At 40.2% G+C, this 144,179-nt stretch overlaps 2 protein-coding genes and 1 pseudogene across 5 annotated transcripts in view; all 3 read left to right on the forward strand.

The window, feature by feature from the left end:
- The first annotated feature begins 4,197 nt into the window (after nt 1–4,197).
- On the forward strand, nt 4,198–67,335 carry LOC311091369 (protein NLRC3-like). Of its 2 annotated transcripts, XM_084127298.1 has the most exons (10): nt 4,198–4,325; nt 8,056–8,236; nt 14,647–14,772; nt 15,059–15,154; nt 15,368–17,092; nt 20,766–20,837; nt 34,484–34,657; nt 55,473–55,646; nt 64,128–64,301; nt 66,553–67,335. In XM_084127298.1, the coding sequence occupies exons 2-10, from the start codon at nt 8,103–8,105 to the stop codon at nt 66,557–66,559; spliced, it is 2,682 nt and encodes an 893-aa protein (XP_083983424.1). In that variant the 5' UTR covers nt 4,198–4,325; nt 8,056–8,102; the 3' UTR covers nt 66,560–67,335. The 2 variants fall into 2 exon arrangements, with proteins under 2 accessions (XP_083983424.1, XP_083983425.1); XM_084127299.1 differs by lacking the exons at nt 55,473–55,646; nt 64,128–64,301; nt 66,553–67,335 and adding an exon at nt 21,989–22,082 and having other exon boundaries at nt 34,484–34,834.
- A 19,364-nt stretch (nt 67,336–86,699) lies between these two features.
- Nucleotides 86,700–89,767, forward strand: LOC311091391 (putative nuclease HARBI1). 2 transcript variants are annotated; one of them, XM_084127342.1, is made up of 5 exons: nt 86,700–86,773; nt 86,861–87,037; nt 87,128–87,189; nt 88,789–88,900; nt 88,995–89,767. In XM_084127342.1, exons 1-5 carry the CDS (start codon nt 86,710–86,712, stop codon nt 89,363–89,365), a joined length of 786 nt encoding a protein of 261 aa, XP_083983468.1. In that variant the 5' UTR covers nt 86,700–86,709; the 3' UTR covers nt 89,366–89,767. The 2 variants fall into 2 exon arrangements, with proteins under 2 accessions (XP_083983468.1, XP_083983469.1); XM_084127343.1 differs by lacking the exons at nt 88,789–88,900; nt 88,995–89,767 and adding exons at nt 87,272–87,358; nt 87,446–87,583.
- A 6,217-nt stretch (nt 89,768–95,984) lies between these two features.
- Nucleotides 95,985–144,179, forward strand: part of LOC311091358 (NLR family CARD domain-containing protein 3-like) — a 106,367-nt pseudogene continuing 58,172 nt past the window's right edge. Inside the window, exons 1-8 of the transcript XR_014609620.1 lie at nt 95,985–96,125; nt 99,248–99,344; nt 99,615–99,728; nt 102,530–102,655; nt 108,336–108,431; nt 109,704–111,431; nt 114,455–114,526; nt 124,273–124,446. The product of XR_014609620.1 is annotated as an NLR family CARD domain-containing protein 3-like (transcript). The remainder of the gene's footprint in view (nt 96,126–99,247; nt 99,345–99,614; nt 99,729–102,529; nt 102,656–108,335; nt 108,432–109,703; nt 111,432–114,454; nt 114,527–124,272; nt 124,447–144,179) is intronic.

The raw sequence follows: 144,179 nt of genomic DNA on the forward strand, positions 1-144,179 counted from the left end.
AATATAGTATACAAAAAAAAAAGACATGCTCATAAGCAGGGAAATGCCTCTGATCTACATGTAGCAACCAAAGAGCTTAAAAGTGAGATATATAAAGCAAAACTAAGATATTAGTCTAAACTTGAAAAAAATCTGGCTGAAAATAACCTTGGCTCTGCCTGGTCCTGTATGAAAACGATAGCAGGCACCCAGAAGCACAGTAATAGTAGCCATGTCTTTCCAGAGGGTTTTGGATCAGATGTGGAGCTTGCCAATGCTTTTAATTCTTTATATACACGTTTTGATAAGTCTGATTTTAGCCAGGAGGTCCAAGGACTCCAACATAAACTCAAGGATAATAATCAACATTTCAATATCACATATGAAGATGTGGAAAATGTGTTCAGTAGGACAAAGATCAATAAGTGTCAAGGGCCTGATAACATTTGTGGGCGTGTGATCAAAACATGTACAAGAGAGCTGAGTCACATATTCCAATTTATTTTTAATAAATCCCTGCAGACGCAACATGTACCAAAAATTTGGAAGGATGCTGTAGTGGTCCCAGTTCCAAAATGTAGTAGTTCTAAAACACTCAATGAATTTAGACCTGTCGCTCTCGCTTCAATTTTAATGAAAATTTTTGAAAAATTGATAAAGCAACATATTTTAAGGATAACTGAACATGCATTGGATCCCATGCAATTTGCCTACAGGCCACGCAGGGGTGTAGAAGATGCCAATCTCGCTCTGCTTCATTTGCTCCTCAAACATTCTAGAGGGAAGTGGGTCCCATGCACAAATTCTTTTTATTGATTTTTCATCTGCTTTTAACACAATTCAACCATATATTTTAGCCAACCGTCTTATTGAGCAATTTGATCTTTGTCCTAGTCTTGTTGGTTGGATTCTGGATTTTTTAACAAAAAGAACACAGAGAGTAAAGGTGAATGGAGCTCTGTCTGGTCAGCTTTGCTCTTCTACATGTTCACCACAAGGGTGTGTACTTTCACCCCTTTTGTTAATTTTATATACCAACATGTGTCAGAGCAAATATGTAAATAGGACCATTATTAAATATGCTGACGACACCGTCATAGTGAGTCTGCTCCATAAAAATGATAGAGGCCATGGTCCAATAATTGAAGTCTTTGTCCAATGGTGTGAGGAGTCGCACCTTCAACTGAACATATCCAAAACAAAAGATATGTACATTGATTTTGGAAAAACTCCAGGATATGAGGCAATAACTATAAATGGTCAAGTAGTGGAACAAGTACAATCCTATAGATACCTAGGGACAATTATTGACTCTAAATTAAATTTCCAGGAGAATTGTGAGGATGTCTGTAAAAAAGGGCAACAGCGCCTATACTGTTTGAGAAAATTGCACCATTTTAATATAGACAAGACAATGATGACATTATTTTATCAGTCTTTTATTGAAACCATCATATCATTCTCCCTGGTGGCATGGTTCGGTTGTGTCTCAGTCAAGCACAAGAATCGCCTAAACCAAATTGTTAAATGGTCGAGTAAGCTGAATGACTCTGTATACAAACCAACTACAGAGGCTATCTATGGCCATCAACAAAGATAGTCTGCATCCTTTGAATAGGGAATTCCAGTATCTCCCCTCTGGACGGAGGCTAAAAGTTCCTGGTTGCAGAACCACAAGATTTAAAAACAGTTTTGTACCAGCAGCAATCATTCTGTTAAACAAACTGTAAAATTATTTGCACAAAACACACAAGCACTTTGGTCATGTACTGTTCTCTGTTCCTTGTTTTTACTTAATTTTTATTTCCTGTTTTTATATGTTTTAATGTTTTGTGTGTTGCATGTTATGTCTTAAGGATGTCCTTCCTCTTAGACAGCAAAACTAGTTTACCTACGGGTACCAATAAAGTAACCTGAACCTGAACCTAATCATCTAAAAAGTTTGCACACATGAGCCTATATTCTAGTGATGGGAAACCGAGGCTTTCTGAAGCATTTGAGGCTTTCATCAAATTGTGCCGAAAAAAGGTTCATTACTCGAAGCCTTTAACACAATGCGCATTAGTGACATCTGGTGGTCACACTTGTTTTCTCCACTATATCTAACAAATCACCACAGAGCAGAAAAGCACGTGACCAAACAAAGCTTCGGAAGTCGGTGACATACAAGTGTGGATCAATACAGTTCTGTCTAATCCCATCTAAATTAATCTCTGACAATGAGACACAACTCGTGTCATGTGTAGCCTGGTCAACGCATTCACATATTGAGCAATAATATAACATATACAAGTATGAGATCATAATTATAGTAACTGAAAAAATATTTTGTGTTCGGTTTTACAAAAATATAAATGATGTTATAGGGAAGTGTAGTGTTAAATTGTTTAAATAATGCATCCTCGATAATCATTTCCCTTTTATGCATCAGATGAGGACCAGCTGTCCCAACCATGAGCCGTGGCTCAGATGATGGATGAATGACAGAGCACATCACAAGCTCCTCATGCATTCCCATCATGCACTGCACTGGAGGAGGCGAAGGAGATGATGCTGCGACACCAGCCAAACCAGCCAGCACATCATTCATGTCTGAGACCTTCTTCACGTTTAACAGCAACTCTTTCAGAATGTGTGATTCTTCAAACTCTGAGGCTTTACCTGCACGACTGCACTGAATAAACGCAAAAAAGTTTCACTAAAATTTCATTGGAAAAAGTGACATTAAACCAACATCACTTTGTAACGTTAATTCAATGCAGTTAGCGTTGATGCATCAACATTGACTCAACATTGTTTCAATGATTGCTTGCAAAATTTACAAATGCTGGTAAAACAAAATGAAAAATCAAAATAGATGAAAACAGCGTTTTGGGGGCTTGAAAAAGCAAACTTTTGAAAACAGGTTTCAAAGTTTTTGAAATCGATACCATTATCATCTGCGTGTAAACTCTAAAAATCTAAATTTGTATAATTGGTGATGTCATGCGTGTTACTTGTTCAGTCTACAGGTGCTTAGTGTTTCTTTACAAAGTGACATCACTGCCTACTACGAAGCCTTAGTTACTTATAATAACTATGACTCAAGTATAGCCTACTTGCTGCAGTGAAATACTATAATTTCATGAATACAGTTAATTTTGTATTTTCTGTTTACTTTTTATGAAAGCATTCATCAGGTTTCATCTTTTCAATATCAGAATTATGATCTGTGATGATCGTATCGGATCTGTGTTGATATAAACTCACTGCATCTGTCCTGTTTACACACTTTCCCTTATCCAGTCATAATATTGTGTGCATTATTCAATTATTATTTTGTATAATTATTTGAACAACTTTGTAATATCTCAGAAATTCTATAGAATTCACAATATCATCTGTGATCCTCCTCCTGCAATGAATAGTGACTAAAAACAATAAAACTGAGCTAAAGTGACTAAAAGAGTGTGATGTGAGATAACAGAAGAGATCTGTATCTCTTGTAATAAAGTTATCGTAGTTAGTGAAGTTAGTGTAAAAAATAAATTAAAACTGCTAAAAAGTTTACAATGTTTTTACAGTATTGTCACGGACACACACGGGAAAACAAGAAAAATAGAACCAATAGCAGTATGTAATTATTTATTGAAAGACCTCAGAAGTGTGGACAATATACAAGGACTCCATAACAAACACTAAACAGGCAGGGTATTTATACACACAGAAACTAACAATCATGATGGGGAACAGCTGGGTGCAATGAACAGTGATGATTACAGACAAGGATTGTGGGGAATGCAGTTCATAATGTGGATGACAACGTGGGGAAGAGGACCTCTAGTGGACACCCAGGGAACACAAACCAGACCATGTGACAAGTATGTACAGTTTTTTTTTTAAGTTTTTACAAATTTTATTTGATTCTTTCAGGTTTACCACTTGCATTGTTACACATTTGTAGATCGTTTTGAAAAAAAATATTTGCTAAATGACTAAATGTAATTATAAACATGATTGGATGATAACAAACTTATTTCATATCATACAGATGTGATCAAACAAAGTCCTATTTATGAATTACCAGGAACTCTGTGTTTGCAGAAAGATAAATGAGAGACAAAACTGAACAAATCGAAGGCAAAGATAAACAAATAAAAAGAATGAATGAACAAGCCAAAGAGAAAAAAAACTGAAATAATGAAGAAACGTCACAGGTTACGACTGTAACCCTGCAGAATCCAGAAAAACCTGTTAGACTACATACTCTTTTCTGAACACAAAGTTCAGTTCAACTGAAGGTGTTTTTCAGGCTGTGCCGTGAAGGAGAAAACATGATATATTAACAGAGAACAAACATCAAGACAGTAAGTACTTTCATGAAATATTTCAGTGCACTGGGACACATGGATCATTTTTGCTTTGATCCAAGGTGAAGTGAATGAGTGATATTAAACATGACTTGGTTTATAGATTATTACATTATATATTTAACATAGACTTAACATCATTCTCTGAGAGTGTCTATCATTTGTTAATTGCACGTTTAATGTTGTGATTTTGAGAAAAAAAAGAGATAAAATATGAATAAAATAATAATGGACATAAATTTAGTAATATGGACATTATAAATCCATTTACACATGACAGTGTGAGTGTAATACAGCGGATCTAAAACGGAATAAACAAAATAAAATATATGATAGAAAAAATATAAACAAACAAACAAAAAGAGCAACAAAAACAAAAAAACAAAAAAACTTTGAAACAAAAAACTTTAGCTTGCAAGATTTTCTCAAACTTCTGATCAAACGTTCTTCCAGTGTCGTCATCTACTCATTGATGTCATTACACAGGAGAGCATCTTCAACTGCTTCAGGAAAGATAATTGGTTTAAAGTGTTAGTTCACCCAATGCCATTTCTGTTGTTAATCCCTCACTCACATAAACCAAATAAACCAAGGTATTTAACTAAGTATCTTTTGGCACTCTAGCGGTTAATAAACAAACTGCTGCGTCTTGCGAAAGAACATTGTAGCCGGTGTGGTATAGTATTCAGTCACTCTATAGTATTCGTTCACTCTATAGTAATGGGTCCGGGCTGAGGTCCCAATTAGTATGCCAGTAGTAAGCCTGATCTAAATCTGTTCTCGTGATACGGTAAGGCAGTATGAGTGCAGTAATATCAGGTAAAGCTCATAGCACGATCACCAGATAACGTTAGCTGTATGCTATGCTACTATCTAAGCTAACTAAAAAAAAACACACTAACAACGAGAAATGTTTAATTTCACAATCTAAAGCTTCGGTTAAATACTAGTATATGAAACGTATAATTTAAAATACATTAAATACATAATGACTCGTTATAACGTAGTACAAACGTCTTCTATAATAAAGTGATTTTGTATGATTTGTAACCAGGCACTAAAGCGATTACCGATAAAACGTGCTTTGAACCAATCGGATTGCTTGGGTCCTCAGCCCGGACCCATTACTATAGAGTGACTGAATACTATACCACACCGGATCTACTTCTCTCTGTTTATAGGCTTTTTCGACTTCATGCAGCTCTGCGCAGACCGATCGGCGGCTGACTTATAACAGTGCATGCCGGTTAGAAATTTTGTCCGACTTGATACAGCGTCGACGCCATGTGACTGTGACATATGCCATCAAAGTACCGCGAGAGCGATTTGAGAGTAGCCGGAGAACTCAGCCAGCGCAGCTTCTCAAGAGCGGCTGCACTGGGCTGCAGGAGCTCTGATGACAACACAGCTGTTCCACGACTAGCCAAATTCAACGCATGACTATGATCACGTGTGTTTCGTGTTTATTTCACCACCTTTAGTTCCACTAAAGCTAACAATTTTTTTAACATTCATACAGTCACGTTATATTTTGTCAGGTTTATCAAAATAAAACTAGTTGCTATAGGCTTATGTTGAACTTGATTCTTGTTCAAAAAGACGCTGTATGAAGCAGTACATTAAGTATTGAATGAAAATGTCTCTGAAACATCTATGCATTTGGCAAAGATTTGCATTTATTTCACTTCAGCTGTGGTAAAGCATGCAAATCACACAGGTTCTGTGCTACTCTGCAGCGGTTTAAAATAGTCAGAATATAAATAATTATTATAGGCGTACCGTAGTGACTCAGGATAAGACAAGAACACAGGTTGGAAGATGGATTCATGATGTACCCGCTCATTATATCAATTTTATGAATTTTTAACAAAAAAAGTTACATGTTAAGTGTACCTCCATTGACAGTCTACTACGCAACTAAAGAGAAAGTTAGAGTTCACCTGTCGACATTTTAAAGCTACACTGTGTAGGATTTTCTCCCATATAGCGGTGAACTTGTTTATGACTACCAACTGAATATTACTTTCTAGCCCCTCCCATTCCGAGGGCGTTTTAACTCCTACGGTGGCCGTATTGTTTCAAATCTGTCGTTGTCATGAGTGATCTCCAAGACAACGTTACATCAAGAGTGTAAAAACACGAAAGGCGAAGCTTGAATTTCCAGGTATGTCCCTCTTTGGCTAATGTATTTTCAAGCTGGAGGCGCAACATGGCTTCTGCCATTCGAGCGACTCGCTCGTATGTATTCTAAATAGCAGCTTCTACACTTACGAGAATACTTGATTTGTTGGTAGTAGTAATTACACGTTAATGAGCACATATCATTTTGAAAGAACAAAGTGTTTTTTGTTAAGAATCAACTTAAAAAATGACACAGTGTAGCTTTAAGCAGGTAAAATAATATATGATACGGAAAAACAGAGCATCAAAGTGTTTAATAGAAACGTTTACGCAGAAATGTCCATGTATCTTTATGATGTTAAAGCTGGAGGATTTGAGATCCTGTATCTTGTAAAAGTTTGATCAAGGTTAGTGTTCATGTGTGGCGACTTTATCATTAAAATGAATCTCTGGAGAACATTTTAAGTGATTGTTTGATATGAAATCTTTAATAAAGCGTTTCTTTCACAGTGTTTCTTTTGTATTTGGTGATGTCTGTGATTGTTCACAAGTTTAACAGCATATGTGTAAACATTAGTGCTGTCAAACGATTAAAATATTTAATCGCGATTAATCGCATTAATGTCATAGTTAACTCGCGATTAATCGCACATTTTTATCTATTCTAAATGTCTCTTGATTTATTTTTGTCCCATTATTTTTTTCTCATTTTAATGCTCTTATCAACATGAAAAAAGCGGATTGGCTTGCTTTGTGCAGATTTTTTTATTATTGAAAACAACATTGGCAATACTGTGTTCAATTTCACACTAACATTCTCACTTGGAGCAAATAATCTCTCACACAATGTAACACTGTCCATCAATAAAAGGGTGAAAGAAATCCTGACGAGGTCCTGATATTGACGAGGGTTTGGAGAATTCGCATCAGCTGTGTGTGTGTGTGTGTGTGTGTGTGTGTGTGTGTGGCCATCATCAGGTGTTTCAGACTGGACGTACTGCGATGATGATAGCTCAGTTCACAACGACAAAACACACAATCACTTTGGTCTAGTCAATGGAACCATTTGGCAACTTTTTAAAAGTAAACTTTCCATTCAGAATCTTATTGGCATCCATTTCGGCGTCTCGCGCTCGTCATCCACTCAAAACGTAACGTTGACCTACTATTTGGCCGGCTCGCAAGCCCAAACAAGTGTGTGCGCGTGCCTGCTGTTTTGTTTCCGGTCTAGCTAGATCCGCTTGCGCTTTGGTCGACGAAGCAACAAAACGTCCTCGCAAGCCATTGAAAACGTCCTCGCAAGCCATTGAAATGAATGGGTTTCATAGAGCCGCGCATGCCGCGTCCTGTTGCAAAATCATGTGAAAAAAACTACAAAGTTTGCTAGGCCAAAAAGACCGTTAATCTCGCGATAAAAAAATTGATCGCGTTAAAATGGGTTTGCGTTAACGCCGTTAATAACGCGTTTAACTGACAGCCCTAGTAAACATATATGACTGAGCTGGAGTTAATGCAGTCACTTTTTTCCCACACTCAAGATATGTTTAGCTAAATTATAAAGGCTATTTAATCATTTAATTTAGTGTGTAAATGTTTCTTCATTCAGAGTCAGTGGAGGAGATCAAACTCATCAGATTCTCCTGCAGCTTCATCATGGCTGATTCACAAGGATCCAGAGATGGAGATTTTTCTTCAATCCCAGAGTCCAGCTGTGTGTCTATGAAGAGTAACTGCTCTATGGATCCGCCAATATATTTTAAGAGTGTAAACAAAAGTCTCAACCTCAGGTATATTATTTCTATAAAAGTGTGCTTACAGTATGACATTTTTTAATTAGAAGCACATTTATCGGTCAGTCAGTCTATTACTAGCAATGATATCAAGTGTTTTCCACCTTTATATAATGGAGTAGGTGTAAAATTGAGTGGATTTTTCTAACCGCTGGTTCAGATTTGTTGAAAGCTTCACAGTGTCTGGTCAGAACAGTGATGTTTCACAGCAAGAGTACCATTACAAGAGTACAGTAGTGGTTTATCTTTAAAGGTCAGCAAAACATTGGTCTCTTAAGCCTGGAACACAACAAGCCGACGGTCAGCCGTCAGGCAGTTTTTGTGGGTCGGCCGACTAAGTTTTCTCAGTGTGGTCCACGCCGTCGGCTGAAATTGGTCCTCGTTGGCTTTTTTCTGGTCGATTCAACATGTTTAATCGGCTTCGGGTCGTCTGTGAAAGAAGGAACTCTGATTGGCTGTTCAGCTTAGTGAACGAGTCAGTGCACGACAATAATAGCAAAAAAAGCCAGCAAACAAGTCAAAATTGTACAGATAGAAGGCTGTTCTAATGTTACGTCATCTTACCTGAATGTTCCTTGGCGAATAATTCAATATTCACATGAGCGGAGTGGAATAAAGAAAGTTTTTAGCTGGATTGATATTCAAAACGGTAAGCACGCACTGCTTAATTTATGGTTTGTGTATCTGCAGCCTGCAGCGTCGGTTTCCCATTTTGAATGATGAATATAGACGAATATATATCTGCAGAAATAGACATTTTTCTCATTTACATGCAGGCGCAGAAAGCGCATTCTAGCTGATAGTCGGCTGTAGTACTCTCGGTGTGTTCAAGTGCAGCTTTTTTCTCCCGACGCAGGCGACGCAAGGCTTGGTGTGTTCCAGGCTTTAAGTCGGATGAGCCTTTGTCCTCCATTGTGCCTTTGAAAAGAGTCATGTGATCGTGGTTGATGTTCATCTGTGTTGTTTAATTCTATAATTCTATAGTTGTTTTCAATTTGTTTGTTATTATTTCCTAATTCCTACTGGTTTTCTCAGTCGCTTTGGTACATTTTTTGAGTCATACTTAACATTTGCAAACCAATAAGTTAATTTCTCAAAATAATTATGATCAAAGTTTGAGACACAGTGCTTAACGTCTCAGGTTACGACTGTAACCTATGTTCCCTGAGAACAGGGAACGAGACACTACGTCAGAATGACGCTATGGGGGAACGCCTCAGGCGTGACAGGTGTCTGAAATAAATATCAACTCACGTCAATCATGTTGACCGGCGACAGCCCGTGAATCATCAGCTTGATTGATTAACGCGCGACCTGGATGTATAAAGGGGGGCCTTGCACACATGACAACATCCTATCGTCTGAAGGGACTGTTGCAGGCAGGCCCCGAGGCATGGCAGGAAGACGTAGTGTCTCGTTCCCTGTTCTCAGGGAACATAGGTTACAGTCGTAACCTGAGACGTTCCCTTTCAAAAGGGAACTCTACACTACGTCAGAATGACGCTATGGGGAACGATATACCAACGCCACCATGCTAAGGGGAGTGCATGCCCTCAGGTCACACTGGGCTGTCAGTGACAGCATTCCCTACGGTCATAGCCCAAGCTAAATGATACCACAGAAAACCTCACAGTTTTAAAGGAAGGTCTACCTGGGCCAGCTCAAAGGCCTAGGACCACAATTCAAAAACTAGAAAGGGTCCCTTCTAGGGAATGTGGCTAGGGGACCCGAGGGAACCCCAGCCAGTCACTATTCAGGGGAACGTGCCACCTGAAATGCCACCAGGCAGGCCTGACCTGGTGTCACTATATAGGACACTACCGTCTGGCCACTTCCTGTCTGTCTGAAGACAGAGCCTCTGGACACTTGCCTTTAGGAAGGCATCCAACCCGAGGGACTGCGAAGCAGGCAGTGAACCACTCAGCCCGGATCTCAGAGACGGGATATCCTGGAGAGTATGACTCAACATAGTGCTTTACAACCCTTGCCAGCGAGGGGAGTTTCTCTACTCGATCCACGGATCTACCCAGTGTTTGTGTTTCGAAACACTGAGGGGGCCTGCAAGGGCCTAGAACTGAAAAGCCACCAGGCAGGCCTGAGCTGGTGTGACTACATAAGACACTACCGTCTGGCCACTTCCTGTCTGTCTGAAGACAGAGCCTCTGGACACTTGCCTTAAGGCATCCAACCCGAGGGACTGCGAAGCAGGCAGTAAACCACTCGGCCCGGATCTCAGAGACGGGACATCCAGGAGAGTATGACTCAGCATAGTGCTTTACAACCCTTGCTAGCGAGGGGAGTTTCTCTACTCTATCCATGGATCTACCCAGTGTTTGAGTTTCAAAACACTGAGGAGGCCTGTGAGGGCCTAAAGGGAGCTTACCTCCAGGAAGGCCTGGTAGGACCTCTAACCTGGCGACCACAACATGGGGGAGCTTGTATTCAACCACAATATGTGGGAGCTTACCTTCAGGAAGGCCGGTGAGGCCTCTGACCTGGTGACCACAGCATGTGGGAGCTCATATTCAACCACAGTATGTGGGAGCTCATATTCAGGAAGGCCTAGTGAGGCCTCTGACCTGCTAACCACAGTATGTGGGAGCTCATATCAGGAAGGCCGGTGAGGCCTGTAACCTGGGGACCACAACCTGTGGGAGCTTACTTTCAGAAAGGCCCTAGAACCGAAGTCTAGGCCACGTAAAAAAGGGAATTAAGCGAACAGCGCACAACCCTTACCATAAATCTGGATTATAGAAAGTACATGAAAGAAAATGCATGTACTTAGCCATTCTGAATCCAAGAAGGCCTGATGAGGCCTCTAACCTGGCGACCACAGCATGTGGGAGCTCATACTCGGGAAGGCCGGTGAGGCCTGTAACACGGTGACCACAGTGTGTGGGAGCTCATCAGAATGTGGAAGTTAGCTAGAGAAAGGCGTCTGTCGTAAAAAGTGACGACAGGACGCATCTAGAGTGGGACCCGAGGTGAAAGACCAAGGTCTGAGCCACATAGGAAGGGACCGAAGCGAACAGCGCATGACCCTTACCATAAAAATGGATTTTAGTAAGTACACAGGACGTTAATCGTGTGACTTACCATAAGCATGGGTTTAAGAAAAATAGATGAAGTAAAGGTGCATGTACTTCATCACTCTATATTCAGGAAGGACTAGTGAGGCCTATAACCTGACGACCACAGTAAGTGGGAGCTCATTCTCAGGAAGGCCCCTGAGGCCTGTGACCTGACGACCACAGACTGTGGGAGCTCGTATCCAGGAAGGCCGGTGAGGCCTGTAACCTGGCAACCACAGCATGTGGGAACCCATGATCAGGAAGGCCAGATGAGGCCTATAACCTGATGGACACAATGCGTGGGAGCTCACATTCAGGAAGGCCTGAAGAGGCCTGCAACCTGACATGTGGAAGCTCACAACCAGTGCGGCCTAAACCCTAGCGACCACAGAGAGTGGGAGTTCACATTCAGGAAGGCCTGGATGAGGCCTGTAACCTGACATGTGAAAAACTCATAACCAGGAAGGTGTTTAGGAAGCCTGCAACCTGGCGACCACAGTATGTGGGAGCTCATACTCAGGAAGGCCTGTGAGGCCTGTAACCTGGCGACCACAGTATGTGGGAGCTCATACTCAGGAAGGCCTATGAGGCCTGAAACCTGGTGACCACAGTAAGTGGGAACTCACATTCAAGAAGGCCGGATGAGGCCTGTAACCTGACATGAGGAAGCTCATAACTAGGAAGACCTGCGACCACGGTGTGTGGGAGCTCATACTCAGGAAGGCCGGGTGAGGCCTGTAACCTGGCGGCCACAGTATGTGGGAGCTCACATTCAGGAAGGCCAGGTGAGGCCTGTAACCTGACATGTAGAAGCCCATCACCAGGAAGGCTGGTGAGGCCTGTAACCTGGCGACCACAGTATGTGGGAGCTCATACTCAGGAAGGCCTAGTGAGGCCTATGACCTGATAACCACATTATATGGGAGCTATATTCAAGAAGGCCTGGAGAGGCCTATAACTTGATAACCACAGTATGTGGGAGCTCATATTCAGGAAGGCCTCGTGAAGCCTCTGACCTGATAACCACAGTATGTGGGAGCTCATATTCAACCACCGTATATGGGAGCTCATATTCAGGAAGGCCTGGTGAGGCCTCTGACCTGATAACCACAGTATGTGGGAGCTCATATTCAACCACCGTATGTGGGAGCTCATATTCAGAAAGGCCTGGTGAGGCCTCTGACCTGATAACCACAGTATGTGGGAGCTCATATTCAGGAAGGCCTAGTGAGGCCTCTGACCTGATAACCACAGTATGTGGGAGCTCATATTCAGGAAGGCCTGGTGAGGCCTCTGACCTGATAACCACAGTATGTGGGAGCTCATATTCAACCACAGTATGTGGGAGCTCATATACAGGAAGGCCTGGTGAGGCCTCTGACCTGATAACCACAGAATGTGGGAGCTCATATTCAACCACAGTATGTGGGAGCTCATTTTCAGGAAGGCCTAGTGAGGCCTCTGACCTGCTAACCACATTATATGGGAGCTATATTCAAGAAGGCCTGGAGAGGCCTATAACTTGATAACCGCAATATGTGGGAGCTCATATTCAGGAAGGCCTAGTGAGGCCTCTAACCTGCTAACCACAGTATGTGGGAGCTCATATTCAACCACAGTATGTGGGAGCTCATATACAGGAAGGCCTGGTGAGGCCTCTGACCTGATAACCACAGAATGTGGGAGCTCATATTCAACCACAGTATGTGGAAGCTCACATTCAGGAAGGCCGGGTGAGGCCTGCAACCTGACATGTAGAAGCCCATCACCAGGAAGGCCGGTGAGGCCTGTAACCTGGCGCCACAGTATGTGGGAGCTCATAACCAGGAAGGCCTGGCGAGGCCTGTAACCTGGCGACCACCGTGTATGGGAGCTCATATTCAGGAAGGCCTGGTGAGGCCTATAACTTGATAACCACAGAATGTGGGAGCTCATATTCAACCACAGTATGTGGGAGCTCATTTTCAGGAAGGCCTAGTGAGGCCTATGACCTGATAACCACATTATATGGGAGCTATATTCAAGAAGGCCTGGAGAGGCCTATAACTTGATAACCACAGTATGTGGGAGCTCATATTCAGGAAGGCCTAGTGAGGCCTATGACCTGATAACCATAATATGTGGGAGCTCATTCAACCATAGTATGTGGAAGCTCATATTCAGGAAGGCCTAGTGAGGCCTATAACCTGATAACCACATTACTCCTTGACAGTCAATTCCTGGGAGCTCACCTCAGGGAGGCCCAAGCGCTGTCCGGTTGCAAAATGGGGACTGTCTGGTCAAGGAGGCCTGATAAGACCTACTACCTGACCATCGAAAAAATCTTAGATTTACTTTCTTACCCACAACATTTTGCCCCAGACTCTAAAACAGGAAACGTGGTCTGAAAAGAAACAGAAATATGTTAATTTCACATTTTACAAAAAGACCAGAATTACACCTGCTCTTTTTGTTCACTGCTCATCATTTTAATTCCTTAATTAAAATGCAGCCAAAAACACTGGATAACGCGATCTGGATGATAGGCTGAATTACTAAATATCTAACTTCATAAAAGTCAGATAATATTCCATCATTTTAATTCATAGAATTAAATGCAGCCATAATCACCAGACAATACTGTTTTAACATTTATACGTTCTCATAATCTACACACTGCCTCGGCAAGCGCGAGAAACGAGCCGTTAAATATATTTGGCTTTCATCCCTCGAGAAGAAAGTCAACAGGTGCGAGGTTGAAACATCCGACAGCGCACAGATTTTTTTTTTTTTTTTTTCACGCGTGCCGAGATATTTCTTAATGAACACTGCCAGCACCCTCAGGAACTGAATGTGAACGCCTCGTACCCAAACAGTATTGTTTCACAGATCGCCACAGGGCTCAGATGCTGAACCCTCCTCCCTCGAGAAAAGGGTCCGACGAGAGCGGAGCATCTTTAAATGAAAAACGCTCACAGTTTGCACAAGAGGCTCTTTCGAGAGCCTCCCGCGCGCTTCAGCGATATTCTCAAAACAGACAAACAGTCCCTGAAGACGAAAAGATGTTGTCATGTGTGCAAGGCCCCCCTTTATACATCCAGGTCGCGCGTTAATCAATCAAGCTGATGATTCACGGGCTGTCGCCGGTCAACATGATTGACGTGAGTTGATATTTATTTCAGACACCTGTCACGCCTGAGGCGTTCCCCCATAGCGTCATTCTGACGTAGTGTAGAGTTCCCTTTCGAAAGGGAACTCCATTGAGTTACAGACCTTAAAGCAAAAGTGGAACAACACTCAAGTTTCCAGTAAAAGTGCACAACATTTATATGTCTGAATGCTTTTTATTTTACTTAGTTTTAAAACCAGTTCAGTCCAGCAGAAGAGCTCAAACCCAGAGTCCAGCTGTGCGTCTATGAAGAGTAACTACTCTATGGATCCGCCAGGAAATTTTAAGAGTGGAGACACACAGTCTGATTTCAGGTATATCATTTCTATAAAAGTTATGCTTATAGTATTTGATCTTTATGAAATTATTATTAATATACAGCAGTGTGATGATCTGGATTTGAACCAAACAATTCTAAGCTCAAATCTAGCAAGTTTCAGTCTATTAATAATAATCATTGTGCTCTTGTGTAAAGCTCTATGTAGTGTATTGTTAATACATTCACACACTGTAAAACCTGTTGGTCTGTTACTCAGTTAATGACACAATTACATCAATATCAGTGTGTCTGATTCTTTACCCTCTTCATTCTGATTTAAGGTCAAATCTTCAATCCAGACCAGTTAAAAACAAAACTGTGAACAAGCCTGTGATTCAACCACAAGACTTTAATGAAAGCATGTATCCTGGTTTCAGGTAAAATGCAGGACTTTTGTTGTTGTTATTGTTTAATTTTAGGTGCTGCAATTCACATCACACATCACTCAAACACAGGATTAATAATTAAAACATTTCAGAAACCTAATGATATTCTGTGTCCCATAATACAGTAGACAACTGATACATTATGTAATTTATGGCTATTTACTTCTCTGACTTGTGTAATAATGTGGTATTTTAATCTTACAGCCAAGACTCTAAACCTGCTGAAGTCCTCAACACATTGAGATCAAATCTGAGACAGAAGTTTGAGTGTTTGTATGAGGGAATATCAAAGCAGGGAAACCCAACACTCCTGAATGAGATCTACACAGAGCTCTACATCACAGAGAGTGGAAGTGGAGAGATCAATAATGAGCATGAGGTGAGACAGATTGAGAGACAGTCCAGGAGAGCAGAAACAGAGGACACACCGATCAAATGCAGTGACATCTTTAGACCTTTACTTGGACAAGACAAACCCATCAGAACTGTGCTGACAAAGGGAGTCGCTGGCATTGGAAAAACAGTCTCTGTGCAGAAGTTCATCCTGGACTGGGCTGAAGGGAAAGAGAATCAGGACGTCCAGCTCATATTTCCACTTGCTTTCAGAGAGCTCAACTTGATGAAGGACAAAACACTCAGTCTTTCAGATCTTCTTCATCTCTTTTTACCTGAAACAAAAGAAATGGACATATCCAGTGATGAGTATAAAGTGTTGTTCATCTTTGATGGTCTGGATGAGTGTCGTCTGTCTCTGGATTTTCAGAGCGATGTGAGGTTGTGTGATGTGACTGAATCAGCCTCAGTGGACGAGCTGCTGATGAACCTCATTGTGGGGAATCTGCTTCCCTCTGCTCTCATCTGGATCACCTCCAGACCAGCAGCAGCGGATCTCGTCCCCTCTGAGTGTGTCCATCGAGTGACAGAGGTACGAGGCTTCAGTGACACGCAGAAGGAGGAATACTTCAGGAAGAGAATCAGTGATCAGAGTCTGGCCGACAGGATCATCTCACACCTGAAGTCATCAAGGAGCCTCTTTATTATGTGCCACATCCCAGTGTTCTGCTGGATCTCAGCCACTGTTCTAGAGAAGATGTTGAGTGAAGCAGAGAGAGGAGAGATTCCCAAGACTCTCACTCAAATGTACACACACTTCCTGCTCATTCAGACCAACATCAAACATGAGAAGGACTATGAGAAGATAGTGAAAGATGAAGACATGATTGTCAAACTGGGGAAACTGGCTTATTGGCAGCTTGTGAAAGGCAACCTGATCTTCTATGAGGAAGACCTGAGAGAGTGTGGCATTGATGAGGCAGAAGCATCAGTTTACTCAGGATTGTGCACTCAGATCTTCAGAGAGGAGTTGGGCTTGTATCAGGGGAAAGTCTTCTGCTTTGTTCATCTGAGCATTCAGGAACATCTAGCAGCTCTATATGTGCATCTCTCCTTTATCAACAATAACATCAATGTGTTTGACCAGATTACCAAACCAACCAATGGAGACACAGTTTCCCTATCTGATCTCCATCAGAGAGCTGTGGATGAGGCTTTAGACAGTAAAAATGGCCATCTGGACCTTTTCCTTCGTTTCCTTCTGGGTCTGTCAGTGGAGTCTAATCAGAGTCTCTTACAAGAACTAAAGACACAGACAGCAAACAGCTCTGACAACAATAAGAAAACAGTTGACTATATTAAAGAAAAGATCAGTGAGAATCCCTCTCCAGATAAATACATCAATCTGTTTCACTGTCTGAATGAACTGGGTGATCTTTCTCTAGTGAACGAAGCTGAACCTCATATGAGCAGAGGATTACGTAATGTGAAACTCTCCTCGTCTCAGTGGTCAGCTTTAGTGTTTGTGTTGTTGTCCTCAGAGAAGACACTGCAGGAATTTGACTTGAACAGATTCATTGGAGCCAGAAATGATCGGTAAGTGTTTAAATCACAGAGCGCAGATTGATTTCTGGGATATTGTACATAATTTGTGGGTGCTTCTCAAACTGTGGCTGTGTCCTAGTAAGGCTGCATATCTCGACTGCCACGTCATCAAGCGCCTCTGAACGCCGTCTCAGTTTGAAGGATCTTTTGAAGACAGACTTCATTTTATGTCTTTAATTCAGCTCATTTTGAAGGATGCATCAAGTGTATCCTTCGTGTTCTTCAGTCTCCCACAATCCTTTGCACACATTCCTGTTCACGTAAAAGAACTGATGGAAAGTTCATTATGAGTTTATCTGAGTTCATTATGAAATGTAAGACTCAGATAATGTATTCGGAGATGAAGGCATACATGTTATCTTTTGTTTCTGTGTAAATTAATCACTGAACACTAAACTGATAATAATGTAAAACACCGGGAGACACAGACAGCTGTCATTCACTGTATTGCATTAATAAAAAAGCCAGTTAATATAAAGATATTTAATACAAAGTATTTTTCCAAAATTAAGTTTTAAAAGTAATAGCAATTGGACGTCCTCCTGATGATAAAAATTACGTCATGCGGACGGCCAAAGTAAATTTGATAAAACAGTTAATGGCCTTGATGGTGTTCCTGGTGGCGTTTAGCTCTTCACAGTGGCGTAGCGGACGGGCACGCAGGGCATATTAAATTACTATTGTTAATGTTATTAGGCTACTTTTATAATTAAATTAATATTACAATTCATTTGTCCCGCAATATTTTCAAAGTGCATCACCACATAACTGACGTGCTGTGAGGATAATAGATTAGATTATATGATGAAGACGAGCAGCTCGCCCTCGAGGAGAAATGTGAGTCTGTAAAGGGATGTAAAAATGATGGCACACTCTCAGAACCACTTCGTGCAAGGTGGAATTTGTTTACAGAGTCAGAGAGGTTCATCCAAAGTGTAGAATATATACAAGTGCCCACATAAATGACAAAACAAAACAAATCCAAAGTCGGATCAGTCTGTACGATCAACTAAGTCGAACGTTACCCGACTGAAAGGGAACTGAAGTTTCTTAGCTTACTTAACACAACATTTTAAGGCAGCCAGGTTACAAATTATTTTAAGTTGAATGAACTTGTTCGTTTTTACAGTGTACAACCACATCCACAAAGATTGTAATTTAGACAAAAGATTAGTTGTCATAAAATCGTTATTGGTGTCAGTAAAACCTATATAATTGAACAGCTCGATTGTGATCTCAGCCTTGATAACTTGTGCAAGTAGCCATGATACACAACTATGCTGCACGATTAAGTCATTTTTCGAAAAGAAAAGCTGAAATTTCAACATGTTCAAGCATCCAGAATTATAGCCACGTTAATAAAGTTTGTAAGAAATCAAACCGTTTGTAAATCCGTCAAGATTTCAGCGAGATAAGAGTATTTGTGTTCGTGCAGATCACTCACCTTACATCAGGTACCACAGAGCCTGCCAGAAAGCTTGCCTGTGACAAGATGGCCGCCGCCGTAAGACATCTAGCCTTTATTATGTATATCTATAGGCGCAACTTTCCACTGGAAGACTGTCTCCGCCCACACAGACCCACTGGAAGACTGTCTCCGCCCACACAGACCCACTGGAAGACTGTCTCCGCCCACACAGACACACAACACAGGGACGAAACGACGAGACAGTGCAGTGTAAGTGTGTGAAATGACCGGGAAAACGGATATGGAAGGGAGATCACGAGGAAAAGAAAGCATCGACTGAAAAGAGCTCTTGTCATAGATATTCTTGTTATAACGTCATGTTAAAATGTGATTATTTTCTTGTTTTCCTTTGCAATCCGCTGTTAAAGTATAAAAAAGGACAACATTTACTGCACATTTGTGGTCTGTTCTCCCGAATTTAATTTACGATATATTCCATTAATAATTCACTGGAATGCACAAAGAATCTCTCGTTATTCTCCTCAAATCCTCATGTCTCTTTCCAGATTTGTTTTCACAAGTAAATGCAATTTTTAATCTGTCAAAATGACAGAAATCACTTTGAAATAGTATCACGTAATGCTGAAGTTAATGAACATTTTTGATTGACGCAGCATAAGTTATATATTACTACGGTGATATTTAACCCATCCGTTATTGCTGTGGAAAGACTCGCGCTTTTGGGGTTATTTGGTCTGTTGAAATACCTTGTTGATGCTTTTACACTTTTAAATTTCCTTTTAATGTTCGATGGTTGAAGGGTGAGTAGATTAATGTCATCTCATTGTGACACTTTTTTAACATATTGCGTTCATAGAGCGAGCCTTTTCACTGATTGTTTACAACTTAATGGAAGTTACACCCATAATTCCCTCAAAGCGTCATGGGGCGTAGGAATAAGGTGGATACTGTCTATGGGTTTGTCCGGCGCAACTTTCCGCTGGAAGACTGACTCCGCCCACACAGACACACAAAACGGGGACAAAACGACGAGACAGTGCAGTGTAAAGGCCCTTTCACACCGGATGCATAACGAAAAAGCGAATAGTTCGTGTGCGAATAGTTCGCGTCAAAACCCATCACATGAGCCGCCTAAACACGGTCTCTATCTCTATCTTTGACGATTAGCTTTCTATCCCAAATGTAGTTTAGCCTGCTAGCCTACACAGCACAGGACTATACAACAACTAAAACTATCACACAACATACTCACAGTCGTGATAACCGAGTTGGTTGGCAATGCTACGCCACACAATCATTGTCCTTGTAGTATGCGATTGGCTGAAGCCTTTTCTGTCGCCGCAAAAGGAAAAAAAAAATCGACATCGAAACGGAAAAAATAAAAGTCGTTTTTTCGCCGCAGCACATTCGCGTTCAGTGTGAAAGCACTCATTAAACAAACAGCTGATCAAAAAATAAAACCATCGCGCAAATTATTCGTGCGTCAAAATCACGTCCAGTGTGAAAGGGCCTTAAGTGTATGAAATGACCGGGAAATGGATATGGAAGGGAGAGTGGAGAAATGGGAGAATGTCCATGTGCTATCAGCATCTTGTGTGCACCTGCTCCTATGATAGTGGCAGTGTGAGGGAGGAACGAGACGTGTGTGTGTGTGTGTGTGTTTTGTTTGTTTGTTTTTTTGTGTTTGTTTGTGTGTGTTTGTTTTTGTGTGTGTGTGTGTGTGTGTGTGCGTGTGTGTGTGTGTGTGTGTGTGTGTGCGTGTGTTTGTTTGTTTGTTTGTGTGCGTGTGTATGTGTGTGTGTGTATGTGTGTGTGTGTGTGTGTGTGTGTGTGTGTATGCTGCTTCCCCAGCGGTGGCAGCTAATGTGACTTTATCACAATCAACTTCTCATTTCAAAAACAACTTGTTTAACACAAAATACTTCTTGATTCATGAAAATATACGCATTTGACAGGACAAAAAAAATCTGATATGTCACAATAGTGTTGTAGTGTTAATGTAGAGTAATAGACATGCCACAGCAACATTGACAAGATAAAGAAAAAACAAATCTGTGTTGGCTGAATACGTGGCTCCTACAGTTATAGATACTAACACAACTTTCACATGTCCTTTATAAAGCAGCGTTTAATTGAAATAATATTTGAGGGTATTTAGGAAGGTATAATGTTTTATTTACTTATGTTATGAATTATTATTATTGTTAATTAACTTATTTTTTTGTTTTCAAATAGTGATACACAAAACACTGGAGATGAAGTTCTTCAGAAGCTGCTGCCTGTGGTTACAGCAACTAGATACGCTGAGTAAGTAACACTGAGAACAAGCATCACTGTTAAAACATTATAACATTTCTTACTCAAACATTATAAATTAATGATTTAACATAAATACGAGTCACACTTCAGCTTTTAAACCCTCCACCTATCTGACCTGATTTGTGATCTACTTAACCGTTTTTTTTAATGATATTTGTGTGAGAAATGTATCTTCAAATATATGCATTTATAATGGATGTATATAAACATTTATATTTATACTTTTTATATTAATTTTGAATTTAATTTAAATGTTAATACATTTATATTAAGGGAAAAAACAGATGTATTCAATTGTGAACCAAGCAAGGTTCTGGCTGCACGATTTGGGGAAAATGTCATATTGCGATTGCGATATAATAAACAAATGGTTTCATGAGTCAGCTTGCTTGGTTCTCAAGGAAAATGCACACACAGATTAGTGATAATGCTGAAATGTGTTTTTCTCAACTCAAACTAGCAACAACTAAATGCACAGTGTTTTCAAATTAAAATAATATTTTTTACAAAATTAAATAATGACATCTTTGCATTACTGCAAACTTGTTATTGTCTCATTAGTACAATAGTATAAAATAAATAGAACAATAAATAAGAACATTTGTATGCTCATGAAAATAAAATATTTTTAACATGCTGTCCAGACAAACATAGTAAAGTGCTTTACATAGAAGAAATTAAAATAATAAAAAGAAATACGAATAATTAAAACGGTTTAGAAAAATAAAATAAAATACAGTACAGTACAAACAGTCGGACGAACAGCGGCACAGTGCTCATTCAGTAAATGCATAGCTAAACAGATGTGTTTTTAGTCTGGATTTGAATGTGACTACAGTAGGAGCACATCTGATCTCCTCTGGAAGCTGGTTCCAGCTGCAGCTGGCATAATCGCTAAAAGCGGACTCGCCATGCTTAGAGTGAACCCTTGGTATTTCTAGCTGATATGATCCTAATGATCTGAGTGATCTGTTGGGTTTATATTCAGTGAGCATATCAGCAATGTATTGAGGTCCTAGGCCATTGAATGATTTATATACCAGTAATAATACTTTAAAATCAATCCTAAATTTAACTGGGAGCCAGTGTAAAGACCTGAGGACTGGTGTGATATGTTCATATTTTCTGGTTCTGCTCAGAATCCTGGCGGCAGCGTTCTGTATGAGCTGCAACTGTCTTATGGTCTTTTTGGGAAGGCCAGTGAGGAGTCCATTACAATAATCCACCCTGCTGGTGAGGAAACAAAGCATCTTATTCTTGCAATATTTTTCAGATGATAGTATGCTGATTTTGTTATTGCTTTGACATGACTACTGAAACTAAGGTCTGACTCTAGTGTCACACCAAGATTCCTGACTTGATGTTTAGTTGTTTGACCCCTAGAGTGAAGGTATGCGTTCACCTTGAGAACTTCATCTTTGTTTCCAAACGCAATGACTTCAGTTTTGTCTTTGTTTAACTGAAGAAAGTTTTGACACATCCAACTGTTGACTTCGTCAATGCATTGGCACAGGGAATCAATGGGGCTGTAGTCATTAGGCGATAGGGCTAAGTAAATCTGTGTGTCGTCTGCATAGCTGTGGTAAGCAATTTGGTTCTTTCTCATTATTTGGCTCATCGGGAGCATATACAGGTTGAACAGGAGTGGCGCAAGAGTTGAGCCTTGAGGGACTCCGCATGTCATGGATGTCCACTCAGACTTATGATCTCCTATACTCACATAATAACCTCTCCCATCTAAGTATGACCTGAACCATTTTATGACTATCCCAGAAAGCCCCACCCAGTTTTCCAGCCTGTCAAGAAGTATGTTATGATCGACAGTGTCAAACGCAGCACTGGGGTCGAGTAGTACCAGCACTGATAATTTGCCTGTATCAGTATTTAAAGGGGTCATATAATGGTACATGCACTTTTACAAGTTGATTGTACTGAAATGTGTGTTGGCAGTGCCTGTACACAACCATCATAAAATGATAAAAATCCATCCAGTGTTTTTTTTTTATACTCCTTATATGTTTGACCCTCTCTGAAATCAAGCCGTTCGATTTTGTGACGTCACAATATCGACACCCCTCCCATGATGGTTGATTGACAGCAGCGTTTCAAACACAGACCCGCCTTCGCTCGTGAGCAGCTGTCTGTCATCATAGTGCATTGATATGCTGGAGAAGAATGGCGTCGTCTAAGCGATTGTGGTGTTCTGTTCTTGGCTGTAATAAGGAACACAGCAGTCATTTTGATGCTCCTAAATCCGAACTGCTGAAGACAAAGTGGCTGAGTTTTGTTTTTGAAGGGAATATGCCCAAAGCATTGACGCGGGGATTCCCTCGTGGGGATTCCCCACGATCAATGTCCATGATTTCACGTTTGCGCGAATCATTTCACACACCAGACTGCTTTACAAATGAGGGTCAGTAAAGCTAGTTTTGCTAAGAAGCTGCTCCTAAAAAAAAATAATCGGTACCAACGTGTTCCTGCTGAACCTCCAGAAGAAGTAAGTGTAACGTTTTATTAACCTTTATTAATATATTAATCTTTGCAAAATGCTTGCACGCTTCAAGATGAATGCATCTAAGGTTTACACTCAGGGAGGGTACATTACGGCATGTTTTCTATGTACTACGTTCTCAATATAATTCATAATCGCACGTTTATGATGAACAACGCGTTATGGTTATTGTGTTATTGTGTTACAAACGGATTACGCACAGAGCAGAGGGGCGGGGTGAGCAAAGCGCATTATGATTTAAAGACACATGCACTGAAACGGCGTGCTGAAAACAGAGCTGTTTTTGACCAGGTTAAATGAGTGTTTTCTTACAATACTAATGAGAATTTTTAATTAAAGTATATTACAAACTTTTAATTTAGACCCTAAATAAGCATATTAGCTTGTACAAAAATGGCATTATATGACCCCTTTAAGCGAATATCGTTTATTATCTTTATGAGCGCGGTCTCTGTGCTGTGGTGCGGTCGGAAACCAGATTGAAAATTGTCAAAGGATCCATTCAAGCTCAGGAATTTGTTCAGCTGATTGAAGACAACTTTTTCAATGATCTTGCCTATGAAAGGAAGATTTGAGATCGGTCTATAGTTGCTTAATATGGTCTTATCCAGATTGCTCTTTTTCAGGAGGGGCTTGACAACTGCAGTTTTCAGGGAGTTTGGAAAACTCCCAGAGAGAAGTGAGGCATTTACCACTTCTAGAAGATCTGCTTCTAAACTGTTTAACACACTTTTGAAAAAAGATGTGGGAAGTGTGTCAAGAGCGCAGGTTGATGTTTTAAGGTGCTGTATGGTTTCTTCCAAAATTTTGCCATCAATTTATTTGAAATCAGACATAGTAACTACTTTCTCAGGTGGTCTGATCTGTCTGACCTCAGTGCAACTCAAGGATGTGCTGATCACCTTTTTGATATTATTGATTTTCTCAGAGAAGAAAGAAGCAAACTCACTGCACTTGTTGTCTGAGAGCATTTCAGCTTGGGGGGGTTGTCAGTCTCTCTACAGTAGCAAAAAGAATGTGTGTGTTGTTAAAATTGCTGTTTATAATATTTGAGAAGAAAGTCTGTCTAGCTTTGCCTAGTTCCATATTGAAAGCATGAAGGCTGTCTTTGTAGATGTTATAATGGACTACAAGTTTTGTCTTCCGTCACATGCGCTCTGCTTTTCTGCATTGTCTTTTCATATTTTGCACTGCTGTTGAGTTTCTCCAAGGTGCTTTTTGTCTGCCACTCTTCTTCCTGACTTTCACAGGAGCAATATCATCAATTACACTTTTAACTTTTGAGTTAAAAGAATCAAGGAGAAAATCAACAGAGTCTGCAGATATGCTTGGTGTTAAGGATATAGCCTTCATAAATAGTACACTAGTGTTCTCATTTAAGCATCTCTTCTTGACAGACACAGATCTAGCTTCAGTGGCAGGAGAGATCAATATATCAAAGAAAATACAGAAATGATCAGACAGTGCTACATCCTTAATAACAATCAGTGAAATGTTTAGACCCTTACTGATAAGTAAATCTAGAGTGTGTCCGCGATTGTGTGTGGGTCCATGTACATGCTGAGTCAGATCAAAAGTTTTTAAAACAGTATTCATTTCTTTTGCCATATTGTTTTCTGCCCTATCTATGTGGATGTTAAAATCTCCAGCAATGGCAAAACAGTCAAACTCTGAGGTAATTGTTGATAATAGTTCTGTAAAGTTCTCAGCAAAGGCTGGAGAGTATTTTGGTGGCCTGTAAATAATGATAAGTAAAATGCGTGGAGCACCTTTTAACACAATACCCAGATATTCGAAAGAAGGGTAATTCCCAAATGATATTTGCTTACATTGATAGATATCTTTAAAAAGAGCAGCTAGACCCCCACCTCTCTTAACAGCTCTGCAGACACTCATAAAAGTAGGAGGGGCTGCTTCATTGAGGATTGTTGCACTGCAGCTGTCTTCTAGCCAGGTTTCATTTAGAAGCATAAAATCCAGATTGTTTGTGGTTATTAAGTCATTGACTAGAAGTGATTTATTTTTAAGTGAACGAATGTTTAAAAGTGCTAACTAAACAGTCTTACTTTTTGTCCCCACATCAATCTTAGTTTGACGTGTAATAGGCACGTGTAAAAGGGGAACTTGGCAACTATTTCAACTTAATAAAACCATTTAGAAATCATTTGGATGGTAAAATAACCTGTTCTGGTGAGAATGGTGACTTTCCCCGAGCGAGATACACAAACTGCTTTACGGCAATTCGACATAAACATAAATTCGACACACGTCCCCCTCAATACCAGTTAGCCACGCCAGCTAGCTATAAGAACAAGCGACGATGGATCATTGTCTGCACAATGATAAGCTAAACTTGGCAATCTCAGTTCCATTGGGGTAGGTTAGGCTATAACTAAGATAATATTAAGCGGTAATGTTTGCTAGCTTCATCCGCCCACTCCCTGTTACGGCTTATGGTTGATAACACAATACAAAATGTACATCAATTCGAATTGTTGTCAAAACAATTCTATTGTTGGTATTGTTGTCATTCGAATTGTTGTCAAACAAAACGGAGGCTAGCTAGACCCTCCCTCCTCCTCCTCATCCCGTCTCCTCCCTCCTTCCCTCCCTTCCGACATAAAGGAAAGTCAAAATAGTCACTACAAACAAAGTTAAGTTTTACTGATACTTCATTCAATGTGTAATGTCGCCAAGTTAGATAAATGCTTTTATATATTGCAGAACAGAATGCAGAAAAAGAGAAACATTATCTTAAAATAGTTTCGCCACCTGAGGTTATAACTATAGCTCCCATACAAGGACGCAATAATAGCATGATAACGTTAGCTTCGCGTTTCCCAGTGAGCATAAACAACGGCGGCGGCGTAAACAAATTTAGTCAAAGTTGTCAATAGCCTATAAATGAACATTCAAATTCATAACAAACAGTGGGTGAAAACAATCGTTCACACAAATTGTCGCCCTACTGTGAATTTGCTTGATCATTTACAATAGAGATTGATTGCTGCTAGAACATACATGTTGTATTCACCAAAGTTAACGCTGACTGCATAGATCTAGCTAATTACATCCTGTCACGTAAAATAAGGACAGAAGATGCAAGTGCAAGAATAAGGTTTATTGAATGAACACGTGGTCAGAGATGTTAAGCACACAGAAGATGGTCCTTGGTAGCGCAGGAAGGCAGATGGGCAACCCGGATCCCGTGGTGTGAACAGGTGAGATGATATCCTTGAATGACAAGTTGACGGGAACACCAAACGAGTCTGCAGAGTGAAGAGACGAAACAGGATCCTCAGAAGACGACAGGCAGAACGAACTTGACAGGAACACCACACCGGGAATCAGGAACACCAAACGAAGACACACTACACAAGGGAAAATCCCACAACGATCTGACAAACACAAGACGAAAGACAATGAGCTTAAATAGAGATCGCTGATCAGAATCAGCTGGCGCTGATGACAATCAGCGGCTGATCAGCGACCACGCCCACACACACACACACAAACACAGCGCGAGAAGGAGTCAGTGAATTCATGAACCGTGACATTACCCCTCCCCCTAGGAGCGCCCCCTGGCGCTCCCAGGAGGACCTACCTGTTGATTGTAATCATCAATAAGGGAGTGATCCAGAATGTCTCTAGCAGGAACCCAACTTCTCTCCTCAGGACCGTAACCTTCCCAGTCCACCAGATACTGAAATCCGCGTCCCCTCCTTCTCGAGTCCAGAATACGATTTACCGAATACGTAGGTTCCCCATCTACGAGTCGCGGCGGTGGGGGAACCGGGACTGGCGGATTAAGATGAGAACGAAAAACAGGCTTTAATTTGGAGACATGAAAGGCGGGATGAATTCTCCTGTACGCTGGAGGAAGTTTGAGGCGGACTGTCACCGGACTAATGATCTTGGTGACAGTGAATGGGCCAATGAATTTAGGAGCAAGTTTATTAGACACGGAGCGGAGCGGAATATTTCTAGTAGAAAGCCACACTTTTTGACCCACGACGTATACGGGAGGCCTCGACCGGTGGCGATCGGCTTTGGCCTTGGTGCGTGCCCTCACCTGGAGCAGTGTCTCACGGGCTCTGGTCCATGTGCGACAGCACCTCTGGACGAAGGCGTGAGCGGAGGGGACCGCGACTTCGGATTCCAGGCTAGAAAAAACTGGTGGCTGGTACCCTAAGCTACACTGAAACGGAGATAGGCCCGTGGATGACACTGGTAACGAGTTATGGGCGTACTCCACCAATGAAAGTTGCTGACTCCAGGAGGAAGGATTCTTGGACACCAAACATCGCAACATTCTCTCAAGATCTTGGTTGGCCCTCTCGGTTTGCCCATTGCTTTGGGGATGGTAACCCGAAGACAGACTGACAGTCGCGCCCAGTAATCTACAAAATTCCTGCCAAAATTTGGACACAAATTGGGACCCTCTATCAGAAACCACATCAGTCGGGAGGCCATGTAACCGAAAGACGTGATCTATGACAGCCACCGCTGTCTCCTTGGCTGAAGGTAATTTGGGCAAGGGGATGAAATGAGCCGCCTTCGAGAACCGGTCCACTACGGTCAAAACGACCGTCTTACCCTGGGAGGGTGGGAGGGCGGTTATAAAATCTAGCGCTATATGGGACCAGGGTCTCGAAGGGACAGACAGCGGTTGGAGTAATCCCTCTGGGTGTCGATTGGAAGTCTTACCAGTGGCACAAACCGAGCAAGCCAAAACAAAACTCCGAATGTCACGAGCCATTAATGGCCACCAGAATCGTTGCTTGACCAAAAAGCTGGTGCGATTAACACCTGGATGACATGCTACACTGGAACAGTGACCCCATCGAATAACGTCGGACCGAACCCCCTCTGGCACAAACAAACGACTCGGTGGGCAACCGGGCGGAGGCATTACCCCTTCTAAGGCCGTCTTGACCTTCGACTCGACCTCCCATGTGAGTGTGGAGATAACTACTTTCTCAGGTAAAATGCACTCGGGAGTCACCGGGCGTTCGGATGGATCAAAAATACGAGATAAAGAGTCGGGTTTGATGTTCTTGGAACCCGGGCGGTACGAGAGAACAAAGTCAAAACGTCCGAAAAAAAGTGCCCATCGAGCCTGCCTGGAGTTGAGTCTTTTGGCAGATCTAATATATTCCAGGTTCTTATGATCGGTCCAAACGATAAAAGGTACCCCCGAGCCCTCTAACCAATGACGCCACTCCTCCAGTGCTAACTTGACTGCCAACAACTCTCTGTTACCAATGTCATAGTTACGTTCGGCAGGAGATAAACGATGGGACAAAAACGCGCAAGGGTGCATCTTGTCATCTGAGGAAGAACGTTGGGATAGAACTGCACCTACCCCCACCTCTGACGCGTCGACCTCCACCACGAACTGACGTGAAGGATCAGGGGCAATGAGAATGGGAGCAGAACTGAAGCGACTCTTGAGGTTAGCGAATACAGCCTCGGCTGTATCGGACCACCTGAACGTCATTCTGGGGGAGGTCAAGGCAGTCAGAGGTGCGGCTAGTTGGCTGAAATTGCGAATAAAACGCCGATAGAAATTGGCGAACCCCAGAAACCTCTGTAGGGCCTTACGGGAATCTGGACTTGGCCAATCCATCACAGCCTTAACCTTGTCAGGGTCCATGCGTATTCCCTCAGATGAGATGATGTAGCCTAAGAAAGGAACAGACTGTGCATGAAAAGCGCATTTCTCCGCCTTGACAAAAAGCCCATTCTCTAGCAACCTCTGAAGCACTCGTCTGACGTGCTGAACGTGTTCCTGGAGAGAAGATGAAAAAATCAATATGTCATCCAGGTAAACATATATGAACTGGTCAACCATATCTCTCAGCACGTCATTGACGAGTGCCTGGAAAACTGCTGGGGAGTTGGACAGCCCGAAGGGCATGACCAAATATTCAAAATGGCCCCTGGGGGTATTGAAAGCAGTTTTCCATTCATCTCCCTTCCTGATGCGAACCAAATGATATGCATTGCGTAAGTCCAACTTTGTGAAGACAGAGGCTCCCTGCAACCGCTCGAAGGCTGAAGACATCAACGGCAAAGGATAAGTATTCTTTACTGTGATGTTGTTCAACCCTCGGTAATCAATACACGGTCGCAGAGATCCATCTTTCTTACCAACAAAGAAGAACCCCGCCCCCGCCGGAGAAGAGGAAGGGCGAATGAATTCAGAGGCTAGAGAATCAGAAATGTATTTCTCCATGGACTCCCTCTCCGGAACAGAAAGAGAGTATAACTTGCCTTTCAGCGGAGACGTACCTGGTATAAGATCTATCGCACAGTCATAGGGACGATGCGGAGGAAGAGAAGCAGCCCGAGACTTACTGAACACTTCCTTCAGGTCGAGGTACTCCGCGGGCACGTTAGACAAATTCACCGACTCCTCCTGCAAAACAGAACTAGACACCGAAGAACAAGCAGACATTAAACAAGACGCATAACACTTAGTGCTCCACGCAGACACAGAATTGTGACCCCAGTCAACCCTGGGATTGTGCTGGGTAAGCCAGGGATGACCGAGGACCACCGGAGCATGAGGAGAGTCCAGGAGTAGAAATGACAGTTCTTCTGTGTGGTTGCCTGAGGTTATGAGTGTCAATGAATCAGTGGTGAATGAAATGACAGGTAGTTCTTGTCCGTTGAGTGCATTGACAGAAATCGGGTTAGTGAGTGGTAAGATGGGAATCTGCAGCTTACGTGCTAGTGACAAGTCCATGAAATTTCCCTCGGCCCCAGAATCCAGAAGTGCATGACCGTTGTAATGCCGGGTTGCCCATTGCAGTCTCACCGGGAGGAGAGTTGAGGAGGTCTTGCTGGTGGAGATCCCGCCCGACAGTAGCCTCCTGCTTACTGCCGAGCTCGATCTTTTACGGGGCAGGTGTTGATGAAATGGCCAGTTCCACCGCAGTAAAGGCACAAGCCCCGGGATCTCCGTCGTTCTCTCTCCTCCCGGGAGAGCCGAGCTCTACCCACCTGCATGGGCTCGTGATCGAAGGTGGGGCTGACCGTATCGCTGCCACTGGCTCGAGGTGCTGGGAAGGTCTCTGGAACCAAGGTCCTGCGGGAATGTTGTTCCACTCGCTGTAGTCGAGCATCCACCCGCAGGGCCAACTCGATCAGTCCGTTAAGATCCTTAGGAAGATCCAAGGCGTAAATTTCTCCCTGGATACGGTCAGCCAGCCCATGCAGGAATCTATCCCACTGCGCCTCCTCGTTCCAGTTACACTCCGCGGCGAGGGTACGGAACTCGATCGAGTAATCGGTAACCGATCGGCCTCCCTGGCGAAGATCAGCTAGTTGACGTGCAGCTTCTCTTCCGGCTACCGCTCGATCAAACACCCTCTTCATCTCAGCCGCGAGTGACTGGAACGAGGAACAGCATGGATCTCGATTCTCCCACACCGCCGTCCCCCACTGTGAAGCACGTCCAGACAGTAGAGTGAGAACCAGAGCCACCTTGGCTTCCTCTGAAGCAAAAGTCTGCGGTTGCAGAGCAAAAAACATGGAACACTTGGTTAGAAATGCTCTACACAGTTGTGGTTCACCATTGTACCTCTCAGGCGCAGGTAGTCTTGGCTCCGGTGGATGGTTAGTCTGCGGCAGCGGGGGTGGCGTTGGCGGTGTGGGGGGCGCAGTGGGAGGCGTTAGATCTTGAATCCGCTGGGTGAGCTCGGACACCTGCGCTACCAGGGCTTGAACCGCGCGTCCAGTCAGGTTCAAGTTTTCCTCCTGCTGGTCCATCCTCGTAACGCTTCTGGACAGGAATTCAGCCAGATCAGAATCTCTTGCTGCATCCATAAGGTCAGATCGTTCTGTCACGTAAAATAAGGACAGAAGATGCAAGTGCAATAATAAGGTTTATTGAATGAACACGTGGTCAGAGATGTTAAGCACACAGAAGATGGTCCTTGGTAGCGCAGGAAGGCAGATGGGCAACCCGGATCCCGTGGTGTGAACAGGTGAGATGATATCCTTGAATGACAAGTTGACGGGAACACCAAACGAGTCTGCAGAGTGAAGAGACGAAACAGGATCCTCAGAAGACGACAGGCAGAACGAACTTGACAGGAACACCACACCGGGAATCAGGAACACCAAACGAAGACACACTACACAAGGGAAAATCCCACAACGATCTGACAAACACAAGACGAAAGACAATGAGCTTAAATAGAGATCGCTGATCAGAATCAGCTGGCGCTGATGACAATCAGCGGCTGATCAGCGACCACGCCCACACACACACACACACACACAAACACAGCGCGAGAAGGAGTCAGTGAATTCATGAACCGTGACACATCCTTGTGTTGGTTTGGCGAACATGAACGTCAGTTTAGAAAGAAAAATGGATTTACCTGTTCTGCAAAAACAGAGCAACTATGTCGGATTGGAATCCCTTCTGCCGGCGGAGTTCTCGCCACCTTTCAAAGGTTTTTCCGATGTAAATTCGGGACTTCGCGCGTTCCTTATCATTGTCCCTTATCCTTGTCCCTCTTCTTTGCAATTTGTTCATCGGAACGTCGTCTCTTTGGTCATGTGTCGGCCATAATTCAAACTTCCCTCTTCATGCTTCTCTGTTCTCTCTCCTCCACACCCCCTTCACGTGCACGTGCACTAACCCCCCAAACCCCACCCTCCAATACTTCTTGTCGGTTATTGGCTGGAACTCTGTTTATTATGTTTCGTGGTGCGGGTGAGCCCAGTTTGTTTTTGTTGCCGTTTGTGGAGTCTGTGGTGTCTAGAGAGACCTCGTTTTTTTACAGTGTGTTCAGGGGACAGGTAGCTAGCGGATAGTGAGGAGATGTTTGCTGTATGTGACAAAATATGTTTTGGCCTAAAAAACGCGTCGCATGACTTAGAGCACCTTTAAGCAGGATGTGTATTGTAATTGTCAAAACATTTGGCAACTAAACAGAAGTTTAGTGACAACATGTTACAATGTTTACATGGTACAATGACTGGTATGCTACTGTTTTTATTATAGCTTGACACAAATTTCACGATTTCAATTCAAAACATTTCGGTAAGTTGTACTGTGTCTTTCAACACACCTATTGTTCATTCGTGATTATTTACTATTAACTAGTAAAGAGTAAGAGATGTTCGGTTCATGACCACGATCTGTCACGTCACATTTACAAGTGGCAAAACGCTGTTGTTTGAATTTAGTAATAACATTTACAGAATCTGAAAGCTGATGATTTGTTTCCTATCATAAGAATCCTGCTCTGTCTAGTCGGTGTCAGTGTCCTCTTTGCTTCGAGATTTTTCTCGGCGTGAGAAAATGTGTGTGTGTGTGTGTGTGGCGTGAGAGCGTGTGAAAACTGTCGATTGCGTGAGTCTCACGCTGAATGAGTGAGAGTTGGCAGCCCTGCTCTCTCTGCTCAGTGTCGGTTCTCTTATAGACAAAATATCACCATATAACAGAGGTAGAATTGTTTCTGGCCACCAGTTCAGTGTCCGTGTTCTCGGCATCATCTTCACCGGTTCTCCGCACTGCACACCGGAGAGAGTCACGGCGTGATCATACGCGCCACAGGTGCCACTGCCTAAACTGAAACTGACTGGTCTTCTTTTTATTAGCAGTGTAGAAAATGTGCAAACAGCTCTCAGAGAGAATGGGTTGTCATGTCCACTAGGGGTGGAACGGTACACAGAAGTCATGGTTCGGTTCATACCTCAGTTCAGACATCACGGTTCGGTACGAGTTCGGTACAATGGAGGGAAAAGCAAAGCAAAAATGGAGAAGGCAATTTTTTTTTATTGTGCATGTCTCAGGCTGTACCACCAAAGGAAAATAAATGTCTTAAGCCTTGTATTTTTTTAGAAGTTTTATTAATAAAGTAAAGGCATAGAACCAGTTTATTTGTAGTGCATTGACAATAGTTTTATATAATTAGTTTATTAATTAAATTAATAAAAAGACAAAAAGTCCTTGAGATATGTTTGGTAATTGTACCTGAATGACTTTAAAATCAATATAATTGTTTTCCTTCAAATTTTAATTAACACTAACTTTATTCTCATCTGAATTATAAATAATTTATATCTGTATGAAATAATACTACCATTAAAAACATATTTGATTTTATTTTTTAATCAATGTAGAATATGTAACTTAAAAATAAACGGATCAGTCCTCTGTTTGAGAACAAGAAATGAAAACCAATGCAATATGATGAATGTCCAAAAGTTGGCACCCAAAGACTGCGTAGTTTTAAATGGGGTTGGATAAATATTTTTTGCTTTTAAACAGTGTGTATGTGTGAGTGAGTGAGTGATTTTGGTTGGGTGACAGTTGTAGGTTATAGTTTGGCAAGAGTTTACAGTTTGACAAAAGCACAATGTTGTGTTTTATTGCGAGTGTACACAAATACAAGTAAACACTTTGCAGTTTAAATGATGTCCTGTATGAACAAAATGACGGAGTATGTTTTTATGTTTCCACTGTTCAATCGCGCCCACGCCTCTCACACACACAGACACACACAGACACACACACACACACACACACACACACACACACACACAAACAACATATTCCAGCATTGCAATCTTGACATCGCAGCCTGTTCATTATAGCCACGGAGCTTCAGAGCTAAAGCGTTGCAACAGATTAGGTGTCCCTAAAGAACCCGCGTATCTAACAAGTAGTTCCGCATTACATAATTTGCATGCAAGTTTTATTTAATTTTATACCGTGTATTCTCTGTATATATTCATGCACCGAACCGTGACGCCCATACCGTTTTGGTTCAGTACGAATACATGTACCGTTCTACCCCTAATGTCCACACATTTATTTATTTCATAAAATCGCAGCATTTTGCGTCATATAATCGCATAGGCTTGACATTGCAATATGATTAATTGTGCAGCATTAATGTATTACATTTGATCAGTTTTATATAATCTTTCTCCCTTACATAGAGACATAATCTCTTATAATAACAGTTAAACTCACTGATATATTGAATTCATTGTTTTAAAAATAAATATTGCACAAATTATAAACAGATTTAAGAAAAACAAAGATTTCTGTTTTGATCTGAGAGAGTGAAGAGTGTGCCATTGTTCTCTATAGGTTGAGTTATTGTGGTGTCACAGATGAAGGTTGTACTGCTCTGGCTTCAGCTCTGAGATCAAACCCCTCACACCTGAGACAACTGCATCTGTCTAAGAATAAACTAGGAGACTCAGGAATGAAGCTGCTCTCTGCTGGACTGGAGAATCCTCATTGTAAACTGGAGAAACTGTGGTAAGATCATACCTGACTCTCACATGAAACTGTCACTGTGAATTCATAAAGTATAATCATAATGGAATAAAATTCAATTCAATTCAATTCAATTCAAATTTATTTGTATAGCGCTTTTCACAATACATATTGTTTCAAAGCAGCTTTACAGAAAGTGCATTTCAGAAATGTACATAGAAAAAAAAAAAAAAAAAAAAAAAAATGCAGGAAAATAACTATTATTACATAAATTACACGCAAAGCTATTGAAATAAATGAAGATCTGTAAATGATTGAACACATGAGCTGCTCCTCATTAAGGTGATACTGCAGGACTGATAGTCACACTGAAAAACACACTTTGACATCATGATATACATTTAACACCCTTTATTTTATCCCTCTGGGGACCAAGGTGTTTTTGGGGCCCTTGGGATGTTTTGGCATGCCCTGACATTTGTGCTTTTTTCAGTTATTTATAAACATGATAATGGCAAAGGTGTAAATTCACTCTATATAGCACAAACGGGGCTACCATAATATACAAGTAACATGTATGTACATGTTTGTATTTTTAAGAGAATAATGTTTATGCGTGGTTATTGAAAAAAATAAAAATGAAAGTTGCTGAAATAAGACCACAAAACACATACGAAATATGTGTTCACAAGACTTTTGACTAATGGATGTTGTCGCTTCGAGTTCTGGCTTCAAAATGATGTGAAAATCATCCTGCCTAATCGTTCACAAAAAACAATACATTGATTTAAACATTGTAAGACCGTTTTTTTGTCAGAAGAGGTTGTCTGTGACATAGACACCCCCCCCCCAGTGGCTAATGGGCCATCAAGTGAGTCAGCCTGAAGAAAGAATGAGAGGACATTTAAAGGTTTTGTTTTTCAATCTGTTTTATTGTAATTCCTCTGTGTGGAGGAACTAAATGTTCTAAATTCTAAATGTTGCTCTAAGCAAATTAAATGTGAGCAAAATAAAAAAATAATCAGTCGGCTATAAACAAAGCAATTTAAACTCAGCTGTGGTCCAACTTCCCGGGCAGGCAGGAATCTCAGAGTCTGTGGAACCATATCAATGACAGTCTCTGTTTTCCATGACAGAGTGGACTCCTTGTTGCTCGTCTGAATGTTTGTCTTGGCCCTCTTTGGCACATTCCTATAAAAATAATAATATCAATAAAGGTTAACCCTCTGAGGTCGGCAAACGCGCCGGCGCGTTTTGCTGGATTTTCTCCACATTGTAGCACTATAAACTTAAATTTCTCCATCATTTATGGTCATACAGAAAAAAGAAATATAAAAAAAGAATCTGTGATATTTCTACTTTTGTATGTGTCCACTTACAATCAAATCAAAACATTGTGCTTTTGTAAAATAAAGAAAATAAACAGGGTGTGCGTTCTGCCTCTCCGTCGCGGTGAACTTTTTTTTCTTGAGCACGTCTATAAACTGAAACAAAACTCAGCGAATACTTGTCACACATTTATGAGCCATACACCTTTATAAACATTTAAGTGTGTACTTTTAAATGATCGGATTCAAAACGAAAACAAATATTCTCTGTTTAAGTAATTTGTATAAAACCAACAAGATGTCCGGCTTCTCAAACGCTTCCTAATTATTTTTTTAATTTACCACGCCCACTCGCGCAAAAGAGATTCACATGCAAATCTCCACATGGAACGCGATCGCCCTCATTACCTCAACAACAAAACACTTCACTTCACTTTTCGTCGAGTTTGAAAGACGTGCCTGAGCTTACATTGGATTTACATTGTAAAAGTTTATACGATTAAATACCGTTCCAAATTATTTTACATCCTATCAGGACATATAAATAATCCCGCGGTAACTAAAGAGCCTATCCTTTAGTCGTACTTTTAAGAGTTAGGTGAACAGTCTCTACAAATTCGTATTTTATTATAAAGATAATAAAGATTATAAATATAATAAATGTCCCCTTCGTAGTATAAGTCTACCTTTTTAGGTACTCTTCAACCGTGTTTGCTATACAACAATAACCCTGTCGTAAGCTGCCTCTTTGGCTAGGCTATCAATCAATCAAACAGTGCATACTGATTATTCACATATCAGAATTCATGCTCACCCTCTGTAGTTTTCCCCCGGTTGGGATCGTCCGGATCCAGGAAAGAAAAGGTGAAAACGTACTCAAAAATTCCAAGTTCCAGTCAGATGATTTTGAATAAATGTTTAGCAATATTTATTAAAAGAATCAAAAATGAAAAGAATACTTGTTACAGAATATAATAGAGTACTTAGACTAACAGAGTAATATTAGCTATGCTTATACAGCTTCTTGCATCCAGGAACTGCTGGCGTCCTGAACTGGAGATTGCAAGGATGAGCAGTTTATCCGTCTCCAGTTCCTTTCTTTTATAATCCAGATTCGAATACCTTTCGTCATATTTACTGTAAGGCAAATCACATGTGCAGATGCTGATCCCAGCAAATGTCTTAACACTCTTATCAGTAGTTGCGTGACTGTCCAGTCAACGGAAATCCCCCAGAAGATACAATAGCTTCTCTGTATGTGTGGACAAAGACCCATGTCACTGCTCTCTCATGTGACTTTGAGAGTAGCAGCGATGGACAGAAAAACTTTTCATACAAAACAATTATCATTGAACAGTCATGTGTTCAAAAAGACCAAGAATTGCATCTGCAGCAGTATTGGGTACAGGCTTTTTATTATGGCCCTTTCTGCGTTGTCGGCGAGTTTGAGGTATGGGTGAAGTGAATGAAATGCCGCTCTCAGGTGGAGCCTCGTGACTTGACTTCACAACATCAGAAGAAGAAGAACGCGATTTGAAGACAAGAAAGATAAGGTAAGAAATTCTTACATATTAGTTTGCTATTGTTGCATAAATTTCACATTGCAGTTGAACTGTTGCTAGATGGTGAATATTATAATATTTAGACCCGTGTTTACTGTTACTGTGTTTGTGGATATCTGCTCAAACGTAGATATGTATATGGTAACCATAATGTTTTATATTTGAGCACGATCGCGTTTGAATGTATCATATTTTGGATCGTGATCGCATTTGAATGTATCATATTTTGGATCGTGATCGCATTTGAATGTATCATATTTTGGATCGTGATCGCATTTGAATGTATCATATTTTGCAGCGCGATCGCGTTTGAATGTATCATATTTTGGATCGTGATCGCATTTGAATGTATCATATTTTGGATCGCGATCGCGTTTGAAAAGCAAACAGCTTCATGTTTTTACTATTATCTCATTTCATATCGTCATAACGAATGGAAACATTTGAAGTAACATGATAATCAATATATTTTTCTCTAGCTTAGTTGTTACTGAAATCTTTTGGAAGATTAATACTGTTATAGGTTATTATTATTTTATCCAGCACTGCGCATAGCTTATGCCTACAAGGCACAACAAACCTGGTGTTCACTGTTCATTATATATTGTTGGAAACATTTGTGTGTGTGTGTGTGTGTGTGTATTCTGTGAATTTTAAAAAGCCATTTTAACCAGAAAAATCTAAAATTTATTCCCAAAATCGTGCAGGCCTTTCTCTTGATATCAGTATGTTCACTTTTTTTTCAGGGCCCAGATGACACTGAGGACTGCTGAATTCAACATTCACATGAGTCTCTGTACATGGTAAAGTGTAAATCAAACACCTTGGAAATGAAAGGTATGTACAATGTTTTTAGGAATGGCACAAAGGTCTCTGTCTTTGGATCATTGTTTTCAATAAGAGCTTTTTTGCACTTGTTGTGTATCTTTGGACGATGCTGTGTTGTAAATAAATCCAAACAATTTAAAAGCCATTCTTTTTTAAATCTCCTCATTTACAGTATTGTGTAAGGTTGCCCAGAATGACAGGGCCTGATAGCTCCTAATAGGGCCGTTAGGAGAGGGTCTTTGTCTTTCTCAGGTGAGAAAAGCTTACATATTAATGAGCTCTCGCATAAGGCTTTTTCACACAAAACACTTCGTAAATTTTTTAAATCAATATATTGTCTTATCTGAATGAGCAGTCAGGGTGATTTTAACATTGTTTTAGAGCAAATATTCTAGGCTACGTGATACAATTTTCAAAAGTCTTGTGAAGAAATAATCAGTATGGGTTTCATGGCCTTATTTCAGTGAGAATTTTTTTTTGTATTTTCACAAACCACGCATAAATGTCATCATCTCAAAACTACAAACTTTTACATACATGCTGTTAATATATTATTGTAGCAGAGTTTGTGCTGAATACAGTGTAATTAGACTTTAGCCATGAAAATGTCACAAGTAACAGAAATAACCAGAAATGTCAGAGCATGTCAGAACACCTCCAGGGCCCAGAAAACAGCTCAGACCTCAGAGGGTTAATAAAGGTTGATCAAAGTACTATCAGCATGTCAGGGCTATCAGGGCATGTTGATAAAAAAAAAAAAAAAAAGCTCTTTTTTATTAACATTACCAATCAATAATTGTAATATTGTGCATGCATAACACATTTTTTGCAAAGCCACAGTAGTAGGTAAAAAATAGTAGATAAATATGTACTTACTCTTTTTGATTTCCGTTGCTGCGTGTCCTGCGAGTTGCAGTGGAAGGCGAGAGTGAACAAGCTACATTCCTTTTAAAAAAAAGTTAAAAACTATTATTATCATATATTTTACAGAGTACTATTCCAGCACATGCATAACGGATGGACATTTAGCAATGCTGATAACACAAAACATATGTAACATCATCAACCAATCTCCAAAAATAAATAATAAAGTCATACAGGCTCATATTGTATTAACACTAAGTATAAACAAAATTGAACTAACATCTGTAAAATAGTGGGTAAATATGTACTTACTCTTTCTGATTTCTGACTGTGTTGCTAAGCGCACTCCGAGTTGCAGGCGGAGGTAGTGATGAAGCTACATTCCTTTTAAAAAAGTTGAAGAATATTATTACATAAATATAACTATAGTAGCATTAGTCTATAATTAATAACTGATGTACATAATTTTAGACACGTGCAATAAGCCTATATGCGTGTCAATGGGCCATTACCGGAGAGGCACACCGCAAACATTTGCGCACTTCATTAACTGGGTATATTTACACATTTCAGCACATTTACACACATTTACAACTGATATTTGCGAGCATGCATCGTTAATGATAATGAGGCAGCATTTAAACTAGTCAAAATATAATCTAAACACCTAGGCCTATTTTCTAAAATAATTTCTAAATTCTAGCTTTCATACATAATGATCTAAACATATCATTTACACATACAAATACAAATTTCCTAACCAAGGGGTTTACAGTGCGTAGCATATGCACTAAAAAAAAAATTAAATGGTACGAGATATTAAATTCATGGTATAGATATGCACTTTCATTAGATCGTGTTGAATAGGCTATAGGTAGATATCAAATGTCAATACTCTGGATGGCAAGTGGAAAATAGTCCTCCCAGTATAATATGTAAGCTTCATGTTTATATTGAATAGCTTGTCAACTAATGCAAGTAAGACTAAATACTTACTCATCCGAAATTCTATCCACGGCTGGATCAAGTCGCTCTTCAAAATACAAACGGTCGTCATCAGAGTAGTCGCGCTCTTCTTCTGATGAAAATCTGGACTCTTCGTCGCAAGTATCCAGGACGAGCTGAAGGGCTTCTGCACCGGTGTTGCATCGTGCCATCTTCCCAACGCGCAAGTGACTGAATGATGAAACTTGAAGCGTTTAATGCATTTGCTTGGGGGCGTTTACCTGTTTTGCATAGATGGCTTAACACATTATCTTGTGAATAGTGCGCTCCGTGAGTAGGCGTGAACGAATTAAAGTGAATGAGCTCGTAATGAGCTCGACTGGAATCATTCTCTTTTCATACAGATTACAGAAGCTAAGAATATTTGTTTTTTATATAAATTACTTCATTTAAAAGATGAGATCTCAAGCTTTATGCCCGTGGGTATGTTTGCCTGTTTGACTGAATTTAGTTACGCGGAGTTACAGATCATTTTCGAACGCGTTTCAAATTGGAGTTCACGGACAGAGAGAGTACAGAACTCGCATCATGTTAATTTTTCTTTATTTGGCAAAAAGCAAAACACTTTATTTTTATTGTGAGTACACAGAAAAAAAATAGAAACTGAACAGGATCGATTGATGTATAACACGAAAATGAAAGTTCAAAATTAACAGAGCATTATGAACTTAATTTACATTGCTAAAAAAAAAAACGAGCAAAACGCGCGGGCACGTTTTTGGTCCCCAGAGGGTTAAACACACTCAATCTCAGCACAGTCAGGATTAACACAGTCCATTCATTTTAAATTTAGGAGAAAACGTACTCGGTTACTAACGTAACCTCGGTTCTCTCTAGAAGAGGGAACGAGTACTGCGTTTGAAAAACGCTGCGGGAAAAGTCTCTTTTCACGAAACACTGAAGCAAAAATTATCCTTTAATTTTTCATATATGTAAAACGCGTTGCGGCAGCAGCAGACAGCTGAAGCAAGACGGCTTGTCTGCTCATTGGCTGCTCTGCGGCAACTGCATAAGCCTATCGAGCGCAGGCTGATGCAACATCAGACCAATGAGGGCGCTTCGCGCCCTCCTCGCCACTTCCCGCCGAGACGGGCGTGGCTTACCTCTATAAAAGGAGCTCGAGAAGGCTGACTCACTTGATTTTGATCGCCGAAGCGAACCAGAGTGAACCAAACGCACGGCAAGGGAACGCAGTACTCGTTCCCTCTTCTAGAGAGAACCGAGGTTACGTTAGTAACCGAGTACGTTCTCTTACGAGAGTTCTCTCGTACTGCGTTTGAAAAACGCTGCGGGAACCCCTTGCAAAACGCCGTGCGTGCTGGGATAAAAACACTGATCACCGGAAGCCATTTCAGGCATACAGTGCATAATCACCAGATAGACTCACACAGAGTCGGGGAATAAGGGGAGGGAAGCCTTAATTCCCTATACTGTAGCGTCTGCAGGCTTAACATGACCTCACAGGGAGAGTCTAAAGACAGGAGGGGATTCCTCCGTCCTTATATAGACATGTCCACAGACGCGAATATGACATCACATAGCCAGGGTAGGGAGCCTGCACTAATGTGGGAAAACGTGGGTCTTACACAGTTCAGCCCAGCATAGTCGGCATAGTATTACACCGACAAAAGCTTAGCCTGTAAGGCGGGAACCTCTAGGTTATAAAACCTGATAAATGTAGACGGAGAGGCCCAGCCTGCCGCCGTACATATATCCTGTAAGGAAATCCCGCTGGACCAAGCCCACGAGGAGGCAACGCCTCTCGTAGAGTGCGCTCTGACTCCCAACGGGCATCGAATGCCCTTGGCAGTATAAGCCAGCGCTATTGCGTCAACTATCCATCTGGATAGGCTTTGTTTCGAAACAGCCGTTCCTTTGGAACGTCCGCTGAACGAGACAAAGAGCTGCTCTGTCTGTCTAAAGGCAGCAGAGCGGGACATATAAGTTCTTAAAGCCCTAACAGGGCAAAGAAAACTCGAGTCCCCTTCCTCACTCGACGCCGGCAGGGCAGCCAGGGAAATGACCTGAGCCCGAAAAGGCGTGTTGAGGGATTTCGGCACATAGCCGTGCTTAGGTTTGAGTATGACTTTAGAGTCATTAGGACCAAACTCCAAGCACGTCGGGCTCACGGAGAGCGCGTGCAGATCGCCTATGCGCTTCACTGAAGCGAGAGCCATCGAAAATACTGTTTTGAAAGACAAATGTTTGAGGCTGATTGACTGGATAGGCTCGAAAGGGGCACCTTTCATGGTCGCCAGGACCGTAGAAAGGTCCCACATAGGGACTGACGGAGGCCTGGGTGGATTCAGTCTCCTACCTCCCCTGAGGAAGCGGATGACTAAATCATTCCTTCCTAGTGACTGACCCAGCGTTGAACCTGAGAACGCTGAAATAGCCGCCACATACACTTTGAGCGTGGAAGGGGATCTGCCCTTATCCAACAGCTCTTGTAGGAAGGAGAGAACCTCCGTTACCTCACATTCGAGGGGTGAAAGGCTCCGAGCTGTACACCAGCCGGAGAAAACCGACCACTTTGAAGCGTAGAGTTGCCTGGTCGACGGCGCTCTAGCCTCCGTGATGGTATTCATGACTCCCTCTGCGAGACCAACGGGTATCCGTTGAGCGCCCACACATGAAGGGACCATAGCTCCGGGTGTGGGTGCCAAATCGAGCCCCTGGCCTGCGAGAGGAGATCTCTCCTCAACGGCACTGGCCATGGAGCAATGTCTGCTATCTGCATCAGAACTGGGAACCATGCCTGGTTCTTCCAGAACGGTGCTACAAGCAGCACTGGGCATTTCGTTTTCCTGACCCGTTCCAACAACTGAGGCAGGAGGGAGACGGGGGGAAAAGCGTATAGCGGGCAGCGCGGCCACCTTTGGGACAGCGCGCTGTCGGTCTTTGAAAAGAATGCGGGGCAGTGAGCGTTTTCGTGGGACGCGAATAGGTCCACCTCCGCTTTGCCGAATCTCTCCCACAACAGCCGGACTGTTTGTGGGTGTAGAGACCATTCGCCCGTAGGAACGTTGTTCCTGGACAGTCTGTCCGGGCCCACATTTAGCAGCCCGGGCACATGTACTGCTCTCAGCGAGCGTAGGTTGTGCTGAGCCCATAGCAGGAGGCGTTTCGCCAGCCTGTACAGGGGTTTGGAATTCAGACCGCCCTAGCGATTTATGTAGGACACCACTGCCATGTTGTCCGAACGGACTAAGACGTGTTGGTCCTTGATGTGGGGACAAAAACGCGTCAGCGCGTTGTGCACTGCCAGCATTTCTAGGCAGTTTATGTGTTGGAGCTTTTCCCGTTCCGACCATAGGCCGAAGGACGGTCTGCCGTCGAGCAGCGCTCCCCATCCCGAGGTGGATGCGTCCGTAGACACCATCTTCACCCTCGAGGAAGTCCCCAGGCTTACACCTGATTGGTACCAGTCGTTCGCCATCCAAGGTACCAGGGCTGTGACGCAGTCCTGATCGACCTTGAGGCGTAAATGACCGGACACCCACGCTCTGCGCGGAACCCGCGCTTTCAACCAGAACTGCAGCGGGCGCATGCGGAGCAAGCCCAGCCGGAGAACTGACGATGCTGAGGCCATGAGACCCAGCATCCTTTGAAATTTTCTGAGCGGGGTGAAAGCGCCGCGGCGGAAAGACATCGCCGCGCGCTGAATGTTCAGCACGCGCTGTGGCGACAGCCGCGCTGTCATAGACTGTGAGTCCAGAACTATACCCAGAAACGGAATCGTTTGGCTGGGGTTCAGTGAACTCTTCGCCTAATTGACCGTGATACCAAGATTCTCGAGGTGATCGAGTAAAATGGCTCTGTGCTCTATGAGCTGAGATTGTGATTGGGCTAGGATCAACCAGTCGTCCAAATAGTTCAGCACTCGCATGCCTCTGAGTCTGAGAGGAGCGAGCGCTGCGTCCATGCATTTCGTAAAAGTACGAGGTGCCGGGGACAAGCCGAAAGGCAGGACTGTATACTGGTATGTCTGACCCTCGAAGGCGAATCTCAAGAATCGCCTGTGATGTGACGCTATCTGTATTTGAAAATACGCGTCCTTCAGATCTATCGACATGAACCAGTCTTCTCGGCAAACATGCGCGAGAATTTTGCTGGTTGTGAGCATTTTGAAACGGCGTTTCACTAATACTCTGTTCAGTCGTCTTAGATCCAGAATGGGTCTGATACCGCCGTCCTTTTTGGGGACTAGAAAGTATCTGCTGCATATCCCCTGTTCGCTTTGAACTCGGGGAACAAGCTCTATCGCCCCTTTGCTTATCAGTTTTGATATTTCGGCGCGAAGTAGGTGTGCTACATTCAGCGGTACCGAAGTTTCGACGCGCGCTGTGAAGCGCGGAGGGCGTCGATAAAACTGTAGCGAGAAGCCTCTCTTTATAATGCCTAAGACCCAGTCCGAAACCCCTGGAAGCGCTGCCCATGCATCTGCATGGTTGGCTAAGGGCCGGATACAGAGCGCGCTCTGTTCGCCGTGCGACAGAGGTGCTACGGGGCTCACAAACATAGGCGTTATGCCTGCGGCATTTGAGGCGGGGGGCGCGCTTAATACAGCGGGCGGAGCGCTCGCCCTCGACCTTACAACAGTGTTTGACTGAGTGAGGGAGGGCTGCGCGAGGGCCGTGGGACTCATGTGTGCGAGTAGATGTGGGCTGTGAGCGGGCACATTTACTGCTTGGGGCGCGCTGCTTGTGTAAGCAGCGCGCGCGCTCACAGGTCTCGTTTTTACAGAGAGCCTGTGATCTGATAGACATAGTGTTCGTGGGCACTGAGTAGTGGGCACTTTTACTATGTGGGGGGCGCAATCGACCTGAGTCGATTTTATTTGCGCGAGCCCTGGGTGCAGGGCTGTGCTTATGTGTATGGATGGGCACAGAGGAGTGGGCATCGACACTACACTTATAGCACCATCGGCCGTGGCCGGGACACCAGAAAACACACTCTTTTCGAGACATATCTGGGTAGCCGTAAAAACGGCTTTTGAGTGCAGGCAAGCGGGCACTTGTACAGGCTTGCGCTTTGCAGAGAACGCTGGGACAGCCGCGAAGCTTGGGGCTGAGACAGCGAGGCGCTTGGGTGGGAGGCCGGCCGCAACGGGACTCACACACCTGCGCTTTCCTAGGCGGGCTAGGACTTCTTCGGGACCTCTGGCTTCACTACAATCCTCGGGCGCGGGGCGCCGGGCGCTCGATCGAGAGCGGGGTCTCGAGCTGCGCTGTTGAGGCTGCTGCGAAGAGGGGGCCGAAGGCGGCGGCTGAGGCTGTGCGGTTTGCGGGGTCCGTTTGTCTCGACCCGCTGCGGAACCAGAGCGCTTCGGAAGGAAGTGCTTGAAGGCTTGAGACGCTTTCTGGGCTTCGGTAAATCTCTCTACGAACTCGGAGAGAGAAGAACCAAAGAGGCCAGCGGAAGACAGCGGGGCGTCGAGAAACGCGATGCGCTCGGAATCGGCCATCTCCGTGAGCGTCAGCCATAAGTGCCTCTCAGCGACAGTGGCGGAAGCCATACAGCGTCCCATGGCTTGTGCGGCAGCTTCGGTGGCTCGGAGCGTGAGGTCCGAAGCACTCCTCAAATCCGCAATGCAGACAGCATCAGGTCCAGCCTCGTCCCATTTACGGAGGAGATCACCCTGGAAAATCTGCAATGTAGCCATGGTGTGTAGCGCTGACGCGGCTTGCCCAGCGGCGGAGAATATTCGCGCGAGCAGCGTCGACGTCATGCGGCAGGCTTTTGAAGGCAACACCGGTTTAGTTCGCCGTCCAGCAGAGGGCGGGCACAGATGGGTCGCTATAGCCTGTTCCACTGGCGGCAGAGAGAGGTAGCCTCGTTCATTCGCCTTGTCCAATGAGGAGAATGCAGGCGACACAGATGAGCGTGTACGCGCAGAGTAGGGCGCGTTCCAGGCCTTCGCAACTTCTTCATGTAACTCAGGAAGAAAAGGAGCGGGCTTAGATTCCGGAGAATTGCGCTCACCTGGGAGGAAGCTACCATCGAGCCGGGTGCGAGAGGGGGGCTCCGGTGCAGACCACTCGAGGCCGAGGTTCGCCGCGGCCAAAGCGAGCACTCGCATGAGCTCCGTCTCGATGCTGGCTCTCACTGAGGGCTTTCGGGCAGGAGGCGCGAGGTCCTCAGAGCTCGCCCAATCCTCGCTGCCTGAAGCGAGGAGAGAACAGGAATCCTTTCCCCCGACGCGGCCTCCGAAACAACTTCCTCTGATGACGCGGCGGCGGGCTGCGGGCGCTGAGCATCAGGAAGTGATTCGGGGGAGGTCGGTGAAGCTGGCGGGCGAACCGGCGAGCTTGGTCGGGGTGGAGAGGGTTCCGGGACCCGCTGCGAGCGGCGCTTCTTACGGCGCGGCATTGCGGCGGAGAATGCAGGCTTCGAGAAGGATGCCAGGCGGGTCCTCAGAGCCACCATAGGCAAAAGCTCGCAGTGAGGGCAGCCGCCGTCAGCGAGCGCGAGCGCTGCATGGTCCTCACCGAGGCAGGAAACACAGATGACGTGGTCGTCTCCCCCGGCGAGTGGGGCTCTGCACGAGCCGCAGGATTTAGGCATCTTTAGAAAGACGCCGCTCTTTTAGGGGGTGAGTGCTACGAGAACACTCACACACACACACAAAACAGAGCACAATAAAGGATATGGGCGTCGGAAAGCGCAGCAGGTACGGCTGTAGAAGGCGGCGTAGGCCAGCGGCTTCGAGGGCTCGTCCCGCTGAAGTGCTTGCTTCGGACGACGCTGCTTCCGTGATCCAGCGATGCGTGCGCTTCGCTGAAGAGATTAAAATCAAGTGAGTCAGCCTTCTCGAGCTCCTTTTATAGAGGTAAGCCACGCCCGTCTCGGCGGGAAGTGGCGAGGAGGGCGCGATGCGCCCTCATTGGTCTGATGTTGCATCAGCCTGCGCTCGATAGGCTTATGCAGTTGCCGCAGAGCAGCCAATGAGCAGACAAGCCGTCTTGCTTCAGCTGTCTGCTGCTGCCGCAACGCGTTTTACATATATGAAAAATTAAAGGATAATTTTTGCTTCAGTGTTTCGTGAAAAGAGACTTTTCCCGCAGCGTTTTTCAAACGCAGTACGAGAGAACTCTCGTAAGAGAACTGGATACTGTAGAGATTTTTCTCCAGGTTTAAAATCTACATCATGTCAGTGTCACAGATTATGACATGGAGAAACACTATAGTACATCGATGACACGTCAGTGTCTGTATTATTAATGAGACTGCGTGTTCTTATCCTATGAGAAGACATTTCTCTTGTTAATGACAGCACATGGTGTTTTTCTATGACAGACGCTTCAAACTGTAAAATCACTCAGTAGTTTAGAGAGGCGTTCATGGGTCGCAAGTGTGTGTGTCCATGGTGCAAGAGTTGAGGGTGTTGCAGGTGTTTTTTTTTTTTTTTCATTTGTAATACCTGAAAAAAATATAATACAGATTGTACTTTTAAATTGCCACGCAATAATTTCATAGCGCATCACCGCATAACCAGCGCGCTGTGAGGATAATAAAATATTACATAGAAGGTTACTCCTCCTCATTGAAAACTGTCTAAATCATTTAGGTCGATTACAATGAATTATAGGCATATAATTAATTATTAACAGTCTATAATATGCAGAGCCAGACAGTAACGGAGTACATTTACTTGAGTACAGTACTTAAGTACAATTTTGAGGGATCTGTACTTTACTCGAGTATCATTTTTGGGGAGTACTCATGACTTTACTCAAGTACATTTGAGAGGCAAATATTGTACTCTTTACTCCACTACATTTCTATCCATAACCGTGAGTACCAGTTACTACTTCTAGAAAAAAGAAAAATCTCCGAAACCCTCAATTTGTTGTTTCCCTCTCAAACGTGATTGGATTGTGCAGGCGCCAATAATTGGGACAGCCTATCAGCAATCACCTTCAGCTTTCCGCCAAAGTCAAATCCATGGTCAGATTTAGATAAGAGACGAAACCATGGACGAAACAATGGATGAAGACGCAGCAGGTCCATCCCGGGAATGTGCAAACCCGTGGCCCCACCTCGCCAGACTATTTCAATTTTCTGAACAATTTAATGATAGTTTTCGCTTCAAGTGTTTGCTGTGTTTACCAATGTAAGCACTGTGGCAGTAGTAATGCAATATTTAGAAAATGTACTCTTGTACTCTTGATACTCAAGTACTTTTAAAAACAAGTACTTCAGTACCTTTACTTAAGTAGACATCTGACTGTAGTACTTTTACTTGTACTTGAGTAAAATTTAGCAAGGGGTATCTGTACTTTTACTCAAGTAATGAAGCTGTGTACTCTGTCTGCCTCTGATAATATGTCCGCACACTGCAATAATTCATCAATGAAAATTAAACAGCTTTATTTCAAAAACATTGTTTAACAAATTAATAAAAGAGGCAAAGCGTACATCGCAGGTGGCTTGGAAGACGTGGGTAATGGTTAATCCATTTAGCAACACGAACTGAAGGTAAGCAACAGTAATTTGTTGCTAGTTTGAACTACAGAACTTAAAGATCTCCCTCTTTTCGTTTTTTTTTTTTTTTTTTTTCTGCAGATAAAACTTCTGTTTTCGCGCAGGCACAGTGAGGGGAGAAACACTGAGTTTAGGGCAATCGGTTCATAGCTCTGCTTCAACTGTGCGATATAGTCACAAGGAGCGATCAACATTTTTAGCATGCCAGAAATTCATCCGATTGCCAGTCGGGAGAGGTTTATCGCCTCTCGTTTCCCCCTGTACACTGCACAAACACTGCACGACAAATGACGCACGACAAAGCTGAAAATCATCCCGACCTGAAAAAGAGTCGCACAAGTCAGAATTTGGCTCAAAATCCAAACCAAACCTTTTCTTACTCAAGGTATGCTGGTTCCAAAAACGCGTTCATCTGACTCAGATTGTGTTCATGGTTAACACACCAGACCTTCTCAACTAGAGATGGGAATTGCTAAGAATTTAACGATTCCGATTCCATTATCGATATTGCTTATCGATCCGATTCCTTATTGATTCTCGTATCGATTCTCATTTGGTGAGGGAATAAGTACAAATTTGTTTGTTTGTATTAACTCACTTTAATATCTGATCAGAAGACACAGCACAGAGCACATATACACAAATTATGTGTAGCAACCTCAGAACAAACCTAAAAGTAGGTGAGCTACTTCTCAAAGTAAAGTCCAGGGACCTATAGCCTAGGGCAGTGTTTCTCAACCAGTATGCCATGGCACGCTAGTGTGTGCCTTGAAAGATTATCAAGAAGAGTGCCTTAGGATTAGGAAATTGTTAATTTTCACATTCATTGGTCCAGACAAAAAAATAAATAAAACTGCCATTTATGTGCCATAAAAACTAAAAACACAGACTGAAAACAGTCAAGGAGGAGCTTGTGCCTTTTGGAATATTAACAGTGCTCAATTGGATTCAACCTGAAACAAAATTCAACTGACATAAAAAATACAAAGAAGTCTTCTGTAAAGACCACAACTATCAACTTAGGCAAATTCACAATTTTTGTGCAGAAAAATGACCATGTTTGCCCTCTCAGGAAGGATACGAGATCTTTCTGGACTTAGGGTGTCTCCAGCAGTGGAGAACACTCTTTCAGAAGGGGTGGAGGACGCTTGGACACAGAGATACTTCTCAGCTAGAGCTGACAACACTGGCAATGTGTCACTCTTCTTCCACCACCAGAAACTGGCACTGTCTTTGGTTGGAATGGGAGGAAGGCTTCTATAAAGCTGTATTTCTTGCTCCACTCTCTGGGTGGAAAGCAGCTTGCTGTCCTCTTCTTCGAAAAGTTCCTCTAGGGCTGTCCTCTTTTTCTGCTTTACAGGTGGTGTCTGAAATAATGACATAACCACAAGCTTTAGTTTTAAATGAAATAGTGTAATAATCCCTGCCAGTGCCATCTATCATCATTCATCACAATTAGCTACAATAAACTTACGTAGTCCTCCTCTTCTTCTTCTTCTTCTCTATCCTCTTCTTCTGCCTGCCCCTGGCTCTTGGCTCTGACAGCTTGAGAAGAAATTGACAGTGTAAGAACCACAGAGCAAGAAGAAAAGGTCTCACACAACAGATATATGCTAAAGGCATTGTCAAATTCAAATACCTTCTCAACTGCCTCTGTGTTTGCTGCCACTGCTGATGCCCTGACCCTGTCCCAGATTTCATCCCTGTCCATTTTAGATTTAAATCTGGGATCTAACACAGTGGCTTCCTCCAGGAATGCCTGAATATCATCATCCTTAAGTTTAAAATGGAGGACAAACAACACAAATTTAGAGGAAAATGTGAATGACAATAAATTACCATTAGTGTATATGATTAATTGTCATATAGTAATTCATCATTACATGTCAGTGACTGTACCTGGTAACGTTTGGAAAGATCATTCCAGATGTTCTCCTTGACGCTCCTGACGAATGCAGAGTCGTCTGCCTGCACTGTGTAATGTTTGCGCAGTTTCTGAAGGATGGGCAATATCTGGCCACAGGTTGGACTTTTTTCGCTGGAGACAGCAAGTGTGGATGTGTAGTGCATCCTCATCAGCAGCACAAACTCCTCTGCTTTCCTCAGGTCCTCATTGCCCATTCTGGCCAGTCTGCAACATAAACAAAACAAAAAATATATATTGGCTAAACAACAACATAACCCTTTTAATGGCTTTTAAAGTCGTTTTAATTTTTTTCAAACATTATTTACTTCTCCTTCTCCATGGGCTTTATAAGCCGTTGGTCTATAGTTACACACACACACACACACACACACACACACAAGATTATGAGATTACATTAAACAATGTAATATTACCATTACTTTATAATTTTTTAATTGATCCTAATCTGTTCATTTCTATGTTACAATTTGTATGTCGTAAGCTTGCAATTAAAGTACAGTATTTAAACAGTAGGCCTATTACTACTTACTGAGGAGTTGTTGCTTTTCCTTCAGGACTACTTTAGCCATGTGAGATCTCTTCATCCATACGATCACAGAACGAATCCTTGCTGCCCAGTTGGAAACTGTATTGCAGTTGTACAGCTTCTGAGCTCCAAGGTTAAGTGTGTGCGCAAAACATGGAAACATGATGATATTTAGCGTTTTCACAGCTACATCCATGTTTTCTGCGTTATCAACAGTTGCTGCCACCACCTTCTCTTTCACTCCAAACTCTTCCAGGATCCCCTCAGTCTCCTCGGCCACAGCTATCCCTGTTTGAGCTTTGTACACTACTCTGGTTTGGAGGACTTTTTCTTTACTCTGACCTTCCCTGACATAGTGCAATGTTACGGTGAGGTAGTGGTCTTGACTGAAACTAGTCCATCCATCTGCTGTGATGGCTGCATGTGTGACATGTTTCAGGTCTGTGATCAGATTGCTCTTTTCAACCCCATACCCAGCAGGAATCAAATGATTTGTTAAACTGTCTCTGTTTGGGGCATTGTATTTTGGGTTGAGAGTCTTTATCATCTCGCTACAGAAAATATATGGTAGGACTAGGAATTAATAAAACAGAACTATATTATTCTTCCCTGCCTCTGTAAACGGAGTAGCTAGAGGTGCACGAGAGATACTTGCTGCAGCCTCTGAGCCAGTGTGAGAGCCAGCCTCCGAGCCAGCCAGACTCTGGCCGTTATCATCATCATCTAAATTTGATAGACAATGAAAATGGAGATTATCCGTATAGTAAAAGTTTACACAATGAAATGGCGCTCACAAGTTGCCTGCAGACAAGTTACCTTCGGCATTAATAACAGACGGTGTCCCGTTAGCTCCGCTGCTGCTTGACTCACTTGTGTCGCTAAGTAGTAGTGTATCAAACACGCGACAGTCCTGCAAATGAATCGCATGCTGTGTGGCCAAATGTTTCTGCATATTGGAGGTAGTTCCCCCCTTTGACGAAATGGAACTTTTACAATTGTTGCAAGTGACCGTATTGTCGTCTTTTCGAGTGAAATATATCCAAATTTTAGAGCGCTTCTGCCTCGATGCCATGTTTGCTGCGTTTTGAACCAAAACAACGCAGCGCGTGTGTGACGTCATGACACATTTGCAACGAGCGGAACCGATAAGCGGAATTGTTAAGCAGGCATGCAAACGGTTCCAAGGAATTGATTCATTGGGCACTGGTTCTGAAGAAGAACCGTTTCTCGGTTCCCATCCCTATTCTCAACAGAGCGATGAATTCACGAGTCACCATGGAAACGGACGCTGAGAAGAAGCGCGCCATACTTCTTTCTTCTTTTGTTAAATACTGTTTTACATAGTGCATATCACCACCTATTTTGTGGTTATGCAATAATTTTAAAATCTTTTAATAATCTTTAATCACTTTGAATAACTATATTGTTTGTTTGATGCTAATTATAAGATAAAAAGAAAGATTAATTAAACTAAATACAGTCTGTGCTTGCAAAGATAAAATGGCTCCATAAGTTTATTTTTTAAGTTTAGTCATTTTGATTTTGTCGAAGGTTTAATAGACAGAGGAATTGGAAGAAGATCGTGTGAGTGTTTGAAAGGAGATCACAGTATTTTAAAGATGAATCATGCAGCTCTACTGTCTTATCTCTCTCTCAGCATATGAGTAGCGCGAGGGCTTTCAGTGCATTCAGTCTCACGTCCCTTCCATGCGTCCACTTGAAATGGATATTACAACACTCGTAGATAACGACACATTTCATCCTCTGTTGGAACAAGAGTGGCTAACTTCTGTCAACCTCGTCTATAAGCAAGAACAAAAATAAGCAATTTAATTTGAATCAATATTGATTCTGGAATAAAAAATAATAATTTTAAAATCGTAAACAAAAAAATTGCAATAGTTAGGTGAATCGATTTTTTTCTCCCAGCCGTAACACACACACATGTTCCTTAAAATGTTTACAAATACATTGAGCACACACACACACACACACACACACACACACATACACACACACGTAAAGTTTCCATGTTAATGGGGACTTTCCATAGAAATAATGATTTTTATACTGTACAAACTGTATATTCAATCCCCTAATCCTAACTGATGTATTTTAAAGGTGCTCTAGGTAACTTTTTAACCTTAACTGAACAGCTTCGGAGTTAGTGGAATGGTTATATTACTTATTTCGGGTTGAATGGTGGTGGTTTCGCACCCCCCTGGTGCCCGAGAGCGGAAAAAACTCACTTGCAACTTTGGGCCGGCGGGTCGGCGGCCTCGCCGTCAGGAAGTATCGCGTGATATCAGGTCTCGCGATGTAACGAATTACTTGACGGCACTGCACACGTACACTCCCCCATTCAAGCACCGGCTAGCTATAAGCAAAGGGCAACGATAGATTGAGTTATGGCTGAGCCTGTAAAAAAGAAGCAGAAAGCTAGGAAATCTTTGTCGGAGAACCAACGAAAGAGGAAACGGGAGACTGACCGAGCAAGAAGTCAGACTTGAGTAAATATCGGACCGGCTTTTTCAGAGTGGCGAGAACTGAGAGAAACAGAAGCCTGCAAAACGGATGCTGACCTGGCTGCTGTTGCAAGTATCTTTGGAATAAACTGTGTTTAATATTTAAATTTCAAGTAATTGTGACCTCAGGATGTTTGCTATTGTCTGTAAAGGTTTTTATTATGATCGCTGTCTGTTACGGGCTTACTAGTACGCTAGATACTATAACTTTGACGTTAGCATTGTCATTAGCAAACACGTTTGATTTCTGTAGTTGTTTGGCCGTACCTCTGTCGGTTTTATTTGTGTATCTTGCACTTTTATTTTATGTCATTAAGTCAACGTGTCTGATAATAGGCAATAAACATGTTGCACATATCATGATCGAGCTAGAAAAAACGTTCTGATGTTTTCTTAGACAAGCAAAGGTAAACCGTCATTCTACCAGATGAACTTATAGACCTTGCTAATATAACTTTAGACAAATATTAGCCTCCTATATACAGGTGCTGGTCATATAATTAGAATATCATCAAAAAGTTGATTTATTTCAGTAATTCTGTTAAAAAAGTGAAACTTGTATATTATATAGACTCATTACATGCAAAGTGAGATATCTCAAGCTTTTATTTGTTATAATTTTGATGATTATGGCTTACAGCTTGTGAAAACCACAAAATCAAAATCTCAGAAAATTAGAATATTGCATGAAATCACACAGTAATTACACAGTGATACCATGGTCATTGAACCATGTTTTGGTTCTTTTGGCAGTGTGGGCAGGTGCAAATCCTGCTGGAAAATGAAGGAAGCATGAAGTGCTCTGGAAATGTCCTGGTAGACGGCTGCGTTGACTCTGGATTTAATAAAGCACAGTGGACCAAAGTCCTCTTTTCTGATGAGAGCAAATTTTGCATCTCATTTGGAAACCAAGGTCCCAGAGTCTGGAGGAAGAATGGAGAGGCACACAATCCAAGATGCTTGAAGTCCAGTGTGAAGTTTCCACAGTCTGTGTTGGTTTGGGGAGCCATGTCATCGGCTGGTGTTGGTCCACTGTGCTGTCCACTCAACGCAGCCGTCTACCAGGACATTTCCAGAGCACTTCATGCTTCCTTCAGCAGACAAGCTTTATGGAGATGCTGACTTCATTTTCCAGCAGGATTTGCACCTGCCCACACTGCCAAAATAACCAAAACCTGGTTCAATGACCATGGTATCACTGTGTAATTACTGTGTGATTTCATGTAATATTCTAATTTTCTGAGATGTTGATTTTGTGGTTTTCACAAGCTGTAAGCCATAATCATCAAAATTATAACAAATAAAGGCTTGAAATATCTCACTTTGCATGTAATGAGTCTATATAATATACAAGTTTCACTTTTTGAATGGAATAACTGAAATAAATCAACTTTTTGATGATATTCTAATTATATGACCAGCACCTGTATATATATATATATATATATATATATATGTATATATATATATATATATATATATATATATATATATATATATATATTATGCTCATGCCCACTCTCCCAAAAACAAGCAGTTCCTCTGCTCAGCTGGGTTGCTCGTGGCGAGGGGGGAGGGACAACAGTTCGTTTTTACGACAGTGTGTTTGAAAGCATTTACTACCAGACACTAGGGGGAGCTTCGTAGAGAAAAAACACTCAGACTTGCCTGGTGTCCCTTTAACAACATGAACTAATGAGTATCTGTATACATTTCATATTGACATAATTATGTTGTTATTTTATTTTTTAAGTGTTATGTATATCTTTGGATATAGGCTTAATGTGTGTCATTGTTCTCTACAGGTTTAGTGATTGTGGTGTCACAGATGAAGGTTGTGCTGCTCTGGCTTCAGCTCTGAGATCAAACCCCTCACACCTGAGAGAACTGAGTCTGTCTGTGAATAAGCTAGGAGACTCAGGAATGAAGCTGTTCTCTGCTGTACTGGAGAATCCTCACTGTAAACTGGAGAAACTGTGGTAAGATCATCTCTACCATAAAGACTCATAGTGAATAAGGATTAATATATACAGTAGATAGTTCATACTATATATCCTTTGGCGTAAGCCTCATCTGGAGGTGAGGAATATTACAAAAAAAGTCAAATTCCCTCAGTATTGAATGATCTAATTCACTACTTTCTCAATTGCAATGACAATTAAAGCTGCAAGCAGCATTTAGCGGGGTTCAAGCATTTAGGGTCTTTAAGCACAGAAGGCAGTTTAGTGAGTTGTCTGAGTTTTCGTTTAGGATTTACAGGCTTTTGAGTGTTTTTTGCCATACACATTTTCTAAATGATCCTATTATGGCTACCCAATGGGTAAAGTTTAAGTTTTTTATATAATTATTGATCTAGAGAGTCCAGAGAATTGTACTGCACTGGTATATTTCCGATCGGGTGAAAAACATAGGACTAGTTCGCAAAAGTAGGTTTTTAACATAATCGCAAGTATTTAATGAACAAATTAATTGACAGCAGTAGTTTTTGAGGCAAAGTTGTTCAGTATGAGGAGATCTATCAAATGACATGCATCACGTGATTACAAAGCCGTAAAACCTGTTAGCGTCAACTAGTGGCTGATTTCTTTCAAAATTCTTACAGACCTCTAGGGCCACGAGTCGAACATGCCCACCGAGTTTCGTTCCGATCGGCCTTCGTTAACCTTGTCTAAGAGGTGCACAAACTTTATTGGCCTATGGCGGCATAGACATACATGGCACCTTGGACCAAGACACTGCATGCCAATTTTAAAGTCAATCGAACTAATGGTCAGGTGGTTATAGCCCTTTTCATGTTTTTGTGATGTTATGGCCTGATCTCCATTTTAAATAATTATTTTAAAGGTGCCGTAGAATGCATTGATATATTTAGGGGTTCAAGCACGAAGTGCTGAAACCCTATTGTAATCGTCCTGATTTTTATTATTATTATTTTTCCGCCATAAAACGCATCGTGCAGCCCAAACCGTAAGACCTAGAGACTTGAAACTTTGCCAGATGGTAGTACTATTGCTCGCTACTCAGATACACGGACTCAGCCCAATCGGCCCATAGGTGGCGCTATAGCAATCAAAAGCGCAAAACTGCTCAGAACTCCCAGACCGTAAGGCGTAGCTTCAAGTGTCTTATATCATTGAAATCCAGAGCTTCTGAAGAAAAAAACGTATATCTCCGATTTCATTTCCGCCATGATAGATTTTTCGCCATTTTGAATTTTGTCAAAAACCTACTTTTGCGAACTAGTCCCTGGTTTTTCGCCCGATCGGAACCAAACCAGTGCGGAATTGTTCTCTGGAGTCTGAAGATCAATAATTATCGAAAAAAAGTTGAAATTTCGATTAATGGTCGCTAGGGGGTGCAAAATTAACGTTGTGGGAGGAGCCTATTTTACTAAAATGGCTATAACTCAAGAAGTAATTAAGTAAACTTCACCAAACTTGGTACACATGTGTAAGAGGTCAATCTGAGGTCACAGTAAAAAAATTGCGTCGATTGGCCACATGGTGGCGCTATAAAACAAATAAAAACATATAGACAACTGACCGTTTTTCCGAATGACTTGAAATTTGGTATGCAGTGTCTTGGCCCAAGGGGCCATGTATGTCTAAAAGGATATTGGCGTATCTCAAAAAACATGGCCGCCATTGGCCAATGAGGTTTGAGCACCGTTAACGACGTCCGATCGGAGCGAAACTCGATGGGCATGTTCGGCTCAAGCCCCTAGAGGTCTGTAAGAATTTTGAAAGAAATCGGCCACTAGTTGGCGCTAACGAGTTTTAAGGCTCTGTAATCACGTGGTGTTACACTTATCATCACAAAATGCATATCATCTGATAGATCTGCTCATGCTGAACAACTTTGCCTCAAGAACCATCACTGTCAATCAAACTGTTCATTAAATATTCATGAATATGTTAAAAACCTACTTTTGCGAACTAGTCCCTGGTTTTTCGCCCGATCAGAACCAGACCAGTCTAGGACAATTCTCTGGACTCTCTAGATCAATAATTATCGAAAAAAAGTTGAACTTTTGCATTTTTCGCATGGGTATAATTGGGTCATAAAGAAAATGGGCGTGGCAAAATGCACTCAGAAGCCTATAAATCCTAAACGAAAACTCAGAACTTCACGAAAATGGGTGAGCATATGTGCCATAACATTCTAAACAAGCATGCAAAATTTCATGTAGATCGGACCATAGGTGGCGCTATAACTGGCAAAAAGTTTTAAAACTACATATTTCCTATGGTAAATTGCCTATATTGGCTGTAAATGGATTTTTCCATCTATAATTTCAGTGGTTAAAAGCTTGTTAAATAAAACGTAATGTCTTAAATGCTTATGTGCTTAAAGGCCTTAAATGCTTGAACCCCGATAAATGCTGCTTGCAGCTTTAATTTAAATTGTTCTCTGATATCTCTGAAACAGAAATGTCTTCAACAGTCAAGTAGTGGATAAAATCAGTAACGTTACTTTCTGCTTGCGGTAGGGGTTGTAATGGAAATATAACATTAGTTGGAACTGCCCCCTTCTTCAGTATCAAACGATGAGCGAAACCTGCTTGATATTGTCCCATGTTAGAAAAACTGTCAGTGGTGAAATGGGCAGAGCAAACTAACAGCTTTGAATTAAAATGGTAAGGTATCCTGTTGTAAAAATCAACCATGCCTGTTGGCAGTTCTCTTTTGTGGGAAGGGAATGAAAAGTTCTGAAATCCGCAGCACAGCCTCGAACATAACATTTATATCCATGATCTGACATTTTCACTATTGTCCTTGCTTGCTTCTTCACAATACCTGCAGAACTTCTGATGATTCGGCTGTGCAGGTCCACGTTAACACTGCCTGGCCTAGAACATGGGCTGGTATATGCAAATTGGGGGGGTATAAATATGAATGATCCCGACTCCAACGTCACAGTCAGTGTTATGCTGTAATTCACTCATTTTTCAGCGGTCTTTTGCAAACAGGAGATTTACACATGAAGGAGGAAACAATGGTGTTTGAGGCTCACGGTGTGTCAGTTCCATGTCCAGAACTCTTACCATTCAACTATGCCAAGATAAATACAGTTTTCAATTGTATGGCACCTTTAAAATAGTTGATTAGTAATATAATGCTTACTTGTAGTCTGAAGTGGCTTTAACAAAAGAAGAAAAATATTCTTAGATGTCTGTTCATTCTAATCATGTACAAATAAAGTAGCACAGTAAGATTACATTTATTTGAATGCATTAGTGGGTGTGTGATTGCGCTGTGTGTGCAGCTTATCAATATTAAAAGTGAAGGTGTAGTTGATATCTTTGTTGATAATATCTGTAGTAATCAGAAAAAAACAATTAAGAAATAAAGAATTAAAATTACAAATAATATTCTGTTAAGATATGAGTTACAATAACATGATTTGCAATAGTAATAATATCAATACTATATGCACAATACACAAAGATTAGACTCTCAGGTCTGTGTCTTTCAAAAACATTAGTATTGCAGCCAATGTGAGTCTGTGGGATTTATAAACAGACAAAATATGATTTGAAATGTTATTTTAATGATTTTATAAAGTTTAAACAATATTTCAAATGGAAACTAACTGGAAAATAATATTTTAGTAAGCAGAATGAAGCAATGAGTGGTCTTCTGGTGGTTAAAATGTAAATGAAAACAATAATACTTAAACAATAATACTTAATACAGTAACCATGCTTCAACACACACATGCAAACACATTTGGTTGTAGATGTAGATATTTTAAATTAAAGATAGGTAACAAAATGATAATTGCAAATCTCCTCCGTATAACACCATTTTCAGATTTCAAATTAATCACTGAGAGGCAGAATTGTTCAAACTGAGAGCTCAGTACAAATGAAGTGATAAACTGACAAAACATGATTGTGTTATAATAGGTGATTTTCATGCAAGCAATTTTATATAGTCTAATAAAAATGTATGCAAAAGCACAGGTAAAAATATTTTTATAAGTAGAATGTCCTGCAGAGGGCAGTAGAAGACCACTAATTGACTCACTTTCATTTGAAAGACTTTTTTATCCACCAGTAAAACAAAGCAGTTTCTCCATGTTCTTTCCATTAAGCATGCTTACACACACAGACACACACAGACACACACACACAAAGACAAATATGTTTTCAATGTTTTTGGGATGTTATTGTGAAAATATCTTTTAATGGTCTAACCATTTTCACATATTTCTTTGTGATCTGTATTATCAGTAATAATAATAATAAATAGCTTTAAGCATTTGCTTGTTGGCCAAAGCTGAAAGCTGATAAAAAGATTAATACTATGTCTAATACTGCTGCTCCCTCTAGTTGACAACAGTGGAATTACAGCCTCCATCTTACAATTTAAGTGAATGAATGGGAATTAGTTTTTTCACTTATATCTCGGGAACCAGATGGCGAAAAATTCTAAACCTCAGAGCATAGATAGTGCTTGAGGAGCCCTGTTGAATGAGACCATCACAGTGTTTTTGGGCGATTGGGGCCTGGAGCTATGACCATTCAAAGGCATGTCTTTTGGAGCAGTTTTCTCTGGAATGCCGAGGGCAAATTACACCACATTTGAATCGAAGCTAGCCAAGGATGGGCCCTTTCCAATGAGCCCTCACACAAGGTTCGGGGTGATCTGGTTCGGGAGTTAAGGCCGTTCAAAGTCGGGGGTCCCGCGGACTAGCGTTCCGTGGGGGGGGCGCGCTCCCGAGGCCCGCGACGCTACGTTTCGATCAAGAGCCCGGAGAGGTCCTTACCATCAAAATTTGAGCGCGCGGCGACTTTCCGTTTTCGAGTTATGAGTGAATTTGTACTGGGGGGGCGTGGCCTAAATGGCGGACAAGGTTTTACTTTCGTTTTCTAAATGTAAAACAATTGTCAATAGTAACACTCCAATAGATGCATTTTGACAAAATGTGATTGTAAATGTTAAAATAATGATTTTATAAAGTATAAATATGAATTATATAACAATATTAGGGAGTAGTATGATGAAATGACAGCAGGGGGCAGTACAATACCACTTATTGGCTTAATATGCCATGTTATATCATTTTTACCTTTTTAACTGTTATAGAGGCAAATTTTGTCCGATCTGTCTGAAATTTTTCATGCTTGTTAAGAGTAACATGTTCTGACTAGATCTGAAAGATATTTAAAAGATATAGGCTTTTGGGGACACTTGGTCAAGGCTACATATTAAAGTGACCCTATTATAGCCATCCAAATGAAGAAGTTATACTTTTTCTGATAATTATTGATCTAGAGAGTCCAGAGAATTGTACTGCACTAGATTTGAATATTATGATTTGAAAATTATAAGATCATAAATGGAAAACACCATTTACAGCCAATACAGGCAATTTACCATAGAATATATATTGTTTTAAAGCTTTTTAACAGTTATAGCGCCACCTATGGTCCAATCTCCATAAAAATTCCCATGCTTCTTTAGCATGTTATGTCACATGTGCTCATCAATTTTTGTAAAGTTCTGAGTTTTTATTTATGATTTATAAACGTTTGAGTGTATTTTGACACGCCCATTTTCTAAATGATCATGTTATAGCCAAACAAAAGCAAAATTTTCTTCTTTTTTTCGATAATTATTGATCTAGAGAGTCCAGAGAATTGCCCTAGACTGGTCTGGTTCCGATCGGGCGAAAAACCTAGGACTAGTTCGCAAAAGTAGGTTTTTAACATGTTCACGAATATTTAATGAACGGTTTGATTGACAGCAATGGTTCTTGAGGCAAAGTTGTTCAGCATGAGTAGATCTATCAAATGATATGCATAATGTGACTATAAGTGTAACACCACGTGATTACAGAGCCATAAAACTCGTTAGCGCCAACTAGTGGCCGATTTCTTTCAAAAATTTTACAGACCTCTAGGGCCATGAGTCGAACATGCCCACCGAGTTTCGTTCCAATCGGCCTCCGTTAACCTTGTCTAATAGGTGCTCGACTTCATTGGCCAATGGCGGCCATGTTTTTTGAGATACGTCAATGTCCTCATAGACATACATGGCACCTTGGACCAAGACACTGCATACCAATTTTCAAGTCAATCAGACTAACAGTCAGGTGGTTATAGCCCTTTTCATGTTTCTTTCATGTTATAGCGCCACCTAGTGTTTAATCGTTGTGATTTTTTTACTGTGACCCCAGATTGAACTCCTACATATGTGTACCAAGTTTGGTGAAGCTATCTCATTTACTTTTTGAGTTATAGCCATTTTAGTAAAATAGGCTCCTCCCACAACGTTCATTTTGAGCCCCCTAGCGACTTTGAATCGAAATATCGACGTTTTTTCGATAATTATTGATCATCAGACTCCAGAGAACATTTCTGCACTGGTTTGGTTCCGATCGGGCGAAAAACCTAGGACTAGTTTGCAAAAGTAGGTTTTTGACAAAATTCAAAATGGCGGAAAAATTTGCATACCGGAAATGAAATCGGAGATATACGTTTTGTTCGCCATGAGGTCTGGATTCCATTGATATAAGACACTTGAGTCTAGGACATACGGTCTAGGAGTTATGACCAGTTTCGCGCGTTTGGTCGCTATAGCGCCACCTATGGGCCAATCGGGGTCATACTCTCTGAACCTTTCCTCGATTTTTGTACTACCATCTGACAAAGTTTCAAGTCTCCAGCACTTACGGTTTGGGCTGCACGATGCGTTTTAGCGGAGAAGAATAATAATAATAATAATAATAAAAATCAGTACAATTACAATAGGTGTTCAGCACTTCGTGCTTGAACCCCTAATTAATTGAATATGGTTGTGTTTAGGCACTAAAACAGTCCAGTATATAGTCAAACTCCTTTTTATGTTGAAATAAAGAGATTTCTGTTTCACCCCACTCCGCCACTGTTCACACTATGTGCCAATAAGTAGTTCATGCAGAGATATTTGGGAATATCTCTGCATGATATGTGTGAGAAGTGGTGTGTGTTTCACCTGAACCAGGACTGTCACCATATCAGATTTATCACTACATGATTACTGTTTATAGCGTTATCTCTTTTAATGTGATAAAAACACACAAAAAAAATAATAATAATTTTGACTATGTATTGGTATGTAATTTACAGTGGTGTAAGGTGCTGGAAAAAGCTTTTAAATGGACCTTAAAAGTGCTTGAAAAGTGCTTGAATTTGACCTTGGAAAAGGTGTACGAACCCTGACAATTATCATGGCCAAAATAACACACAATAACAATATATCACCATATCTATGGAAGTCTTGAAAATAATAATAATAATAATGCTATCAGTCAAATTCATCTTTACTTTGTTTATTTTGTGCTATTTTTGAAAAAGAAGAATCACTCCATCACACACAAAAGGAACAATTACACTTAATACGACCAGTTTGAAATAATGGTAACACTTTATCACAAGTTTACAATAACACAGCGCTTATAAATCATTTGCAAACTATTAGTTTAAAGTTAATGAATAGTATATAATAGTATATAAGCTGTAGTTAATATATTAAGAGACTATATACAAATAGTGAGTTCTTCATTCATTATCACTGTAATTAACAGTGTTATTGTTTAATTAGCTCTTATGTAAAGAGTTAGATAATGCTTTGTTAACAACGTATTAACCATAAATAGTTCTCACTTAAGATTAGGTCACGGAAAATCAGAAAATGTCATTAAGTACATAAAATATACACACTCTCTCTCTCTCTCTCTCTCTCTCTCTCTCTCTCTCTCTATCTCTCTCTCTCACACACACACACACACACTCACTTTCTCACACACTCACTCACACACAGAGACACACACACACACACACACACACACACAGAGAGAGAGAGAGACACACACACACTCACTCTCTCTCTCACACACACACACACACACACACACACTAGGGCTGGGACGATACACAAGACTAGACTAACACTAGACTATGGGGAAAAGTTAAATCATACACTTATACAGACTGTACAGTGTGTATAAGATGAGTCATATTTACAAAAACAATTCATCACATCTTTCTGAGTTTTATTTCAGAAGCACCATACAGTACTACATTCTCTTGAATAAATAATTCAATAACAAATACATTTTTGTCACTTTGTCACATTTTTGTCACTAGTCATTTGCCGCCACCTAATGGCGAAACATTGTAATCGATAAATGCATTATTTTAAGCATCAAGTTTCTATCAAAAGCTGATTTACTCAAAACAGATTTGAATTTTGCGATATGATTTTGTCAAAGGTTTAATAGACAGGCGAATTGGATGAAAATCGCTGTACAAACTGTATGTTCAATCCCCTAATCCTAATTAATGTATTTTAACAATGTGAACTAATGAGGATTTGTATATATTTCATAGTGACAGCATGATGTTATTTATTTTTTTAAGTGTCGTGTTTATCTCTGGATATAGGCATAATGTGTGTCATTGTTCTCTACAGGTTGAGTGATTGTGGTGTCACAGATGAAGGTTGTGCTGCTCTGGCTTCAGCTCTGAGATCAAACCCCTCACACCTGAGAACACTGAATCTATCATATAATAAACTAGGAGACTCAGAAGTGAAGCTGCTGAAGGATCAGAAGGATGATCCACATTATAAACTGGAGAAACTATGGTAAGAATAGTTCTTAACGATTTTCAAATTGCTGTTTTACTCACTGGAAATAAAAGGAAATTGTACCAGGTTCAGTAACACCGTGTGTGTGTGTGTGTGTGTGTGTGTGTGTGTGTGTGTGTGTGTGTGTGTGTGGATATTTTGTTTGAGATTCTTAAATTTAGCTTCATTTTTTGCATGTCTCTGAACTTTAAACTGTGTTTAATATGAGTTTAATTCTTTTTTTATGCAGATTTTTTACATACATAATACAAACAAACATAAAAAATAAATCAGACAAAAATAAAGCAGTAAATCAGACAATTAAGGCACAAAAAACAAACAAACAAACAAACAAACAAAAAAACACATACAGCCAGCACTTACACATTATATAGAAAGGAAAAAGTATAAATATACGTGTCCATTCACTGAACAGATGTCCCAAAAAGTCCACTCACACAGATTGAGTCAAGGAGGCCTGAGCCGGAGGGGAGTGGCAAAGTCTCAGTAAGGATAACTGTCCAAAGTAAAAAAAACAAAAAAAAAAAAAAAAAACCAGTACAATGCATTTAGGTCCCAGTTTGTGGTCTATCCTTCCTGATGTATCCTATGAAAGGGCCCCAGATCTTCTTGAACTTATCTCGAGAGTTAAATCAAATCAAATCAAATCAAATCAAGTATATTTGTATAGCGCTTTTCACAATACAGATTGTATCAAAGCAGCTTCACAGTATTAAATTAAAATAAAATAATACAACAAAGTTTGTTTCTAGTGGAATTTATTGATTGATAGAATAAAATGAAATATCCACAAAATATCCCCAACTGAGCAAGCCAAAGGCAACAGTGACAAGGAACCGAAAAAACTCCATCAAGTGACCTAATGGTGTCCTAAAACTCCATCAGGTGACCTAATGGAGAAAAAAAACCTTGGGAGATATAAAGTTAGACATAGAAAACCGAATTTCTTAAAGGTAAAAACAGGAAACCATATCATTAAGCCACCTCTTGAAGCAAGGAGGGGAAGCTGACTTCCACTCCTTTAGGATAACCCGTTTTGCGATGGTCATACCAAAAATGAGGGCTTGTTGTAAAGCGGATGGAAGAGCCAAAGAACCATTGGAGCAGCCCAGTATCACTAAGAGACAGTCAGGAACCAGTTGTCTATTATAAACAGCACTGTACATACTGAAAATGTCAACCCAGAATCTTGTGAGCTAAGAGCAGGACGAGAAAAGATGCCCAAGAGTTCCATTAGCTGATTTGCATTTATCACAAGTGGGGGAAACAGCAGGAAAAAATTTGTTCAGTCTAGTCTTGGAATAGTGCAACCTATGAACTACTTTAAACTGAATAAGCTGAAGTCGAGCATTAATAGAGCATGATTTTATCCTGTTTAACCCTATCGCTCATAGCTCGTCAGACATAACTTCGCCGGTGTCCTTGATCCACGCCTCTTTAATATGGAGAGAGGGGGTTGCCACATCGAAGAGATTAACAAACCGAGAGATCAAATGTTTATATGAGTTTAATTCTGCTCATAGTGTTGTGACTGATTTGGAAAAAAATATTAATATTCTATTTTATGGAAGTAAAATAATGCCAAATGTTTTTGAAACAAAAAAACCTGTTGAATTGCACTCTACAAAAATAGGCATTGCATTAACCATGCTTGCATTTTCATTCATTGTATTTCTTAGGGCTTGCATTTTTATGGGCTGAAATTCAGCATGGTTGAATATTTAAGCTGTGTATATTTAAATTCAAAACATTTCAAACACATTTTCATTATTAAAAATTAAATAATCCATATTCACCGTTCATATTTCACTTCCAAAATATTCAAACTGTTTAAAAATACAAAATGTTTACAACTACTAATGCAATGCCAAGTAGTGCAATTCAACAGGCTTTTTTGTTTCAAAAACATTTGGCATTATTTTACTTCCATAATTTTTCAGCTTTTCCCCTTTCACTGTCTTTATGTGTGTGATAATCTGAGATTTGGGTTGTTTGTTATTAACTGATATTAAATTTGTAGTGAGTGTAATGATCATTTCTGCTGGTTCTGTATCAGCTGTCCGTTGTGTGAAAGTGACCTTTCATGTGCTTTTGATTTTGTAAAGTGACTTTGAGTATCTGATAGAAGCTATATTATCATGTCTGAGAATGAATTAATATAGATTATCTAGTTAGTTTTCTTATGAAAAGATGTGACAGATGTAATATCTCATACTGTATATGTGACTGTTTGTGTGTTTTACTTTAGTTATTAGATGACAGTCTGATCTTCTGATGATCATCTTATGGTGAATAAGGATCCACTACAGAGACTCACAGTCAACAGAATCAACAGAGACTGAAGATACAGTGACTTCACTGTTATAAATTAAATTTAGATTTCAACGATCTTCTGACAGACCTGATGAGGCGGCAGTGAAACACCTTTTATATCAGAGCAAATTAGCAAATAATGACTTTAATCTCGAAATAGTTTTATTTTTTTTATTATTGCTTGGCCCTAATCTTCTTCAGTAATTAACAGATGTTGTAAACTAAAGCATTGTCAACAAATGAGACCTTATTGTAAAGTGTTACTGAAATATAATTAATAAGTCTCCAGTTTGAGTGTTTTCTAGAGTAATTTAGTGCTGAATGGTACTTTTTAAAAGGTCTGTATGGAGACACACTTTTGTGTAGATATCGTACAGGTTGATTGTGTCTTGCATACATGAAGTTGAGAATGAAAATATAAATAACTATACTTTTAATTTATATAAATTTCTTCAAATACTCCATTGGTGTAGCAGTCAAAACTATCAAAATACACTCATGTCATTCATGTGATTTTTATTCAGTGCTGTAAAAATAAATATTTCAAACATTTTAAAGTCATTCTGAGCACCAGCGTATGAACACACACATACACGCACACTCTCACACACACACTGTAGCTTTAACAAATCGCTGCTCAATTCAAATAACATCCATTATACGTTTAAAAAAAAATCGAATATTCATTTAACTGGTCACATCTCACCTTCACCATCACAAAAAAAAACACACAAAATGATTATAATAAAACTCAAAGGTGACACGTTATAAGAAGGTCTCATTAGTTAATGCATTAACAAACAAGCAATATTTTTTATTTCACATTTGCATTTAGTAACCATTGCTTATGTTAGTTAAAGGCAGGGTCGGCAGTTTTTTTTCTAAAAAATCTTTTTCCAAATTTGTTTAAACTTTCTTTATATACCAATACATAATTAAAATGTAAGTTCTCTGAAAAAGAGAGTATACAAATCGAGTGTCTGTAGTCCTCTCAGGGCGCAATAAACACAGCTACTTATTTCCATTCGGAACGAATTAAATGATTGGCTAGGCGACTGTCACTCTCCCTCGCTACCATGGCTACCACCCCTGGCGCTACAGGAGCCGCCCGCATGCGGGGCACCTGTTTGACTCGAGGAGGGGAAGAGGCACGGATGCTAGGAAGAATCAAAATTATGGCAGAGTGGTCAAAATTCCCAGTACCTGCATATACAGTCAGCGAAGGCAAACCAGGCAAAAAAAGGAACTAGTAAGGTAGAAAGGTAGGCTACTTTTCTCCGGAGTGTAATGTTAGTCCTCATCAGAGCCAACAGTGCTTTCATCGTGGAAGCTCTTACATGCAAAACACCGTTATGAATCTTACACGAAATTCACCTTCATCACAGTGTAACTGATGGTAATGGGAAAACGTATATCAGTGTAACCTGTTTTTAGCTTTGCCTTATGTTACTAGCTCGTTACCGAATCAAACTCAATATATTTTAAACTTTACCAGTATTGATATGCTAGCTTGATAGTGAGTACTAACAGCCATGTTAGTTGTTTATATTCATAATGATAAAGTTAGGTATTTTATTACATGTGATTCTGACATGATTGTCAGAATCACTGCGCTCTGCTCGGCGCTGGTAAACGCGTCCTCCAGCTGAGCGGTCGGCATCGCGCGTTCATGTGTTTTGGGGGCGTGGCTTTGGAAGGAGCCCAGAAGGGAGGGGGTGGAGTGAATGGAAATAAGTAGCTGTGTTTATTGTGCCCTGAGAGGACTACAGACACTCGATTTTTATACTCTCTTTTTCAGAGTACTTACATTTTAATTATGTATTGGTATATAAATAAAGTTTTAAAAAAATTGAATTTTTTTTTTTAGAAAAAAACTGCCGACCCTGCCTTTAATCAAAATGTTCACATTAGTTCATAGAGCTTTAATATTAACAGATACAACTGTTGATCATAGAAATATTAATAAATACAGTGAAAGTATTGTTTGTTTCATGTTATCTAATGAAACCTTATTGTAAAGTGTTATCAGACCATATTACACCAAACAAAAACTGGTTCTTGTAATGTCGAGAATATTAATTTTAAACATGAAAAACATGTAAACATTCAGTCCTACAGGAATTCTGGGTAATATCTGAGGTAGAAGAAGCTGTGGTTCATTACAAACATTTCCAGCACATAATAAAAACATCTTAAAGGTGCTCTAAGTGATGTTGGGTGACGTCACTTCTTGTTGACGTTTAAAGCATTGTCAAACAAAACGGAGGCAAGCTAGACCCTCCCTCCTCCTCATCCGCGCACTAACCCCCCAAACCACACCCCAAATTTTTCTTGTCGGTTATTGGCTGGAACAGTTTGTTATGTTTCGTGGTGCGGGTGAGCCCAGTTTGTTTTTGTTGCCATTTGTGGAGCCTGGGGTGTCTGCAGAGACCGCATTTTTTTACAGTGTGTTCAGGGGACAGGCAGCTAGCGTGGTGAGGAGATGTTTGCTGTATGTGACAAAAAATGTTTTGGCCTAAAAAACACGTGACATCGCTTAGAGCACCTTTAAATGTGATAAAAGTGACAAATACCAATGAAAACAAAGTTTCATCTGCTTGTTTATCTTCATTCATTTGAATCTTAATCACTGATGTGAACAGATTCTGTACGATTTCAAACAAACATCAGAAAACAAACAAACAAAAAAAGAGATCAAAGAGTAAATGTCAAAAACATGTCCAGGTCACATAATATTTTTTAATATTTGTTGTACGGCCTTTATTCCCACTTAAATGAAAAATTGCATACAGTAAAAAAAACTAAAAATGGTCATGAAAATAACGTCAAAATAATTTTCATGTAAAATGCAGTATGTTCTCTCTTTGGGTTTGGGGTTGACCTTTGACCATGTTTTTGGTTTTAGATCTGCCCTTTATTCTGCTCTGGAAACATTTCTCAGCACGTAATAAAACATCTTCATGTGATAAAAGTGACAAATACCAATGAAACCAGAGTATCATCTGCTTGTTTCTCTTCATTCATTTGAATCTAAATCACTGATGTGAACAGATTCTGAAGGACAAAACCTGTTCCAAACAAATCAAACAAACATCAGAAAATAAACAAAAAAGAGATCAAAGTGTGAATGTCAAAAACATGTCCGGGTCACATGACCAAAAAAACACACCACAAAGATAAAACTAATTATTATTTGTTACAAATTATATTCTACATAATTAAAACTAGGAACATGGAGGTTCTCTGCATCGTGACATTATTTTTTAATGACAATTTAGCACATTTTATGGCAATCATGAAAAGGATTTTTTTTTTTTTTACAAATATTAAAAATGTAAAAAAAAATTATAATAATGAAAAAATTATATATATATATATACTGTATATATATATACATTACAAATATTAGTAATGAAAAAAGTATATAAAAATATATATATATTTTTTTTACATTTTTAATATTTGTTGTACTGCCTTTATGCCAAATAAAATTTAGCATACACTGAAAAAAATTATCGTTGTGGGGAAAAAAAGTGTAGTGAAATAAAAAAAATGAATAAAAATTGTAGCGAAAATGAAAAAAAAATTGTCGTCAAAATAATTTTGAGGCAAAATGCAATATGTTCTCTCTTTAAGTCTTGGGCTGACCTTTGACCCAGGCATGTTTTTGTGCCGACCTTTGACACGGGCATGTTTTAGTGCCGACCTTTGACCCAGGCATGTTTTAGTGCCGAACTTTGACCCGGGCAAGTTTTCGAGCCGACATTTGACCCGGGCATGTTTTAGTGCCGACCTTTGACCCGGGCATGTTTTTGTCCTGACCTTTGACCCGGGCATATTTTCGAGCCGACCTTTGACCCGGGCATGTTTTTGTCCTGACCTGAGCGCATGTCCTTCAGCAGACTCAGATTCTCTCTGATCCGCTCGCCGGGTCTCACTCGCACCGACACCGATCCTCCACCGCGACTCTGTTTACCACTGCGCTTCCTCAACCTCTCCATCTGACACACACACACACACACACACCATCATCTCAACATCAAACTTACAGCATATAAGATCTTAAAATAAAAGAACAGTTAAATGTGATAATGTCTTTCAGAAATACAGTGGGACTCTTATTTTGAAATGTCTTCCAGCATTGAACAATAGAAACACCATCAAAAAATAAATATTGAAATCACTGTAAAATGCGTTTTGAGTTTAAAACATGCAGCGCTGTTATTTATTTCAGGTTAATAATCACATTCGGTCGTATTGTGATTCATAGTTTTCCAAGACCTCTCGAAATGATATTTCTGACTTCTGGAAAATCGAAAATTGATTCTAATTCTGGAATCGAATAGTTGAGGTCAGGAATCGGACACTTGTTATAAAATTAAAAATTAAATTCCTCTTATCGATTCCTCTGTGAGCATTTCAATGTGACTTTAAATCATTGAAGCGTGAGAGGCCATAAAAAAGGCCAAACTGAGATACAAAATCAAGGTGGAGAGAACCAGCTTGTGAGGTCCACCAAATTAAATAAGGCGCCAGGCCCTTAAAAGCCCAGGGCAAGCTCCGTACTGCATGGCAGGGCCTTAAAGGTATGGCAGCTGTGAACTTAAGTCCTGGCGGTCGCAAGCCCGCCCAGGTTGCAGGCTGCAGCCCGACCTCACTACCTAATGACCTGAACATCTTTTTTACCAGATTCCAGAAAGATAACAGCTCTGATCTCAAAAGGTTAATTTCCTCACTCGAACCTGATGACTGTGACATCACTATCGACACTGGAGAAGTGGTCAGCGCCCTCAAGAGGACCAAAGTAAATAAGGTGCTAGGCCCAGATTTGTGGGCGACCCTTAGGCACTATGCTGAGCAGGAAAATTTTCTCAGAATGTATTTTCTCAGGAAAATGCCAAAATGATTTAAAAGGAAGTATAGGCAATGTCGGTGTATTATTGACTGCACTGAGATTTTTATTGATAGACCTAATAATCTTACAGCTCGAGCACAGACATGGTCCAATTATAAGCATCAAAATACAGTTAAATACTTGGGGTAACACCAGCAGAAGCAATTTCATTTTTATCACCAGGTTGGTGTGGTAGTGTTTCTGACAAATAAATAACATAAAACTCAGGATTCTTTGAACTGCTGGAGCAGAAGGATGAAATTTTGGCTGATCGAGGGTTTTTGATTAGGGAGGACCTTGCAGCATACGGTGCAACCCTTCATGTCCCACACTTCACAAAAGGCAAGAAACAGCTTTCTGCTCATGAAGCTGACACATCAAGAAGACTGTCAAATGTGAGAATACACGTGGAAAGAGTCATGGGTCGATGGAAGAAATTCAAAATTGTAACATCTGTAACATTCCACTTACTCAGGTAGACATTCTGGATGATATGGTAATAGTGTGCGGGGCATTGACAAATCTGTGCAAAAGTGTAGTGCCTAAAAGATAGACACAAGCCAATCATTCGTAATGTGAAAAATAAGTAACCGAGATGGGTGCTACACATGGTACATTTCCAGGGTTTCATTGTGGGTTAACTATGGGATGGTTTTCTCTTAATGCATGAATTATTTTAATTGCTTTTAATTGACTTTGAATATTTAAATGAAATGAGTCCTGCACTGACATTTTACAGGGCATTTTTAATTTCCTACATTGTCTATTTAATGTTTCATGAATATACTAAAAATATTTTTTTATATTATATCACATTGCTGTAGTTGAACCCACTAGTCAGTCTTTGAATATTGTTTTACTATAGTCAGTACAAGTCGGCTGTGTATGCAATGGTGTGACAAATGAACCTGGACTGTAGCATTAAGAATAAAAAAATCACAAGACTGTATTTCGAGTACTGAAAGTTTTTTTTTTTTTTTTTTTTTTTTTGTTCTTTAACAATGAATTTAATTAAAATATTTAAATTGTACACAAATCAATGTTTCAGTTTTTAGTAACCATTTTGCCAAACAAACAACATTTAGGGAGGAAAAGTGATACGTATATTGGACATTCTCTTACTATTAAGTATTTTGTTTTTAAAAATGTAATTATTTTTATAATTTAATTATTTTACTCAACCGAAATTCATAGATGTTAGCAACAACATCTACTGGTTGTAAAACCACACACTGTAGACTCGGGAGGCAAAATGACGTAACAAAGCATAAAAGTATGTGGAGGGGAATGCTGGGTCACACACACACACACGCACATGCTCACAGGACCATCCTGGTGGAGGTGGGGGGGATGGAGGGGAATGCTGAATAAATAATGTGTTTATAACATTAAAGCATGGTAACATATTCTATTACACCAAATACAAAAAATAATGATGTTTGAAAATATCATGATATGGTGTAAAACAGCATGATAGGGCAGTTTAAGACACTAGAGCTTGTGTTCATGCAGCGGTTCACGAGTGTCTGATCGTCTGTCAGTTCCAGTGAAGGAGCAGCAGTCGCGACTCTCTCAGCTGATCTCAGGTCAGATCAATCCTGTGTTTTCTTCATTATTCAGTTTGACTGTGTATTTAAATGGGAAAATGCTGTCGTATTCACACTATCCCAACAAACATCAACTTGTGTGAGTTTGTGCGCTTTAAAGGCAGTGACTAAAAAATGAATCATCTTGTTCTTCTTGACGCCATTTGATAAATAAAGAGCATATATATTAAACATGTTAATGTTTTAAAATGTGCATCTATTCAATTCAACAGTAACTTGTGATAATTTCTCAACATTTATTCAATTACAAGTGTCACCATAAACTGGTTAGCGCTTTAGTCGCTGAATAAGACATTGTATGAATGGCATCAGTTATAAGTGAGGAGAGATGCTGTAAAACTGTCATGGATCAGAGGTAAGTCTGCTGTATGTAAACCTCTTATGGTTAATTGAGTTGATTAACTGAATGTGCTCCTTCTGTGTTAATTAGGTTAATTATCTGAACGTGCTTCTCCAGAACTTTGTTAATAAAACATCATCTGTTATTGAAGTTGTCATGGCGTGATCAAGTCAGATTATATCAGTTTGTTTGGGCCGTGTGAATTAGCCTTTATTGAACTCAGAATTGTGGGATAAAAAGAGACAGCCCTAGTGTGGTCTAAATGTAGTTTCTCATTGTTGAATATGTCAACATTGTAATTTATAATCATCTAAAGTTTGCACACATGTGCCTATATTCTAGTGATGGGAAACCGAGGCTTTCTGAAGCATTTGAGGCTTTCGTCAAATTGTGCTGAAAAAAGGTTCATTACTCGAAGCTTTTAACACAATGCGCATTAGTGACATCTGGTGGTCACATTTGTTTTCTCCACTATATCTAACAAATCACCACAGAGCAGAAAAGCACGTGACCAAACAAAGCTTCGGAAGTCAGTGACATACAAGTGTGGATCAATACAGTTCTGTCTAATCTCATCTAAATTAATTTCTGCCAATGAGACACAACTCGTGTCATGTGTAGCCTGGCCAACGCATTCACATATTGAGCAATAATATAACATATACAAGTATGTGATCATAATTATAGCAATTGAAAAATATTTTGTGTTCTGTTTTACAAAAATATAAATGATGTTTTAGGGAAGTGTAGTGTTAAATCGTTTAAATAATGCCTCTTCGATAATCATTTCTCTTTTCTGCATCAGATGAGGACCAGCTGTCCCGACCTTCCGATCCTGCATGACGCTCGAAGCTTCAGACGGCATCAATCACGTGGTATTGTCATTTCCACACAAGCATCGGTACAGTGTGTGATACAATAGTGCTTTGAAAACTGCGTCGGAGCATCGGAGCCCCGGCATCAACCGTCCCATCACTACTATATTCTGTTTTCTTCATCATCAGAGGAAAGTGTGAGAGACCAGAGGATCCAGAGAGCCATGAGTGTGTGCAGAAAAGTGTTCAGTGCTTTTTCCTTCTCATGGAAAAGAAAGGAGAACGAGCAGCCGCTCAAGAGGAGCTCAAGCTGCCAAAGCACAGGTTGATCACAGAATCTCCACCAGTTCAGGGTCTCGCCATGCAATGAAAGCACGAGTGCTAGAGCAGGAGAAGGCCATTGCTAAAGTTCATCAGCTGATAATGAACAAGGCACTTGCTCCTCATGGCAGGACATTGATATCCTGGAGTCTGTTTGCAAGGCTCTAACTCTAACTCCACTTGCTGACTTCACTGATGGCCTTTCTGCTGAAGAACATGTGAGTGTGTCGTTCCTGAAACCTGAACTGCAGCTCTTCAATGAGGAGGTCTTGAAACCAGAAGCTGAAGACTCAGAGCTCACCAAGACCATCAAGGCTACTGTCATCAGCTCTCTGAATGAGGAATATGACCATGCTGCCATTGATGACCTTCTGAACATACAGTAGCATCCCTTGTTGATCCTCGTTTCAAGACGCGCTCCATCAAAGATGACGAGGTTGAGGCTGTGAAACCCAGAGCCGTGGCTCAGATGCTGGATGAATGTCAGAGCACATCACAAGCTCCTCCTGCATTCCCATCATGCACTGCACTGGAGGAGGCGAAGGAGATGATGCTGCGACACCAGCCAAACTGCAGAAGAAGACACTGGCAGCTTTTTCATCAAGTCCTACACTCAGTGTGTGTCTACATCTGATCTTACTTCTCAATTCTTAAGGTGATAGCAACATTTTAAAAATGGGGAAAAATGCTAGCAAAGTGTTAAATCATGCACCTATGAGTGAACCATCTTTGTGTATCTAAAGTCTTTGGTATAAACCAGGATTAAGAAAAGTATATATCATAATTAATCGTATCATAATTAATAAGGATTATGTCTGTAAAGAATTAACTACTGTACAATAAAACATTTGACAGATATATGAGCTTTTCAACTCCTCGTTCAGCTCTGAAATCTGCATGAAAATTAATATAAATGTGTAAATGTGATGTATGTGGTCCGGCACATAAAGCACAGCTGCCATCAAATAACAGCATGCCTGATGTTCAGTCAGCATATGTGTGAGTGTGTGGTGTGTGGAGGAGCACAAGCACTGAGAGAACACACTCCTGATAGACGTTTGAAGCACAGATGAAGGTCTGTGATGTCCAGCTGCTGTTTCCCTCCGTCAGAACTGATTGTGCCGTTCACACTGTCCCAGGGTTTAGTGTGGCATCAGTAGCAGCTGAGAGTTCAGTGCAGGTGTGATGGAGAGATGCTCTTCTCATCTGTGTTCTGCTTCATCAATCCTCACATACAAACAGAAAGAGACCAGCACATCATTCATGTCTGGAGACCTTCTTCACGTTTAACAGCAACTCTTTCAGAATGTGTGATTCTTCAAACTCTGAGGCTTTACCTGCACGACTGCACTGAAGAAACGCGTGTTGCCCAGATTACTGAGAGCCCTGACAGACACGACACCAGCGCTTCATGTGGAGCTGATCTCAGGCTTTTGGGATGTTGTCCTGTTTTTATGTCTTTCTTTCAACCTTTCCGCTTCTCTTTCGCTTTGTCCACCGTCTCTTCAGGATTCTCCATGATTCTCTCTTTCTTCCTCGCTTCTTATTCTCTGATAGTTATCATTGCAATATGTTACAAGACAATGTTTTTATTTTCAAACATTAGGTCATAGATCCTAAATAATGTGCCTTAATATTGTTATGATAAAGTCACTAACAAAAACATTTCAATTCAGACTCTCTCAGGGGAATCTTGTCCCGACTGTCATCTGAAGTTTATAGAGTCTACGGTATAATATAAAGGACAATAATGTCTAATAAATACATTTTTGGTTCATTAATTAACAAAAAAGGCATTTTTTTTATAATATTAGTAGTTTACCAATATTACTTAAAACAAGTTAATGACAAAATAACAATTAATTTATTTGTATAATTATTATTATTCTGAATTATTTTTAATTAATGAGGGAACATCTTATCACCAACTTTATCAAAACTGTTCCAATGGTATAAATCTCACAAATGTTGATGTTGAGAGTAAATGATGAAATGCTGAGATGAGATTTAGTGTCTTCTAGGAGTGTGTCGATACACTGATCTAACGAGACGAGACACGATATTGGGTTCACGAGAACGAGACGAGACCATATTTCAACACTATTTTTAAGAAATCTTCAATGACGAAATATATAACTGTCTTTTATTCGACTGAAAGTCACAAAACAATGCAGGGACATTATGTAATGTTTTAACTACTAATCATCTTGAAATAAATGTCAGTTCTACTTTCTGAGTATTAATTATCATATGCCGTAAAAGACAGAATAATATAATGCAAGCGTGTAAAAGCTCAAACTCGACTCCGTCTGATGTCTGACAGCTTTTCACCTCCAGGAGAAATATGGTCTGGTTTTAATATGGCGAGATCTGGATTATGTTCTCCGGTCCGTATCCAGATCAGATGGTGGACCTGCACCCTAAAACCAGCACAACGCAGCCCTGAATGTCAAAGTTCAACAGGTCAAAGTTCAAATGTATTTGTATAACACATTTAAACACAACCACAGTTGACCAAAGTGCTTCACAATGTCAGGATACACACAAATAAACACATAAACACAGTAGGGAATGTCACAGGAGCAAAACTCCACTGGAAATGAAAACTCTGGAACACAGGAGGGTCTTAAGCAACGACTTAAACATGTCATCAGTCCGAGCTGTTCTTATATGAACCGGTAGACTCTTCCAGAGATCAGGACCAGCACTGAGAAGGCTCGCTCACCTTTATGTGTTAACCTGGATCTCAGAACATGGAGGAACATCTGACTGGACGACCTCAGTGCTTTGACAGGAGAGCGCACGTGTAAAAGCTCTGAGAAATAAGAAGGTGCCAACCCATTCAAAACCTTAAAAACAAGCAATAAAATCTTCTCCTGAAACGGACAGAAGCCAGTGGAGCGAGGCTAAAACTGGGGTAATGTGCTCACGCTTTTAGTCCCAGTTAGGAGCCGAGCTGCTGCATTCTGGACTAACTGTAAGAGATGAAGAGCTGACTGATCCAATCACACATATAAAGAGTTACAGTAGTCTAGTCTAGACGTAATAAAAGCATGGTCATCGGCACAGATCCTCAGCAAAGACCAGGAGAACCAGACAAGTCCTCCACACAGACCCGATGACCAGCTTCAGATCCTCACACCTAATGCTGGCGTGATCAATCCCAATCTTCAAGCAGAAGGAGCTCAATAAAATACTCTGAATCATATCAATCCACAATCTGACTTGTGATGCAGCCTGGACTCATAATCACACCATGTTCCTTCGTTTGTCCAGAGGAGAACTGGTCAGGTTTCTCCTCCATTCTGTCTCCTGATGGAGTTTGGGTTCTTGCTACTGTCGCCTCCGGCTCGCTTAGTTTACGACACTTCATATTCAGCGCTATTATTGATCTGACGGCACTGACACTATTGGAGGAGAACTGAACTGAGCTGGACGATGACGTCACTGCTTTATAGCTGAACTGAACTCGTTTCATATTTGATGAACTTTACACAGTTATTGAACTGAATCAACACTGAACTGACTTCAGCTGATCAATGACACGATTGTCTTTCTAGAGTCGCTTTACAGCAGAACTGAACTCTGATCATTGATCATTATTTCCCTGTTTATCCCTGTAAAGCTGCTTTTAATCAATCTGTACTGTATAAAGCACTATATCATTAAATATGACTGGACTTTTGCACAAGGAAATTATTTAGTGTTAAAGAGAGTTTGTGTGTGTTTTTCTATTGTTTATTTTGTGGTTTAAAAGTGTTGTTAATAAATGTTAATATTATAGTGTTTCTGTTCATTGTTAATGAGTGATTATGTTAAAGTGTATTTGTTAATGTTATAATAAAAGCCCTTAAATGGTTGAATTAGTGTTTGACTGGCAGTGTGTGGGTCACATCTGTCTCGAGGAGCAAGCGACTCTCAGCCGGATCTTACAGTGTGTGGGCCAGATCTGGGCCACATCAAACAATGAAGGCACTTCTCAGTGTGTGGACCAGATCTGGGTCATATCAATAAGGAAGAGGCATTTTACCGGCTGTGGGCCACATCTGGGCCGGAGGAAACTGTGAGTGTCTGTCTTCAGCTTTGGGCCGGGGAACCAGCAGAACTGAAGCAAGGATGTGGACTAGAGAAATGCAGAGGCCTGTTGCACAAAAGTAGAATTAAGACATCCGGGATAAATGACTCAGCTGAGCTCAATGAAGCCAAAACATGTGCGTCCAGGCTTAATTGGTTGCACAAAGACCAAGCCAGGATGAGCAGACACGGATTCATTAAGCCAGGTGAAACCAATCCTGGATAGGTGCGCGCTCACGGCTCACTCAAATAGACCCCGCCACAGATCACAGATTAACTAATTTACCATGGCAACTAGAGCCGCGTACTTTTCCCCGTCAGAAGCACAAATCCTCATGGAGGCATATAAGGAGTAGTAGGGAGGTTAAGTGACTTTTGACTTCAAGTCATGATGCAAAGGTCCCCTTTGGTATGGAAGTACCTTGGGGCCATAGAAATAAATTTATCCTAAGACACAAGTGAGATCACACTTTATATCTTATATACACACATTTTTTAAAAATGGCCACCGACCATACTTGAGAGGCCCATATCTTTGCTTCTGTTATATCTATAATGACAAATTTGGTATCAACGTGTACATTTTTGGGGTCAAGGAGTCCAAAAAAATAGGTTCCAAGACTAAAAAATAATAATGTTGTCCTTACCATGACAATTGGAGGTGAAGTATGCAATTTTTTATCAAAAAACGCATGCCAAACACAACATGTATGATTTGGATGGGGGAGGTGAAGTAGCCTCTGTGATGCTGGCATAATATGCAGCCCATGAGATCCATTCTCCGGCTTCAAGTTTCTCTTTCACGAGAATGTTTCTGACTCTCTCTAACCACTGGTAGCCTTCTTCAATTACATTGATGAGAGAACGGGAGGCTGGATGAGGATGAGTGTTGGTATTCAGGGCAGGAACATACAAGACCTCATCTAGGCCAGGAGCCAGGTCCACTCCTCAGGATGTTTTTTGCTACCTTTTTTTCACTATTATTTCATATTATCTTATACCTTGGGCCATCACAAGTTGATAACGATCACCCCCAACTCAGCACCGTTTGGTCTCAGGGGCCAAAAAACACCCTTTTTGGGAAAAGCTTTTGACGGAATGATGTAAACGTATTTTGCCCTGAATACCCTTTTTGTAAATATTAAGATACTACAGCTACATAAATGGCCATATAACCCTACAATTTTGCATGGTGTATCCTGACACATAGGGGAAACTAGCAGAAAAAGATTCTGAGGATTGCTGCCTTTTTGCTGTCAAATATCACCCTCAACATACCCCAAAAGACAAAAAAAATGTCTGTCCGCCTGACAAATTGTCATCAAAAGTGATAATTTTCAAGCATTTTATTATATATATCACTGCCTCAGATGTACATGAAAAAGTTTATAAGCTTCAATTTAAGTCCAATATGACCTTTCTATCTAGAGGATTATAGCTGGTATAACCAAAGTTATCCACTGTACCTCAAATCGGAGAAAACAGAACTTTCAAGCATTACCATTCCATATTGGATTAAGCATATTTTTTGCATATGCACAATGTCTTAAACAAGAGTTGAGACTTGACTTATGTACTGCTATACTATATGAAGTGAATTAAATAAAGTGAAATAAAGTGAAAAGTGAATAATGTTATGCCCCTAGGTCAGGGCTATTCAATTAGCTTCATTCGAGGGCCGTATTATTAAATCGAAATGTTGAGGAGGGCCGGTGGTTAGCTTATTTATTGAACCATTATTTATTACTTACTGAAACATAACAGTATTAATAAATAAGCTAAAGTAAACCTTAAAAAGTATTGTATTTACTTGGAAATGTGGTACCCAACAGTATGCAGATTTATGAGTCTTTCATAAATAACTTATTTACAGCTATGTACAGAAATATGAATTATACAAGATCATAGGTATTGGTAAGAATTATTTTATTTATAATTATTATAGGCTTAAATGAAAATATTCTGACAGTAAGACGTGATAACCACAGGTAAAACCATGCATGGCTACTCACTCACTACCACTGTATAACAAAATCCCTAAACACAGGTAAAAAATATACACAAAATGAATTGTATATTCCTCTACCCACCTAATTAATCTACTGCAATATAAATGACTATAAGATAGTATTCAGTATAAATATTCCATATTTCTGCCCAAACCAAATTACTACAGTACATTCATGGTAAATGTTTGTAAAGGTGGTGATTAGGGGATTTAAAGTCTTTTAACTTTGTTTATGGCACAGTGTTTCTGCTGTTTACCTCATCAGTCGTGTTGGGAATGTTGAGGCTGCTTCATCTGATTTAAAACTAGTTAAATCATCGAGTGATTTGTGGTCTATAACAGAGGTGTGACGAATTGAACAACTTCTCACTGGATGTCGCAATGCTGTTTAATAATAGTGTCCAGAACTGGGAGAAAACGCAACTCCTTTAAGCTTGCGTTCCGTTATCCACTGGGCGGTGCTGCGCAGTTCAAAGTAAACTAAACTGCGAGTTGAACTGAATCTAAACTGAAAACAGCGCTATTTGTTCTATATTTGTTGTTACTGACCGAGAAACAGCTTCAGATGATTCAGTGACAGAGCGGTCCGAACGAATCTGAATCGTTTCAGACCATTATGCAAGCGCATTTGGCCAATTCATGGAAAGGAAATAATTGAACCAAAGATAGAACAAAAGATTCGCACCATTCACAAATGATTGGTATCGCTGGTTCAGTCGACAGAAATACGGGACACACATAATAACTGCTGAAATATTCGGACTGAAAACGTTTCTCAGGTTAGTCGGAGCGCTCATGGTACGCACAGTGCGTACAGACGTACAGCTGCACACGCCACTACGGCCACTCACATATCTAACCAAATGTAGCCACACCGCCAGGAAAAGAGGCGGAGTGAGGTTGGGGTGCCTTTGGGCCAGATGGAGATGATTGAATTGAATAGCCCTGCCCTAGGTGGACTGGGTTCAGGGTGCAACATAGTTGCATAGTTCATTCACACAAAATCAATTAACCAAATGTGAGATTTATTAAAGTCCACAAAGTTCTCACAACAAAAGGAATAAAGATGACCCTAGTATGCTGTCTGTTATCAAAAAGCCAACCTTCAATAGAGTAAACGTTAGTAACCTTCTGTACAGGTAAACATTCTTTACAGCCAAATGGCGAAACGTCTCAGTTACATATGGTAACCCTCGTTCCCTGAGGGAGGGAACGGAGACGTACGTTGTGACCGACTGATAGGAATCTCGCTAGAGAGGCCAATCTACTTCGAGTAAAACTAAAATGAGCCAAAACACATTGGCATGCAGTCATTTGCATCAACTATTAAGCCTCGCAGCGCAGGTATATAATGAGCAGCAGGTGCGAGGTGAGCTCCTTTTTTGCTGAGGAGCCAAGCCTGGTAAGCTGGCCGCCCCGACGGGCAGCAGCAGATGTGACGATGGGATGTCGTCTCCATTCCCTGCCTCAGGGAACGAGGGTTACCATATGTAATTGAGACGTTCCCTTATCGGTCGGTCACTCTCGACGTATGTCGTGACCGACTAATAGGAATCCCTACCAAAGCGCCACATCTGCTGCACCCCATCCAGTGCCCGGTGTAAGCCTGTACCCCTTCTTGCCTGGATGGACGATAGGAAAGGGCTTACACAGAGCGTATCTGTCATTGTTGTTCCGTGATAACCCATACAGCGAGATTATTGGATAACACTGGGAAACCGTGCCCTTTCTATGGAAGGGGAACGATGCGGAAGCCACTATCGAACATCTTCGGGGGTTCTCTCGGCGAGAAGAAAACCACTCGACGAATAGGTTCCACTTCAAGGCACACATCTCGTGAACAGCGCCCGTGCAGAAGTGATGGTGTTAAGTACCTCTGGGGGTAAGTCACCTAGAACCAGAGATGGAGTTTCCAGAGGTCCGGATGCGAGTACCATAGGGTGCCCCGTCTCTGAGTCAGAAGGTCCTCCCTCAGAGAAATGGGCCAGGGAGGGACTGTCACAAGGAGCATAAGTTCAGGGATCCAGGTCCGGTTGGGGCAATAGGGGGCCACCAGAAGGACCTGCTCCTCGTCCTCCCTGATTTTGTACAGGGTCTGTGCAAGTAGGCTCACTGGGGGGAACGCATATTTGAGGAGGCCCCGGGGCCAGCTGTGTGCCAGTGCATCCGTGCTGAGTGTTCCCTCAGTCAGGGAGTAAAACAGCTGGTAGTGGGAGGTCTCTGAGGAGGCAAACAGGTCTGAGCCTCCACCTGAGCCTCCCCGAACTCTCTCCAGATCAGCTGAACTGCCTGGGGGGTGGAGTCACCATTCTCCCGGGAACACAGCTCATGATAGCTCGTTGCCCACACGGTTGAGCACACCGGTCGACATACATGGCTCGAAGTGACCTCGGATGCTTCTGACTCCAGAGGAGGAGATGGCAGGCGAGTTGTGACATGCAACGGGAGCGTAGACCACCTTGTCGGTTGATGTACGCAACGGTTGCAGTGTTGTCAGTACGGACCAGCACATCTCTGCCCTGTAGCGGCCTCTTTAAGTGGCTCAGAGCGAGACATACTGCTAGTAACTCGAGGCAGTTGATGTGCCAATGCAGTTGAGGGCCCGTCCACACCCCTGACACTGCATGCCCGTTGTACGTGGCACCCCAGCCGGTGGCAGAGGCGTCTGTGAACACCACAGCATGCCTGGAAACCTGTTCCAAGGAGACTCCTGCCCACAGGAATGAGGGGTCTGACCACGGGCTGAAGGTCTGGCAGCACGCCGGTGTGATTGTCACCCGGTGAGTGCCGTGATGCCACACCCATCTCGGGACTCGGCCATGAAACCAGTGCTGAAGCAACCTCATATGGAGCAGCCCGAGCAGAGTTACCGCTGCTGCCGCTGCCATATGCCCCAGGAGCCTCTGAAAGAATTTCAGTGGGACCGCCTTCCTGCCTTTGAAGGTGTTCAAAGGTGGTTTCTCACAGGTTCGCGTTTAAATTCTGTGTAGAGAGAATGGTGTCGTCTTAGCGGCCCCTAATTTAATAACAAATGATCGTTGCGACGGAAGCGAATCAATCAAAACTAACTTTAGATGGAAAATAACTTTATTAAAGAACCGCTATAAAGCCAAAACAATCTTACCTTAAATTATACGCTTATCTGTGTAAAGCTGCTTTGAAACAATCTACATTGTTAAAAGCGCTATATAAATGAAGATGACTTGACTTGACTTCAAGCAGTTCAGCACCGACTGAGCGCGTTGCTCTGTGAGGTGCGCTGTCTGTGCGACCGAATCCAATTCCATACCGAGAAAAGAGATCCTCTGCATGGGGGTGAGTTTGCTCTTCTTCCAGTTGACCAGAAGACCCAACTGGCTGAGGTGCCTGAGCAAGAGGTCCCTGTGTTCGCATAACTGATTTCGAGAGTGTGCTAATATGAGCCAGTCGTTGAAATAGTTGAGGATGCGCACGCCCTGTTCTCTCATGGGAACAAGGGCCCCCTCTGTAGAGCCTAGTCAGGCATGCACGATGATAAACAGCATTAATAGCAACCATGTCACCAGCAGCTAGTTCAGCCAATAGATGCCTGTCACCCACCACCTGAGCACATTCTTTCACTTTTCTATCCAAGCCAAGGGTGGCAGCCCTCCTCAGTTCCTTTTTTTTGCCCACTTCACCACAGAAGAGTTTATCGAATGGTTCACATGATGATGTTAAGGGTCTGGGTAAAGCGAGTGTGGTGGACTTGTCACTCATGCGCTGTGTTTTTACTGGGCTCACAGACTCTTCATGCTTTTTTCTTTTTCTTGCTCTCTCAACTTTTTGTTTATCAATCACATTTCTGCAGCTTTTGTGCCACACCATAGGATTTTGAATCATCAGCTGAACTACATCCTGACTACCACCACTAATGTCCACTATAAACTCAGGCAGATCCCCTAGATCACCTAATTCAGGAGCCTTCAGCTCCTGGATGTTATCTAAAGCTTCTTTGTAACATGATTTCAATCTTTCAGGATTGTTTCTCAGTTTGAATGATGAAGAGGGATCTAATGTTTTTTCAATCTTTAGGGCGGACTGACATAGGAAGCATAAACTCCAGTCACGGCATTCCATTATGGCTAATCAGAAAAAAGAAATGAAGTTGCTTTAACATCATAAGATAGATAATATGAGCATTAACAAGCATTCGCAAAAGTAAAAATCGATCAAATAATGAAGCTAACTAACTAGCTAGCAACATGTAGGCTATGTGCTTGCTTCAACAAAAATGACGCTAACTGGTCACTAGCTAGTTATGATGAAGCTAACTAGTTACTAGCAACCTAGTTATACTGAAGCTAACTAGTTACTAGCTAGCTAGTTATTAGTTATCTAACACATTTTTCTATTTAATGAGAAAGTCATACGAACCTCAAAGTGTTAACCTGTCACCTCTGACCTTCAACAGCTGTCACAGCTCCTGGTGCAGATGGGATGTGTTGTTACAGGAACTGATTTGCTATAGGCTACTCCTGACTGGTCGAAATCTCATGCTACTTAGGACAAATGTAATGTACAGAAGTAGCTGCACTGCTTAAATACAAAATTAAAGTTTTTGAAGGAAAAGATAAGTAAAGTCACTCTGATGACACAATTTTTATGTGAAATGTGCATATTTACCACCAATTGTCATGGTATGGGGAAAATTTTAGTTTTTTTAAACTTGAAACCAATTTTACTGGATTCCTTGACCCCAAAAATGTACACTTTGACACCAAATTTGTCATTATAGATATGGGCTCTAGAGTATTTTCGGTGCATTGGCGGCCATTTTTGAAAAAACCTGTTTATTTCTGATACAAAGTGTGATCTCACTTGTGTCTTAGGATAAATTTATTTGTTTGACCCTAAGGTACTTCCATACCAAAGGGGACCTTTGCATCATGACTTGAAGTCAAAGGCCTATTTTTTGGGCTTAACCTCCCTACTAGAGGTAAAAGATATAATTAAGAAGAAAGGCAACACCGCCACAGTGATAAAGCAAAGAGAAAAAGCGTGGCTAAGTATTGCAGACCGCCTGAATGCGTAAGTAGTGCACAATTACACACTCACCGCTCCGCTGAAACATCACAATTACAATTCAAATATTTAATTCACATCTCCAAAAACGCAGTTGTACTGTAATTATGAAACGGTTACATTTTTTATTGAAATGCACTGCAGATATGAGTGAAATTGTGTAAAGTAACTCCATCACACTGTATAAAGCTATGATAAATTATTATTAAAGCCTTACATTATTATTTAACGTTACTACGCTCAGTACGGTTTAATCTTAGCCGTTGTACTCTGCTTCTTATGTTGTCCACCGTTTTTTTTTTTGTGTTTCTCCTGCTTTTATTAATGTAAAGCTGCTTTGACAGAATGAAACAATTGTGAAAAGTGCTATATAAATAAAATTTAATTGAATAAATAGATGAGCTATAATAATAATCACTTTAATTTATATAGTGCCTTTCAAAGGACCCAAGGTCGGTTGCTCACTGCACTGCAAAAATGTCTTTCTTACTTAGTATTTTTGTCTTGTTTTCAGTAAAAAAAAAATATCTAAAAAAAATCTTTAATATTTTCTTGAGCAAAATTACCTAGGAAAATAAGCAAAAAAATCTGCCAGTGAAACAAGAGAACTTTTCTAAAATTAAGTGTTTATGGAAAAAGTAAACTTATTTCAAGAGAATTTTTCTTATTATATTGACAGATTTTTTTTTTTTTTTTGCTTGTTTTAAGCACACATTTACTTAAAGTTTATATTTTTTGTCTAAACTATACTTATTTTGCTAGGTCATTTAGCAAATCAAGAAAATACATCTTTATTTAAGATTTTTTTTTTTGATATTTTTACTGAAAACAAGACAAAAATACCAAGTCATTTTTTGCAGTGTGACTCCATTAAATGTTCTTGTGATAAAGAATGTGTGTGTGTGTGTGTGTGTGTGTGTGTGTGTGTGTGTGTGTGTGTGTGTGTGTGTGTGTGTGTGTGTGTGTGTGCACATGTGATGTAGATTAAACATGAACGGGCCAAAACGGACATGGCAGCAGGTCAAAATCAAATACAAGAACATTCTGCAGAATGGTATGGTCCCTGACTAATATTTAACAAAGCACAAGCATATATTGTACCCAGAAGGTGCCTGCTCACACATTGTCTGTACTGTTTTAGCAGTGAAAAAGAATACCCACAGACAAGGCACGGGTGGTGGGTCACCAAAGGCTGACCTTACCCCAGCAGAGGACATGGCCTTGGAGCTAAATAAAGGCAGGCCCGTCTTAGAGGGGATCCCTGGGGGGAAAGAGACGAGCATAGGTTCCTCCCAAGATGCCACCCGCTTCATTCAAGGTATGTCCTTCCATCTCTACATGGGATACAACCACATTCATATTGAATCAATTTGGACTGTCTGACTTTGGTTTACCTATTGCCTTGCAGTGTCTGGCAGCACTGTGTTCCTGTTAGAGCCACCAGCACAAGCACCAGACGATGCTGATCCAGTGAGTACTCCATCAAAGGCATACTGTAGGCCTGGCATGTCTTGTCTACTAGCTTCAATATGAATCCGATTAAATGTGATAGGGTGAAAGCCCCAGTGCAGCAGCAACAGCACATGATGGAGACGATGATGAGGAGGAGACCATCTCTCTGGATTCCAGAAGGCATGAGGTATCATGTTAAGACTGTGAAAGTACTATTTACTCTACAATGGTGAGGAGTCCTCATCAAAATCAAAAAATCTAATTTCTTTTACAGGACCCAGATGCTATACAGTGGGAAAACCAGCCTGGCAACATAGTGCGTATTAATAAAAGGACACCACATCCTGCCAAATTCCAGCTGCGCTAATTGTATTGTGTTCACAGAGCTCACAAGCTATCAGAAAGTTGTATGGCAACCCCGGAGGTGGTCTATGTCCGCCAAATAGAACTGGCAGACATAGACATTCAGTACAAGAAGAAAAAGATGGAAAATCTTGCACTGGAGTCCGAAATAAAAAAGAGGACAATTAGGAAACTGGACCTTGAAATAAAAAAACTTGAGAGGGAGGTGAGATATGCCTTCAATGTACACTGTATGCTAACTGTAACACAAATGTATTAATCATTATTTTTCTTTCCTCCCCCAGCTCCAAGAAGATGACACAGCTCAAAATAAAAATTAGGTATATTCTCGTAAAGTCAAGTGAGCCATGACATATGAGCTCTTATTGTGAGCACACAGGACGGTGGCATCTTTCTAAGGTTTTTTTTATTTTCCCAGCAATCAGTACAACCAAGTCATCGTTATAAGGCACCGGCCTCTTTTGCCCACCCCCCCAGCACCAGGTGTGGCCACTAGCCTATATGAAGGCCCAAAATTGTGTGTTCCTTTCTGCTCTGACAATGGCATGCCCATTCTTGCGAGATGTGGTGGATGAAGAAGCACTTGTGCTGAGGAGAGCCTTCAGGCGAGAAAGGGTCTTCAGGGACCGGTTGGACCCACTGGCCTTCCCTGATGACCATCTATATGAAAGATACAGGTTTTCTGCAGATGGCATCAGGTATCTATGCAGACTACTGGGTCCCAGGATTAAGCACCGCACTGCACGGAGCCATGCACTGAGTGTGGAGCAAATGGTTTGTGTGGCCTTGCGCTTTTTTGCTAGTGGAGCCTTCCTGTACTCAGTGGGGGATGCAGAACAGCTGAACAAGGCCACAATTTGCCGCACAATAAGGAGTGTGTGTCTGGCTATCAAAGCATTAGCAGATGTCTTCATCTCCTTCCCTGGCCACAGAAGACTCTGTGACATCAAAGAGGAGTTCTATAGGATTGCAGGTAAGAGGATCTACAAATTACAGGACAACTGTTAACACATAGTAGGATACTCATTACTTTGCACAAATGACATTGGGGAAACCTGTCACACAGTGGACTGCACACACATAAGGATAAAAGCCCCCTCAGGTGCCCATGAGGCCGATTTTGTGAATAGGAAATCCTTTCACAGCATTAATGTTCAGGTGAATATAACTTTTTGATATTGTCCATTGACGAACACTCTGCATTGCCAGTGATGTGCATTGATTGGTGTAATATTCCTCATCTTATGATTTCAGATGGTCTGCAATGCTGACTGTGTGATCAGCAATGTTGTGGCAAAATGGCCTGGCTCAGTCCATGACTCCAGAATCTTTCGGGCCTCTGAAATCTATCAGTGCCTATCACAAGGTAAGCCACACAACCCCTATTTATAACCATCATGGCTGTGTCAAGAATATCACTGTGTTTATGAGGTAGTAATGATGAGATTTTGTGTTGACAGGTGAATTCTCTGGTGTGTTGCTGGGAGACAGGGGGTATGGCTGCCAGCCTTTTCTCCTGACACCTTTCACAGACCCCCAGGAAGCACAGCAGGCCTACAACCATGCCCATACCAGGACCAGGGCCAGAGTTGAAATGACCTTTGGCCTCCTGAAGGCACGCTTTCACTGCCTTCACAAATTAAGGGTCAGCCCTGTTAGGGCATGTGATATTACTGTGGCTTGTGCTGTCCTCCACAATGTGGCCTGCCTGAGGAAGGAGAGGGCCCCCAGAGTGCCACCAGCCATGGACTGGGACAATCCAGCAATCTTCCCTGATGACGACAGTGGTCGGCTGCTGAGGGACCAATATGTGTTGAATTATTTTAGTTAGTATGTGTGCTTTCAATTTTGGTTAAATATGTCCTGCGGTGGCAGAGGAATTTGGGTTTTTTTGGGTTCGTTTTTTTACGAATTTGGCCTCTTATGATGTTTGTGCGGTATACTGTGTGTAATACAAGGCTGCAGGGAGGCTACTGCATCCATTCATTTGTCTGTTCAGTTGATGTGTATGGATTTGTCCTGCATTTATTTTAGTGTGCAGACATGCAGGGTGTGTTATATACAGACCTTTGAATGTGTATGTATCATTTTGTATAATATGCTTTGATTCTGTGCTTTCCATCTTGTAGAGTCACTGTGACTTCAGTTTCGAAAGGAGCTGATGGTTTACCTGCTTTGTTTTGTCCTTATTCAATAAAGGAACATAATGTTACACATTGTGTTTTTATATTCATATGGAATGTGTATTTGTGTATTTGTTTATATGACAGAGTACTAGGGCCACACTGAGGAAAAAGGATAAAGTCATAAATTTATGAGGCTGGTTCTTTCTGCAGAAAAGCTACATATTCTTTTTACAGTTTTGATACTTATGACAATGTGATACTTAATATTCTGGCACATCAGCATGTCTTTGTTTATGAAACCATACTGAAGTACAATTTCACGAAATGCCCCACATCTGTCATTTTAACAACTGTCCTCCTTTAAAACAACTGGTTACAATATTATGACTTGTCTTTTTTTTCCCTCTGTGGCCCTAATATTCTATCATTTTATATATAGCCTTATAGTCTATGGGAAACTGTAAATTATCTAATGATAGCAACATCATCTAAAAATCATTATTTATCCAAAATGATTGAAATTAATGATCACAAACGTTTAAATAATGACAGTGGGTCTAGTTATATGTGATAACAATGTATAGTGAGCAGTGAAATAACTATTGGTTTCCATTTGTGGTGACTGCTGACTGACATTAGGGATGAGATTAAATAGATCCTGGAATTTAGCCTGGTCTGGAGCAGGCTAGCTCCACAGAATAAATCTCCATGGTAATTTATACCATAACATATCCTCCTGCCCCCTATCCAGCTTTAGTGCAACCGGATTACGGATCAATTGAGCCAGGATCACCAAGATATCCTGGCTTAATCCCTTATCCTAGTTTTGTGCAACAGGCCCCTGATATCTGGGACGTTTACTGAAATCATGATGTTGAACCACTGATTGGAAACTAAAGATTGGTAAAGGTTGGATTTAATTGATTCCTCCTCATTAGAGAGAAACACATGTGCATCTGCTGCTCCTCTGGGTTTTGCACGCTTGTTCTCTGCGTTTGATTTGTGTTGTTACTGACGGCAATGAGACACATTCATTAAAAAGTGATTAAAGTTTTCCCTTTTTCTACATTCTTAATAAGTGCATCTTGCTTTAGTAATATTTATTAGGAGTTTCCTGATTAAAAGTTCCAACAATATTTACACTTCACACACAGTGTCACAGACACTCATTTTCATGGACTTTTAGTCATGTTCAGTCACGTGTTCCTTTGTTCAGTTTTCCCGCCACTAATCAGTTGTCATGGTTACTGATTAATTGTCACAGGTGTTTATGGTTTGGCCCTCATCAACCTCTTCAGTTGTCTTATTGGGCAAATTTGAGAGGACCGAGTGAGGATCATCCAACAAGAAAAGTAATGATTCCTAGTTGGGAACATGAGAAGAGAGAGTGTAATAGTTTTGGATGGAGTGTGGGGAAATTAGTTAGAGAAATGAGATTGGGGGAGGTTGGATATGCTCCAATAATTCCTTTATCTCCAGTACCAATATGGGTTATGTCCCAACCAGAAGTAGATTTAAGTTTATTAGAAAAAAGACAAAGGGAGGGTTCATATGAAACAGAAGTATATAATGTAAGGGAGTATATTGGGTCGAGATATGGGGAATATATGCACATTTTTACAGATGCTTCAAAAGATTCAAAAACTGATCATGTGGGTTCTGCATTTATTATTCCAAAGATTAAAGTGTATAAGAATAAAAGGATATCAGATTGTTTATCGGTGTATACTGGAGAGATGTTTGCAATAATTATGGCAATAAGGTGGATTAGGGAAGTTAAAATATCTAAGGCAGTAATTTGTTTAGATTGTAGTTCAGCTCTAATAAGTTTGAAGGAGATGAAGTCAGAAACAAGACAGGATATGGTAATAAAGATAATTCAAGAATTATATTCAATCACACAAGCTAGTTTGGAGGTACAGTTTTTGTGGGTTCCAGCTCATATTGGGTTGAGAGCTAATGAGGAGGCTGATGCATTAGCAAAAAAGGCAATAGAACGAGAAATAGTAGATATACAGATTTTATTTAGTAGGTCAGAAATTAAGTCAATTATTAAAAAGAATATTATGAAAAAATGGCAGCTATATTGGGATAATGAAATAAAAGGTAGACATATGCATCAAATACAGTCAACAGTGGGTAAGGGAAGAATATCAGGTAGGCGTAGGTATGAGGAGAATATGATTACAAGATTGATATTGGGGCATACAAGATTGAATAGCACATTGCACTTAATAAGTAAGCATCCAACAGGTTTATGTGAGGTATGTGAAGTTAGTGAAACAATTGAGCATGTATTAATGAAGTGTAGGAGATATAATGTTGAAAGGAAAGAGTTGAAGGAGAAATTAAATAATATAGGAGTTAAGTTTACAATTCAAAATGTATTAAAGTCAGATAGGAGTATAATAAATTTAATGGTAGAATATTTGGGAAATACTGGGTTAAATAAGCGTATTTAAATTAGGGTATTTATTTATTTATTTATTTTATCTGTCATGGGGGTTGAGAGTGGACGGAGGAGCTGAACACGCAGCACCGGATGAAATTCGATGAAGCCTCTGTACGGTAAATAAGGGAATTTATGTCGGTAAGGAAAGTGTCAATGGCCCATTTCCAATATAGTGGCGGTAATACACAAATATGTCTGCGACACGCCCTAAAAAAACCAAGAAGAAGAAGAAGAACTTCTGCAGTTGTCTGCTAGTGCTTGTGTTTCACACACTGTTACGCTACTTGGATTATATTTGAGTCGTTTAAATAAACTCTGTCTGATTTGTACTCCTGATGGTCTTCCTCTTTGTTCTACATCGTGACACACAGAGACGTATTGCATGTGTTCCTCAACGCTTGCAGAGCCGCTCGTCTTCTCTCCTTTAGTGAAGGCAGACGAGGATGGACAGGTAAAATGAGACGCATCTCCTGATAATGCTGACACTGGTTCTACATTGAGTTGTAGTCGACAGCATGATCACCTGAGCTGGGATTTGATGCTCTCCTGAGCTTTATCTCCTGCTCCCTGATTCCTGCTTTATCAGACAATCATTCATATTCCTGAATCACTATTAAATGTGATAAACTGTTCCTGCTGAAACACACTCACAACAAACTACATCTTGTGTGTGTGAGAAAGAGCCGGACACGGCTATTGTGTGATGTTTAAAGAGATGAAGCTCTACATAAGGTGAATCTGCAGCTTTAGAGAAATATCCACTGAAAAAACCCAAGCTCTTTTATTCTCCAAGATAAACGTGTCGCTTGAACGCTATTGTCATGGAAATGAGCTGATCTATAGTTTATAGTAATGGCTGTAGTTCAGAGGTGTTTATTCCTCTTCATGCAGAGTTTATCTCCAACATTGATCCTGATGATCTTGATTAGCAGCTTCAGTGTGTTTAATTAGAGCTGGAGATAAACTCGCTGAAGAATCACACACAGTGTAATGTTGATTTAATGGCTTTACCGTTGATGTTTTGTTGAAATATCACCATTGTTTCAACATTAATTGCGGGTGCAAAAGTGATATTGAACCAACATAACTTTGTAATGTTACTTTGTAATTCAGTGCAGTTAGCATTGATGCATCAACATCGACTCAACATTGTTTCAATGATTGCTTGCTATCTTAAAATAAGTTATAAATACTTTTTTTTTTTAAATTAAAACTGTAAAAACAATTAACTGTAATTTTAATTTTTACTGTATGGTTTTAATTGATCTGATTCTTTCAGGTTTATGTCACATTGCATTATTCCACATTTGTAGATCGCTTTGAAAAACTTTCCTGCTAAATGACTAAATTATACACATGATTGGATGATGACAAACTTATTTCATATCATACAGATGTCATCAAACAAAGTCCTCTATGATTTATTATCAGGAACTCTGCGTTTGCAGAAAGAAAAAGTGAAAGACAAAACTGGACAACAGAAGGCAAGGATGAACAAATGAAACAAACAAAAAAAAACATGATAATTTATACAGATAAAAACAAACTAAAAAAGACAAAAATAAATTCAAGAATGGACAACAAACTGAAAAAAAATATACAAGACCAAAAGAATGAACAAATGAGTGAACAAACTGAAGAGTAAACAAAAGCAAAAAAAAATAATTAATAAAAGACCAAAAAAGCGACGCGAGTGCTTTTGCAAAAAAAAAAAAAAAAAATCACTTATTTAAAAGATATTAATCTCCAACGCGCGTTTACGCAACAACGTCTGCTCTCACACGCATGCACCGTGGTGCTCTCGTGAACGCGCGTCCTTGTTTAACCCCCCCTCTCTCTCTCTCTCTCTCTCTCTCTCTCTCTCAAATTCAAATTCAAATTCAAATTAGCTTTATTGGCATGACTTGTACAGTATTGCCAACGCATTGGCCATTACATAGGCAATGAACAAATAATCAATAAAATTAATCAGTAAACAAATGCATGAATACATTTATACAAAAAAAAAAGAAAAAAAAGAAAAAAAAGAAATCCGTATCAAATGTAAAAAAAAAAAAAATACAATTATTAAAAATAAATATACAATTATTTATCCATCTGAGGTTCCACTGGTTGTCCTCATTTCATGGCATGAAAAGACATATTTTGCAGCAATTATCTCACATTTGGGCATTTCTCCCAGTACATATGGGAGTTTCTGTGTGTCTGATATGGATTCGAATTCAGGGTATATTTGGGAAATGTTTGCAAAGTGTTTTTGTCGTAGTGTATTATATTTGGGGCATGAGGTTAGAAAGTGCAGCTCTGTCTCTAGCTGTCCCCTGTCACACTGGGAGCAGAGTCTCTCCTCTTGTGGGAGCCAGCTCTGTCTGTGGCGACCCTTCTCTATGGCCAGGCTGTGTTCACTCAGTCTGTATGTTGTCAAAATTTTTCTTAGTTTAGGGCATTTTATTGTACTCAGGTAATTTGCCAGTGTGAATTCTCTTTTTAGGGTCAGATAACATTGTACTTTACTTTGTGTTTTGGTCGTTTCTTTCCAGTATTCAATATATTTTTCTTTCTGCTTGTTGATAATTTGGTTTGGTCTGCTTGAGCTGGCGCTGCTGTCCTGAGGCTGTTGGGTACTTGTTACTGCAGAGAGCCTCAGGACCAGCTGGCTGAGGGGACTCTTTTCTGGCTTCAGCTCCTGGTATGTTAGGGCTTTGTGATGATATGTCTGGGGGTTAACTGATTTTAAGTGATTGTAAAATTTAATTGATCTTTTTTGTATTTTTAGTAAGAGGGGGTATTGGCCGAGCTCTGCTCTGCACAGGTTATTTGGTGTTTTTCTCTGCACCTGTAGGATGCTCTTACAGAACTCGGTATGGAAAGATTCTATGATTGTTTTGTCCCATTTGTCAAATTCATTATTAAGTTTTGGCCCCCAAATTTCACTACCATATAGAATTATTGGTTCTAGTACAAATTGGAAAAATTTTAGCCAGATTTCAATTGGAATATAGATTTTAATGTGTCTTTTTATTGCATAGAAAGCTCTCCTTGCTTTGTCCCTCAGATCTTTCACAGCCATGTTGAGGTTCCCTGTGTATGTAATGTTGAGGCCAAGGTAAGTGTAGTTTTTTGTGTGTTGTAATTTAGTGGTGTCTAAATAGAAATTGTGTGTAACCTGATTTCTGTATTGTTTCTGAAAGATCATTATCTTAGTCTTTACTGTGTTTACTGTCAGGGCCCAGGTCTGGCAGAATCTCTGCAGGAGGTTAAGGTGCTGCTGCAAGCCTTCTTTAGTAGGTGAGAGCAACACTAAGTCATCTGCATACAGCAGACCTCTGATCTCTGTGTTGTTCAGGGTGAGGCCAGGTGCCGTGGAACTCTCTAACTGGTTTGCTAATTCATTAATATATAGATTGAAGAGAATTGGACTGAGATTGCACCCCTGCCTCACTCCCCGGCCCTGGGAGAAGAACGCTGTTTGTTTGTTTCCAATCTTTATGGCACATTCACTTTTTGTATACATGTTCTTAATCAAATCATATGTTTTTCCTCCAATGCCACTTTCAAGTAGTCTATAGAAGAGGCCCTCGTGCCAGATGGAATCAAAGGCTTTTTGGAAGTCAACAAAACAGGCATATACCTTTCTTTTCTTAATGTTTAATTCTTGATCAATTAGAGTCTGGAGTGTAAATATATGGTCCGTTGTGCGGCAATTTGGCAAAAAAACTATTTGGCATTTATGCAGAATATTGTGGTCATCAAGAAAGTTGACAAGTCGTTTATTAATGATGTTGCAGAATGTTCTCTCTCTCTCTCTCTCTCTCTCTCTCTCTCTCTCTCGTCACACAGAAAGTGAAAGTAAGTTCTCCTGTCACCATTTTGAGCTGGAAAAATCTGAATACGACACTGAAAAAACTGAGCATCAAAGTGTTTATCAATGTTTAAGAAGGAATTTCCGTGTATCTTTAGGATGTTAAATCTGGAGGATTTGAGATCCTTTATATTGTAAAAGTTTGATCAAGGTGAGTGTTCATGTGTGACTTTCTCATATTAATATGAATCTCTGAGAGGCCATTTTACGTGATTGTTTGTTTGATATAAAATCTTTAATTAAGGGTTTCTTTCACGTCAAGGTTTCTTTTGTGTTTAGTGATGTTTGTGATTCTTCAGAAGTTTAGCATATGTGTAAACATGTACAGGCCAATTCACACCTCACAGAAAAACGTTTTTTAATCGGTTCAGTGTGTGTCGATGTGAGTTTGTTTTCTTTTTCACCCCAACATGTTCAATCAGCGTTTCTCGGTGTCCGTTATTTGTCATCAAATTCCAAGGCCCCGTTTACAATGTTACATTGTTATTTTGGAAAACGGAGACATCTCCCGTTCAGCCTTAAAGGTGCCCTAGAATTTGAAATTGAATTTATCTTGGCATAGTTAAATAACAAGAGTTCAGTACATGGACATGACATACAGTGAGTCTCAAATACCATTGTTTTCTCCATCTTATTTAAATCTCGTTTTTGAAAAACACCCCTGAAAAACAGGCGAATCTCCACATAACACCGATTGTGACTAAACAGTCGGGATCATTAATATGTACGCCTCCAAAAATGTGTTTAATATGTACGCCACCAAAAATGCCTCCCATGTTCAAGGCCAGGCGGAACTCAAGCCGAATCATCGTCCGAATCATTTTCACGTAGTGTTTTAGCGCAGTGCGTCTGTGTTGTACGACATACGCATCACACACATGACCAGCGTTGGCCAATAGTGAGCCTACGTGGTGACGTGCAACACAGAAGCGCTGCGCTAAAACAGTACGTGAACCAACTTGAGGCCCAAAGAGAAGGAAATGAATAGTGGAATAAAGTCGTTATTTTTGTTGTTTTTTGCACACAAAAAGTATTCTCGTCGCTTAATAAACTTAAGATTGAGCCACTGTAGTCACTTGGACTATATTAACGATCTCTTTAATAACTTTTCTGGGCCAGCAAGTTTCAATCCCTTAGAAGCCTATGGAGGAGTGATCTAGCTCTCAGATTAATATTACTCTCAGATTTTTTTTTTTTTTGGGGGGGGGGATGTAAAAACAAATATTGCATCACAATAAGTCAAGTCAAGTCAAGTATATTTGTATAGCGCTTTTCACAATACAGATTGTATCAAAGCAGCTTCACAGTATTAAATTAAAATAATACAACAAGGTTTGTTTCTAGTGGAATTTATTGATTGATAAAATCAAATTAAATATCCCCAAAATATCCCCAACTGAGCAAGCCAAAGGCAACAGTGGCAAGGAACCGAAAAACTCCATCAAGTGACCTAATGGTGACCTGAAACTCCAACAGGTGACCTAATGGAGAAAAAAAACCTTGGGAGAACCCAGGCTCAGTCGGGGGCCAGTTCTCCTCTGGCATTTATGAACTAGAGGCCGGATTTTAAGATTAAAAATATTATATGAATGCCTGGCAGTGTAAGTGTAAGTGTATTTATAAGTGTAATTGTGATTGTCAAGACATTTGGTAACTAAATAGAATTGTATGAAGTTTAGTGACAACATGTTACAATGTTGTCATTGTACAATGACTGGTAGGATAGAGTTTTTATTATTGCTTGACAAAAATGTCAAGATTTCTATTTCATTCTTGTGATTTGATTCCGATATTGATTCAATATTGACTAATTTGGATACATGTTTATTTTAAATTTTATTTTAAAAAATAATCTCACCTAATGCTGTAAACATAGAGGGCCCAATCTGCTGGTATTATTAAAGGTTAAAAATAAATTAAATTAAATATAATGCAGTTTTTGTTATAATAACAATTATTTAATGACATAAGTAAAAATATAATAAATATGTAATATAGTGCTCAGCAAAATCTCCTCTCTAGCTATTTTTTCTATTCAATTAACATGCTATGGTCATTAAATGGCTTTCCTGAGGTAAATGTAACGTTATGTGACATAATTGTTCTCCTGCTGTTAAATTGACCTCTTTCCGTGGTTGAAAAACACTAATTGTTCGATATTATGTATACTTTTGTAAGTTGTACTGCATCTTTAAATAAAAAAGTAACAGATGATCGGTTCACGTGCACTTGAACTGAGGCGCTCAGCGATCTGTCACGTCACATTTACAAGCGGCAAACGTATTTTTGTCTGAATTTCGTAATAAAATTGACTGAATAAGAGCTGAGAATTAGTTTAATATTAAAAGTACCTCTTTGCTCCGCAATTTTTCTGTGCATGAGAAAATGGATGCGTGGCGTGAGAGCGTGTGAAAAGTGTCAATTGCGTGAGTCTCACGCTCAATGCGTGAGAGTTGGCAGCCCTGTATATATATTGTATGCTTTGTTTTAGACCACACCCAAACTCATGGCCTCACGAATGTACTCATCTGCACTTATGTGCTAAACCTGTATTGAAGCATATGGAATTGTTGTGGAGAAAATAAAGCTGCAAAGAAAACTTTCTGCTGCTTATTCATGTCTCTAACCGGACATCTGTGGTGAACTAGTCCCCCACTGGCAACCCCAAACTGATTGATAGTCAACAGTTTTTCTATAATTGGACTATATATTTTATTAAAATTAAACTGCATGTTCCATTGATTGTGAAGTTAGACACTGAAAACTGCAGATCAAGCGCATGGGGCTTCATGGTTTTTCTTGTTATGAATTGTCTCCTATTTTCCGTTATTACAGTAAACTGCGCGAATGGATATGGAACTGTAATGCGGTCTAGACCTGCCTGGAACTACTTTAGTCGTGCGTTTCGCTGAAAATAATTGCACACCTTAGAACCTTCATCAACCAATCAGATTCAAGCATTCAACGGCCCTGTAGTCTAAAGGTTAATAGTAAACGAACTCTGCTTGCTGTCCTTGGAGGAGGCTCGAACCCAAAGCTCTGCTTGAGCTCCGAGTTAAACCCCCTATGATGGAATTGGTGATAAGAGGAAAGAGATAATTTACTGGAGGAGAAGAAAGGCTGCCGGAGAATCTGTCATTCAGATGACGTGGTGTCTGCTGCTTATATAGTGCACTCGTAATGATGATCGACAGGACTGAATGTTTAGACTCCTACCGAAACCTACGTTTCCAAACTTCATTTGATTTAGTGTGTGAATGTTTCTTCATTCAGAGTCAGTGGAGGAGATCAAACTCATCAGATTCTCCTGTATCTTCATCATGGCTGATTCACAAGGATCCAGAGATGGAGATTTTCCTCCAGGACGCAGGTACTTTCAACAAACACTGTTAAATATTGTGTTACATCTCAGAAAGAGATCTCACAGATCACAGAACAGTTTACAGAAAATAATATATTTGATTGCCTATTTTTGACTGTTTTTGTTTTAAAACTAATATGAAGGGTTAAATAAAAAGATCATAAAGTTTCCTCAAAGTGCTTTTTGGTGAAAGATGAATGTTTATATTAATATAGTTCCTCTCATAAAGAATGAACACCTTGATCTAAAGGATTAAACTGAATCTGTTCTCTGTTCCAGTTCAGTCCAGCAGAAGAGCTCAAACCCAGAGTCCAGCTGTGTGTCTGTGAAGAGTAACCACTCTATGGATCATCCAGTAAGGTTAAAGAGTGGAGACACACAGTCTGATCTCAGGTATATCAAATGGGATAATGTGTTCTGTGTAGAGGTGAGCAGGGCACAAGAAGGGCTAGTTGTAACACTTGTTTTAGGATACGTTTACACGACAACGATATGCTTAAAACGGAGAAGTTTTTCCTATAGTGTTTCATCGCTATTTAATTGTCTGAAGCAGAATGCAGGGGTTTTTCATCGTTTTCGCGGATCCGCCTGAATGAGGATCGTTTTGACAATGCTGTCGTTTGTACGCAGAAAACTCATTGAAAGAATGTCTCCGTTCTAAGCATATCGTTGTTGTGTAAACGTACCCTGAGTGTATTTACTAGTTGCCATATCAACATATAGAGAAAAAAATGCACCAAAATTAAGAATCCAGATTATTTTGAGAGCAGCTGATCTGAAATAGTTACACTAGCTGCGTTTACATGGACGCTTATAATCAGATTGACGGCTCAGTCGGACTAAAAAACCTTCATGTAAACACCTTAATCGATCTGACTGAGCTCGATCCCATTGGAATTTCGATGGGATTGAAAAGGGAGGTTTATTCCTTTTGTAATCCGATCGAGAGAACGTGTAAACACTTGATCGGATTGAAAACCGAAACTGAAAGGACGGCGCATGTGCAATGACATTGAAATAGCGTAATAACGTATGATGCGCGGAACGAGCTGTTCTTCCTGTTGAATAAAGTATCATATAAATAAGTTTCCCGTCATTCTAAAATTCTCATTTCCCTCAGCGTCTGTGAAGTGAAGCAGGACAACGTCCCACCAGTCCTTGTTTTGGATTCTCATCCACAGATGTCTGGTTTTGGCCGCGGGGAGGGTGATAAATAAGCAGCAGCGGCAAAACGGTTAATTTGCTCATTGTCTACAAATCATGACCAGAGACAGATTAATATTACGTCTGCTGTTTTAAACAAATAAAGAACCAATGGAGGAGAATAGTTATGTGCGAGCAGCGGGAAACTGTATATTTGTGCAGTGTGCGCAGTCAAAAAATCTATTCCGATTTAAAACTTGTGACATATAAACGCGCACATCAACCCGATTACTTTATTTATCGTTCATGTAAACACCGTGTTCGGATTCTTCAATCGTATTGATTTCATTCCGATTTAACCAAAAGGTGTCCATGTAAACGTAGTTACTCACTTCGTCTTTAGCGATTTTGCCTTCATAATAAAAAATACGAGAACGCTTTTGCAGCACTGTTTTATTTTGAGATGAATTGAGAGCTTTAAATCTGAAAAGTTCTGAAAGACATTGAAAAGAGTGGTGGATCGCTTCATCGCAGAAACTGTAAGACACACCGGCTTTGCATTCACAACACTAGTTAGGATGAACGCATCTAGTCTTTCCATTCTTCTTTGTATGCCCTTTTCACTGTCAACTTTCCTCTTTCGACTCTTTGATAGTGCCATTCTCTCTATATCTAGCTTAAATGTTAACATCACTCTGCACACGGCGTAATAGCTCCAGCACGCAAAAAAAAGAAAGAAAACGCAGTTTAGTACGTGAGGATGCCGAGGAATAATTCTGAGTGTAAAAGTAGGCTATGTCAAATAATTATTACAATAAGTTTGGCTCCATTGTTTAACAAGCAAATTAAAATGACACACATTTATTATTCACAATATGGAAAGAGGAAATACAACATGACATTAATGGGCTTATTCAAGGCCTCTTTTATTTTGAGTTATTTTGATCCATTCCTCATCTCCCACATATGTGTGTTTTAGCAAGGCGTTTGTGTATCCAGTTTAAAACCCAGACACAAGTTATCAGGGTTTCTTTGCCTCAATGTCTGCCCAAACTTGAGAAAAGGCTTCAATCCACTTTAGAGGGTTCATGAATAACTCAAAACATCTGAGTCTTCATCATCGAAGCAATTTATTGAAAATCTTTCGGCAACAACTTCATCTTCTTGTACTTGTTTTTAATGATTGATTTAGATGGTTAGCTTGATAACCTATACAGAAGTCACTACAGTCACTACACAGCATTGAGATTGATGTACATTCAAGGATATTTAAAGTATAAACAACATTGTTAAAAATATTCGCAGTTTACATAGCAACTCAGCAGCAATGCTGAGTCTTCTTGGGGGGGTTTGGCTCGAGGTCATGATGATTTTACTCCAAACCATCCCTTTAATGACTGTCCTACTACAGGATTTCACACAGAGTAACAGCTCACTACCAGTTACAAAAGACACAGTAAGAGTCTGTCACAGGCAAATTTAGTTGATTTCTTAAATTATCCTTTGACTATGTTCTGGCTCTTTTTGTTTTATGTTAGCGATATAATTCACATCAACAAATTTTATGAAATCTACTGAGAAACCACGAGAAAAGGGTGAATAAAGACCCGAGAGTAAATGTTCAGAAATTATTCATTATTATTATGTGTGGAACCATGCTGGACTGTGATTTGCTGAGTGTTCGTTGTCAAACTCAAAACTTTGTTTATTTTTAATTACTAAAAAATGACATTAAATGAAAAAGTGAATAATTGTATTTTATTGAAAAAATATTTTAGTTTGTTAATACTCTGAACCCCAAGTGGATTTACACAAACAGTGGAAGCCAGAAAGTGTTCGGTTGTGCCACGCTCTCCCCATAATTTCACCGTCACTTTGGTAAATTGTTTTAAATCATGCTTAACATTTGCAAAATAACTGAATTTAAAACACCACTGAGTTACAGATGTTAATGCAAAAGTGTTACTACACTCCCTGGTCTTTCATAATAAAGAAGATTCCAGTAAAAGTGCACAACATTTATAAGTCTGTCTGCTTTTTATTTTACTTAGTTTTAAAACCAGTTCAGTCCAGCAGAAGAGCTCAAACCCAGAGTCCAGCTGTGTGTCTATGAAGAGTAACTGCTCTATGGATCATCCACCAGTGTTGAAGAGTGGAGACACACAGCCTGATCTCAGGTATATCAAAAGTTATTCTTATAGTATTGGATTTTTATGAAATTATTATTAATATACAGTCAAGTCAAGTCATCTTCATTTATATAGCGCTTTTAACAATGTAGATTGTTTCAAAGCAGCTTCACAGAGATAAACGTATAATTTAAGGTAACAGATTGTTTGGGCTTCATAGCGGTTCTTTAATAAAGTTATATTCCTGCTAAAGTTAGTTTTGATTGATTTGTTTCCGTCGCAACGATCATTTGTTAATAAATTAGGGGCCACTAAGACGACACCATTCTCTCTATACAGACTTTAAACGCGAACCTGTGAGAAACGCTGATGGCGTTCACATGTGCATTAAGAATTGGTTCTATAGTTATGTGCGTTTGAATATATGTGCGCAGGTTTGTAGTTCCCTACAAACCAAGCCTAAACAAAGTACTGGTGTTCCCTTATAATTTTTGATACAGAATTTAATTTAATTTTATCAATTCGGGGTAGATTTGAGTAGACGCGAATTGAGTTTCCCGACGACGCTTTATCTGTAGAGTAGTAAAGGGATCCTCCATAGGGAGAGACTAGTTGGCACTTCAGCACTGCGTTGACATCGGGTCCAGGCGCAGGTCCTTCATCAGATCTGGATACGGCCTGGATCCGGCAGGCTGCGGGAAAACCTCGGGATAAACAAAGACACTAAAATTAGCGTAGATGCCATTCTTCTTATGATGTAACGAGTACATCAGGATTTATGGGATGTGTTCCCGGTTCCAGCTGACCTAATCTATGCAGCCTAACATTGAATTATAGAAGTTTATAATGTATTATGTGAATGCTAGGTCAAAGAGATGTGTCTTTAATCTAGCTTTGAACTGACAGAGTGTGTCTGCTTCCCGGACAATGGTAGGAAGACTGTTCCAAAGTTTTGGTGCTAAATAGGAAAAGGATCTACCGCCAGCAGTTGACTTTGATATTCTAGGTATTATCAACTGGCCGGAATTTTGAGATCGCAATAGACGTGAAGGACTATAATGCGTTAAGAGCTCGCTCAAGTACTGCGGAGCTAAACCATTTAGTGCTTTGTAAGTGATCAGCAATATTTTAAAATTGATGCGATGTTTAATAGGGAGCCAGTGCAATTTTGACAGAACCGGGCTAATATGGTCATACTTCCTGGTTCTGGTAAGAACTCGAGCTGCTGCGTTTTGAACCAGCTGTAATTTGTTTATTAAGCGTGCAGGACAACCACCCAGTAGAGCATTACAATAATCTAGCCTTGAGGTCATGAACGCATGAACTAATTGTTCCGCATTTGTCAATGAAAGCATATGGCGTAATTTAGATATATTTTTAAGATGGAAAAATGCAGTTTTACAGATACTAGACGCATGACTTTCAAATGAAAGATTGGTATCAAAGAGCACACCCAGGTTCCTAACTGACGACGAAGACTTAACAGAGCAGCCATCAAGTGTTAGACAGTATTCTAGGTTATCACATGTGGAAGTTTTTTGTCCAATAATTAGAATCTCTGTTTTTTCAGAATTTAGTAGTAGGAAATTACGAGTCATCCAATTTTTTATATCCGCTATGCATTCCGTTAATTTTGTGAATTGGTAAGTTTTGTTAGGTTTTGAAGAAATATACAGCTGAGTATCGTCGGCATAACAGTGAAAGCTAATGCCATGCTTCCTAATGATATCTCCTAATGGTAGCATGTACAGAGTGAACAGCAGTGGTCCTAGTACTGAGCCTTGTGGTACGCCATACTGAACTTGTGATCGATAAGACATCTCTTCATTTACTGCTACAAACTGATAATGGTCAGATAAGTATGATTTAAACCATGCTAGTGCAATTCCACTAATGCCAACTTAATTTTCGAGTCTATTTAAAAGAATGTTGTGGTCGATAGTGTCAAACGCAGCACTAAGATCGAGTAACACTAATAGAGAGACACAACCACGATCGGATGATAAGAGCAAATCATTTGTGACTCTAATGAGGGCAGTCTCAGTACTATGGTATGGTCTAAATCCTGACTGGAAATCCTCACAGATATTATTTCTTTCAAGAAAAGAACACAGTTGTGAAGATACTGCTTTTTCTAATATCTTTGACAGAAAAGGTAGATTCGAGATCGGCCTGTAATTGACTAATTCTGTAGGATCAAGTTGCGTTTTTTTAACAAGCGGTTTAATCATAGCCAGCTTAAAGGTTTTTGGTACGTATCCTAGAGACAAAGATGAATTAATGATATTAAGAAGAGGATCTATGACCTCTGGGAGAATCTCTTTCAGTAGCTTAGTCGGTATAGGGTCTAACATACATGTTGTAGATTTAGATGATTTAACGAGTTTAGTAAATTCTTCCTCGCCTATAGCAACGAACGAATCAAATTTGTCCTCAGGGAGACTACAATGCACTGCCTGATGCGATACTGTAGTAGATGGTTGCATAGTTATAATTTTCTCCCTGATATTATCAATCTTATAAGTGAAGAAATTCATAAAGTCATTGCTGCTTTGTTGCTTGGAAACTTCTGGGCTTGAAGCTTTCTTTTTCGTTAGTTTAGCCACCGTTTCAAATAAATACCTAGGATTATGTTTATTTTCTTCTAATAGGGTTGAAAAATAAGCAGATCTAGCAGCTTTTAAGGCCTCTCTGTAAGCAATCGAGCTCTCTTTCCATGAAATGCGAAATACCTCTAGTTTTGTTTTCTTCCAGTTGTGCTCCATTTTTCTGGCTGCTCTCTTAAGGGCCCGAGTGTGCTCGTTGTACCACGGCGTTGGACTATTTTCTTTAACCTTCATTAAGCGCAACGGAGCAACTGTGTCTAAAGTGCTGGAAAAGAGAGAGTTAAAAGTTTCTGTTGCAATATCAAGTTCTTCTAAGCTATCTGGGATGCTGAGATGATGAAACTGATCAGGAAGATTATTGATAAAGCAATCTTTAGTGGCAGAAGCGATAGGTCTAACATATTTGAAACACGGAGTCGGCATTGCAGCCTTGGCTAAATGAAGTTTACACGAGACTAGATAATGATCTGAGATGTCATCGCTCTGCTGCAGAATTTCAACGGCATCAACATCTATTCCATGTGATAATATTAGATCTAGAGTATGATTACGACAATGAGTAGGTCCTGACACGTGTTGTCTAACTCCAATAGAGTTTACAATGTCTTTAAATGCCAATCCCAATGCATCTTTTTCATTATCGATGTGTATATTAAAATCACCAACAATTAGTACTTTATCTGCAGTCAATATTAATTCTGACAGAAAGTCCGCAAATTCTTTGATAAAATCTTTATGGTGCCCTGGTGGCCTGTATACAGTAGCCAGCACAAATCTCAAACGTGATTTATCATTAATACTATATATTTTTACATTAAGTACCAACACTTCAAAAGAATTATATTTAAAACTTGATTTCTTAGTGGTTTTGAAAATATTACTATAAATTACAGCAACTCCTCCCCCTTTGCGTTTCAGACGAGGCTCATGTTTATAACAGTAATCTTGCGGGGTGGACTCATTTAAAGTAATGTAATCGTTTGATTTTAGCCAGGTTTCTGTCAAACACAGCACATCTAGGTTATTATCTGAAATCATATCATTAACAATGAGTGTTTTTGAAGTAAGCGATCGAATATTCAGCAACCCAAGCTTTAGCATTTGCTCATCTGTATTATAGCTGTTTTTTATTTGTTGAACATCAATTAAATTTTTAACCTTAGATGGGTTTAAACGTTTTTTGGATTTCCAAATTCGGGGAACAGACACAGTCTCTATATGATGATAGCTAGGTGAAAGAGGCTCTATGTGATGGGATTTATCTGACCTTGGTGACGCGAGGCCGCTAGCAGACAGTCGGTTTAGCCAGTCTGTCTGCTTCCTGACCTGAGCCCCAGATTGTCATGTTTGAGCTCTAAGACTATGAGCCATATTACTAGAGAGAAGAGCAGCACCATCCCAGGAGGGATGAATACCATCTCTTTTCAACAGGTCAGGTTTGCCCCAAAAACTTTTCCAATTGTCTATAAATTCTATATTATTTTGCGGACACCACTTAAAGGCGAACCGTTAAGCGAACACAATCTACTGACTATCTCATCACTCCTGCGAACAGGAAGGGGGCCAGAGCAGATTACAGTGCTTGACATCGTACTTGCGAGTTCACACACCTCTTTAATATTAATTTTGGTGATCTCCGACTGGCGGAGTCGAACATCATTTGTGCCGACGTGAATAATGATCTTAGAGAATTTACGATTAGCATTAGCCAGCACTTTTAAATTTGCTTTGATGTCAGGCGCTCTGGCTCCCGGCAAACATGTGACTATGGTGGTTGGTGTCTCTATTTTCACGTTCCGTGTAATAGAATCGCCAATAACTAGGGCACAATCATTCTCAGTGGGTGTTTCCTTTAGCGGGGCAAATCGATTTGTTATGGTAATCGGAACGGAAGAGTGGTTTTTTGATCCGCGACTAGAGCGATCCCTCACTGTCACCCATTTGCCCGGCTGCGCAGGCACTAATTCAGCTGGAACCGAATCATGTAAAGAGTTCACTATGCTAGGCGCATCCAAAATAGTATCTAAAGCTCTAGCACTCTTACTATCCTCAATTAAAATTTGGATGCGTGTTTCTAGTTCTGAAATCTTCTCTGTCAGCCTAACTGTCTCCTTGCATTTATCACATATAAATCCTATATTGCCAACAGAGAAGGCTATGCTAAACATGTGACATGAAGTGCAGGTGACAATAACAGGACAAGACATTACTCACCGTGTTTGTTGAGTCATTCTTACTCACCTGAGCTTTTTATGAACTCAAAGGCGCGGGCGCGCGAGAGAAAATAAATAAATAAAAATAGCTGAGCGCACGGGTGGCGCGTTAACAGGCTAGCGAATTACTAGCGTGTTGTGCTAGTAGTAACGGAAGCTAGCGATGTCAGGTTAATCTGAGATGTTGTAGTAGTAGTATAAACAACTAGAAATTGTAGTAAATGATGGTTCAAAACAAGGAAATACGAGGCTAAGACGGAGCTTACAGCACCGAAGCAAACACACTCACAGCAGGCAGCTAGGCAGACAGGAGCAATCGATCAGCGATCAGGTGATCCGCCAAGACGTTTTGATCAGGTGATTTCAAGACGTTTGTCAAGTTTTTGTCATTAAAACGCTCTTGTACGTAGGCCTAATTTCTTACGCATCTAATCCCATGCCTCCGTTGCTGATTCCAAAACGCCATTTTAGAGTTAGTAACGAGGTTTGAGCCACTGATAGCAGACTAATGCTGGGGACACACTGAACGACTAGCTGACACATTCTCTGACTGTTTCCATCGACTGCAGCAGATCTTAAACACCGACTGTGAACACAGACTGAACGTGCTGAAACACACTCACAGCAGGCAGCGAGGCAGACAGGAGCAATCGATCAGCGATCAGCCAGCAATCCAGCAAAGTCTTACAGCAGTTTAATGATCTGGATTTGAACCAAATAATTCTAAGTTCAAATCCTGTAAGTTTCAGTCTATTAATGATCATCATTGTGCTCTTGTGTAAAGCTCTATGTATTGTATTGTTAATACATTCACACACTGTAAAAGCTGTTGGTCTATTCCTCAGTTAATGACACAATTACATCAATATCAGTGTGTCTGATTCTTTACCCTCTTCATTCTGATTTAAGGTCAAATCTTCAATCCAGACCAGTTAAAAACAAAACTGTGTTCAAGCCTGTGATTCAACTACAAGACTTTAATGAGAGCATGTGTCCTGGTTTCAGGTAAAATGCAGGACTTTTGATGTTGTTGTTGTTGTTGTTTAATGTTAGATGTTGCAATTCACATCACACACACACATCACACACACACACGATTAATGATTGAAACATTTCAGAAAAAAACCTAATGATGTTCTGTGTCTAGGGTTGCCAACCGTTCCGTATAATAAGGAATCGTTCCGTATTTGACACATAAAAGTCTTGTTCCGTATTGAACTGATACGGAACGCACTTTGTTCCGTATTTTTGAGAATAAATTCAGTGCAAATCCATGACAGACACATTATTAGCTTCTAATATAGCAGAGAGAAATTCACATTTCATATGGATAATCAGAGAGTAGCCTATTTATTTTGGTTTGAATATTTTCGTTTAAAAGTAGACATTTCAAGCTTTCTGTAATAGATAGCCTATATTTCTCAAATCTGTGAGGCACAAGCTGAGTTTCGGCGCCCTCCAGTTCATGTGCAATGCAAGTTGTGCTGTATGGTGCCTTATTACATTGCCTGCTATATATTTGCTTCTTATTTAATAAATACGGGCAATTTGTTGATAAAACATTGATCAAAATTAAGATACAATTTATACAAAATGAAAATCTTTTAAAAAGAGTTTTCTACAAAACAAAACTTAATGAAGTCGTCAAAATCATGTTTTACCAAAAACAGCGCCGTTGCTAGGAGGGCGCCAGTGCCTCTGCCTCGCGAGTAGATGATAGCCCTGAAGACGCCTAGCAATGGTATACCTTTAGTGGTAGTATACCTTTAGTTAATACCTTAAGAGTCTTCGTAGCGCGCTAAGAGACAGCGTTATCGGAAAATGCAGCCCAGGTATGATGCGTAATGGAGATTCCAAAGCGCTCTTCTTTGGTCAGAACCATGGAGAGCGATCGCGGATAGGTCCGTCCTATGCACTGAAACTTTTAACAATACAACTAAATTTTAAAGAGCATCAAGCTATTAAAATCGATATTATGTATACACACAGATAATATAACAGTAGGCTTTAATAGTCAATATTTTTTTATTAGGTTAAACAGTGATTGGATAACGTTTTTAATGTAACGTTTTTAATTTAAGGCCCACCCACTATTGGTCTGGCCCATCCAAAACTGGAATCCTGGCTCCGTGGTGGTGGTGGTTCACCCCCCCCCCCCCGTTCCGTATTTCTATTTCAGAAAGTTGGCAACCCTATCTGTGTCCCATAAACAGTTTTGTCATTTATGGCTATTTGCTTGTCTAACTTGTGTAATAATTTTGGATTTTAATCTTGCAGCCATGACTCTAAACCTGTTGAAGTAGAACCAATGAACACATTGAGATCAAATCTGAGACAGAAGTTTGAGTGTTTGTGTGAGGGAATATCAAAGCAGGGAAACCCAACACTCCTGAATGAGATCTACACAGAGCTCTACATCACAGAGAGTGGAAGTGGAGAGATCAATAATGAGCATGAGGTGAGACAGATCGAGACACAGTCCAGGAGAGCAGAAACAGAGGACATACCGATCAAATGCAGAGACATCTTTAGACCTTTACCTGGACAAGACAAACCCATCAGAACTGTGCTGACAAAGGGAGTCGCTGGCATTGGGAAAACAGTCTCTGTGCAGAAGTTCATCCTGGACTGGGCTGAAGGGAAAGAGAATCAGGACGTCCAGCTCATATTTCCACTTGCTTTCAGAGAGCTCAACTTGATGAAGGACAAAACACTCAGTCTTTCAGATCTTCATCTCTTTTTCCCTGAAACCAAAGAAATGGACATATTCAGTGATGAGTATAAAGTGTTGTTCATCTTTGATGGTCTGGATGAGTGTCGTCTGTCTCTGGATTTTCAGAGCGATGTGAGGTTGTGTGATGTGACTGAATCAGCCTCAGTGGACGAGCTGCTGATGAACCTCATTGTGGGGAATCTGCTTCCCTCTGCTCTCATCTGGATCACCTCCAGACCAGCAGCAGTGGATCTCATCCCCTCTGAGTGTGTCCATCGAGTGACAGAGGTACGAGGCTTCAGTGACACACAGAAGGAGGAATACTTCAGGAAGAGAATCAGTGATCAGAGTCTGGCCCACAGGATCATCTAACACCTGAAGTCCTCAAGGAGCCTCTTTATTATGTGCCACATCCCAGTGTTCTGCTGGATCTCAGCCACTGTTCTAGAGGAGATGTTGAGTGAAGCAGAGAGAGGAGAGATTCCCAAGACTCTCACTCAGATGTATACACACTTCCTGCTCATTCAGACCAACATCAAACATGAGAAGGACTATGAGAAGAAAGCGAAAGATGAAGACATGATTGTCAAACTGGGGAAACTGGCTTATCGGCAGCTTGTGAAAGGCAACCTGATCTTCTATGAGGAAGACCTGAGCGAGTGTGGCATTGATGAGGCAGAAGCATCAGTTTACTCAGGATTGTGCACTCAGATCTTCAGAGAGGAGTTGGGCTTGTGTCAGGGGAAAGTCTTCTGCTTTGTTCATCTGAGCATTCAGGAACATCTAGCAGCTCTATATGTGCATCTCTCCTTTATCAACAATAACATCAATGTGTTTGACCAGATTACCAAACCAACTAATGGAGACACAGTTTCCCTATCGGATCTCCATCAGAGAGCTGTGGATGAGGCTTTAGACAGTAAAAATGGGCATCTGGACCTTTTCCTTCGTTTCCTTCTGGGTCTGTCAGTGAAGTCTAATCAGAGTCTCTTACAAGAACTAAAGACACAGACAACAAACAGCTCTCACAACAATGAGAAAACAGTTGACTATATTAAAGAAAAGATCAGTGAGAATCCCTCTCCAGAGAAATACATCAATCTGTTTCACTGTCTGAATGAACTGGGGGATCTTTCTCTAGTGAACGAAGCTAAACCTCATATGAATGGAGGATTGTGTGATGTGAAACTCTCCTCGTCTCAGTGGTCAGCTTTAGTGTTTGTGATGTTGTCCTCAGAGAAGACACTGCAGGGGTTTGACTTGAAGAGCTTAATTGGATACGGAAATGATCGGTAAGTCACACTGAGTGCAATCATTACAGTCTAAAACATTATGAACAAAGAGAAACTCAGAGATCAGAGGTGTTTAAATCATGGGGCAATCTGATGTATTAGATTGTTTTGGTTTTGGTCAATACTTTAAAAGGGCAATACAAACTTTATATAGTGACTGCAATAGTTCAGTTAAACTTCCATGGGGAACTACTCGTAGATTTAGCATCTCCCGGGGCATAAAACAAGGAGATCCAGCGGCTCCGTTCCTATTTCTTTTGGTCATGCAAACAATGGCTCTATATATACATAATGACTCTTTTCAAGGCATCAAAATTATGCAAAAAGAAATGAAATGCTGTCAGCTTGCTGATGATACAGCTAGTTTTTTAAAAGACATATCACAGGTTAAAAAGTTATAGATTGTCGCAATATATTTTCTAAAGCTTCAGGTTTATCTTTAAATGTTAAAAAATTTACTCTTTTTCCACTTAAAGACAATGATATTCCTTTAACCGAATTTGAAGGTATTCCAATTAGGGAGGAAGTTACGGATCTTGGTATCAATATTTGTAAAAGTCAATCAGTCAGAGTGCAATCCAATATCCAACCCCTTATGGTAAAAATGAAAAAGAAATTTGATATGTGGCTCATGAGGGATTTCTCGCTCAAAGGGAGAGTTCTTTTATCTAAAACTGAGGGCTGTCTCGTTTAGTCTATCATGCAAAAGTGTTAGATATACCAAAATCTTTTACTAAAAAAATTGATATGGAAAAACAGACTTTTTTGAGACTTTTGGGAGACAGTAATGAACCCCATAAGCAGTCACTGTTTAAAAAACAGGTATTGTTAAATGGTGTTGATATTAAAGACAGTAAATGTAATAATACATTTTTCAGATGCCTGATTCATTGCCCTGCAACACCTCGAAATATATACTTATGGAATGAACATTTTGAAAATTTGAATTGGAGATTGATTTGGACTTATAATAACAAACATTGAATCAATAATAAAGTTTATGAAATATACTTTAAAATTATACATTACATTTATCCAACAAACCAGTTCCTAAAAAGGTATAAGAATGACCTTTCTGAATCTTGTGTATTTTGTAAAAAGGATACTGAAACTATTTTGCATCTTTTCTTTGAATGTATGCATGTGAATTTTTTTTGGATTGATGTGGAATATTTATTTAATATGTTAAGTGGAATCAAAATTCACATAGAGAAAAGGGATGGTTTTTTTATTATGACAATTTTTGGTTAAATCTTATTATATTACTTGGTAAGTTTTATATCCACAAATGAAAATGGTCTGAAAGGATTCCTAACATTTTCCATTTTAAGGCTGATATGAAGATTTACTTGGAAACACTGCAAGGACTCTCAAACCGCAAAGCAACTAGAACTATGGTCATCTATAAAAAATTTAATTCCTCTTCTTTATTCTAATTATACATATATACCTCCTCTCCGATTTGTCTTATTTTTTTCTTTTCTTTTTTTCCTTAATGTGTGAATTGACTGTTAAGCATCTTTGATATAAATGTTACCTGCAATATTCCTCATATTTTATGATGCTCTGGATTCATTTTGAACCTTACCGGTATATGTAAAATATGTGTAGACTGTATTATACAATGTATAATTTTGGAAATAATAATTAAAAAAGTGTTATGGGCAACAACAACTCAACCTGTAAGAAATCTAAAGGACATAAGTACTCGTTCATTCAACTTTCAACCTAACTCATGTTGAACTTGCAAAACCTACAATCAAATCTGAGATTTCTCAACGGCAATCGGGTGAAAGAGACAAATTTAGCCGTTTAGCTCCATAGACTCCCATTCATTTTGCACTCATGGGCGATCGCCCCCAGTGGAGCTCTGGTGGAACTACAACCAAAGTTCGGTACAATAGAACTTAATAGGGAGTGGCCAGGCTCTCCCATAGACGTATACACTAGATGTCGCCTTGGCTATGGCAGTTCATTGGAACGAATGCGTCAATAGAGCCGCCATCTTGTACATCTAGTGTATATATCTATCATCTGTATATATCTATGTATATCTATGAGGCTCTCCGTAGACGGGCTTTGGTTTCGTCAGCTTCCGGTTGCGATGCGCCGGCGCGCGATATTTTTTTTCCCAGGATGGTAGGGGAAGACTCATGAATATTAATTAGGTAAGTCATCCCTGATTGGTCTTAACCCCAGTGACGGGTAGGTTTAGGGCGGGGTTAGGGGTAGGTCATCAGACCCCCAGTGGCGGGTAGGTTTAGGGGTGGGGTTAGGGGTAGGTCATCAGACCAATCAGGGATGACTTACCTAATTAATATTCATGAGTCTTCCCCTACCATCCTGGAGAAAAAAATATCGCCGCCGGCGCGACTCGGCCGTGACGTCATCAGCGGCTGCCGCTCGATCGTTCGGTTTGGCTGACGCAACTTTACGCTGGAAGACTGACTACGCGCACACAGACACACAACACAGGGACGAAACGACGAGACAGTGCCGTGTAAGTGTATGAAATGACCGGGAAATGGATATGGAAGGGAGAGTGGAGAAATGGGTGAATGTCCATGTGCTGTCAGCATCTCGTGTGCAGCCACTCCTGTGATAGCGGCAGTGTGAGGGAGGAACGAGACGTGGATGAATGAGGTGTGTGTGTGTGTGTGTGTGTGTGTGTGTGTGCACAAAATACTTCTTGATTCGTGAAAATATACGCATTTCACAGGACAAAAAATCTGATATGTCAAAATAGTGTTGTAGTGTAACTGCAGGCTAATAGACCTGACACAAAATAAAGAAAAAACAAATCTGTGTTGCTGAATACAAGCTTCTACAGTTATAGATACTAAAACAACTTTCACATGTCCTTTATAAAGCAGTGTTTAATTAAAATATATATATTTGAGAGTATTTAGGAAGGTATAATGTATTGTTTACTTGATATGAATTATTATTGATATTCATATATCAATAATTATAACTTTTGTTAGCATTATTAATTAATATATTTATATTTTATTTTCCATTAGTGTCCCACAGAACACTGGAGATGAAGTTCTCCAGAAGCTGATGCCTGTGGTTACAGCAACTAGATACGCTTTGTAAGTAACACTTAGAACAAGCATCACTGTTAAAACATTATAACATTTCTTACTTAAACATTATAAATTAATGATTTAACAAAAAATATTCATTGTAATTTAATTTAAATGTTAATAAATTTATATTTAGGGAAAATAAAACTGATGTATTCCATTTAATCAGTTTTATATAATCGTTCTCCCTCACATAGAGACATAATCTCTTAGAATAACAGTTAAACTCACTGATATATTGAATTAATTGATTCCTGATATTGATTTAGTTAAATCTTGTTTGACCTAAATGATTGAAACTAAATGATCTAAATTATCTAAATGATTGATCCAAATAATGAAACATTTGGATTCGTGCCGAATGAGAAATGTAGGCTTTTTTATAATAATAATAATAATTTGTTATATTCAGGGTGGATACATTCATACAACAGTGGCTGGTGGATGCCCAATTTTACCAGCCACTTTTTCCGAAATTCAAATTTATAAAAGAAAGAACACTAGCATATTTTTATTTGCTTCAATAAATTTTTATTTATTTATTATTAATACATATTTTATTTTGTTCGGTCAGTTTCAAGTTCAAGTTCCACTTTATTTATCCTTAGAGAAGGACATTTAGTGTGCAGCAGGATAGCTAAGTCAAGTCAAGTCACCTTTATTTATATAGCGCTTTTTACAATACAGATTGTATCAAAGCAGCTTCACATTGATAACATGAAAATAATACAACAAAGTTTGTTTCTAGAAGAAAATTGCATCATCGTCCACCCACAATAAGGCAGATCAATAATATTGTTGAATATTAAATGTCCCCAACTAAGCAAGCCAAAAGCCAAGGCAACAGTGGCAAGGAACCAAAACTCCATCAGGTGACAGAATGGGGAAAAAAACCTTGGGAGAACCCAGGCTCAGTCGGCGGCCAGTTCTCCTCTGGCCAATGAGCAAAAAGTGTATGGTTATGATCCAGGCAGCGTTACAGGTCAGAAGTCAGATTGGTCGTGTCGATGAGGCCTTCACAGGGCTGATGAGGCTGGCACTTCAGGATGCGTCATGGTGAGGTCCAGATGCCGATCCACCATCTGATCTGGATACGGCCGAGGTCCACCTCACTTCAGGAAACGGAGAGTCTTGTTGACACTTCAGGACTGCATTGTCATCGCGTCCAGGCGCTGGTCCCTCACCAGATCTGGATACGGCCTGGATCCGATGGACTGCGGTAAACCTCGGTATAAACAGAGAGACTAATATTAGCGTAGACGCCATTCTTCTTCTGATGTAACGAGTACATCAGGATTTATGGGAAGTGTTCCCGGTTCCGGCTGACCTAATCTATGCAGCCTAATATGGAATTATAGAAGTCTGTAATGTGTTATGTGTATGCTAGGTCAAAGAAATGTGTTTTTAGTCTAGCTTTGAACTGACAGAGTGTGTCTGCTTCCCGGACAATGTTAGGAAGATTGTTCCAAAGTTTTGGTGCTAAATAGGAAAAGGATCTACCGCCAGCAGTCAATTTTGATATTCTAGGTATTATCAACTGGCCGGAATTTTTAGATCGCAATTGACGTGAAGGACTATAATGCGTTAAGAGCTCGCTCAAGTACTGCGGAGCTAAACCATTTAGTGCTTTGTAAGTAATCAGCAATATTTTAAAATTTAAACAATGTTTAATAGGGAGCCAGTGCAGTGTTGACAGAACTGGGCTAATATGGTCATACTTCCTGGTTCTGGTAAGAACTCGAGCTGCTGCATTTTGAACCAGCTGTAGTTTGTTTATTAAGCGTGCAGGGCAACCACCCAGTAGAGAATTACAATAATCTAGCCTTGAGGTCATGAACGCATGAACTAATTGTTCCGCATTTGTCAATGAGAGCATATGACGTAATTTAGATATATTTTTAAGATGGAAAAATGCGGTTTTACAGATACTAGACACGTGACTTTCAAATGAAAGATTGGTATCAAAGAGCACACCCAGGTTCCTAACCAACGATGAAGACTTAACAGAGCAGCCATCAAGTGTTAGACAGTATTCTAGGTTATTACGTGAGGACGTTTTTTTGTCCAATAATTAGAATCTCTGTTTTTTCAGAATTAAGTAGTAAGAAATTACTAGTCATCCAATTTTTTATATCCGCTATGCATTCTGTTAATTTTGCGAATTGGTAAGTTTCATTAGGTTTTGAAGAAATATGGAGTTGAGTATCATCAGTATAACAGTGAAAGCTAATGCCATGCTTCCTAATGATATCTCCTAATGGTATCATGTACAGAGTGAACAGCAGCGGTCCTAGTACTGAGCCTTGTGGTACGCCATACTGAACTTCTGATTGATAAGACATCTCTTCATTTACTGCTACAAACTGATAACGGTCAGATAAGTATGATTTAAACCATGCTAGTGCAATTCCACTAATGCCAACATAGTTTTCTAGTCTATTTAAAAGAATGTTGTGGTCGATAGTGTCAAATGCAGCACTTAGATCGAGTAACACTAATAGAGAGATACAACCACGATCGGATGATAAGAGCAAATCATTTGTGACTCTAATGAGAGCTGTCTCGGTACTATGGTACGGTCTAAATCCTGACTGGAAATCCTCACAGCTAAAAACACACACACACACAGAGAAAAGCAGCGATTGAGTGAAAATCACTTTAAAGATCTCACTTAACTGACCAGCACAAGACTTAAAGGTCTCATATGGTGAAAATGGGTTTTTATGGGATTCTGTGTGTCATATAGGCTCGGGGGTGTAAATTAAAAGCTGTGAAAATGTGAAATCGCTCACGGACGGGCCAGTCAGAATCTGATGTGTTTTGCTACGTAGAACCCGCGTAACCAATGGGTGTCGTGTTCCAAAACTCGACCTAGCCCCGCCCCCTTTCTCCAATCCGAGAAGCAGCGGGAGTCATGTGTGGAGTTAAGTCGTCCCTGAAAACCGGCCATGAGAAATGCATCATTTTATAAAACTACAAATAAGGTCGTACTATATGGTCTACCAGCGTCACAGGACCTTCATGCTGCTGACACCACTGCCTTTTCCAGGAACAGCGGCACAGAGAGCCGGGATAAGAGTAGGTGTGTGTGTGTCAGGGAACACAGGGGTTTCTGTGACTTTCAAACATGAACATGTGAACATTCCGTCCAGCAGCGAATCCAAGCGTTTGTGGGAGGCGAGGAAAAAGGCTCTCGGAAAACTGTGGGAAAATCAACACAACTTTTTTTTTTTTGGTAACACTATTAAATTAGTGTTTACAGGGCCGGCGCTAGCCATTTGGGTGCCCTAAGCACAAATGCTTGGCGGTGCCCCCCCCCCCCCAACCCCAACCCCAACCCCAACCCCAACCCCAACCCCAAAACCAACCACCAAAGAAATAACTACCATTCAGAATTTCTTAGTTAGGTTCTCTTTACTTCCAAAAAAACTGCTGCAAATAAATAATTGGAACTGAACAATGTAAACACAGAAAGTTAAAAGTGCAAAAAAAGTTTAAAGTGCAAATAACAGTATAAGTGTATGGATTTTATGAAGTATGAATTTTAAAGTGCACATTTTAAACTGCAAATAACCATACATAACTGCACAGTAGAATTTACTCAACAGAGGGACTGCATCTCTATAAAGAGACCATTCTGCTATTCTATAGAACTATATTAAACATTTTCACTACCATCAGTTGTCAGAGGCCCTACAGAGGCACACGCCTACATTTCCTAGCTGCAAAATCAGCTATCAGGTCATCATATGACAGTTTCTGAGCCACGTCCCCATTGATGCTGATGACAGCCAGACCACTTAAACGTTCCTGCCCCACTGATGAACGCAGGTACTTTTGATGAGTTTGAGCTTTGAAAAGCTTCGCTCAGCAGAGGCAACTGTGACAGGGAGAGTCAGTGCAATACGAAGAGCAATCCACAGATTGGGATATACCTCTTGAAGCCGATTGTTATGCAGAAATGTCAGCATTTCCCAGGCAGATGTCTGTGGTGAAAGCTGAGGAAGGTTGATGATTTCCTGCATCATCTCAGGTCCATCAATGTCAGCCAGTCCCTTATCCGTCATTGTCTTGTGTACTTCATTGCAGTGTCTCTTCAAGTCCTCCTTGGACATTCCGTTCACTTTGCTGAAGTCAAGCAGCACTCCATATTTTTCTTTGACTTGATTCATGGTCTCAAACCTCTCCTGTAGTGACATTAAAGCAGAGTCCACAACACAATTGAAAAATGTGACTTCAAGCTTTTTAAGGGCATCATTGAGGGGCTCATCAGCAGCTTCGTATGCAAAGTGCCTTTTTGTGCTCCTGAGCCTTTTCTCCTTAAGCTCTGTTTCTATATTCAGGGCCTCACAGAGTTTCTTGGCAGTTGACACAGCCTCATCAAACCCAGATTGTCTGTATTTGGAGAGGTTGATTTTGGTACTGTCAATGAGCCTGACAGCAATATCAAGCTGCATGGAACTGGATTGCAGTAGCTTGTTCACCTGGTTTGTAATGGTAAGTAGTTCACACCACACAACAGAGCAAATCACAAAACGAAATGAGGCTACTTCCTCAGCAAGAGCTTGAGCCTCCACTTTTGCCACTGGATCATTAACAGCCTCCCTTGCCTCAAGGAGAGCATCTCTCACTTCCTTTGTTTGATTTCGGACAGCTGTTACACTCTGAAGCCTACTCTCCCATCTAACGTCACTCCAAGATTTCAGAGTGAGTTTAACATGTTTTGTTAAAATGGACCATCGCTGGGTGGCACCGGAGAAGAAATTGAACAGCTTCTGCAAATACCCAAAGTAGCCAGTGGCATCTTGTGAGGACTTGGCAGCATCAGCTATGACAAGATTCATAGTGTGAGCTCCACAAGGGATAAACAACGCTCTTGGGTTCAACTGTAGCAGTCTAGCCTGAACACCTTGCTTCTTCCCTCTCATGTTGGCTCCATTGTCATAGGCCTGTCCTCGACAATTTTCAAAAGGAATGCCAAGCTCCTTCAATTTCTCAAGGACAACATTGGACAGGTTAAGGCCAGTAGTTTGCTCCACATCAATATATCCTAGAAAGTATTCTTTAATGTCTGGTTGCAGTTGGAAACAGACAATGCGCACTATGACTGACATCTGTTCCCTGTGACTCACATCTGGAGTACAGTCAAGAATGATAGAGAAATATTTGGCCAAATGGATTTGTCTCACAATGGTGCGTAGTGTCTCTGAAGAGATGATCTGAATTAGTTCGTTTTGTATCTCATGGCTGAGGTAATGTGTGTGGGAACTGTCATCTTTTATTCTGGCCAAATGATTTTCCATTACAGGGTCATATGTTGCCATAAGCTCAACTTCCTTCAAGAAGTTGCCATTGTCTGGCTCATAAAGACGGTCAGAAGAGCCTCTAAAAGACAAATTTCTTGAGGCCAGTGAGAGAGTGATTGAGAGCAAGCGTTTGAGAATCTCTCGCCACCTTTTCCTTTCTGCCTCCAGTAGTTTCAACTCCTGCTGATCTATTGCCATGCCCTTCTTTAGCCGTGTGTCCAGTTCTCTCCACTTGAGCATGCACTGTGTGTGATCTTGGCTACACTCATGACCCCTCAAACTGGTGTTGATGTTAGACCAATCACTGTGGCCCTCTGCAGTCAGCTTTATATCTTTTGTGCTAAAAAGCTTGCATGCAAAGCAGAACACAGCATTGTTCTGTGGAGAATACACTACCCAGCTCCTGTGCACTTTTTCTCCATTAGGGAGAACTTTGAACTGGAGGCTAGTATGAAATGCTCTTCCATCCGGTCCCTTAGGGAAATTAAAATCAGAGCTGACTTTAAAAGGCCCTCTCCGCACAATTTCCACACGATCAGCATCTAAAATGTGAGCTGACCATAGAGCAGGATCAGTTGGAGGGGGCACATATGGCTCTGCAGTATCACTTGGCCCCTCAGATGGCCCCTCAGTGACAGGACTCACTCTGCCTTGAGAAGCGGATGCAGTTGTGTGCTGACTTGTATCTGTACCTGGGCTAGGTGCTGTTGCAGAGTCTGAGCTGGTTGGTGGCTGGTGTTGTTGGCTACAACTTCTGGTTGATGGTTCTTCCTCCTGGCCTTGAGTTGCTCCTTGCATGTATTTTAGCATTGACCCTGCATTCAGAAATACAAGACAAAATATTCAGGGATTCTACTGAAATGCATTTTTGATTGAACCATCAACCATCATACAAAAATATTGCACACATTAGTCTTTTATATAGCCCTATGTGTCACTGGAACATTTAACATTCAAAACTCTATTTTACCTTTAAAAGAGGTCTGATGAGGCACAATATAATAATTCTGTACATAATTTGTAGGGCTGGGAAAAGATTAATCGTGATTAATCACATCCAAAATAAAAGTTTGTGTCTACATGATATATGTGTGTGTACTGTGTATAATTATTTTGTATATATAATTTTTATAATTTGTATAATTATTTTGTATATATAATTTTGTATAATTATTTTGTATATATAATTTATATATACAAAATATTTATACACAGTACACACACATATATCATGTAGACACAAACTTTTATTTTGGATGCGATTAATTGAGATTAATCTTTTCCCAGCCCTAATAATTTGACAACTCTGTGAATATGAAAATATACAAACACTGAGATTGTGGGGTTTTTTTTTTATAATTGCAGTTTCACCAACAGATGTCGCCCTTGGCGGAACCTCTTGAAAATGACCGCATGGAACAACAACGAAAAAACTTTATCTAAGCGGTCTAATTTGGCAAAATCACATCACGTTCAGTTGCAGGGTTTTTCTAAAGTTCACCTTACCAAGAGGCAGATAGACATTGTGTTGAAGCGAAGAAATTACAATAGGGAACGTTCTGCACTAATAGCTATATGCACACATCTGTAACGTACGTATAGCCTACCTAGGGGGAAAATTAGTTATCTGTCATTCAAATATGACGATGAGGACCCCAACGATTGGCCTTCCTTTCCTTCTCAAACTAACTGCATCTTTAACAGCCCAAGTTTCAAAATTTCCCGGGGGAGAAACCCCCGGACCCCGTTAAAATAAAAGACTCAACATGCAGGGCTAAAGCCCCGGATCTTTTGCACTACTAGCGACGCGGACGCGCCGACGCCTCTGGACATGCATACTACACGCACAAAACTAACATTTTTATTTAAAACATTGTCTTACCTGCAAGCGACGCGTGAGCATCATCCCGCTGTCTCTTCTTTTTTCTTTTTTCCGCCCCCGACTCTTGGTGCCTTTTCGAGGCCATGTCTGAGGTCGGTGTCTGCCAAATTTGACATTGATTTAGGCATAATCGAACAGACCACTGGGAGGTGGGGAAGGGGGGGCACCAGAGGGAGACTGGCACAGAGATTCACCTTTTTCTCGACTAATTTGGTCTAGGCCTATATTACTTTTGTATTGCTTTTGTATATTAACATGCTTTAGAAATATTTTATTTGTTATTTATACTAGTAGCCTATATTGTGATGATTTTTACACGACCCAGATTTTTTGGTGCCCCCCCAAGCACTTGGTGCCCTACGCGCAGTGCGTGATGTGCGTGTGCGGTGCGCCGGCCCTGAGTGTTTAATAGACACATATAAACGGTACAAATATAAGTTTAAGTGTCTCCATGTGGGACCTTTAAGGACTCGACCACTGATGTTGTCAGGACCAGGACTTTTCCTAGCCTTAGTTTGTTTAAATAAAGATTTGACCTTAGATACATCAATATCAAAATCAAGAATAGAACAATCACTGACCAAATTCTCACTCATGTGACTGATTTTAGCACTAAAATCTGTTAGAAAATCTCATATAAAAACTATTTAATTCATTTGCTAGCTGCTCATCAGAATCAAAACCCTTTAAGGACACAGTGCTAGTGCCTTTGTTTAGACCTGTCATTAGTTTCATGCCATTCCACACAGATCTGAGATCAGACTCACTGAATTTGGACTCAATTTTCTTTTTATCCTGAAGTTTAGCCTTTACTATTTCAGCTCGCACAACCTTCCTAATTTCAGCATATGCACATTTGTCACCACTACTGAAAACAGTCCTCTTTCCCTTAACAGATGTTTCAGTTCTTTTGGTGTCCAGGACTCCTTTCTCCGAAATACTGAAGCCTTCATAAAATAACGCAGTGCTGCTGCACAGCCATACAGTGCTGAGGCTTACTCGCACGCTATTGGCTGGTCAGTGGGAACTGCACGAACCAATGGCAGAGCGGCGTAACTGCGCGAGACAATCGTTGCGAAGCCTGCCAAACTGAGCGCAGGGAATCCGTTTTCATTTACACTTGTCCAGTTTCATCTGTCCAGACCTCCTCCTGAAGTGGTTTGAGCGATCGAAGCCTGCCGAACTGAGCGCAGGGAATCCCTGGGGAAACTCCATGGGAATCCGCCTATAAGATTCCATCTACACCTGCTCACATAAACGTGTTTTTGCAGAACGGATATAAATCCGATCTTCAATTCCCGCTCTACATGCAGATTTAATGGAGTGCACGTCACCGAAAGCAACAGATGAGCTGAATTTTATTGATCATCAGCTAAAATTTCTAAATCAAAGACCGCAATAAGAGAGAGCGGCAACAGCCCTGGTAAGATCATTTTGTTTCTTTATTTTTAATGATGATGATTGTGTGTTAAGCGTCTGCGACTTCCTTTCACTTTGATTTGTGATAGTTTGCACGTTGGCTTGATGAAGAGATGCTCATCTGCGGTGATGCGTGCTGCAGTAGCGCCGTCATATCCGGCTATAACATTACAAATAGCCTATAACACGCTCTCACACGTTTATTTTTTAGCAGTTTTGGGAGGAGTAAAATTTACATGTGGTTTCAACAACCAGATGCATTTACACTTGTCCAGTTTGGTCTGGAATGCGGCCCGGATTAAATGCGGCCTGGTTTGAGCAATCGGATTCAAATCCGTCTCAAATGCGTTTCGGAGGGCATTTACACCTGGTCTTTTCACGATCGGATAGCCATCCGTCACAGAAAACGCATGAAGTGGCCAGGTGATAACAGCCCCTAAAAGACGCTTGAATCTCCATGGATTCAGGTTTTTATCGGCTGAAGCGACGATCGCTAGTCGATCCCTTAATTCGATCCCTTAATCACTCTAAAGTTTAAATAACTTTAAGCAATTCGCTCAAAATGTTTACAAATGCATTAAGCTCACACTCACTCTCTCGCTCACACACACACACACACACACACACACTCACTCACTCACTCACTCACTCACTCACTCACAAAGCAATTCGCTCAAAATGTTTACAAATGCATTAAGCTCACACACACACACACTCGTGCAGATCTACTGTCTTAAAATGTTTACAAATACATTAAACGCACACACACACGTTGGGTTTTCAGGTTTTATGGGGACTTTCCATAGAAATAATGATATTTATACTGTACAAACTGTATATTCAATCCCCTAATCCTAATTTAACAACATGAACTAATTAGTATTTGTTTATATTTCATATTGACAGCATTGTTATTTATTGTTTACATTTATGCATTTGGCAGACGATTTTATCCAAAGCGACTTACATTGCATACAAGGTACACATTTTACATTTGGTCAGTTCTTGCTTTCCCTGGGAATCGAACCCATTACCTTGCCGTTGCTAGCACCAACGCTCTACTGTTTGAGCTACAGGAAAGCCACTGTTTAAGTGTTGTGTTTATCTCTGGATATAGGCTTAATGTGTGTCATTGTTCTCTACAGGTTGGGGGAGTGTGGTGTCACAGATGAAGGTTGTGCTGCTCTGGCTTCAGCTCTGAGATCAAACCCCTCACACCTGAGAACACTGGGTCTGTCATTTAATAAACTAGGAGACTCAGGAGTGAAGCCGTTATCCGCTGTACTGGAGAATCCTCACTGTAAACTGGAGAAACTGTGGTAAGATCATCTCTACCATAAAGACTCGGAGTGAATAAGGATTAATATGTAGATAGTGTATACAGTATATCTTTGGCGTAAGCCCCATCTGGTGGTTCAGCGACAGATTCCTGCTTGAACCGTCAGATCCTGCCGGCGGTAGAAGGCAGCGGTGAGGAGTCTCCCTGAAGAGGAACATTTACATCTTACTATATTATTATCCCCAAAAGAAAGTAAAACTAACAGTTGAAAAAACCGGACGAACTACAAACCAGACGACAGATGCAGGAAACAGTGAAGAGGGTTTTTAAAGCATGTTTGGTGTAAATCAACTTGACTTGTAATGCTTGTGCAAACAGACTCTTGTAAAAGCGTGAGCATTTCCTCAAAATGTGTGTGTGCAGCTGAAAAGAGGGAAGTGGTGTGTGTTTCTCCTGAACCAGGACTGTCACCGTATCAGATTTATCACTACATGATTATCATGGCCAAAATAACACACGATAACAATATATTACCATATCTGTGGAAATCTTGAATATAATAATAATAATGCTATCAGTCAAATCCATCTTTACTTTGTTTATTTTGTTATTTTAGAAAGAAAAATTACACCATTACATACAAAAGGAGTTTTATATTAGTTTATAGTTAATGTATAGTATATAATAGTATAAGCTGTAGTTAATATATTAAGAGACTATATACAAATAGTGAGTTCTTCATTCATTGTCATTGTAATTAACAAAGTGTTATTGTTTAATTAGCTGTTATGTAAAGAGTTAGATAATGCTTTAACAACTTATTAACCATAAATAATTCTCACTTTAGATTAGGTCACGCAAAATCAGAAAATGTCATTAAGTGCTTTAATACAGCCTTTATTGGACATTAATTACATTAGTATTAAAGCTGAAGTCGGCAAGATTTTTTGATCATATTCACTGAAACCAACACTATGCTCCGACAGAACAACATAAATCAGCCGGTTTTAGAGAAAACCCCGCGCTTCTACCTCCACCTAGAGCCTGTTACTTGTTCTGCAAAAATCCATCGCTCCCGGTTCTTCTGGTCCAATCAGTGCAGGGCTGTGTGAGATCTGACTGACAGTGGCTGCGTTTACATGGACACCTTTGGGTTCAGTCGGAATAATCCGATTGATGAATCCGAACACGGTGTTTACACGATGTTTACACGAACGATAAATACAGCAATCGGGTTGATCTGTGCGTTTATATGTCTCAAGATTCTGATCAGTAAAAAAAAATCGGTCGAACTAAAAGGGAAAATAAATAAATAATTTGGTCGGCCCTAAATTGACAGGGTCGGTAGGGTTACGGCAAACAAGAATATATGAGTGAAATGAGAATTTCAGAATAACGGGACACTCGTTTAGAGGACACTTTATTCAACAGGAAGAACAGCTCGTTCCGCGCATCATACGTCATTACGCTATTTCAACGTCATTGCACATGCGCAGTCCTTTCAGTTTCGGTTAAATAATTACGTAAACATTAAATAATACGTCATGGTATCTGACAGAAAGTCTGATTGTTTGATGCCTTTTGAAGACACTGTTATAATAATATAACAGTTAGTCTGTGTGTTTTTGAAGTTGGTATCACACACGATCCTCCCTACATATTCCTGAGCGTATCCGGGCTGTACTGTGAAAACTGATAAGGAAAAAACTGTGAAAGTTTATCTCACACAAACGTTGAAAAGCCATTCAATTATTTTAAAACAATATGAAATGTTTATAAAAAGCTTACTAAAACCTCACAGCAAAAGTTTAAATAAAATGGAGTCACAAAAAATTACAATGAGTCTCTCAACCAGAGGCCCCAGCTCGTGTGTGTGTGTGTGTGCATGGAGATCAGATATCAGAGGAGATGTGACCATCTGTGTCATGGGATTTCCCCCTGCCACCCTTCGCATTTGAGTTCTGACATCTGAAACGTGTTTGATTATAAATGATTATAAATAAAGATCTTACTAAAACCTCACACAAAAAGTTGAAATAAATGTAGAACTATCCAGTTTAAATAAAATGGATTCACAAAAAATTGTCTTAAATGTTGTGAGTTAAATGTTTATGGAGTTGAAGAAAAAACATAGGCCTACATGTTATGAAACAATCAGTTAAATGTTTAGAGAGTTGAAGAAAAAACATACAGCTCATGAAACAACGCAATGTATGAAACGGGTTCACGAAAATAAAAAAATAATCTTACATGTTTAGAAATCAGGGCCCTCTGGCCTCTCTTTACACCAGCGTTTTACCTGCGGAGCTTTCAAAAAGCACCAGCCAAAGGGTATGTGTGTGTGTGTGTGTGTGTGTGTGTGTGTGTGTGTGTGTGTGTGTGTGTGTGTGTGTGTGTGTGTGTCAGAGAGTCACACAAATTCAGCGATCAGGATATCAGGTGCTGAGTTTATTTATAAGAAGTATAATCTTAAAAGTTTAAATGATATATTTTAAAAACAAAAGACTGTTTAAATAAAATCATAAAAGTTTGAATACATACGCATCTTCTATTTACCTTTTAGAAGATTACTGTAATGATTTTGTTTAAATTGAACCTAAGGCTTAATTGTTATTAAACAATGTCTGTTCAAAAACTTTAGATGGATGAAAAACTGCACTTAGTCGTCTTAAATCTCATTTATATGAAAAGATTCAATCAACATTGTTTTTGTCCATGCAGGGTTTCAATTTTGATGGCTTTTCATAGCCATAATGATTTTTGTACCCTAACTGCATATTCTATCCCGTACACCTAGACAGAAAGTCTGATTGTTTGATGCCTTTTGAAGACACTGTTATAATAATATAACAGTTAGTCTGTGTGTTTTTGAAGTTGGTATCACACACGATCCTCCCTACATATTCCTGAGCGTATCCGGGCTGTACTGTGAAAACTGATAAGGAAAAAACTGTGAAAGTTTATCTCACACAAACGTTGAAAAGCCATTCAATTATTTTTAAAACAATATGAAATGTTTATAAAAAGCTTACTAAAACCTCACAGCAAAAGTTTAAATAAAATGGAGTCACAAAAAATTACAATGAGTCTCTCAACCAGAGGCCCCAGCTCGTGTGTGTGTGTGTGTGTGCATGGAGATCAGATATCAGAGGAGATGTGACCATCTGTGTCATGGGATTTCCCCCTGCCACCCTTCGCATTTGAGTTCTGACATCTGAAACGTGTTTCTCATCTTCTTTGATCCCTTTGATCCTATGCCAAAAGGGGCAGGGCACCTGTCACCAGAAGGGCGGGACATCTGTCGCCGGAAGGGGCGGGACATGTCACCGGAAGGGGCGGGGCAACTGTCAATCAATCATTTTTTGACAGGTGGTATAGGGTATCAACTACTACTGTCACTAAAAATCAGTGGTAAAACGTGAGGAAATGCTAGATTTTTTTTATAGCTGGCAAAGTTAAAGTCTAATGAAATACACTGACACCTTATTTTTGTCCTTTCAAAAGTAACTGAATGCCCTGCTACACATAATAGCCTACTACAGTAATCATAACTCTATTTAAAACGTATAAATGTACATGCATATGTATAATTATGCCATTATAAAATATATATTTGTTTATATACACACACTATAAATGCATATATTTGAAATAATACATTTTCCGCTTAAAAAAAAAAAAAAACGTTCCGTACATAGATCTACGCGCCCCATAAACCCACATAATAAAGATGGAAAGTGTCATAGAAATTTGCACAAACTAAGCATACGTTCCATACAATTGAGGCATTATCGAAATATCTAAATTTTAATAACGAGTGATTATTTAACAAAATGCAAGTAAAACGGTTAGGGTTACATTTTAGACACACACACACACACAGACACACCTCTGAAGCGATAGGAAAAGTCCTCGGAACCGCATCACTCGCAAGACCGAAACCTGCATTGGTGTACAAGGTCGAAGTCCACCATTCTCCCGTTGAATGGTTGCTACACACCCATAGTTTAGATGTGTCCGTGGTTGATGGCCGGAGTCTAGCCCGGGCAGCATCGCGGGGAAAGATGCACTGGAACTTTTGCACCACGAAAACAAACGCGTGTCCCATTATAGCCTCTCTCATCTACTACGCGATATCACAGTTTGACATGTCTGTCTTTGGAAAGTTCCACGTGGTGTCATGAATAATTAAGAGACAGTGTCTTCTCATTGGATAAGAAAACTCAGTACATGAATAATTATGAGACACCGATGAGTCATCAAAGTACTATAGTGCTCTGACGTGGACACGATGAAGATTTTAAACCCGGAAGACGAAAATAGCGTAAAAAACCTAAAATTTAACCATTTTCCCCCTACTATTAAATCTAACAGATGCTAACATTGTCTTCAATGGTGTTCAACACACATACCTCTGTTAAAATCTCAGAAAATTTGGTTTAGGGTTTCATGACCCTTTAAGTATAATAACGGTAGTTTGTGTTTTTTTGCCGTTAGGTTCAAATGTTATTTTGATTTTAATTTTAAGAGGAAATGAAACGTACATATGCCAGTGGTGCTGAAAAACTAAAGATATCAGACAACACTTTTTTTTTTTTTTTTTTTTTTTTTTTTTTTTTAAAGGTAGGCCTATTAATAAGTAAAATATAAAAATAGCCAAAGCTATAGCATTCATGTAACATATGGGTGGCACTGCCAATAAAGCACCTAAAAGCTGTCACAAAGAACCGGCAAAAGTAATGATTATGAATATGTAAAATACCTACAGCAAGGAGACATTTTAATTGTTTATTAATAAACACGTGTTTTCTGTGTCGGCTGCAAAGATGAAGTTGACGATGCCGACTCGCGATCTTCGCAGTAGTGAACATGCCAGAGAGAAATGCTCATTTCATACGGACTACATCGTTTTGTTTCGTTTTGAATTCTTCAGTTTAAAAGTAGAGATTTCAAGCTTTCTGTAGACAATAGATTGCCTATATTTCTCAAGTCTGTGAAGTACGCTGAGTTTTGGTTCATTTATGAGACAGGCTCCAGTTCACGCGCCGGCGCCTCCGTGTCGTTATCTATTGTCTGCTAATTTACTTATTAAATCCAGGTAATTGTTTGATGAAACATTGCTTAAAATTAACATACAATTAATACAAAAAGGAAATTCACTCTGAGGCTTTGTGCTTTGTGTTTGAGGTCTCTGTGAAAGTTTTAAAGCAGTCTTAATTAGTGCCGCTTTCAGAGCGCTCGCGTCCGTATCGGAGAACTGACACGTCCGTGACATTTCCTCATAAACGTGAACACGAAAAATTTAATAAAATATTTTATGCTCTGTGGAGAGCCAACCCTTCTTCATCCGATGGGTAGTGTTACTTTTGGTTTGCGCAGTGTAATTCACAGAGTTACTAAAAAATATTTTGCCACCTAAAAGTTAAAGATTGTTTGTGTCACGTCCGTAACGCATGTGTATTTCCCTCATATTAAATATAAAACACATGTGTGGACCAGTGGCGATTTCTTTAAGACTGCAAGGGAAGCTCGGCTTCCCCTATAATGTCAAAAAATTAATGTTAAATGAATGTTATAGTATTAACGTTTTATTGACTAAAATGCGTTATAAAACGTTCGTCTGAAAGACGAGTTCGTTCAGAATCAGCTACATACAGCAGGTCGGCTGACTCGATTTCCTTCTCATACATTCCCGTAGCGTCACAGACAGTGCATTTCCCTGTTGAAGCCCAGCTTCCATTGACTTCTATGGGGCTGCTTCAAACAGTTTTTTTCAGCGCTTCGAAACTAGACGGTCATTGGCTAAATGCTGCGATTATGTCCCGCCCATGGAAGCTCAGCTTCTCTGGGGGTGAACGGGGAGTGGGCTGGCCTGGACTCCGGGCTTCCGCGTGATGATTGGACGGTCTGTCGAAAGGCTGTGTCTCTTTTGATTGACAGCGATTTCATACAATAAAAAGTCGCTGATGTTGAAGCTGTTCGAGCTCAGTCCCATCGCGGATTTTTCAAAGACAAACTGCTGCATCCTATTTCTTGGTATTTGCTTGTCGAAATTGCTAGCCAATTTTTATAATACATTTCACACAATTATAAATTTATACCTTTATTATATTATTACTTATTATATTTTTTTATATTATTAGTAGTAGTAATAATTAAAAAATATTTAAAAAATATCTTATTATTAGTAGCATTATTATTATACTTTATCATATTATTATTACATTTATTATATTATTACATTCATTTTTCACAGAGCATTTTCTTGAAAAGGAACGTAGAATTTACGCATAAATAAATGAATAATTTTTATGATGTAGGCCGAAAATGAGCTTCCCCTCTTTGAAAGACCAGCAGCCGCCACTGGTGTGGACTGATATTTTTCTAATGTCTGGACTCCTTTATTAAGGGAGTATGGGCCTAAACAGACGTTTCAATATATTGGTACTAAACGCATTTTCTGAGAATTTATATTTTTATATTATTTATGTAATTTATCATGGGCGTCAGTTTGGTTTGAAATGTGCTGGGGACAGAGACTCATTCGGAAGTGCATTTTCAGAAGTGCTGGGTACAATGACGCGTGAATTTTTTTTCTCTCTTTCGCGCAGGTTATGTTTTGAAAGACGATGTCCTGTAGCTCAGGCACGGCCCCAACAGGCCCACCCAAAACTTTCAAAAAAAAACAAACTTTTACTTTATTCTAATATTGTCAATAATTATAAAAAAAATTCGCCAATAAGCTCATAATTTGTGCTAAAATAGTGTTTAGTTTTAAAAACCATTTTTAAAAGCTGGTTATATTTTGATGTTTCTGAGCAAGTTCAGCAGACAATGAGGTTCGGATTTGTTCCGATCAGAGTTTGTGAGTGGAGAGCGCATTTCTGAATATTCCGCTCCGCTCGTTCATTCCGCAGGGTCGCTCGCTCAACCCAGATGTCCTGGTTCGAAAATATGTGGAGTAAGGGCTGCTTCCGACTAAAAGTTTTCAAAAAGTAAAAGTAGTCGACTGGTAGGCTAGTTGTTCATTTAAGTCATTCGTGGACAAATCGCCCCTTTATATTAATTTAATTACTTATATAGCCTACAGGATAATGAGCGTTTACGTAATATAGCCGCACTCAAGCGCACGACCGCACGCATAAAGCTTGCCACAAAGAACCAGTAAAAGTAATGATTATGAATGCGTCTAAATGTGTCTAAATACGCTGTGAATGTGCATTTTACACTGAGTTTCGGTTCATTTATGAGACGAACTCCGGTTCACTCCCCGGCGCCTCCATGTTGTCTGCTATATACTTCTTATTTATTAAATCCAGGCAATTGGTTCATGAAACATTGATTAAAATTAAGATATAATTAATACAAAACGAAATTCAATTTAAAGAAAGGCAGCTGTTCTGTTTGAGGTCTTTGTGAAAGTTTTAAAGCAGTCTTTTAGTGCCGCTTTCAGAGCGCTCGCGTCCGTAACCGAGAACTGACACGTTGTTTTTTCCCTCATAAATGCGAACACGAAAAATAAAATAAAATGAAGATTATAATGTTTTTTTGTTGGGTCAGACAATGATTACCAAATTTCTCTCTCATATTGCTCCTCATAACCACTGAAAACGGTCAAAAAATCGAAGCAAAAGTCAAATTAAAATGGACGGAAGTTAAAAGTGGTGGGTACAAAATGACTCATGACGAAATCTGGTGGGTACGCGTAGCCACCGTCCCCACAGAAATCGACGCCTATGTAATTTATATTTAAGTTTTGACTGCAAATGTCATGTCCATAATGCTGGAATTGCCCAAATTTAAAAATAAATAATTCTGCTTTCTCACACCATGACACGTGGATCTGAGTATCGCGTATCGTCACAGCCCTATCAAACATTGCTAGGCAAGGCAAGGCAAGTTTATTTATATAGCACATTTCATACACAGTGGCAATTCAAAGTGCTTTACATAGAAGAAATTAAAATAATAAAAAGAAATAAGAATAATTAAAACAGTTTAGAAAAATAAAATAAAATACAGTACAGTACAAACAGTCGGACGAACAGCGGGACAGTGCTCATTCAGTAAATGCATAGCTAAACAGAAGTGTTTTGAGTCTGGATTTGAATGTGACTACAGTAGGAGCACATCTGATCTCTTCTGGAAGCTGGTTCCAGCTGCGACTGGCATAATAGCTAAAAGCAGATTTGCCATGCTTAGAGTGAACCCTTGGTATTTCTAGCTGATATGATCCTAATGATCTGAGTGATCTGTTGGGTTTATATTCAGTGAGCATATCTGCAATATATTGAGGTCCTAGGCCATTGAATGATTTATATACCAGTAATAATACTTTAAAATCAATCCTGAATTTAACTGGGAGCCAGTGTAAAGACCTGAGGACTGGTGTGATATGTTCATATTTTCTGGTTCTGCTCAGAATCCTGGCGGCAGCGTTCTGTATGAGCTGCAACTGTCTTATGGTCTTTTTGGGAAGGCCAGTGAGAAGTCCATTACAATAATCCACCCTGCTGGTGATGAAAGCATGCACAAATTTCTCTAAGTCTTGTCTGGAAACAAAGCATCTTACTCTTGCAATATTTTTCAGATGATAGTATGCTGATTTAGTTATTGCTTTGACATGACTACTGAAACTAAGGTCTGACTCTAGTGTCACACCAAGATTCCTGACTTGATGTTTAGTTGTTAGACCCCTAGAGTGAAGGTATGCGTTCACCTTGAGAACTTCATCTTTGTTTCCAAATGCAATGACTTCAGTTTTGTCTTTGTTTAACTGAAGAAAGTTTTGACACATCCAACTGTTGACTTCGTCAATGCATTGGCACAGGGAGTCAATGGGGCTGTAATCATTAGGTGATAGGGCTAAGTAGAGCTGTGTGTCGTCTGCATAGCTCTGGTAAGCAATTTGGTTCTTTCTCATTATTTGGCTCATTGGGAGCATATACAGGTTGAACAGGAGTGGCGCAAGAATTGAGCCTTGAGGGACTCCGCATGTCATGGATGTCCACTCAGACTTATGGTCTCCTATGCTCACATAATAACCTCTCCCATCTAAGTATGACCTGAACCATTTTAGGACTATCCCAGAAAGCCCCACCCAGTTTTCCAGCCTGTCAAGAAGTATGTTATGATCGACAGTGTCAAATGCAGCACTGAGGTCGAGTAGTACCAGCACTGATAATTTGCCTGAATCAGTATTTAAGCGAATATCGTTTATTATCTTTATGAGCGCTGTCTCTGTGCTGTGGTGCGGTCGGAAACCAGATTGAAAATTGTCAAAGGATCCATTCAAGCTCAAGAATTTGTTCAGCTGATTGAAGACAACTTTTTCAATGATCTTGCCTATGAAAGGAAGATTTGAGATCGGTCTATATTTGCTTAATATGGTCTTATCCAGATTGCTCTTTTTCAGGAGGGGCTTGACAACTGCAGTTTTCAGGGAGTTTGGAAAACTCCCAGAGAGAAGTGAGGCATTTACCACTTCTAGAAGATCTGCTTCTAAACTGTTTAACACACTTTTGAAAAAAGATGTGGGAAGTGTGTCAAGGGCGCAGGTTGATGTTTTAAGGTGCTGTACGGTTTCTTCCATTTTTCCATCAATTTCTTTGAAATCAGACATAGTAACTACTTTCTCAGGTGGTCTGATCTGTCTGACCCCAGCGCAACTCAAGGATGTGCTGATCACCTTTCTGATATTATTGATTTTCTCAGAGAAGAAAGAAGCAAAATCACTGCACTTGTTGTCTGAGAGCATTTCACTGGGAATCTGGCTTGGGGGGTTTGTCAGTCTCTCTACAGTAGCAAAAAGAGTGCGTGTGTTGTTTAAATTGCTGTTTATAATATGTGAGAAGAAAGTCTGTCTAGCTTTGCCTAGTTCCATATTGAAAGCATGAAGGCTGTCTTGTAGATGTTATAATGGACTACAAGTTTTGTCTTCCGCCACATGCTTTTCTGCATTGTCTTTTCATATTTTGCACTGCTGTTGAGTTTCTCCAAGGTGCTTTTTGTCTGCCACTCTTCTTCCTGACTTTCACAGGAGCAATATCATCAATTACACTTTTAACTTTTGAGTTAAAAGAATCAAGGAGAAAATCAACAGAGTCCGCAGATATGCTTGGTGTTAAGGATATAACCTTCATAAATAGTACACTAGTGTTCTCATTTAAGCATCTCTTCTTGACAGACACAGATCTAGCTTCAGTGGCAGGAGAGATCAATATATCAAAGAAAATACAGAAATGATCAGACAGTGCTACATCCTTAATAACAATCAGAGAAGTGTTTAGACCCTTACTGATAAGTAAATCTAGAGTGTGTCCACGATTGTGTGTGGGTCCATGAACATGCTGAGTCAGATCAAAAGTTTTTAAAACAGTTTTGATTTCTTTTGCCATATTGTTTTCTGCACTATATATGTGGATTTTAAAATCTCCAGCAATGGCAAAACAGTCAAACTCTGAGGTAATTGTTGATAACAGTTCTGTAAAGTCCTCAGCAAAGGCTGGAGAGTATTTTGGAGGCCTGTAAATAATGATAAGTAAAATGCGTGGAGCACCTTTTAACACAATACCCAGATATTCGAAAGAAGGGTAATTCCCAAATGATATTTGCTTACATTGATAGATATCTTTCAAAAGAGCAGCTAGACCTCCACCTCTCTTAACAGCTTTTCAGACACTCATAAAAGTAAAGTTAGGAGGGGCTGCTTCATTGAGGATTGTTGCACTGCAGCTGTCTTCTAGCCAGGTTTCTTTTAGAAGCATAAAATCCAGGTTGTTTGTGGTTAAGTCGTTGACTAGAAGTGATTTATTTTTAAGTGAGCGAATGTTTAAAAGTGCTAACTTAACAGTCTTACTTTTTGACCCCACATCAATCTTAGTTTGACGTGTAATAGGCACCAGATTAGTTTGGTTTGCTGTACGGCTATTGAAGGCCTTAGACTTTCTATCTTGTAATAGAACAGCAATAGAGAAAGATACAGGCACACTGGGTTCCCGCTTGTTCTGTAAACATTTGAGAAAGTTACTGTTATCATAGCAGGGACCCAAAACGTATCACTGAGAGCTGGTATCAGTTGTTTTTAGTTCACCTCGAGCAGATGGAGGAGGGTGTGGGCCCTGGCGTTGTGGCAGAGGCCGAAGAGCTCTCACAGGAGAGGGAGGGCGAGCTGGGCCCGCAGGCTTTGGTGGTTGAGGTGCCTGTCGTTTTTTGGTTGGTATCTGGGGGCTTGCAGCAAAAGAGTGGGATAGTTTGGTTCCAGCATACACCAGATCCTCCATTTTCTGTGAGAAGCACAGAAGTGGAGATGCTGGAGAGAGGGAAAAAGTGTCTGGTGAAAGGGGCTGTTGCTCTGGTGTTATCTGAGGCTGTGATATGCTGTCCTGGCTTCCCTGGCTGTTTTCCAGGAAGTCATCCTTGGGTGCTGAATCTTGGAGCAGTTCTAATATGTCTGTCTGTGGTGAGCTCTGTGGGCAGGGTTCAGCTGAGATTGAGTCCGTGAGCAGAGGTTGTTGTGGCGGAGTGGTGTTATCATTGTCCTTGTGTGATATGTCAACCGCATGTCCATTTTGCTGCTGAAGTGAAGTCCCGTGGTCATTCATACTGTGTCCAGGTGTGTGTGTGCCGTTCAGATTGAGTGGATTGGCACACACTGCAGAAGGATGATTGAGGGAGAAGTAGATATTGTCCTTTAGCACTCTTGAACCAAGTTTGTTTGGGTGATGGCCATCCCGATGAAAAAGTTGTCTCTGACTCCAGAAAAGATTGAAATTGTCAATAAAGTTCACTCCTTTTATATTGCAGGTGTTTTGCAGCCATGTATTAAGCCCAAGCAACCGTGAAAACCTGTTTGTTCCTCTTGCTGGGAGTGGTCTACTGATGAATGTTTGAACTTTCAGTCTTTTAAGTGTTTCAAAAAGTTCATGGAAATCCTTCTGAGTTCTGACTGCTCTTTATGAATATCATTCTTCCCCACATGAATGATGAGTCGATTTGCAGTCTTATGTTTCATCAGAATGTTCTGAAGTTCCCTGTTTACATCAGAAGTTGTTGCTTGTGGAAGGCAGCACGTAGTTGTATCCCTGCTGCTAATGTTTCTGATTATGGAGTCCCCCACTATCAGAGTCCTGGGCTCGGCTGCACTCTGAGCTGAGTGCCGCTGTCTGCTGGACCTTGAGCGCCAGTTAGCATCAGTGTTAGCTACTGGCCCATTCAGTCTGTGTTCGATCACATTCATCACGTTTGGGGATTCCTCATTTACATTCATTAGTACTTCAAATCTGTTCGGTGTATAGGCGGTGGTAGGAGACCAGTGTTTGCAATCCTTGTCAGAGCAGTATCTGGGGTAGAGGATGCTACTGCGGCAATATGTGATGCGTCTCGAGTGCCTTTGGGTCTCGCTCCCTGTTTGTGCCATCGATTTGTAAGTCGATCGGCTTGTTTCTCTACCTGTCGAGGAGCACTAGTTTCATGGGACTCACCGGCTATATGCTGAGGGTGTCCATGAAGAAGCTCTGTTGTGTGTTCCGTCTGGTTTGGTGGTCCCGTACGTAACTTTGTTTCAAGAACTGCAGTCCTTTGTAAAAGTCTGTGGCAGTTAGTGCAGCAAGTAGATTCTTGAACCAGAGGAAGCATTTTCTCTCTTATCCTTGTAGGCAGTTGTGTTTTCCTTTCCCGGAATGTAAGCTGGTCGGGTAAAAGAATTCTGCGTTTTTGTAGTAATCCAAACTTTGTCGTATGAGCACTGTGCTGATTTGCTGAAGTTAAAATTAGGTGATAAAAGGAAATAAAATATAAAAATATAGGAGATAAAATATAAAAGCGATAGAGCAAAGCACGGAGCAGTAAGCAAGAGCGTCCGAACAGTAGCTGAGCCCTTGCTTACTGCTCCGCGCTTTGCTCTATCGCTTTTATGCTAGTAGAACAAGAACATGACGATGTAGTTATTCCCGCTGAGACAGGTTAGGCGCTGTATAATTGTATATAGTAGTTTTAATCAAATAAGGTTGGATTATTTCTATGTTGAGCTGCCTGTTCATGGGAATATCCTCAACCACCACACACACACGCACACACACACACACACACACACACACACACACACACACACCACACGCCACACAAACACACACACCACAGGCGCACACACACCACTCACACACACACACACACCACACACACACTTATAATTATACGATAATATTGCGATATTTGCACTTATAAGTTCACTAAAAAGTTATTGTAACACTCTTTTATACTTTTAATGTAAAATCCATTAATAACTGAATCATTCATATTTTTTTTCTATTTGAGCTGTACATAAACAATATAGCCTACTTAAAAATGTGGTTCTGACACGTTTATGAGCTCGGCCGCTTGCTGTCAATACGCTCCAGAGAGAGGTCAACACATCGGTGCGTATTATAGTCTTCAGTGCGCTATAACTGAGAAACAGGACTGCCCCCTACTGGTGATGTGCGTCATGTGCCAGAGAACTTCACTACGGCCCAATCCCTTTCCCTGTGATGCGCATTCTTAATGGACACATCTGTGCAACTTTTGGTTTAAAAAATTTATTAATAAATGTTGAAACGAACATCAACTAAGATTAATAAATGTTTATGGTTAGTTCATGTTCACTAATGTAATTAATTAATGTGTAACAAATGAAACCTTATTGTAGTGTTAGCAAATAATCATCTCTGTGAGTCCATGTAATGCAAGTGGATTCAAAAACCACACAAAGTGAACACGACGGTAATCCATAAACCCCAGATGATGAATCAGAGCTTCTGAAGTGAAACAATAGGTGTAAGAAATACAGATATTGAAAACTCTTTACAATATAAACCTTTGCTTCCGGCCAACCTACACACATTCATGAGTTCATGTTTGACTTAAATGACGGCACGTTTTGAAGCGTAAAATAAGCGAATTGTGAGACTCACAGGAATGCGGCTCATCTGTGCTTCCGCATCACTGCTCATGTGAGCTTCAGAACGCTCTTGTGTTGCTTCACCACGATATCATTAACCTGTGTTTGACCATTGGCTGGAAGCGAGTGTTTATAAACTTAAAAAGTGTCAAATATTAGTTCTTTTGTCGTTTCCCTTCAGAACACATTGATTCATCAACTCGTGTCTTGTGAATTACAGTTGTTCACTTTGTGTGTGTTTTTACTAGATCCTTTTTCTGCCCAGCAGGGCTGTAGAGCTCGAGCTCATCACACACCTTCTCCAGATTGTCTGTTTTTCCTGCCATGGTTAATAGATTTTGAGCAAAAGAATAGTGATTAGCTGTAGTACAACATACAACACATACATGTGTGATATCAATATCTTTAGCATAATTTTCACTCATGCACTTTGTAATTAAAGAAACTAAGCTCATGTTGTCACAGCTGCGAGTGCGCTTGTACGCCAGCAGAGGACACTCCTACCGCTCACTCTACACTCATCATGGACTCTGTTTCCCACAATGCTTTGTCTGTCATCTGTGTAATCATGTGCAGCTGTTTCCCATCACCTCATGATCCCTCAGTCTCTCGGCCTATTTACCCAGTTCAGTTGTTTGTCTCGTCGTCTAGAGTTCACTCACTCTTAAGCCGAGTTCAGATTGCACGATTTTCAAAGTAGTCGGGTCACTGTTCTTTTCACACTGCGTGACTATCTGGGGTAACATTCAGTTGCTGGTGTGTTCACACTGCACGATGCATCGGCGACAGGAGGTTTCACACTGCAAGACTTTCAGGAGGAAGAATCGCCGACAACTAGTCCGCAAACTATGTTTCGCAACCAAACACACGCGAGAAGTGATAAGGAAATAGCGCAAAATCCCGCGTGCGTAAGACCGCAGTTCTCGCGCGTGACTGAAATTATTAAAAATGATAGCCTGCAAGAAGCTTGCGATCCAAATTGTCTGTGCACTGATTTGCAGCGAAAAGGAGAAAAATAAAAACATATGTATGAGGAAATGGCTGGGAAGACAAGGGGAGCCAAGGACTGTGTGTTCTGCAAAGAGAGTTGGGGGTAAATAAATAATTTTGCAATGTGCTGCTGTTGCTGCTGGTCAAGCAAATGTTTGTGCTTTGTTTCTGTTTGATATAATTGTAAATATATCTATTAAAATACTGATATTGTGACCTATAACTCCTCCCCGAACTCCCCGCTGCTCTGTATCTTGCTCTCTCATTGGCTGTCGGTCATCGCCGATGTAGTTTTCAGTCAGAACACTTTCACACAGCAGGATTTTGAATCGCCGACAGGTCCAGATATTTAGCATGCCAAATATCTCACGGGCGTCGGCGACTCGTCGGTGATTCTCTCAGATCGCGTCTTTGCTCATTCACACTGCGTGATTGTCATTCGCGTGAACGAGCTCCGATTTGCCTGTGATTTCGGGCATTTGTCGGCGATTTCTCAAAACCTGTCGGCGAGCCAAAATCGGGGCTAAAATCGTGCAGTCTGAACTCTGCATTACCCGTAAACACACCCGGGTCACACAACCTGCTTTCACGAGTTCACACTTACAAATAAGTCAGATAGAATAAATGCGTATTTGGCGTGCTGTCCGAGGAGAGGGCTCCGGGCTCGGTTTCGGCCCGAACCCAGAGTACTCCCCCCGTATTCCTGGCTGTGAAAGAACAAGCCAAGAGTGAGGAGTCGGGGTGGTGGAGGGATGCTGAAAACTGTCAAGGAAGTTAGGTGAGTTGACAGAGTGAATATATATATACATGCTTCCTCTCATGCTGATAGGGTAGACATGGTAATTGTTTGATGAGTTGATTGATTGATTGATTGATTGATTATTTGAACGTGCTCCTCCCGAACTTTGTTAATAAAACATCATTTCTGGAATAACCCCCTGGTTTGCTCGTTCTTGTCTTGCCCTCTGGATGTGTTTGTTTTGTTTGGACTGATGTTCTGACCTCTGACCTTCTGCCTGTTTTAATGGACTATGGCTTTGGATTGTGCTCTCAATAAACTGCGTTTAGTTCATCAGTCGTTGTGCTCAGTGCTGTCCGCAACCAAATCACAACACACACACTGCCGCTCAAAGGTTTTAGATCGGTAAGATTCTGATCTCTTCTGCTCACCAAGCCTGCATTTATTTGATTAAAAAAACAAAAAATAACAGTAATGTTATTAAATATTATGACAATTTAAAATAACTGTTTTCTATTTTAATGTATTTTAAAATGTAATTAATACCTGTGTTCAAAGCTGAATAATCCTTCAGAAATTATTCTATGATGATTTGATGCTCATAAAACATTCATTATTATTATTATCAATGTTGAAAACACTCGTGTACAATTTTTTTTCAGGATTCTTTGATGAATAGAAAGTTACACTTTACTATATATTCACGTAGAAAAGAGCTTTTACACATTGGAAGTAGGGATGGGCATTTTCAAAAATATTGCATTAGGGTTGGGTGGTATTACGGTAATATCGTATACCGTGGGGTCTTAAAATAGCAACGGTATCAGTTTCAATACCGTCATTACCGGCACTCATATATAATATATAATATATAAATATAATTTATTTAATGCCTAAAAATGCTTATGTGTGGTTGTCATCAAGTGACAGTGTGGAGGAGAGAGAGAGAGAGAGAAGGGAGAGGCGGTAAATACTGACAAGGTAATTTGTAAATTGTGCAATAAAAAGGTGACCACGAGAGATGGAAACACCTCTAACCTGATGTCGCATCTCCGAAACAACCACCCACTCACTGCTGCGAGGATGCATTTTGCCCCGAGTTCATTAAATGAGCACATTAGTTCATATTTGTTAAAATATTTTAATGTTATTTTTTTCATCTATGATGATAATAAAAAGTGAACGCACGAGTAAGATGGGATGCATCGGGAGTCAGACATTTTTACCACTTAATTAAGTTTCGTTTTGTAAAAGGCCGTTCTTTAAAGTGAATTTTGTATAAATTGTATCTTAATTTTAATACATTTTTCATCAACCAATTGCTCGGATTTAATAAATAAGAATAAAATATAGCAGACAATAATCACGACATGATTGCATTGAAATCTCATCATAAATTAACCGAAACTCAGTGTATGCCTCACAGACATGACAGATAGGCCTATATCTAAATAAAGCTTGAAATTTCATTAAACGAAACAATTCAGAACGAAAAGAAATAGACCACTCGCTGATTATTTAATCCATGATGTGGAGATGGCGATCATCAAATTCATTAAACGAAACTATTCAAAACAAAAAGAAATAGGCTAGCCTACTCTCTGATTATGTAATCCATGATGTGCATTTCTCTCTATCGTTCATGGAGATGGCGATCGTAAATTTCTTTAAACGAAACAATACAAAACTAAAAGAAATATAGGCAGCATACTCTCTGATTGCATTTCTCTCTATAGGCGCGTTCACTACGGAGATGCCGATTGTCAATTTCTTTAAACGAAACAATTGAAAACGAAAAGAAAAAGGCTAGCCTATACCTTCTGTTTATGTAATCCATGATTTGCATTTCTCTCTATATATGCGCGTTCACTAGGAGATGGCGATCGTCAACTTAATCTTTGCAGCAGACGCTGACAGAAAAGTTGTATTAATAAAAATCAATGGACGCGTGTCACCGGATTTACAAATGCACTTCTTTCTTGTTGCACGCACACATTTCAAAATAATGAGATATTATGTTGAAAAAATGTATTAATAATAATAAATCTTTAATAATATTTGATTGAATGTTGAATGTTGTGCTTGTTTAATTTAATAAAATTAATACTTTAATTTTGATAATTAAAATAATTAAATATTATATATTAAGTGTCCCATTTTTGTTCATTTATTAATAGTATTTATATCTAGCACCCCCTCAGCACCTGCGTTAAAAATTATTTGGCGCCGCCATATTATAACGGCCCACGTATTAAAAATAGTCAAGTCTAAATCGGGCTTGCACTCATAATTACATTTAATGCCGTCAGCCGGGCTCGGACACAACGTGCAGGGGTTGGGCTTGATTTTTTTATTTTGTATTGCCCGATCTGGTATTCAGTTTCTGAACGGTGTAGGCACAAGCCAATAGTTTGGTGACGCTGTCTGAGCCTTATGTCATAATTTTTAATTAGTCACGGTAATACCGTATACCCCGGTAAAATAGGGAGGAGGTTTGACGGTATCAAAATTTGGATACCGCCCAAGCCTATATTGCATTCGAATATTCGGGCTCATAAAAGTTTAATATTCGAATATTTGTTTATTTAAATGACATTAAATGAAAAAATGTTTTTTTTTTACGTTTTTGTCACCATTTCTGAACAAGCTTACGATTAGGCAATATACACAACAAGCTAACAATATATGTTAAATTTTCTTTCAGTTAAAAACATTAAACAGTAGGCCTATGTGTAAACAAGAAATATAAAGAACAAAAGCATTTAAGCTCAAGCAGCGCGAACGAAGAAAGCGCAGAATAAAGCAGACTGCGCCAGATCTCGTACAGAACGCACACACACTCAAGTCAGCGTATGATTATCGTGTTTGTTTCACGTTTATGTTGAGAAGAACAATAATCTCCACATGCAGGGGCGCCGCCAGCAGTTTATGCTCGAGTGAGAAAACGCGCTGCGCTGACAGACGTTTCAGAGACACAAAGACAGCGGTGTTCTGAGTTTCTAACAGCACTTTGCGTTTTCTGTTCTTAAACCTGTCTCCCTCAGCCAAACTTGAAGGAAGTATATGTCTCAAAATCATTTTGCTGTTAGATAAGTCATCATCTCGGATCACGCGGGGTCCAGCTGCGCTAACTTGCAGTCGTGAATGCAGTGATGGACAGCTGTCTTTCCTCATTCGTCTGCTGTTTGGATTTCATGTGATTTCTCATTGTGGTGATGATATTATAACTCAGATTTATTCATTAATTTGATCAAAAGTAGTTACATTTTGTAAGATCATGTAGTAAGATCATTTTCATCATTTTCAAGTAAAAGGCAGAGGACAACATTATGATCAAATACAATCAACTTGTTAACAGGCTCCACAGCGCCACCCACTGCATTAAATTATAACTGCGAGTTAGTGCTTGGGATTTATCATGGATTCACTGCATTTACGGCCAGCAAAGCAACGTAGTAAAATTCAAATAATATTTTATTTTTCGAATAATAATTACAGACCGAATATTAGAAATATGAATATTCGTGCACACCCCTAATTGGAATAATATTTCACAACATTACTGTTATTTTTTATTTTTAATCAAATAAATGCAGCAGAAGAGACTTCTTTTAAAAACCTCAAAAATATTACCGATCCAAAACTTTTGACTGTAGTGTATATGCATGTCTTGCTTTGGAATCATCATTCGTCTCCCGAACTGCATAATTACACCAGTTGTCTGTAATATGATGGTGCAGATAAAAACAACTCAGACTTAATACATAAATCCATGAAGTACAGCAGACACCAATCTAACTGGCCATAAGAAATACTTCATATCTTAATACACAAGATTGTAAGCACTTACCATTGTCATGTGACTCGATTACATTGTCAAACTGTTGTGTAAAGTCATTATAAAAATTGAGCTCGCACACAAGAAGCAAGATGGTGTTTATTACGTAATTTTGTGTGTATTTGACCATTCAAACCCCACGAAACGGGACACACGAAACGTTCCTTATTGTTCATTTATCCGTGCTTCTTAATCACTCTAAAGTTTAAATAACTTTAAGCAATTCGCTCAAATGTTTACAAATGCATTAAGCTCACACACACACACACT

The sequence above is a fragment of the Abramis brama genome (genome assembly GCF_963993115.1).
Source record: "Abramis brama genome assembly, chromosome: 10".
Classification (NCBI taxonomy): Eukaryota; Metazoa; Chordata; class Actinopteri; order Cypriniformes; family Leuciscidae; genus Abramis; species Abramis brama.

Bases quoted from the DNA above. Each gene is read 5' to 3' on its own strand.
- LOC311091369 (XM_084127298.1), top strand. From the start codon at position 8,103: ATGGCTGATTCACAAGGATCCAGAGATGGAGATTTTTCTTCAATCCCA. The intron at 20,838-34,483 runs GTAAGTAACACT...TGTTCTCTATAG, and splicing joins ACAGCAACTAGATACGCTGA to GTTGAGTTATTGTGGTGTCA. The intron at 34,658-55,472 runs GTAAGATCATAC...TGTTCTCTACAG, and splicing joins TGTAAACTGGAGAAACTGTG to GTTTAGTGATTGTGGTGTCA.
- LOC311091391 (XM_084127342.1), top strand. From the start codon at position 86,710: ATGAACGGGCCAAAACGGACATGGCAGCAGGTCAAAATCAAATACAAG. The intron at 87,038-87,127 runs GTATGTCCTTCC...ATTGCCTTGCAG, and splicing joins TGCCACCCGCTTCATTCAAG to TGTCTGGCAGCACTGTGTTC. The intron at 88,901-88,994 runs GTAAGCCACACA...TTGTGTTGACAG, and splicing joins CTATCAGTGCCTATCACAAG to GTGAATTCTCTGGTGTGTTG.